The 144,179-nt window shown below is 34.0% G+C and overlaps 2 protein-coding genes across 4 annotated transcripts; one reads left to right on the top strand and one right to left on the bottom strand.

The window, feature by feature from the left end:
• Positions 1–39,692: 39,692 nt before the first annotated feature.
• LOC127712630 (N-lysine methyltransferase KMT5A-A-like) lies at positions 39,693–80,519 on the bottom strand. The gene is made up of 8 exons (XM_052219191.1): positions 80,453–80,519; positions 58,603–58,698; positions 56,780–56,949; positions 55,919–56,037; positions 53,862–53,952; positions 47,834–47,893; positions 44,538–44,728; positions 39,693–40,751 (listed from the first exon to the last, which is right to left on the bottom strand). Exons 2-8 carry the CDS (start codon positions 58,688–58,690, stop codon positions 40,538–40,540), a joined length of 933 nt encoding a protein of 310 aa, XP_052075151.1. The 5' UTR covers positions 58,691–58,698; positions 80,453–80,519; the 3' UTR covers positions 39,693–40,537.
• Positions 80,520–80,725: 206 nt separating this feature from the next.
• On the top strand, positions 80,726–141,981 carry LOC127712617 (protein strawberry notch homolog 1-like). 3 transcript variants are annotated; one of them, XR_007987210.1, is made up of 31 exons: positions 80,732–80,801; positions 82,188–82,295; positions 83,293–83,427; positions 83,732–84,427; positions 91,228–91,345; positions 91,902–92,111; positions 92,746–92,830; positions 93,060–93,150; positions 94,039–94,200; positions 94,834–94,969; positions 95,308–95,413; positions 96,087–96,240; positions 99,178–99,360; positions 103,093–103,190; positions 103,975–104,126; positions 104,972–105,154; positions 105,596–105,805; positions 106,440–106,573; positions 107,182–107,310; positions 108,402–108,537; positions 109,088–109,200; positions 111,123–111,194; positions 111,919–112,018; positions 113,606–113,680; positions 115,506–115,652; positions 117,177–117,271; positions 117,764–117,856; positions 121,465–121,688; positions 132,074–132,270; positions 135,983–138,922; positions 139,030–141,981. XR_007987210.1 is itself a non-coding variant. In XM_052219160.1 (30 exons), exons 1-30 carry the CDS (start codon positions 80,784–80,786, stop codon positions 136,123–136,125), a joined length of 4,503 nt encoding a protein of 1,500 aa, XP_052075120.1. In that variant the 5' UTR covers positions 80,726–80,783; the 3' UTR covers positions 136,126–141,981. The 3 variants fall into 3 exon arrangements, 1 of the variants encoding a protein (XP_052075120.1); XR_007987209.1 differs by having other exon boundaries at positions 138,976–141,981; XM_052219160.1 differs by having other exon boundaries at positions 80,726–80,801; positions 135,983–141,981.
• Positions 141,982–144,179: the final 2,198 nt, after the last annotated feature.

The following is a 144,179-nucleotide window of genomic DNA, read 5'->3' as shown; positions in this document are numbered from 1 at the left end:
TGAATGACAATGATACTTGATGAGGTCAAGGTCAGATGAACCATGACAGACATGTATAATTTATAATCATTCCAAACACCAAATATATTGGTTCTATTGTTTATAGTACCAGAGAATAGATCGAACCACAAAAACGAGGTCAAGGTCATATGAACCCTGCCAGACAGACATGTAGATCTTTCAAGCATTCTATAACCAAATATACCGGTAATTGTCCAATTACTTATATGATCTAATGAACTGACAAAACCACGAAAAACTTAACATTGACCAATGAACCATGAATATTAGGTCATGGTCATATGAACCCTGCCAGACTGACATTTGTACCTAAGTTTTTCTCATAACAAATATAATTTCCTACTTATGGTATTGATTATTCATCAAGAGATTGTCTGTATATATTTGACTTTGGCTTGGCTCCTGTTAGTCCAATAACATTTGATTTACTATCTCTGGTTCTGATAATAAATTCACACATTTTATTGAATAGCTTCATTTGTTAAAGAACAGTTGGATTTGGGTAGAACAATTTGCAATTGAGCCGTTAATCATTATATTTTTTATATAATTATATTATCTAATATTTTTGCCTCCATCTACAGTCACTTGTCTTGTTCCCTTTCACTTTTAGCATGTTTAGTAAGGACATTACTAACATTTATCTCTTGGTATTTGTGTTGGTCTCCGATGTAATGCATATTTTCAAATAGCCATAAGACTCAGTTGATTTTGAATTTACTTTTCATATGTACTAATATAGGTTAATATATGATAGCCTTCTTGTTATATTTTCCTAATCTTTGTGCTTTCTTTATCTTTTTTTGTGTACTTATTTTTGTATCATTAAAAATTGCTTTAGTTACTTTCTATATCATGGTCAATCAAGTATACCTGCCTTTCCTCAGACTTTCATTTTAATATGTTTATTTTTTCCTCTTGTCTTCCTTTCGTTTATTTCTTCTACAACTGTACATGATTATTGTTTCCTTCTTTGGGAACCATGTTCCAGGCATCATTTGTTCGTATTATCTGTTCCTTTTTTCTGTTTTTTTTTTTGTTTGTAATATTACATTTTTTAAAAGTCTTCGAAAAACTTAACTTGCGTTTTTTTTTAATTGTATGTGTGATGTCTACTGTATACGGAATAAAATAATGATAAGTAAAACTGCATCCTACAACTTTTTAAATGTCCCGCTAATGAATGAAATGAGTGCGATACGATAGAAAATATGTATTGAATTACCGACCATATCACTTCCTGTTTCCAAAAAAAGACGTTGTGGTGCCTCAGTGTGGTGTTGGCAAAATATGCTATCAATATTGAAGGCTGAAAGGTAACATCTTATTATTACTAAACATGATAATTATTTAATAGGAAGCTACACAAATATAGGATTGCTTTGTTTTATTTGTTTCGTATATTAAAAGTTTTTATATTTTTAGTTAATACGGAATTTCATCAAGTGTTCGTCCCGAGATGTCCCCCTCCTTTTAACCTGAAAAATATAATTTTGTTTGTGAAACCTTCTTTAAAGTATTGAGTAAATCGCTATGCTCACCAGAAATTTTAACCCCTATTTCCTTGAACTCTGGATCCACCCTTGGTTGTAATCAAATCAAATCAAATGTCTTTATTCCTAATTAAAGGGGCCATATAGAGGATATAAATCAACACAAATCACAAAGTTCATATAATATCCGCACAAACAACACATGCAATTTAACATACATACTGATTATTGATAATTAAAAATGATCAAGAACAAATATGGAAATATATACATGATTGGAGAGAGCCGGTACAAAGAGGAATAACTCCATTTGTTTATTTTAACTTTTGTCTCTTTTTCCTGTCTAATCTGGTAAATTTTATTTAGGTACAGACTAAAAACTGTATTAAAATCTAAATTTTCATTTGTCATGATTCAGATAAAGAGATTTTCTAAATTTATGTTTCTCAGATTTGGAAACATTTGAAATAAATTTGTAAGAAAGATCTAATGCTATTATATTTTCATATTGCTAGAAGATCTATTTAGACTTCATTTTGACTGCTCTATTTGTTTGTTATTGTATGTTATCCTATACTGAGACTACTCAGTGGTGGATCTAGAATTTCCAAAAAGGAGGGAGGGGCATACTGGCTGAAAAAGGGGGGCCCGCTCCCGTAATGCTTCAGTGATTTCCTATTAAAGTAAACAAAAAAATCCATAAAAGGGGGGTGGGGGCACCTCCTTAATCTGCCCCTGCTGCTATAACACATGTGTTATATTAGTCTCAGTCCTATACAAAGGTGATCTGTATCACAAAAGTTAAATTACTGGAGGGAGTGAAAGTTGATACTGAGTGGGGTTAAAGGGCAGTTTTTGTATCAATTTGTGAATGAGCAGAAAATAAATATTTTGACCTCTGGTCTGAGTGGAAATAAATAACCTGTATAATGTAATGTGTTATTTTGTTTTCATGTAAACCATCAACCCCATTGGGATGTAATAGTGCATTATTTCAATAAACAGTGATAGTTTGTAATAGGGTGTTTCATGGCATGTGCCTGTATTTTATGCATACTTAGGGAACGACCATTGAACTTCAAAAGGGGGGGGTGGGGGGAAATAAACACATTTATTCTAAAACCAGTTGTTGGCATGATACGGGTTATGTTCTTCTCATATATTTTATGATGGTATGATACTAAACCCCTAACGGGAGGGATTGTACTTGATTTTCATATGATGAAGACATAATCTTTCAATCAGTTTAATTGAGGTCTGGAGCTGGCATGTCAGTAACTGCTAGTAGTCCCCTTTGTTCATTTATGTATCATTGTCATTTTGCTTAGTTTCTTTTGTTACCTTTTCTGACATCGGACTCGGACTTCTTTTTAACTGGGTTTTACTGTGCGTATTGCTATGTGTTTCTTTATTCTACATTGGCTAGAGGTATAGGGGGAGGGTTGAGATCTCAAAAAACATGTTTAACCCCGCCGCATTTTTGCGCCTGTCCCAAGTCAGGAGCCTCTGGCCTTTGTTAGTCTAGTATGTTTTTTTAATTCTAGTTCATTTATATGTTTTGGAGTTTAGTGTGACGTCCATTTTCACTGAACTAGCACACAATTTTAGTTTGGGCCAGCTGAGGACCACCTGCGGGTGCGGGATTTTCTCGCTGCATTGAAGACCCATTGGTGGCCTTCGGCTGTTGTCTGCTCTTTGGTCGGGTTGTTGTCTCTTTGACATATTCCCCATTTCCATTCTCAATTTTATTATCAATGAATGACAATGATACTTGATGAGGTCAAGGTCAGATGAACCATGACAGACATGTATAATTTATAATCATTCCAAACACCAAATATATTGGTTCTATTGTTTATAGTACCAGAGAATAGATCGAACCACAAAAACGAGGTCAAGGTCATATGAACCCTGCCAGACAGACATGTAGATCTTTCAAGCATTCTATAACCAAATATACCGGTAATTGTCCAATTACTTATATGATCTAATGAACTGACAAAACCACGAAAAACTTAACATTGACCAATGAACATGAAAATTAGGTCATGGTCATATGAACCCTGCCAGACTGACATTTGTACCTAAGTTTTTCTCATAACAAATATAATTTCCTACTTATGGTATTGATTATTCATCAAGAGATTGTCTGTATATATTTGACTTTGGCTTGGCTCCTGTTAGTCCAATAACATTTGATTTACTATCTCTGGTTCTGATAATAAATTCACACATTTTATTGAATAGCTTCATTTGTTAAAGAACAGTTCGATTTAGGTAGAACAATTTGCAATTGAGCCGTTAATCATTATATTTTTTATATAATTATATTATCTAATATTTTTGCCTCCATCTACAGTCACTTGTCTTGTTCCCTTTCACTTTTAGCATGTTTAGTAAGGACATTACTAACATTTATCTCTTGGTATTTGTGTTGGTCTCCGATGTAATGCATATTTTCAAATAGCCATAAGACTCAGTTGATTTTGAATTTACTTTTCATATGTACTAATATAGGTTAATATATGATAGCCTTCTTGTTATATTTTCCTAATCTTTGTGCTTTCTTTATCTTTTTTTGTGTACTTATTTTTGCATCATTAAAAATTGCTTTAGTTACTTTCTATATCATGGTCAATCAAGTATACCTGCCTTTCCTCAGACTTTCATTTTAATATGTTTATTTTTTCCTCTTGTCTTCCTTTCGTTTATTTCTTCTACAACTGTACATGATTATTGTTTCCTTCTTTGGGAACCATGTTCCAGGCATCATTTGTTCGTATTATCTGTTCCTTTTTTCTGTTTTTTTTTGTTTGTAATATTACATTTTTTAAAAGTCTTCGAAAAACTTAACTTGCGTTTTTTTTTAATTGTATGTGTGATGTCTACTGTATACGGAATAAAATAATGATAAGTAAAACTGCATCCTACAACTTTTTAAATGTCCCGCTAATGAATGAAATGAGTGCGATACGATAGAAAATATGTATTGAATTACCGACCATATCACTTCCTGTTTCCAAAAAAAGACGTTGTGGTGCCTCAGTGTGGTGTTGGCAAAATATGCTATCAATATTGAAGGCTGAAAGGTAACATCTTATTATTACTAAACATGATAATTATTTAATAGGAAGCTACACAAATATAGGATTGCTTTGTTTTATTTGTTTCGTATATTAAAAGTTTTTATATTTTTAGTTAATACGGAATTTCATCAAGTGTTCGTCCCGAGATGTCCCCCTCCTTTTAACCTGAAAAATATAATTTTGTTTGTGAAACCTTCTTTAAAGTATTGAGTAAATCGCTATGCTCACCAGAAATTTTAACCCCTATTTCCTTGAACTCTGGATCCACCCTTGGTTGTAATCAAATCAAATCAAATGTCTTTATTCCTAATTAAAGGGGCCATATAGAGGATATAAATCAACACAAATCACAAAGTTCATATAATATCCGCACAAACAACACATGCAATTTAACATACATACTGATTATTGATAATTAAAAATGATCAAGAACAAATATGGAAATATATACATGATTGGAGAGAGCCGGTACAAAGAGGAATAACTCCATTTGTTTATTTTAACTTTTGTCTCTTTTTCCTGTCTAATCTGGTAAATTTTATTTAGGTACAGACTAAAAACTGTATTAAAATCTAAATTTTCATTTGTCATGATTCAGATAAAGAGATTTTCTAAATTTATGTTTCTCAGATTTGGAAACATTTGAAATAAATTTGTAAGAAAGATCTAATGCTATTATATTTTCATATTGCTAGAAGATCTATTTAGACTTCATTTTGACTGCTCTATTTGTTTGTTATTGTATGTTATCCTATACTGAGACTACTCAGTGGTGGATCTAGAATTTCCAAAAAGGAGGGAGGGGCATACTGGCTGAAAAAGGGGGGCCCGCTCCCGTAATGCTTCAGTGATTTCCTATTAAAGTAAACAAAAAATTCCATAAAAGGGGGGTGGGGGCACCTCCTTAATCTGCCCCTGCTGCTATAACACATGTGTTATATTAGTCTCAGTCCTATACAAAGGTGATCTGTATCACAAAAGTTAAATTACTGGAGGGAGTGAAAGTTGATACTGAGTGGGGTTAAAGGGCAGTTTTTGTATCAATTTGTGAATGAGCAGAAAATAAATATTTTGACCTCTGGTCTGAGTGGAAATAAATAACCTGTATAATGTAATGTGTTATTTTGTTTTCATGTAAGCCATCAACCCCATTGGGATGTAATAGTGCATTATTTCAATAAACAGTGATAGTTTGTAATAGGGTGTTTCATGGCATGTGCCTGTATTTTATGCATACTTAGGGAACGACCATTGAACTTCAAAAGGGGGGGGTGGGGGGAAATAAACACATTTATTCTAAAACCAGTTGTTGGCATGATACGGGTTATGTTCTTCTCATATATTTTATGATGGTATGATACTAAACCCCTAACGGGAGGGATTGTACTTGATTTTCATATGATGAAGACATAATCTTTCAATCAGTTTAATTGAGGTCTGGAGCTGGCATGTCAGTAACTGCTAGTAGTCCCCTTTGTTCATTTATGTATCATTGTCATTTTGCTTAGTTTCTTTTGTTACCTTTTCTGACATCGGACTCGGACTTCTTTTTAACTGGGTTTTACTGTGCGTATTGCTATGTGTTTCTTTATTCTACATTGGCTAGAGGTATAGGGGGAGGGTTGAGATCTCAAAAAACATGTTTAACCCCGCCGCATTTTTGCGCCTGTCCCAAGTCAGGAGCCTCTGGCCTTTGTTAGTCTAGTATGTTTTTTTAATTCTAGTTCATTTATATGTTTTGGAGTTTAGTGTGACGTCCATTTTCACTGAACTAGCACACAATTTTAGTTTGGGCCAGCTGAGGACCACCTGCGGGTGCGGGATTTTCTCGCTGCATTGAAGACCCATTGGTGGCCTTCGGCTGTTGTCTGCTCTTTGGTCGGGTTGTTGTCTCTTTGACATATTCCCCATTTCCATTCTCAATTTTATTATCAATGAATGACAATGATACTTGATGAGGTCAAGGTCAGATGAACCATGACAGACATGTATAATTTATAATCATTCCAAACACCAAATATATTGGTTCTATTGTTTATAGTACCAGAGAATAGATCGAACCACAAAAACGAGGTCAAGGTCATATGAACCCTGCCAGACAGACATGTAGATCTTTCAAGCATTCTATAACCAAATATACCGGTAATTGTCCAATTACTTATATGATCTAATGAACTGACAAAACCACGAAAAACTTAACATTGACCAATGAACATGAAAATTAGGTCATGGTCATATGAACCCTGCCAGACTGACATTTGTACCTAAGTTTTTCTCATAACAAATATAATTTCCTACTTATGGTATTGATTATTCATCAAGAGATTGTCTGTATATATTTGACTTTGGCTTGGCTCCTGTTAGTCCAATAACATTTGATTTACTATCTCTGGTTCTGATAATAAATTCACACATTTTATTGAATAGCTTCATTTGTTAAAGAACAGTTCGATTTAGGTAGAACAATTTGCAATTGAGCCGTTAATCATTATATTTTTTATATAATTATATTATCTAATATTTTTGCCTCCATCTACAGTCACTTGTCTTGTTCCCTTTCACTTTTAGCATGTTTAGTAAGGACATTACTAACATTTATCTCTTGGTATTTGTGTTGGTCTCCGATGTAATGCATATTTTCAAATAGCCATAAGACTCAGTTGATTTTGAATTTACTTTTCATATGTACTAATATAGGTTAATATATGATAGCCTTCTTGTTATATTTTCCTAATCTTTGTGCTTTCTTTATCTTTTTTTGTGTACTTATTTTTGCATCATTAAAAATTGCTTTAGTTACTTTCTATATCATGGTCAATCAAGTATACCTGCCTTTCCTCAGACTTTCATTTTAATATGTTTATTTTTTCCTCTTGTCTTCCTTTCGTTTATTTCTTCTACAACTGTACATGATTATTGTTTCCTTCTTTGGGAACCATGTTCCAGGCATCATTTGTTCGTATTATCTGTTCCTTTTTTCTGTTTTTTTTTGTTTGTAATATTACATTTTTTAAAAGTCTTCGAAAAACTTAACTTGCGTTTTTTTTTAATTGTATGTGTGATGTCTACTGTATACGGAATAAAATAATGATAAGTAAAACTGCATCCTACAACTTTTTAAATGTCCCGCTAATGAATGAAATGAGTGCGATACGATAGAAAATATGTATTGAATTACCGACCATATCACTTCCTGTTTCCAAAAAAAGACGTTGTGGTGCCTCAGTGTGGTGTTGGCAAAATATGCTATCAATATTGAAGGCTGAAAGGTAACATCTTATTATTACTAAACATGATAATTATTTAATAGGAAGCTACACAAATATAGGATTGCTTTGTTTTATTTGTTTCGTATATTAAAAGTTTTTATATTTTTAGTTAATACGGAATTTCATCAAGTGTTCGTCCCGAGATGTCCCCCTCCTTTTAACCTGAAAAATATAATTTTGTTTGTGAAACCTTCTTTAAAGTATTGAGTAAATCGCTATGCTCACCAGAAATTTTAACCCCTATTTCCTTGAACTCTGGATCCACCCTTGGTTGTAATCAAATCAAATCAAATGTCTTTATTCCTAATTAAAGGGGCCATATAGAGGATATAAATCAACACAAATCACAAAGTTCATATAATATCCGCACAAACAACACATGCAATTTAACATACATACTGATTATTGATAATTAAAAATGATCAAGAACAAATATGGAAATATATACATGATTGGAGAGAGCCGGTACAAAGAGGAATAACTCCATTTGTTTATTTTAACTTTTGTCTCTTTTTCCTGTCTAATCTGGTAAATTTTATTTAGGTACAGACTAAAAACTGTATTAAAATCTAAATTTTCATTTGTCATGATTCAGATAAAGAGATTTTCTAAATTTATGTTTCTCAGATTTGGAAACATTTGAAATAAATTTGTAAGAAAGATCTAATGCTATTATATTTTCATATTGCTAGAAGATCTATTTAGACTTCATTTTGACTGCTCTATTTGTTTGTTATTGTATGTTATCCTATACTGAGACTACTCAGTGGTGGATCTAGAATTTCCAAAAAGGAGGGAGGGGCATACTGGCTGAAAAAGGGGGGCCCGCTCCCGTAATGCTTCAGTGATTTCCTATTAAAGTAAACAAAAAATTCCATAAAAGGGGGGTGGGGGCACCTCCTTAATCTGCCCCTGCTGCTATAACACATGTGTTATATTAGTCTCAGTCCTATACAAAGGTGATCTGTATCACAAAAGTTAAATTACTGGAGGGAGTGAAAGTTGATACTGAGTGGGGTTAAAGGGCAGTTTTTGTATCAATTTGTGAATGAGCAGAAAATAAATATTTTGACCTCTGGTCTGAGTGGAAATAAATAACCTGTATAATGTAATGTGTTATTTTGTTTTCATGTAAGCCATCAACCCCATTGGGATGTAATAGTGCATTATTTCAATAAACAGTGATAGTTTGTAATAGGGTGTTTCATGGCATGTGCCTGTATTTTATGCATACTTAGGGAACGACCATTGAACTTCAAAAGGGGGGGGGTGGGGGGAAATAAACACATTTATTCTAAAACCAGTTGTTGGCATGATACGGGTTATGTTCTTCTCATATATTTTATGATGGTATGATACTAAACCCCTAACGGGAGGGATTGTACTTGATTTTCATATGATGAAGACATAATCTTTCAATCAGTTTAATTGAGGTCTGGAGCTGGCATGTCAGTAACTGCTAGTAGTCCCCTTTGTTCATTTATGTATCATTGTCATTTTGCTTAGTTTCTTTTGTTACCTTTTCTGACATCGGACTCGGACTTCTTTTTAACTGGGTTTTACTGTGCGTATTGCTATGTGTTTCTTTATTCTACATTGGCTAGAGGTATAGGGGGAGGGTTGAGATCTCAAAAAACATGTTTAACCCCGCCGCATTTTTGCGCCTGTCCCAAGTCAGGAGCCTCTGGCCTTTGTTAGTCTAGTATGTTTTTTTAATTCTAGTTCATTTATATGTTTTGGAGTTTAGTGTGACGTCCATTTTCACTGAACTAGCACACAATTTTAGTTTGGGCCAGCTGAGGACCACCTGCGGGTGCGGGATTTTCTCGCTGCATTGAAGACCCATTGGTGGCCTTCGGCTGTTGTCTGCTCTTTGGTCGGGTTGTTGTCTCTTTGACATATTCCCCATTTCCATTCTCAATTTTATTATCAATGAATGACAATGATACTTGATGAGGTCAAGGTCAGATGAACCATGACAGACATGTATAATTTATAATCATTCCAAACACCAAATATATTGGTTCTATTGTTTATAGTACCAGAGAATAGATCGAACCACAAAAACGAGGTCAAGGTCATATGAACCCTGCCAGACAGACATGTAGATCTTTCAAGCATTCTATAACCAAATATACCGGTAATTGTCCAATTACTTATATGATCTAATGAACTGACAAAACCACGAAAAACTTAACATTGACCAATGAACATGAAAATTAGGTCATGGTCATATGAACCCTGCCAGACTGACATTTGTACCTAAGTTTTTCTCATAACAAATATAATTTCCTACTTATGGTATTGATTATTCATCAAGAGATTGTCTGTATATATTTGACTTTGGCTTGGCTCCTGTTAGTCCAATAACATTTGATTTACTATCTCTGGTTCTGATAATAAATTCACACATTTTATTGAATAGCTTCATTTGTTAAAGAACAGTTCGATTTAGGTAGAACAATTTGCAATTGAGCCGTTAATCATTATATTTTTTATATAATTATATTATCTAATATTTTTGCCTCCATCTACAGTCACTTGTCTTGTTCCCTTTCACTTTTAGCATGTTTAGTAAGGACATTACTAACATTTATCTCTTGGTATTTGTGTTGGTCTCCGATGTAATGCATATTTTCAAATAGCCATAAGACTCAGTTGATTTTGAATTTACTTTTCATATGTACTAATATAGGTTAATATATGATAGCCTTCTTGTTATATTTTCCTAATCTTTGTGCTTTCTTTATCTTTTTTTGTGTACTTATTTTTGCATCATTAAAAATTGCTTTAGTTACTTTCTATATCATGGTCAATCAAGTATACCTGCCTTTCCTCAGACTTTCATTTTAATATGTTTATTTTTTCCTCTTGTCTTCCTTTCGTTTATTTCTTCTACAACTGTACATGATTATTGTTTCCTTCTTTGGGAACCATGTTCCAGGCATCATTTGTTCGTATTATCTGTTCCTTTTTTCTGTTTTTTTTTGTTTGTAATATTACATTTTTTAAAAGTCTTCGAAAAACTTAACTTGCGTTTTTTTTTAATTGTATGTGTGATGTCTACTGTATACGGAATAAAATAATGATAAGTAAAACTGCATCCTACAACTTTTTAAATGTCCCGCTAATGAATGAAATGAGTGCGATACGATAGAAAATATGTATTGAATTACCGACCATATCACTTCCTGTTTCCAAAAAAAGACGTTGTGGTGCCTCAGTGTGGTGCTGGCAAAATATGCTATCAATATTGAAGGCTGAAAGGTAACATCTTATTATTACTAAACATGATAATTATTTAATAGGAAGCTACACAAATATAGGATTGCTTTGTTTTATTTGTTTCGTATATTAAAAGTTTTTATATTTTTAGTTAATACGGAATTTCATCAAGTGTTCGTCCCGAGATGTCCCCCTCCTTTTAACCTGAAAAATATAATTTTGTTTGTGAAACCTTCTTTAAAGTATTGAGTAAATCGCTATGCTCACCAGAAATTTTAACCCCTATTTCCTTGAACTCTGGATCCACCCTTGGTTGTAATCAAATCAAATCAAATGTCTTTATTCCTAATTAAAGGGGCTATATAGAGCATATAAATCAACACAAATCACAAAGTTCATATAATATCCGCACAAACAACACATGCAATTTAACATACATACTGATTATTGATAATTAAAAATGATCAAGAACAAATATGGAAATATATACATGATGGGAGAGAGCCGGTACAAAGAGGAATAACTCCATTTGTTTATTTTAACTTTTGTCTCTTTTTCCTGTCTAATCTGGTAAATTTTATTTAGGTACAGACTAAAAACTGTATTAAAATCTAAATTTTCATTTGTCATGATTCAGATAAAGAGATTTTCTAAATTTATGTTTCTCAGATTTGGAAACATTTGAAATAAATTTGTAAGAAAGATCTAATGCTATTATATTTTCATATTGCTAGAAGATCTATTTAGACTTCATTTTGACTGCTCTATTTGTTTGTTATTGTATGTTATCCTATACTGAGACTACTCAGTGGTGGATCTAGAATTTCCAAAAAGGAGGGAGGGGCATATTGGCTGAAAAAGGGGGGCCCGCTCCCGTAATGCTTCAGTGATTTCCTATTAAAGTAAACAAAAAAATCCATAAAAGGGGGGTGGGGGGCACTCCCTTAATCTGCCCCTGCTGCTATAACACATGTGTTATATTAGTCTCAGTCCTATACAAAGGTGATCTGTATCACAAAAGTTAAATTACTGGAGGGAGTGAAAGTTGATACTGAGTGGGGTTAAAGGGCAGTTTTTGTATCAATTTGTGAATGAGCAGAAAATAAATATTTTGACCTCTGGTCTGAGTGGAAATAAATAACCTGTATAATGTAATGTGTTATTTTGTTTTCATGTAAGCCATCAACCCCATTGGGATGTAATAGTGCATTATTTCAATAAACAGTGATAGTTTGTAATAGGGTGTTTCATGGCATGTGCCTGTATTTTATGCATACTTAGGGAACGACCATTGAACTTCAAAAGGGGGGGGGGGGGCAGGATATGGTTTTTACCTAAAAAAAATTCTGATCCCCAATTTGATGAAAAAAAATATTGTGGTCAAGCAGATGACAAAAAAAATATTCTGAATCAAGGTTTTCTCCAAACCTTATAGTGTTAAATTTGTGTTAAAATAAATTGATTGATAGCATCAAAAAAATTAAAAAAAATGTTTGCGCTTTGAACGAAAAAAAATTCTGACTCAGACAAAACACCATAACCCCGTCCTTGAACATGCTGAAGTTCAATGGTTGCTCCCTTTAAAGGATAAATTGAGGTTAGAACATTGTTTCTTCCCATTTCAAACTTACTTCACACAAAGTTTACATAACCAGTTCTCTTCATATGTTACATTTAAAGAAAAAAAATAGAAATTTAAATTGTTTAAAGTTGATGAAAATAGGTTTTTGTGCAACATATAATATTTGCAATTTTTATTTCACATGTTTTTCATGATTGAAGCTCAATATTTTACTGTATTTCGTGCAAATTGATTAAAAAGCATAGTGTAAGCTACTGGTTTTTTTTTTCATTCTGACCATGAGGAAAAATTATTTCCAATCTCCCATATGATGCATCAAATAATTAAGTAATGTTTCCAAAATTGTTTCAAAAGATACACTTTAGTTCAGGGCAGATTACATATATATGTGTCTATGTTCTGTTCCGAATATGATTTAAAATAAACATGAAAACACATGTCAGCTACATCAAAAATAATAGATGTCCACTTTTGAGTTTATAATCTAGAACATCAATTTAACTTTATTCCTAATCTAACTGAAATTCAGTGTGGGTTTCAAAATTTCATACAGGTAAACTCAATGAATCAAATTTACTTGCTTGCTTGTTTGAAGAAAACTTTGGAAAATTTGTTAATTTCTTAAGGAATACGGTACTTATCTTAATGCATAAACATTTAAATATTGTCATTGCATTTTATGTATTTTCTTTAGGTGTTGACGATGTCTGCAAGTTACTTCTGTAGCTTGTGTCAAGAAGACGATGAAACCTGTACAGCAGTCACGTGGTGTGCAGAATGTGAGGTGTTTCTATGCCCTGAATGTCAGAAACATCATGGTAGATCAAAGACGTCAAAACAACATCAGGTCATGTCTGTACAGGACTACCAAAATTTACCTGAATTCATGCTGAAAATAAAAAACAATTGTGAGGACCACGACCAGAAGTATGAGCTGTTTTGCTCTTTTCATGATGCTGCTTGCTGTGTGAAGTGTATAAAAGACAAACATGACAACTGTAAAGGACTTGTTCCACTTGGTGAAGTTGTTGGAAATATCAAGTCGTCTGCGCATGTGTCCCAAGTTGAAAAGAATCTAAATGATCATTTTGAAAATTTAAAAACTATCAAAAGTTTTTTCTCTGAAAATCTTGAATCACTGCAAAAGCAGAAAGCAGAAGGTATTAGCAAAGTTCATAAAATGAGACAATCAATTAATGAACACCTAGACAAACTGGAAAAATGTTTATTAAATGATATAGAGTATGAGTTCACAAAAACAAGAGATAAAATTGGAAATTTCATGAGTGAAATTGAGAGCAAAACTGTCCAAGTTAAACAAAAACAAAGAGATTTTTCTAAAATGGTCAAATTTTCAACTGATCTACAAACATATTTTGGTTTACATGAAGTTGACAAGACTATTAAGGAAGAAGAAAAGTGTATATATGAATTGAAGTGTGCTGACAATTTTTGTGAGAGAAACATGAAGGTAGAATTATCGCTTGATTTAGAGTCAACATATCGAGAGGTAATAACGTTGGGAAAAGTATCGATTGATTTATCCCCTTATAATTTACAACTAAAAACAACAGGGGAAGGTCAAGTTCAGTCTCCACAAATCCCGGTTCTTAGCAAAATCAAGCCAACAATCAAACTAAGATTCATAATGCCATATGAGTCAGTTCGCATAACGGGATGTCAGACATTGCAAGAAGGTGGTGTGTTGTTCATAGAGCAACAAAAAAAGCGTCTTTTACTTTTCAACAATACTGGTGTGTTTGTAAGAGAAATACTGACTTTCCAGAATATCCCATCTGATCTCTGTTGTGTCAGACAAAATGAAGTTGCTGTTACATTTCATGATATCAAAAACGTTTTTATGATTGATGTTAAAAAAAACAAAATAGTGAACCAAACAAATGTTGGTGGCGAGTGCTTTGGAATTTGCAGCTTTGAACAAATGATATATGTGAGAGTGAAACCCGACACTATTCTTATGTTAGATTTTGATTTAAATGTTAAGAATTATACACATATATTTGGAACATCCATCACTCGTATTGCAGTGTTCCAGGACAAACTTTTTTGTACAGACACTGCTATTAATACTGTTAAATGTTTTAACAAAAGAGGGGAAATGTTATGGTCAAATAGCAGTGGTATCATTTCTCCATTTGGCATTAGTGTAGATAGAAACGGGTTTGTGTACATAGCTTGCAATGGGAACAACAAAATTATAGCACTGTCACCAGATGGGACAGAATCAAAAGTTATTATGTCCAAAGATAGTGGTGTAAACAAGCCATTTGCTATCAACATTGACAGAGAATTGTCCCTTCTTGTGTTCAGCAATGAGAGAGACAAATCCTCTTACCTTCTTTCAATTTAAATTTATAATGTGTCTGACTTCAATAGACTTTTACAAAGTCAGATAATATAAAAATAAAAATAAGAAAAAAAACGCTTTATGTTTTTAACCAGATTTTCGAAGGAAATATCGGTTATTGATTTGGGGATGTACGGCGGGCGGGCGGGCGGACTGGCGGCTGCCAAACAGTGTCTCTTCAATAACATGAAAACGCTGTGATGATTTTTTTTTCAAATTTAGATGTTTGTTTCTTGTGACTAAATGAAGGTCAAGTTCAATTTTCACGATTTTAGTATTTCTCCTTTTTGAGTTATCGCCATTTTTAATATCCAAAAGTGGTATTTTAAAATATTTTTCATTTGTTATCATATTATGACTTAGCATAGTAAATGTCTTATCTCAAAATTAAAATTGGAGTGACAGATTTATTTGAAAATTTTCTATTTCCTAAGTGGTGATGATTATAAGCTATATTATTAGACATTATGAAGTTAATTACATTATTAATTATTATATATGTAATGTTAGAGTACTATATTAAACCATAGTTCTGTTCAAAAGAATAACCCTTCAGATTTGCAAGTATGATTTTCATTATTAATTAGATCTGGGAAATATCTTAGCATATGATAATCATTGGAGTAATAGATTTATTTGAAAATTTTCTGTTTCCTGATAAGATCTGTAGGACTGTATATATAAAGTTTGAAATTTACTAGAAGGACTGTATAAATGAAGTTTGAAATTTACTGTTCATTATGAGACATTTTGTAGATAATTAAGTCTCCTTAAACCATATATATTCTTACCCCCACCCCCCTTCAATTTGAGAATGTGCTTTTGTCTTGTAAACTGTCAAGATCCCCACCCTGAAACCATATATATTCTTGTAAGGGACAATAAAAAAAATCAAATGAAATAAAAGGCGAGTCCCCTGGTGTCACCCCCACCCCTTCTTGTTTGAGAACTTGTAAACGACCGAGATCCCCACCCCTAAACTATATATATTCCTGTATGGGAGAATAAAACAAATGAAATGAAATATAGGGGAAGTCCATGGGGGTAACCCCCATCCCCCTTCTTTTTGATAACTTGTAAACGGTCAAGATCCCCACCCCGAAACCATTTATATTCTTGTATGGGACAATAAAACAAATGAAATGAAATAAAAGGTGAGTCCCCTGGGGTCACCCCCACCCCCTCCTGTTTAAGAACTTGTAAACAGTCGAGATCCCCACCCCTCAACCATATATATTCTTGTATGGGACAAAAAAACAAATCATATGAAATAAAGGGTGAGTCCCCTGGGGATCACACACCCCCTTTTGAGAACTTGTAAACGGTCGAGATCTCCACCCCTTAACAACCATATATATTCCTGTACGTCATTTCAAGAAGATTTGATTGACATACAGGGTCAATCCATAGTCGTCACTTATGCATATCACAAACCAATTTGTACTGGGCTTTGCCCAATGTCAGGCGACCATGGGAATGACGAATTATTGGAGCTTTGTTTGGGAGACTTCGTAACAGCATCCTGTTACAATTATTTCTTGTTACTGATAAGTTTTATAGATTTTGAAAAGACATTGTATTAATGATAAATAAGATTTTGGATTTTTTTCTTCTTTTCTTTGGTAAATTGTTTGAAGAATTTTGTGGCAAGTTTGTATTTTATTCTGTAAAAACTAATTTTCTGAATGCTATATATATTTTTTTTTATGAAGTGAACTCCTTTAAAAACTAAGTTTATATTGTTTATTAATAAACATATTTTTTTATTTCTGATTTCGGGCCGAGTTTTCAAGTTGGTCCAAATCGGGGTCCAAAATTAAACTGTGTTTGATTTTTACATAAATTGGATAAATATAGGGTTCTTTGAAATGCTTAATCTAAACCTGTATTTCTTTGCATTATTAATAAGATAATACCACTTTGAGGTCCAAAGGGTCCTCAATTAAACTTTTGTTTGATTTCAATAAAAGTTGAATTCTTTGGTTCTTTGATATGCTGATTCTAACAATGTTTGTGTGTTAAATCATATCTAATTTTAGAGAACTTAGTCATCACTGGTTGTTATTATATTATTGATTATAATTTGAAAAATTGCATCATATCTTATTTTAGAAAAATTTTATCCAGTTTGAGTTATTTCCGTTTGCACAGAAAATATTATGGATAAAGTTAACCTGTGTTTCATTTCAACATAAATCAAATATATATAGGGTTCTTTCAAATGCTGAATCTAAACCTGAATTTAAATATTAGATTTTTGGGCCCAGTTTTCAAGTTGATCCAAATCAGGGTCCAAAATTAAACTTTGTTTGATTCAACAAAAATTGAATTTATGGGGTTCTATGAAATGCTGAATCTAACCATGTATTGAGAGATTTTGGATTGTGGGCTCCTTTATAAAATTGGTCCACATTGAGGTCCAAAGGGCACTAAATTAAACTTTTGTTTGATTTCATCAAAAATTGAAATTAGAAATCTAATGATTAGCAAATCCATATACAATATATGTACATTGTCGGTAAATATAAAATTTATTTGTACGAGCTATAGAAACATGACGAAAAGCGAGGCTCGCCGAAAACAGGACAAAAAGCGAGGCTCGCTGAACTTTTCTCCTGTTGCGTAGCGAGTACAAATACATTTTATATTTCCGACAATGTACATATATTGTTTTTATCCGGCAATTTACACCCGGTACTTGATCGTTAGTTGATTAAATCCAAATCATTGCCCCTGATTTTTCAAAGAAATCGACATAGTTGAAGGGTGGACCTGTTACCCAGAAAGAAATATCCATATTATCGATTGCTCAACATGGATGCGGCAAACAGGAGACTTTATTTGTACATGTACTTGTACATGTACAAATAAAGCAAAAATTTATTTATGTACATGTTATTTGTACAATAGTTGGCTGATTGCAGGATAAAATGCTATATTTTATTAGCTTTTAAACTTTTCGTGCAAAACTGCAAAAAGAATTCACACAAGTCTAAAAAATTGTGAAAATAAACTTCGTTGACAGTAAAAATTAATTCGATTTCTATTTCGGAGTCTGATATTGATGATTTATTTTTCACCTAAATCTGATGCAATTTTATTTGAAATAAATTATATAATCAAAGCATCATGGATGTTGTGATTCAGCCAATTTTGTAGGTAGTATGACATTTTTTCTGACCATACTTTCAATATTTCTTTTGTTATTTTCATTTCCATAATCTCAATGTGAAATTTCTTTTCTATTGCCAAAAGATGGAGAATTTTGCAATATTGATGCAAATTATTTTGGTATTTCAATTGAAGACACTGTCAGATTGTTTTACATCTTTGTTTTAGAAACATTTGAAATTCAATGATTTTGACAAGAATGTTAAGGGAATAATTGGCTTAATAATTTCCTGAAAGAAACCAACTTTTATCTAAATTGGTGTTCATTCTTCATTAAGGAAAAAAAACATTGCCCTTATTCAAATATACATGTACAAATACCTAATGCTGAGTTATTTCAATAACTGTTAAATAGCAATGTAATAGGGAATATACAAATAAAGTAATTGCAGAAAATGCTCAGGTAAAAGTCATGCAATTGTGTTTATTGTTTCAACCAAATTACTAATAACTGTAACTTAGACCTTAATTATTCACTCATGTCAGATGATTATGACACTGATTTAACAACTATTGAGGTCAAGATTTTGTGTATTCAGTTATATGTGTAATTAATTGAATACACAAATTCTTGACCTAAATACCAGTATGAATATCAATTGTTATGATATATTAACTGAGGTCAATTACGACTGTATTTGAGTGGAGTTGAAATCAATTAATACTTACACCTATGAGTGTAATTGTTTGAAAATCATGGCAGTTGTCTATCATACTGGTATTGTATCAATTATCTTATGTCTAATGCAAGAATGAGAATAATAGCATTTCAAAAAAGTGTGGGAATCAACTCTGATATCAATACACATCTTGAACCCAATTTTATTCAATGGCTTACAGGAACATAAGATACTGTTAAAACACTTTCATTATTCTTATCAACTGCTTAAAGAGGTAGGGCCAATTTCCCCTGAAATTTTTTCACAGAAGGGCCAATTTCAAAAAGTTCTGAAAGAATAAAATTTACGATAAAAACAAGAAATAAAAATGTCTTTTGGTCAATATCTCCTTTTTTATGTATTATTTTATGTCTGGAAAATAGTTAATTTAACCTCCAAAAAAGGATGAAAGTCAAATATGCGGAATTTACCGTGTTTTTAGGTTGGAAAAACAGGGAATCCCCCTAGAAGGACACTTCAAACCAAAACAAAGTTATGTTTTTTGTTGTTGTTGTAATTTATACAACTTTTCCCCTCAAAAATGAAATTGGTTTAGTGTGTCCTTAATTCCTAAAAAACTACTTTTTTAATAAAAAGTGGAACATCACTAAATTTTACCTATATAGCTGCTTAATATCAGTTATGTTTTCAACAGTCGCCTGGCTCCATCGGTAACGCTTAAAACTGTAAATAATGGACTGTTTTTAAGATGGGTTTCAAATCTCACGCTAACTTTTCTCATTTTTTATGTTGCAATATTAAAATGTTATGTTTCTATCACATTTTTTCGGATATTTGTTTAATTCAAAGAGTCAAACTGAAGTAGGTGCTTGTACATAACCAATAACACAAGATTATATAGCAATGAAGCCCAAATGTTGTTTGTGTTATACACATAACGAAAAAAGGCCATAGCAGAAAAATTTCAAAACAACAAAAATATTTTTTTCTAAATCTTGAACAAGAACGATTTAGAAAATGGTATGATATGTAACAAATGCAGACAGTAATTTTATCGCCAATCAACCAACTATGTAGATACTGGTACTGGCATTGTTACATTGTACCACCGTCCCTACACCGGAACCTAAGGCATCAGAAATTGAAACAACACCACAGAAAAAATCAATTACACTACCAATCGTGACTGTAGGTAAAACATCAAGAAAGTGTTGAATCTGTATCACAAAATAGGGTCGATCCATTTGGTACAATGTCATGCAGAAAAGACCAGATTACATGTGTTTGTTACGCAAGCCGTTCTTGTACCAACTGGTGTAAGCTGTTGTCCGGTTCATATAGACGGTAAACCTTAATCAAAGCACTGTAAGCACTGTAGGCAGTTAACCAAAAACCAAGGCAAACGTAATATGAAAACTGTGGCAGTGTTGCTTCAATTTTTTTTTTTAAGATTTGAAAGAACAAACATTAAACATTTGTATATTATACATTTACGTTTATCTAATGAATTGATTATTAAGGCAAATGAATTAATATTTCGTCAAGGTTTTCAAAAGCAACGCATATGTATCGATGTAAATGACCCCCATCTTCACCCCAAGTCCATGATGTCACTACATACCAAGTTTGGAATAAAATGACAGGTGATTATAAAACAGTTGATCAAACATTCTTGGGCTTTACACCGCTTGGAAGATTTATATGTTTTCTTTAAAATGAGCCATGAATGAAAATTATCATAGGCCCAGAAATAATTCAAAAAATAATTAGTGTAAATTCAATTTACCTAGACTCATTTTTTGCATCAATAAAATTTTATAATAAACAAGAAATAATTGTAACAGGATGCCGTCTCCCAAACAAAGCTCCCATAATTGGTCATTCCCATGGTCGCCTGACATTTGGCAAAGTCCATTACATATTGGTTTGGTCTAGTAAAGTGATATGCATATGTGACGCCTAGGGGATTGACCCTGTATGTCAGTCAAATCTTTTTGAAATGACAAACAGGAATAAATATGGTTTAGGAGTGGGTATCTCGACCGTTTACAAGTTCTCAAACAAGAGGGGGTGGGGTGACCCAAGGGACTCCCCCTATATTTCATTTGATTTGTTTTATTGTCCCATACATGAATATATATGGTTTAGGGGTGGGGATCTCGACCATTTCCAAGTTCTCAAACAGTAAGGGGTGAGGTGACTCCAGGGACTCCCCATATATTTCATTTGATTTGTTATATTGTCCCATTCATGAATATATATGGTTTAGGGGTGGGGATCTCAACCGTTTACAAGTTCTCAAACAGTAGGGGGTGGGGTGACCCCAGGGACTCCCCATATATTTCATTTGATTTGTTATATTGTCCCATACATGAATATATATGGTTTAGGGGTGGGGATAGTAGTATGAAAAGGCCGATTCTGCCGCAATCGCATTTTCAAGGGGAAATCCTGCATAGAACCCCCAGCCCCGACGGCCAAATGCAAACGGACGGCATCCCTATTGAGCATAGGGTAAATACAAGAATGGCATATGTATTCGATGGTAGAAAAGTCGCTCCAGAGGATAATGGGGATAAGGATACCTTAAAGGGAAGGATGTCACAGATTGAAATAAATAAAGATATGACATCCGAAAGAAATATGATGGATTTCTTTCTGGAGAATGAAGAAGATTTGGAGGATAGCACCCCAACCCCCCAAAGGCAGCAGCAGTGCTGCAATGCTCCAAACATAGTGCAGATGGATGAGCATACCGAGCAGTGTCAAAAATGCGGTTCACAATCCACCAAGTCGCGATTTGAGCATCATCAACCAGGGGAGCAAAAGACCACTTGCAATGTTCCGCTCAAGAGGAAGAAGGGTCAGTTCTGCAAGAGCAAGCCCGGGAAGGATGGTCTCTGCTGGAGACATAGCAAGCAACCACGCCAGCAGGAGGAGGAGACCATCCCAGTCGAGGGTAAGATGGTGGTAAAAGAGACCATGAAGACCCTCCGTCAAATAGCTAAGGATGAGGGTCTGAGGGGGGTCAGTAGGAAGAACAAGGAGGCCTTGGTGAAGCTCATCGAGGAGAAAACCACCCATAAATTTGCCCGCCAGGAAGTCTTCAGCAAGAAGCAGCTCAAAGCGCTAGCAAAGAATCGTGGCCTCACCAAGTACTCTCAGCTCAAGAGAGACGATCTGATCCAGCTGGTGGAAGAGGACATCAAAAACGCTCCAGTCGAGGATGAGATCAAGGTCATCGATAGGCGGGAAGCTCTGAATGGCGTATTTGGCACGGTCGTCATCGAACCCGCGAAGCCGCACGATATGACCACTTTTCTGAAGGTAAGTCGGAGCACCATCACCAGCGCCATCTCGAATGCACTCGTTCAAAAGAAGGGATTGAAGGTGCACTTAGTGCTTCTAGCAGAGCTGGTGAAGACCAACCTCGCGACCGGGGAAAATACCTACATCACCCCTACCTTCAGATCACGCACGACAATGATCACGGAATCTGACGACCTCGAATTGGAGATTGCCTTCATGATGGAGAAGGTCAAGGAAAATATGGCAAAGTACATGCGGGAAGGGAGCGGGTGGACTTTCAGCAGCGTCGAGAAGCTAGAAATCCACCTCAACCAATTCAAGCCACTCAAGGGGGGGCTCCTTCATATCAACCCCATCGGCTCTCGTGAAAAAGAAGGCGATCGTCAATGTGAAAAATGAGGATGATCGCTGCCTCCAGTGGGCAGTGCTGGCAGCCCTTCACCATGAGGAAGTCGACCAGAAATCCACCAACCGCGTATCGCAGTACAAGAAATGGGAAGAAGAGCTAAAATTCGAAGGCATCGACTTCCCAGTCTCGCTCAGGGTGATCGATAAATTTGAGAGGCAGAATCCCACAATCAACGTCAACGTCTATGGCTTCAACGGCGTAAAGAAGGGTGAGGATGAGGAAGAGGATCTTCAGATTTACCCCCTCAGGATATCTAAGAATACGGGCCCCACCCACGTAGATCTCCTCTTCTTGACTCGCGAAGGTAAGCAGCATTACTGCTGGATCAAGAGCCTCTCACGACTCTTGAGCTCTCAAATCTCTGAGCACGGTCATGAGCTTTTCTTCTGTCGCAGATGCCTTTCCCACTTCTCGAGGCAGAATATCTTGGACGAGCATATGGAATATTGCAGCAAGAAAGATGCAGTCAGGATCGAGATGCCGGAAGAGGGGACCACCATAGCCTTCCATAGTATCAAAAAGATGATGAGAGTCCCCTTCGCGATCTACGCGGATTTCGAGTGCTTCACAGAGAAGCTCGACACCTGCCAGCCGGATCCATCCCACTCCTACACGAATGCCTACCAGCTTCAGCGACCTTCAGGCTTCTGCTATCACGTGAAATATGCTCACGGAGACTACAAGGATCCGGTCGTCTACTGCGGGGAGGATGCCGCAAAGAAATTCGTGCAGTGCGTGGAGGAAGAAGTGCAGGCCATCGCCAAGCTATACAAGGAGAATAAGCCCATGGAGCTGACTGACGACGATTAGGTGAGCTTCGCAGAAAGCACGCACTGCTACATTTGCGGAGACGATTTGGGAGAGGATAAGGTCCAGGACCACGACCATCTCACCGGGAAATATCGCGGCGCAGCGCACAACCAGTGCAATCTGGATTTCCAGCTTCCGAAGCACGTCCCCATCCTCTTCCATAACTTGAGCGGGTACGACGCCCACATCTTCGTCAAGGAGCTTGGCCACACCGAGGGTAAGATCAACTGCATCCCCAATACCGACGAGAAGTACATCAGCTTCTCCAAGCAGGTGGGTGATCTGGAGATGAGGTTCATCGACTCGTGCAGGTTTATGCTCAACAGCCTGGATACCCTAGCTAAGAATCTCACCCCCGACCAATTTGCGACCGTGAAGACGAGATTCAGCGATCGCCACGAGCTGATGATTCGGAAGGGGGTATTTCCCTACGATTATATGGATGGACCAGCCAAGCTGGAAGAGACTCAGCTCCCACCTAAAGAAGCCTTCTTCAGCACGCTCTCCGGAGAGCATATCAGTGATAAGGATTACGCACACGCTCAGAGAGTCTGGGAGACCTTCGAGTGCAAGACCCTACGCGATTATCACGACCTCTATCTCGAGACTGACGTGCTACTGCTAGCCGACATCTTCGAGAATTTTAGGGATATCTGCATGGCCAACTATGGACTCGATCCTGTCCACTACTTCTCCTCCCCCGGGCTATCCTTCGATGCCATGCTAAAAACCACCGGGGTTAGATTGGAGCTTCTTTCCGATCCAGATATGCTGATGATGTTCGAGAGCGGGACAAGGGGAGGGGTGGCCATGATCTCTCATCGTCAAGGTAAGGCCAACAACCCCTACATGGAGACCTACGATTGCTCCCAGCCCACCAAGTATCTCACCTACCTCGATGCCAATAATCTTTACGGGTGGGCGATGGCGCAGCCTCTTCCCACGGGGGACTTTGAGTGGGTGGAGCCGGAGGAGATCGACGAGATCCTGAGCTATCCCGACGACCACGAATATGGCGCCATGGTAGAATGCGATCTCGAATATCCGCAGGATCTTCACGACGCCCACAATGACTACCCTCTCGCGCCCGAGAACGTGGAGATCGGTAAGGTGCGTAAGCTTGTGCCCCATCTAGGCAAGCGCGAAAAGTATACCCTCCACTACAGAAATCTCAAGATGTATCTGGAGATGGGGATGAAGCTTACGAAATGCCGTCGTATCATCAGATTCAGACAATCCCCATGGCTCAAGCACTACGTGGATCTGAATACTGCTCTTCGCGCCAAGGCCAAGACCGACTCCGAAAAAGACTTCTTCAAGCTGATGGTCAACTCCGTCTTTGGCAAGACCATTGAGAATATCCGAAAGTGGGTAGACGTTAGGCTGGTCACCACCGAGAAGCAGGCCCTGAAGCTCATGGCCAAGCCCAACTTCGATCGCCGCGTCATCTTCACCGAGAATCTAGCAGCCGTCCACATGAAGAAGACCAAGCTGAAGTTTGATAAGCCGATCTACCTTGGAGCCTGCATCTTAGATATCTCGAAGCTCCTGATGTACGACTTCCACTACGGATTCGTGAGGAAGACCTACGGCAGTAAGGCCCGGCTGCTCTTCACCGACACCGACAGCTTGGCCTATGAGATCCAGACCGACGATTTCTACCAGGATATCACCCCGCACGTTGAGGCTAAATTCGACACTTCCAACTATCCTCCTGAGCATCCCTCTGGCATCCCCACCGGCAAGAATAAGAAGGTCCTCGGGATGTTCAAGGACGAGTGCGGCGGTAAGACCATGACCGATTTCGTGGGGCTCCGGGCGAAGCTATACGCCTTCAGGATGGATGACGGTAAGGCCACCAAAAAGGCGAAGGGAGTCACGAAGAGCGTCATCAAGCGCAGCATCGCCTTCGAGGACTACAAGCGATGCCTGGACACCCAGCAAGAGATCCATCGACCGATGAATATCCTCCGGAGCCATCTCCATCAGATCTACGCGCAGGAGATCAACAAAATCGCTCTCTCCGCCAAAGATGATAAGCGTCACATCCTTCCCGACGGCATCAGCACCCTCTCGCACGGCCACTATCGAATCACTCATGGGTGAGGACACTTAGCAGGCTCTGACGGGTGCGGATGCCCAAACCGCACTTAGCAGACTCTGACGGGTGCGGATGCCCATCCCGCACTTGGCCCCTACCTAGATAAATGAGCATCATTCGCGTGCACGACATCCTCCTCCCTCACAAGCCTCTCTCGAATCTAGAGCTGGAGGAAGCTACCACAACCCTAAGAATCCCTCGATTCAGAGGCGTATTCATGCGCGATGCCCTACCACCCAGCCCGCGCCGCATCGAATGTGGAATCTTGAATCACGATAGCTGGGAAGGTCCTGGAACGCATTGGACCTGCTGGTATAAACGTGGGCCGGTAAAGTATTACTTTGACTCCTATGGATTGCCACCGCCTGACGAGATGGTGAACTACTTACAGCCTGAAATTCGATATAGCACCGATGAATTACAGCAGCGAGGCTCGGTGGTGTGTGGCCACTTTTGTTTGTACGTGTTGAATATGCTGTCGGCGGGGAAGTCGCTAGAGGACGCGGTCTTCTCACTCTATAAATAAATGGATAAGTTTGGATCTCATGCAAGAAAGCGCGCATCCCTTTGGCGAATGCTGCAGGATTTGGATATGAACGACAATCGCATTACTAGCCTAGGACATCCCAATGACAGCTCAGATGCCGTTACAAAACGGTGGGTAACCCAAGAGTTGAAAGATGGTATGAAAGATATTGATAAATTAGATTCTGAGTGTAAACAGATGCAGAGGACCATCATGCGAATGCAAAATGAGTATGACTCATCAATCAAAGAACTCACCAAAAAGCTGATGGCCGTAGAAAATGGTAAAGTCGACAAGTCAGAATGCGTCTCAACCAACGGTGGTAAGATGAAAACAAACTTGGACATGCAAAAGTTTCACGTGCTGAATCTCCCACTCCCACGAACTGACAACGAACCCATCACCAAAGCCATTTACGATCGTCTACAGTCGGATTTGGATGCATTGAGGGTTTTTGTCGAATTGAAGCATGCTTAGTTTTCCAAATCTTTCCAGTCTCAAGGTTGAGACCGGAAAGGTTGTTGAGGATTATTGTAGATCTGATTGCGGGACCCACGAGTTAATATTCTTAGGATAACCCTTCCACTTCACAAACACCTCATTAATTCCGTTCTTGGTTCGCCTGCGGAGGATCTTCTCTATGCGGTAGACGTCCTGATCAGTCTTTTGAAGTTCGGGCTCATAGAAGGATCCCTGAATTTCCTCGCCACTAAAATCCTTGAGGCGATAGGTGGGCGGCTGAGTGTTCAACACTAGGGAAATGGTGAATACTTCCTCGGTCCATCGGGGTGTGTATCCCTTCTCGAATGTACCTTTCTTCTTGGTGATTCGGACTTTGTCGCCAGCATGAAATCGCGGTGGTTTTATGGGAGGTATGCTGCCGTAAAGGTTCCAATACACCTTGTTTTCATGCTCCTTATGACTTGCGGCGACAGGGGTCATTTTGATGGATCGGTGCTTGGTGGTATTGTACTGGCGAACAAGATTATCCAAAACATTGATGTAGGTGCGTGTAGAGTTGGCCGAGAAATATTTGAACATTTTCTCTTTCATGGTGCGATTCCAGCGCTCAACCACACTCGACTTCTCTTCGTTCTCGGTGGAGTAGAGCTCAATATCATGCTTTTGAAGCAGCTGCTTTACATCCTTGTTGTAAAACTCAGTGCCTTTGTCTGTCCAAAGCTTCTTGGGCATACGCTCCTTGAACACCCCTTGAAAGGCATCCCGCACCGTCACCCTCTTCTTGTTTTTGAGTGGTATCAACCAGCCATATTTGGAGAAGACATCGATGATACTCAGGATGAACTTATTTCCCTTGTTGTCCCTAGAAAAGGCACTCATATCAACAAGGTCGGCCGCCCAGGTCTCATCCACACCACCCACTACCACACGGCGTTTCTGAAACTTACGTCGAACTGGTTTGTGCAACTCCTCAGCTAAATCATCGGTCCAGCGAACTTTTTTTTAATACCCAGACCGAATCGAGCTTTGGTACCTATGATGGGTCCGACGATGCTGCAGTCCATGCGTTCGCGTGTGGTAGGGTTGGGAATGGTGTTAAGCGAGGCTAGCATAGCTTTGTCACAGATGGAGTTGCGTGAAGCGGTATCCTTATGCTGGGCATAACAAAGATCGTGGTGATAGGCAGCCTGGTCCACTCGATTAATGGGTTTGGACCAAGCCTTCGGGGTGCCATCGGGGAGTAGTCGCTTGCTAAGTTTAGTCCCTGGCCCGGTGAAGTTGTGTCCGGGGAGATGCATTTCCATGGGTAATCGGTTGATTAGTTTGTTCATGAACCCTGCACCGGTTGTAGCAACAAACTGAGACTTCTTGGCACCGCACACCTTGCAGTTGCCAACCTTCCTCCGTCGCCCGTTGCTGGTAATTGTTTCACCAGGGTTAACTGTGTCCGTCTTCCTACGACATTTTACGCAGAAGATCATCGTTATTTTATTTAAATAAATGAACGTCGAAGACATTTCCTACAGTGCCAACGCTCCCAAGAGGAGCAATCACTACCTCCTACCGCAGCGGTCGATCAGAGGGTTGATCATTGGGAAGTCGGACTGTGGTAAAACAACGCTATTGAACAACCTACTCCTGCGCGATGGATGGCTCGACTACGATCGATTGTACGTCTTCGGAAAATCGCTTCACCAGCCCATTTACCAGCTGTTGCAGCAAGCGCTGGGAAAAGGCTTCCCTAAGGAAGATATTCGAGACCTCCAACAGTGTAAGAGCAATTCACCCTACTCGTTGATCGATGTGGTCGACGCCTTACCACCACCACGACACCCGAGTGGTATCGACACTTTTTTCTTCGAGCAAGGGGGCGATGTACCAGACCCCCGAGAACTCGACCCCAGTCGCAAGAACCTCATGGTGTTCGACGATTTGATGCTGAGCAAACAGAACACGTGTGAAGACTACTACGTGCGCGGTCGCCACAACAACGTCGATTGTTTCTACCTATGTCAGAACTACTTCAAACTACCCCGACAAGCGATCCGAGAAAATGCAAACTTCCTCTGCCTCTTCCAGCAGGACGCAAAGAATCTCGACCATATTCGGCGCGATCACTGCAACGATCTTACCAAGGAACAATTTGACGCTCTGTGTAAGCATTGCTGGTCCCAACCCTATGGATTTGTAACCATCGATCTCACAAGCCCCAAGTCAGCAGGGAAATACCGATGCAAATTAGAAGAGTTCTATGAGGTATAAAATAAAAAAAAAAAAATGGATCACTTGCAGGAATTTTTCCTGGAGAATCAACGGGACTTGGATCGGGAATCTCAGAAATCTCCCCAGTCCCCACCCCCTGAATGTAAGCACCAGTGGGAGCGAGTGCTTATTTACGGCACGGACCCAGCGTATATTTGCGGAAGATGTGGTGCTGAAAGGTACGCTCGCCGCATCGATGACCAGGATTTCGAAGGAAGGAACTTTACTTTCCCCTCCCGCCGGAAACCTAGGCGGCCGTCTGGACCACCGTGCTGCATCAAGACCGTCCGCGGCCATCAATGCACGTATCCATCCATATTGGGCAGTGATAAATGCAGGAGGCACTTGAGGTTATTCCCTAAGACATGCCACCGGTGCGGAGCTCCGATCGCCCGCGGCAAGGCTTTGCATCGTATCCGCGACGAGACTATAGCCATACCTAAATTTGTCATACTATGGTCGGGCGTAAAAGTCCGGATGGTGGGGGAGTACGATAATAAATCCGTGGAGAGGATGTAACCTTTCTGCTCTTCCAAATTCATGGAGAGCGCGTAGAATCCTGTGGGAAGTGGGGTAAATCGACGGTTTTTACATCCCGCTAAGGCAGGAGGCAAAAATCATGGGAGAACGCTATGGGACAATCGGTCCATCGCTTAGGGGCGTTCAATCCATCGCTTAGGGGCGTTCAATCCATCGCTTAGGGGCGTTCAACAGCGTTCGCTCCTATAAATAAATGACGTTTATCAAGATGACCGACCCTAAGCAGCGTGAGGCGCTCGCAAAGGAGTTGCATGAAACTAAGCGGAGCATTCAAGCCAGCAACATGCAACATCGTCTCGACAAGATTGGACTCAGCCGAGGCCTTTCCAGGGTGTTCAAGCCTGTGGTTGAGGCTCAGCGGGAAGCAGCTTCAAAAATCACCAAAACAATCGAAGATTTACCTGCAGCAGTGCCAAGTTTGCTGATCCACTACCCATCGCACCACCTACAGACACCGTCCTCGGACCTCGAGCACAGCAGTATTTGTAGCTCAGTATGACTCCTTCCGCCGACCACACCTTTGGATTGCGATCTGAAAACGATGGTATCTTCATCGGAAGCTCACCAGTTACTTTTGACGATGATGATATTTTCGTAGATGGTGTGAGGTACAAAGGAACCCTTGGTCTCTGGGAACTCATGGTGAAAAAGAAACCAGAATCGTTTGAGCCCGACGACCTTTACGACTATGCAGAGATCCTGAAAAGTTCCGGTGCCATGTATCAAGGCAATTCCACCCTCTCGAGAACCCCGAAGGCGAATAAGAGTTACAAGTGGAAGGAAATCGTATCCCACATCTACAAGAAGGATAAGTTTGGCAGTGGGCTGCAAACCGTGTTTCTTCCTTCCAACTTCAAGCAGCTTCTCGATCGCTTGGAACTGTGTGCTGCAGCATACCGAGCAGGAAACAATGGTGTGCGCAACGAAATTGTGTCGATTATCGATGCTATGAAAAAGGGTAGACATATTAGTATCGATGAATATAAGGCGCTTCATCGTAGCATCCTATAAATAAATGTTGCAAATTAAGAAAGGTTATGCTCGAAAGTACGCCTACGGTGGTAAAGGACTGTTTGACACAATCGCCAGTTTGGCTGGACGCATGTTTACTTCCTCTACCGCCCAAACCCTAGGAAGTAAGGCCATGAACGCTGCCACCAATGCAGCCTTGAAAGGTGTTGAAAAAGGGGCTTCCAAAGCCGTCGACCATGTGGTTGATAAAGTGACCCGCCCCAGGAAACGTATTAAAACCCCTCAACAGCCTAGTGTTCAACGCAAGAAGCCAGAGCAAGTTCGGTTAAACAATCTAATCTCCGGCTCTGGTATCAAAACCATCCACGACTTCGTCCAACGCTATAAATAAATACATTATGTCTGACATCCTTACAATCACCGAAGGGTTGACCTTCGACGAAAGTCTCCAGGAATATCAGGTTCGAGAATACGAACCACAAGCCGGTGCCCAGCTGAACAATCCCGGTGCTGAAATCCGAATCAACATCGAAACCCAGGATTTGTTCCTACACCCCGCCGAAAGTTATCTCGTGGTAGAAGGTCGACTTCTCAAGAATGATGACACAGCATATGCCGATGGCGATCTTGTGTCGCTCACCCATAATGGTATCATGTATCTCTTCAAGAGCATCAGTTACAGGCTTTCCGGTCAGCAGATCGAACATATAAACGACCCCGGCATCGCCACCACTATGCTGGGAATGTTAACCTACCCCGACGACTTTTCCAAATCGCAAGGTCTCAACCAACTGTGGTATAAGGATTCTTCCACCGATGCCGAAGCTGAGAACACTGGATTTGCAGCCCGCCATGGATACATTATCACCAAGCCCACCAACAAAGGATCGTTTTCGTTTGCCATCCCCCTAAAACATATTTTTGGATTTGCAGATGATTACAACAAAATAGTGTACGGGTTCAGACACGAACTCTCACTCGTTCGCGATTCAAATGCTAATGCCATTTTGAGAGCAGCTGCCGTCAACGATCCGGCAAAGATCGTCCTGAGTAAACTATCGTGGTTCGTCCCTCACATCACCCCCTCAGACGAAAATAAGATGCAACTGTACAAAACCATCCAAAGTAAATCCAAGATCCACTGTGGATTTCGCATGAGACAGTGTGATTCCATAGCCGTTCCCCAAGCCTCACAGTTTAACTGGCGCCTAGCTGCCAAGAGTGGTCGCGAAAAGCCTAGATATATCATTGTTGCCTTCCAAACCAACAAAAGTGGTGACCAAACCCATAATGCTGCCGTGTTCGATCACTGTCGATTGCGAAATATCCATGTCACCCTCAACGCTGAACGTTATCCAGCAGTCGACTATAATGCAGCTTTCAACGAAAATAGGATCGCCAGAGTGTTCAAAGAGGCCTCCGACTTCAGAAAGAAATTCCATAACATGGACAGTCTCCTCAGTAATGGTGGTATTAATCCCTCCGATTACATCGACTTGTACCCCTTGTTTGTGATTGATGTGAGTCATCAGTCTGAGCGTCTCAAAGAATCTACGGTGGATATTCAGATCCGAGCAGAATTCGCCCGCAATGTTCCAGCCAACACCGAGGCGTTTGCACTTGTCATTTCCGACAGAATCCTACAGTTTGAATCCGATGGTCAAAAGATGAACGTTGTGTACTAAAAGTAAATGGATAAAATTCACCTACAACTCCTCTTTGCCAGTCGTCCCGCCGAGGTCTACGCAATCGTGGTGAAAGCTGGAAAACAACTCAAGGAGCAGTATGACGGTATCGAAGAGTGGAAGCAAAAATATGTGACAATGGTCTACCATAAATAAATGGACAACACATTGTTGCAGCAAATTGTCGATAATACCGACCCAAAGCATGGGTTTTCCTTCATCGTCTCTGGAAACGATAGCCAAATCCTTACCCGATTCAACCCCCCACTACAACTCAAGGAATCCAAGGCCTACGAGATGGCATTGGTAAACCTGGAAACCTATAACTCCATCCCCAACATTCATACAGGTAACAATTCCTTCCGCTACTCCCCCGACGATGGTGCCAACTGGTTTCCCATCGCACTAAGCACAGGTTCCTATGACATCGAAGACATCAACAATGAGATCCAGCGGCGGCTGCGGCTCAACAAACACAAAACGAAGATCATCATCGATGCCAACCGGGCGACCCTAAGAGCAACGCTGACCCTCGCCAGACACTATCAAGTAGACTTCAACGTTGTCAATAGCATCAACGCCGTCTTGGGATTCGAGCGGCAGATTTACACGTTCGATATGATCACAAACGGCTATACGGAAGGGGAACACATTGTAAATATCATCAGCATCAACAGCATTCTGGTGAATAGTGATATCATCCATGGAAGTTATGTGAATGGTACACAGCAGTCTACCATCTACAGCTTCTTTCCCGCAGACGGTCCTGGTATGAAGATCATTCAAACCCCAAAGAATCTAGTATACTTGCCGGTGACCTTGCGAACCATCAATCGCATGCAAACGTATCTCACCGATCAAGATGGTAGGCCCATCGATTTCAGGGGTGAACATCTCACCATCCGCTTTCATCTTCGTGAGGTATAAATAAATGACTTATCACGAACAAGGTTTGAACTTGACAAAAGGTCAAGCTGATAAACTACAACGGGCGGCTTAGAAAGGTTGTCCGGTCTCCATTCGTTTGTCCCACGCAAACCTGCAAGGCGAACACAAGATGTGGCTCACCACCCGCCAGGTTCAAAAGATCGCCAAGCTCCTACAAAAGGGTACTGGTGGTATGGTCCTAGAGTTGAGTGCGACCCAATTGAAGGAAAACATGCAGAAGGTGGGTGGCTTCCTACCCATGTTGGCGGGGCTGGCAATGAGGGCACTCCCCATGTTAGCAAAAACCATTCTACCCGCCTTGGGTGTTGGAGCCTTGAGTGGTCTTGGTGGTGTAGCCGTCAACAAGGCCTTAGGGTCTGGATTGTACCTGAAACGTGGTGGATGCGTTTGCACCGTGAAACCTAGTGGCAACGGTCTCTACCTCAAACCTTCAAACGCCCGGATCACCTATGGTGATGGACTCTACTTGAAGCGTGGTCAGCAATTCCACGACGGAGCTGGTCTGATCTTAGGTGCTAACAGACCCTTCAAAATTATTCCCCTCCTCGGTATGCTCCTATAAATAAATGGATGATTTAGATTCTGGACCAGAGTCGAATGTATGGAAGATCAACTCAACGCGGATATACATAAGTATCAACATACCTTGAAGATCTACAAACGTCTGGACAAAGTTGTATCTGTAGCACTGGGTGTTTGTTCTGTGGGCAGTTTGGTGTTAACCAGCTGCACCATGGGTTCAGCTTTGACCGGTATAGGTATTATAGCCTCCCTTCCCCTAGGATCCCTTGCGTGCTTCAGTGCCACTAGCGTGATGGTACTCACACTAATCTCAAGGCGTATCATGAAAAAGAAGAAAAAACACCGCGACACCTTACAATTGGCACAGTCCACAAAATTTTTGGTTGAACAATGTATTAGTACTGCTTTGGCTGATGATGAACAAATTGATGATGCTGAGTTTGGGAAAAGCACCACCTGCCTCAAAAACTACTACGATGAAAAAGATAAGCTCCGACAACCTTCCACCTCTTTTAGTGAGGACCTTAATGCGCATGCGCCGTAAAAAACGTCACACATCATTCCGTTACACTTCACTCCACACATCGTTTCACGATGTGCTCCATTCCGCTTCACTTCATGATGTGCTCCGTTTCAAGCATAAAAAAAAACTTTTCCAATCCGGCAGAAATGTCGGATCGGAAAAATTTTTTGTACCCCACCCGGCCCATTATTTTTTTTTGGACTTAATTTCTCACAAGGTCGTAAGAGAAGTACTCCTGCTTGGTCTTTTTGCTGACTTTAAAGCCTGTACTTCTCACGAAGGCTCCTACCATGGGTCCTGTCTCTCTGTTCAGTCCACTGCAGGCCCACACCCTATTCGTTTCTCCTTCTCTGTTTTTCAAGGTGAGGATCTTACTCTTTCCAAACTTACCATCTACTTCCACCAATTCCAGGATTTTAGTGATCACACCGGTTGAGAGTTCCTTCCATTTCAGGGTTTCCAGGCTCTGATCCTTTGCCTTTTCCTCGAAAACATAATCGTTCATAAAATCGTTGTCTGTAATTTTTGAACTTTTAAGTTCCTCCATCTTTTGTACGAAAGCCATATTTTGTTTCTACCCTAGGATTACATCCCTTTAAGGTATCTCTACCATTGTTTGCAAAAGCCATATTTGTATTTACCCTTAGACTAATTAAAATGCTGGTCCATTTACATTGTAAAAAAAAAGTTGAATTCATGCTAGATTTCCCCTTGAAAATGCGATTGCGGCAGAATCGGCCTTTTCATACTACTGGGGATCTCGGCCGTTTACAAATTCTCAAACAGAAGGGGGTGGGTGACACCGGGTAATCCCCCTAATTATTTTCATTTGATTTGTTTTATTGTCCCATACAAGTATATATATGGTTTAAGGGTGGGGATTGCGACCGTTTACAAGATAAAAGCACATTTTCAAATTGAAGGGGGTTGGGATGACCCACAGGGACTCACCCTATACTTTATTTGATTTGTTTTATTGTCCTTTACTCATTACTGAAGACCGCGTGTGTCTATCACTTACTGTTTTCGAGAAATAGTCATTTGAAAATTTAAAAAATAAAACCCCATAGGGTTCTACAGTAAACCCATCCCTTCTTTAGGCCCCTCAAAATACCCCTAAATAGACCCCAATGCACAAACAAAAGATTTATGGCTCCGCTAGACATGTTAGTCTAACATTTTATGAAACCCTAAGTAAATCTGACAAGCGGTCCGAGTTGTCTTCTTAGACGGTTCGAGTGGATTCGGTCCGACTTGTCTCGGGGACGTGTTGTCTACATTGCTTAAAACATCCCATCGACGTCGATTTCCGGATCTGTTTCATGACTTCGTTTCATTCATAAAACGACAACCTTATTTGTCCTTATTTGACAAGAAAAGTTGTAAAATTACCGCCAACTTAGATATATAACTATTTCCTCTGTCATAGAGATTTGTTGTACATGAACAATATTCCTGCGCATTTTGCCATTTGGGAAATATAAACGACTAGTAATTACATATTTTCGGCGATGAAATATTTCATACAATTGTTCTTTGACATCTTAGCCAAAAGCACAGGGGATAATAAACTACGTACGGATTTCTATTGAGCACTATTTCCTATGTGCAACTTCAAATATTATGGGTCGTTCGACGATCATTTAAGGTTATTCTGGTTATATTTTTTGTATTCCAGAATTAAAAGTATGAAAAAAAGGTCCAATTAGTTATAAATAACATATCAGCCTGCTAGATTGTTATAATGGCACTTTTTTCAACGTTCGTTGGGAAGAACACAAATCTAGGGTGCTAGCATAAGGCAGCTTAACTGCCTAAAAACCGGAACAGTGTATAGATATAGATACATCCAGATTGAGGAAAACAACATCCCAGTTAAATGCGTCTGATATTTTTTGGCTTCTTGGCAATAAACAGAGACTGATCTTGAATCAGATTAGCTGATTTATATCAGATAATAAGATTATTAAATGTTTCTTGTATTTATATTTAACCCCCTTTTTAGGCGACACTTAGGGGCATTTAGTTTTTCGGTATGTGCGTCCATTTGTTCTTTTGTCCGTCCGTCCGTCCCTTCGTTTGTCCGTCTGTCCCGTTTCAGGTTAAAGTTTTTGGTCAAGGTAGTTTTTGATGAAGTGGAAGTCCAACCAACTTGAAACTTAGTACACATGATCCCTATGATATGATCTCTCTCATTTTAATGCTAAATCAGTTTTTACCCCAATTCCACGGTTCACTGAACATAGAAAATGATAGTACGAGTGGGGCATCCATGTATTATGGACACATTCTTGTTTAATATATTGTTAGTTTTAAGTTAAACGAAGCTGTGAAATACATGTACGCTACAAAAGAGGGACGAAAGATACCAGAGGGACATTCAAACTCATAGATCGAAAACAAACTGACAGCGCCATGGCCTAAAATAAAAAGACAAACAGACAAATAATAGGACAGATGTCACAACATAGAAAACTAAAGTCTCAGCAACACGAACCCCACCAAAAACTGGGTTACAAATCACCTACCAACATTAACACGCTAACTGAAGCACCATGTTTTTAATACAAAACTAATTTTGAATATCTTTTAGTTGTTAATTCATATTTTAATGCTCCTCAGGGGCACTAACAAACAAAATCAATATTGGTTTTGATAAACAAAAAAAAATTCAATAGTCTTGGCCTTATTGTAGGAATACCTGTTCAAGGTATGAAAATAGATAATGTGACGCGTTTTCATATACTATAATTAGCATCTATCGGGCTATTTAAAAACATGATTTACCTAGCTAATTAAATGAAAAAAACTCACGGGAAAATGGCCCTACCTCTTTGATAAATCACATTTTCCGAATTAATTAATAAGTGACAATTTTATATAAATTTTTTTTACAAAGGGACTATATGCAAGTGTATATCTAAAATAAAGAAGTTGTTCGCCCAACCTTTTCTTAATTTAAGGACAAATAACATATTAAAGGTTGGCAGTTGATCATTAAAATGATGTCTAAGTTTCTGCAAGTCATAGAAACACATAATTATTTTCATGACATGTCTTCAACCTAGAATTTTGCACCATCTCCAAATCTGGAGTGGTCACTTAGATCCAGCATGGCTGAATCAAAAATAAGAAGATGTGGTATGATTGCCAATAAGACAACTCTCCACCAGAGATTAAATGACACAGAAATTAACAACTATAGGTCACTATACGGCCTTCAACAACGATGCTGGTAACCATACACTTAAAGTTTCCTATATCGACTTCCTCAAGACAAGACAAAAACTAATGGTAATCCATGAAGAAACAAAAAATATAGGTCAAGGTCAGGTAATTCCAGACATTGATGTTGACTCACTAACAAATACAGTCCATCTATTGCTTTTACTATAAAGTATTCATATAGTTGACTAATTACCCCTTGGAATGAGGTTAACATCAGGCATTCTTTAATAAACATATTAATCTCACAATGATTTATATACCAAATATAGTTCAACAGACCATAAGACATCTGTATACCAGAATGGTTATCTCCCTATTTTTACTTCAGAAATACAAAACTAATACAAATAATGAATCCTGTTGCTTTCCACCTACATTAGAATACATACGTCTCAATAAGAGTAACAGTTGTCAAAGGCAAACAACAAATCTAGTGTCTGTGTAAAGGACTAGGTGATCTAATACATAAACAAATATCATTTACCTATTTTATTAGGCTGTTATGCTGCATTCAGTTCATTACATTCAATACAAAAAAATTATCATTGTTTTAACATTAACAGAGAAATGGGAGTCTTGAAATGTTTAATGTAACAATGGAGATGTACATTGTAAACAAAAATATACATTAGCAATAAAAGATCAATATGGATTTAACATTCCTCCATAAAATTTAAACTGCATACATGCATGCTGGTCAAAATAAGATTGCGAAAGACCATAGTTACAGTTATGTATTTTTTATATCTACAGTGCAATAACCTATTTAAGGATATTTCTTTAGTTTCTAAGGTGTTTTTTTTAAATTATGAAACATTAAAAACATGATCTGGCAGCTTAATTTCATGAAATGCAAAAAAAAAGTTACGAAAATCTGATCATTTCAACATTTTGTAATAAGTTGTTATATTTCATTACTACATTTAAAATAATTTTCACTTAAGAGTCTAATAAATCAGATATAAAGTGAACTTTTTCACTTATTATTTTGTCAAATTCATGTGTGGGGCATTGTTATATTTACAATGTGTAAATCAAAAGAAATAAAAAAACTATGTGTTTGAATAAACTTAGGTGTTAAAAAATAATTTCATGGTTAAAAAGCCCAGAACTTTTGGAAAGTACAAATAGAAAGTCCTATCTTGGAACATGAAAGGTCAGGTGTTAAAAATACCTTTCATATATTGAAGGTCCACACTGTTTGCATTTAAATATACAATTTAAAGGTCAAAATTTGGACTGCCATTACTTTGAACTCTGGTAGTAGTAAACTATGAATTTCACAAACAATTTTCCAATTAATTATCCATAAATATCCAACATCATGTCAAAACCCTTTATTGAATCAAAAGTGCCAAATAATTCATCACAAGCAATTTTTTTTATAAGTTATCTTTGTTTACAGAACTTAACATAAACCCTAAAAATAGATGAAAAGTGAAATTCAAATATAGAAATCAGAATGTTTATTTATTTTTTTCTCATTAGGAAATATGTTGTCTGAGAATTTCAACGAGGTGAAAATAATATCATAAATTACATTTTAAGGATGCATCATTTTAGTTTCACATTGACACCACCTTTTTTCATATACTCTTTTTATCTTAAACAAAAGATATTTGACTGGATTTACATATTAAAGTAAACATGGAAAATTCAATACCTGTTTAAATGTTGACATGTAAAAGTTCATTTGTGTCTTCAACTTTATGTAAATAACACAATTACGAAAACTATTCACAACTTATACAAATCTAATACAAGAGATATTTTAATCCTCTATATTCATTTCTAGACACATAAAATTGTATTCTGATATTAATCCAATAAACATACACAGTACATCAGAATTGAAAATACAAAAAACACATAACTTCTAGACATTGAGACATGATTCCACAATTTAAATGCATCAAAAGCATTTCATTAAATATTAATTGATAAAAATGCATATTTAAACTGCATTAAATATATTTAAGAAATTATAATATAACCAGTAAAATCTCACATAGGAAGATATTGGAAAAAAGCTGGAGCTCTGTTCACAAAATATCTTTTGACAAATTAGGATCTAAGTTTTACTAAGAAATATTGAGACACTTAGGCAAACATTAAAACCTTACAAGAATTCTTAAAGTCAACATGTGATTCTCAGCTATAGTTTTATGTCTACACCAAGTCTAAATCACCAAGATTTTACACAAAATTTGAATTAATTGAACAGACTATCAATAATTTGACATCACAATTTAAATCTTTTTCACAAAACTTAGAGTAGCATCTCAAACCAGGATTTGTTTAATCAATTTCTCTGACTATACAAAATAAATGTCTTATATTTAATATTTAATGACAAAACTAAAAGATCTTATGACATCGATGTATAAAACATTCCAAAACTAATTAGAAGTTATTATTGATTTCAAACAATTTTTTTTATTAAAATTAATGAACAATGCATATATATAAATATATAACTAACTCAGATACTGTGAATGTAAGGTTCCACTAAAGTCAAAATATAGGACACTTCATAAACATCTAAACTTTGCCTGTATTTTTCAACCTATAATGAATAAAGTCTTACACTTTGAGAACATATGTTCATTTAAACATACTTAACATATACACACTGTGTAAATTGTAAATAAACTTGAAATTGTTATGTTGTGGCCAAACTGGTTCTTGGGGTGAACACTAAATTTTCAAAAAAATCTGGAGGCCTGCGAGACGACTTAATTTGCTTAAAATTGGTATGGATGAATAATGTCACATTTAATGCAGGGCAAGCTCATGTTGATTTGTCACATACATATGTTTTAATGGCATATTTGTCCAATTTCTGTATTGTAACTTCGATATTTGTTCACCTAGATACATGATATTTAAATGAACATATGTTTTCATAGTTTAGGATTTTACTCATTATAGGTTGAAAAATACAGGCAAAGTTTAGGCGTTATGAAGTATCCTATATTTTGACTTTAGTGGAACCTTAATCATACTTTTTTTATCATGATCATAGAACAATATTACAAGAATTTTCTAAAACATGATTTTTCACAAATTCATTAGACTTCCAAAATAATTTTATACAAGGTAGCTAAAAAAAACTAGCTTTTTAAACAACTCTTTGAACATTTTCCGTCCATATCTATTAATATTTAATTGCAACAGCTACAAAAATAAATACTTATGCAAACAACAACCACAAATATACCTGAACTTCTTTTAAAAACTCTAAAACTACATTCATACACAAGACACATAGAGTTTGTTTAAAATCATGCATTCAACACAATCAGTCAAATTCAAAATGTCAATGAACACCTGTTTTAAAAGTAACAATTCAATACGCAGTAACCATGGTAATTTAAAACAATAAAAGCTAACAACAACCAACCATCATGACTTTAACCAAGGATGTGACGACAGAGATTCTTTGTTTCTGTCTCCATAGTCATATAAAAGTTCTTCACCAGTGGAAATATCTCTTGAGGCCATGAGCATGAGGTAAGGTCGGTCATTTATTTCTGTTAATTTCATGTGGCAGTTGTTTTTGGTTCTACTGTGGTTGATGAGACGACCAAGTCGGCCACTCTCTGCAGTTGCGTCCACACTAAGGTAAAATAAAAATGCTGCATTAAATTTATATTGTTGTTTTGTATTTGTCATTAACAATCAAATGAGCAATGGTTCAATTACAGAAAAGACAAAGCAAAAATTGCAAATGTAGGTATGTCTTGGCAGGTATTTAGTAAACAAAATGCTTGATTGATTAGTGGACACAAAACATTGATCAGCAAATATTTCTTCAATTTAGGATATCAACATGGTAATGAGATAAAAATATTTCCAACTTCTACTCTACTAAAATATGATTGCTATTAAACAAACAAAAAAGTCAACATTTCTTCTGCTAGTACACATAATTATGACTCAAGCCAGCAAGTCATTGCTCTTTCTACTACAACCCCTAATGAAGAAATCGCAAATACCAGTTTTTAAGTCTCAGTTTCAATGGAGCTACTGAAAGCTTTTTATAAACAGTGCTTTATCATATATTAAAACACAGCAGCATTCTCTGCATAAATTTCATACTGGTAAATGCTAAATATTGAAATACAACCTTGTTTTAAGAAATCAAAGCGTCACATTACAATGATTCTAAAAGCACTGGAAAAAACACTGTGCAGGACTGGGGAGAGAAGACATTTAATACATATCAACCTGGCAATTAACATTGTAATTATTCAAAGCCTATGTGATAAATAAATAAAAGAAGAATGTGTCTGAGGAGACGAATGCCCCCACTCAAGCTTTGCAATTTTCCAAGTTAAAAATGGGCATAACACCAGAACGGTAAATGACTCACAACCCAAATTCAAACTCTGTCTGCGCGTTGTGGTTCTTAGCATTGTGTATGAGTTTCATAAAATTTGGATGAGACAAACTTAAGAAGGAGTGTGGAAACCAAAATTTTTCAGTTTTCCAAGTTATAAAGGGGCATAACTCTAGAACTGTAATGACTCACAGCCCAAATTCGAACTCCGTCTGTGTGTTGTGTTTCTTAGCAATTTGTATCAGTTTCTTAAAACTTGGATGAGACAAACTTAAGTTATTGAGTTTCATACAATTTGGATGAGACAAACTTGTTATATTGTGGAAACGAAAAAATTTGCAATTTTCCAAGTTATAAAGGGGCATAACTCTAGAAAGGTAAGTGACTCACTGTCTAAGTTAGAACTCTGCTTGTTTTGGTTCTTAGCATTGTGTATGAGTTTCATAAACTTCGCATGAGGCAAACTTAATTTAGAGTGCAGAAACGAAAATGAGACAGACGGACATAAGGACGGAAGGACAGCCAAGGGTAACACTTATTGCCCCTGTTGCCTACTGCGGGGGCATGAAAATGTGCAAGGCAATAATTTATTCGAAGTTATTCTACTTTGGATGAATATTTCAATAAAGGATTATTCATTGGTTGTATAATTTTCAATTTTCTGACCACTTTTGATTATTTTGATGAACAAATGCATAAATTAATTTCCAAATTTACAGCTAATCACTGTTTTTATCATCTATCTTACGTGTTATAGTGTTCTTTTTATTTGTCTTTGTATATTTTTTACCTTTACTGTTAAGTTCATTTTTTGGTAATATCCTTTTGGCATGGCTCAGTATTAATACATCCTGCCATTGTGTTATTGTGCTATGGTCATTTATTGTATTCGTCTTTCATTTTTGCTTATGTGGTTTGTCTATATAGTGTCTACATGCCATTTTGTTTTGCTTTGTTGACATACTTGTTTGTTTTTATAGTGATTGAGATTATTTAGTGATTGAGATTATAACAATGTTGACAGCTGTACCCCAATTTTTGACATTTTCACCTATTATGTCTGTTTGTTTTGTTCACACTATGTTGTCATAGTGTTTCCTGCAGCTTTTGAAAAGGGCAGGATCATTTTTTCTGAGAGGGCACTATTAGCGCAATGGGCTACAATTTAAGGGCACCCTTTGCATGGAGGACTACACTTTTAGGACACTCTTTACATAGATATAAAGGCACTGTAATGGATAGGGATTTAATAGAACATACCAGTGTTTCATATTTATGGGTAAGAAATAAAGATGTGTATATTAATTTGTTAATTTAATTCCTTTTTGTTATAAAATTATCACTTCTTAACTCTGACAGCTAATAGAATCTTGATCATGTTCATTCCGCAACTGCCTCATTTCAATCAATAACTCCAGTTATAAACTTTAATACTGGATTACTGAGACTGATTGTCTAAGGATGTGTTGTGAAAGTGGACTTTGCATGACCAAGAGCATATATGCAAAATTATGTATTGCATTTTAGATGCACAAAAGAAGTGCCACATGTAACCTTTTAGATCTCGCATGTTTATACCAATCAAAGTTACCTTGGCTCATAACTGTACAAATAATTTAGAATATTCAAAGATTTATATAGCAAGCCTTACTATACATATTCTTGTGCTTTTCGTCTTTTTTCCATTTGTGATTTTTTTTTATTGAAATGTTGTTGATTTTTCGTACTACTCAAAACTATTATGAGCTATATTCTTAACTTTAGTTTTATTAAGATAACAACAGTATGAAAGCCGATGTAAATTCTCACACAATCCGAAGTCTCGACCTACCGAACAGTGTAAATAGAAAATATAAACAAACATCGGATTGTTTACGTAATCAGTGGTAAGTTCATCCCATGCATCATAAAATTATACATGTAACTCAAACAAATGCTTGGTTCCCTTTTAAATTGTCTGCATTTTAAATTCGTAGAAGTACAAATCAATGTTGTCCCTATCAGATTCAATTGTGAATCATATTTGTACTCTGTCGCTTCAAAACTTGTAAATGTTGGCCATTAAAATTTTGATTTTGTTCCAAGGGAAATAACTCGAAATGGTCTTGCTAAAAAATGAATTGCAGAACCGATATTTAATTACGGCGGGATTGTAAAATGTGAAGGAAAAGGGGCATGGCGCCAAATTTTTTTCCTAAAAAGGGCAGGGCATCAAGAAAACACTGCAGGGCGCCATACCACGCCAAAACCTCCTGCAGGAAACACTATGTCAATATAATGGAATTTTATGACACTGTCAAAGTGAGAGGTTTAGCTAGCTATAAAACCAGGTTTAATCCACCATAAGGAAATGCCTGAACCAAGTCATGTGTTTGAGATTTTAATTTTGCCGTTTGCTAAGGGACTTTCGGTTTTGAATTTTCCTTGGAGTTCAATATTCTTGTTATTTTAATTTTTTCATAATTTTGAATATAATTCTTTGTCAAATTATCATAAGATGAGAAGTAACATGTCATCTCATGGAACAGTAACTTTATTCAAACTTTTTTCAACGCACATAAGAAATATTTTTGTTGAATTTCCAAGTCATCATTTGTTATAGCATTGATCAAAATTTTAAAAAGATTGAGTTTTTTTATAAATTATTCAACCTTACTTCTAGATTATATGCCTCATAAGTTGTTGTTTCTTGACTTGTTATATAGAGATTAACATATGCTGTATTTCACCTGTGTTATATCGAAAGACTTAGGTTATATACTGTAAATTCAGAATTATTGCATGCATTTACTATTGCAATTTCGACATAACCGACAAAAATGTAAGAATAATTATTGCAATTATAGGAAAAGCTGCGTACAAATGTACGTCAAATTACACAATGCAAATTCTTATTATTGTGATACTCCCCTAGTCATATTATTGGCATTAATAAAATTCTCACAATAATTCTACAGTATTGTCTTCTCAGTGTCTTTTGTGTTTAATTCAAGGTTGTTTGTTTCTGCCTTAATGATATATATACTCCATATCTCCTTTTACTCCCAAACATTTATAACGTACCAGTAATTAATAGTTTTATGAGTGAAGTAATACATGTAACAACCAATACTGGGGTCTTTGCCATAGTCCAACTCTTTCTGTTTTGCAATCTTCTGACTAATTAGGTTACCAGCATATTCCACAACAAAGTCGCCACGGAAGAAATCTTTACTGGCAATCACCCCACGACCTTTGTTTTCAATTTCTTCAACCTACAATATTTGATGGAAAACCTCAGTTAAAGTTGATGATATACTTTCAAGTATAAATGAAAAATTCGTTTGAACATAAAAGAAACAATTGCAAGTACATGTATTTTGATCATCATCTTTGCATAATTTGGCTAGGATTTTGTGTTAAAAATTCAATTTCAAAACCTTTTATACACCTTGACCCTATTATAGTACTGTGGATTCATTATTATTCGTTGGATACCAATTTTCCTGGATTTCGTGGGCACGAGTGACCCACAAATTCAAATGTTCAACTAATTGCAATTGCAAATTTTCTATAAGCTTTGTATGCAGAGATTATCAAAACAACCAAATTGCAAAATTGCAAGTTTTCCTCCATCCACGAAAATTGAAACCCATGAAAATAAATGAATCCACAGTACAATAGAAGGCAACTTGTTATTTTTGTGCCAGGCATAACAGTGAACAACAAGAAAGAATGACAGGGCATTATCTACATAGTAAAGTTAAACAAACATCTTTAAGATAAAATTTATCAATATTTTAGAAAAGAATGGATATTTTGTATTCAAAATTATTTATTTTGTAAAAATATTTCCTTTCTCTATTGGTACTGTACAGGTATACCTAACAACAAAATTATTTTCATTTACCTGTGTTTAAAGTTATTGCAAATGGATGGTATTTTTATTCGAGCATATTGTTTTTCTTCAATTGTTTAACATTTCTTACCGATATAACATGTTACTTTATTATTCTTCCCTTAGTTTATTTATTTTGTATTTACATTGTGTCATAGGTCAAATTTATTTGTTCAGTGTATGTTCAATGGTGTTAATATGTCCTTTGATTGAGTTAAGCTATTTCAGTTGATATTTTATAGTGTGTCTTTCTATGTTGTGATGTTACACTATTGTTTCAGAAAAAGGGTGAAGGTTTGGTACCATTAAAACGTTTAAACCCGCTGCATTTGTTTGCACCTGTCCTAAGTCAGGAATCTGATGTTCAGTAGTTGTCGTTTGTTGATGTGGTTCATAAGTGTTTCTCGTTTTTTATATAGATTAGACCGTTGGTTTTCCCGTTTGAATGGTTTTACACTAGTAATTTTTTGGGGCTCTTTATAGCTTACTGTTCGGTGTGAGCCAAGGCTCCGTGTTGAAGACCGTACTGTGACCTATAATGGTTTACTTTTATAAATTTTTACTTGGATGGAGAGTTGTCTCATTGGCACTCATACCACATCTTCTTATATCTATATATTGTTAAATTCATGATATCAAAAACCAAAATAAAAAATAAAAAGAACCATAGCAAAACAAGAGTGCAGACGCTGAAATGTCTCGCCTTCTTTACTAATCATTGATATTATGTTGATAGTCCTAAATATAAAGCTTTATTACAACTGTCACATAAACTTAACATTAACCAAGTAAACTAAACATTGACCAATGAACCATGAAAATGAGGTCAAGGTCAGATGAACCATGCTAGGCAGGCATGTACAGCTAACAATTCTTCCATACAACAAATATGGTTGACCTATTGCTTATAGTTTAAGAAAAACAGACCAAAACACAAAAACTTAACACTGAGCAATGAACCTTGAAAATGAGGTCAAGGTCAAATAAAACCTGCATGACTGACATATAGATGATAAAATATTTCCATACACCAAATGTAGTTGAACTATTGCATATAGTATTAGAAAAAAAGATCAAATTTCAAAAACTTAACTTTGACCACTGAACCATGAAAATGAGGTCAAGATCAGATGACACCTGCCAGCTAGACATGTACACCTTACAATCATTCCATACACCAAATATAGTAAACCTATTGCATGCAGTATTAGAAAAAAAGACCAAAACTCAAAAACTTAACTTTGACCACTGAACCGTGAAAATGAGGTCAAGGTCAGATGACACCTGCCAGCTAGACATGTACACCTTACAATCATTCCATACACCAAATATTGTAGACCTATTGCATACAGTATAAGAAAAACAGACCAAAACACAAAAACTCAACTATAACCACTGAACCATGAAAATGAGGTCAAGGTCAGATGACACCTGCCAGCTAGACATGTACACCTTACAATCCTTCCATACACCAAATATAGTAGAACCTATTGCATACAGTATAAGAAAAACAGACCAAAACACAAAAACTTAACTATAACCACTGAACCATGAAAATGAGGTCAAGGTCAGATGACACCTGCCAGTTGGACATGTACACCTTACAGTCCTTCCATACACCGAATATACTAGACCTATTGCTTATAGTATCTGAGATATGGACTTGACCACGAAAACTTAACCTTGTTCACTGATCCATGAAATGAGGTCGAGGTCAAGTAAAAACTGTCTGACGGGCATGAGGACCTTGCAAGGTACGTACATACCAAATATAGTTATCCTATTACTTATAATAAGAGAGAATTTAACATTACAAGAAATCTTAACTTTTTTTTCAAGTAGTCACTGAACCATGAAAATGAGGTCAAGGACATTGGACATGTGACTGACGGAAACTTCGTAACATGAAGCATCCATATACAAAGTATGAAGCATCCAGGTCTTCCACCCTCTAAAATATAAAGCTTTTAAGAAGTTAGCTAACGCCGCCGCCGCCGTAGCCGCCGCCGGATCACTATCCCTTTGTCGAGCTTTCTGCAACAAAAGTCGCAGGCTCGACAAAAAAACAGCAGCTTTTATTGCTGTTCTTCATGTCAAATTCATAGTGAGGAATTAAACATGGAGAAAAATCAAAATTTTATGATATAAAATGTGCAGTAAATGCAATACACCACAAAATAATGTATTTATGAAATTTTTAGTTAGTTGTAATAACTGAAATCAAATGTTTTTTCTCCAAACCCTGATATATTGATTGATGGTTAGCTTAAAGTCCAGTGAAAATTTTTTTCATGCATATTGAGGACAACAATGACCATGAAACCTGCAATACATTTTTTTTTTAAATTGTCAGGTTCTGTGGTATGATTTCCAAATGGAAAAGTGATAATTAAGACCAAAGTTAGAGAACCTAATGCAGATTTTGTATTTAAGACATTAAACATGTAAAATCTTAAAAAGATTTTTGGCTAAATTATGTTACCTTCAGACCTTCTTCTTTTTTGTTTAAAATTTTATCCTCTATCTCACACTGTTTATCTTTCTGAAAAAAAATGATAAAATTAAATATTTCATTGCCTTCATAAAGAATTATTTGTACACAATTTTCCATGATGCCTGTCTATTACAGACTTACTAGCTATGATGTTTCTTTCTTAATCACAGTTATGTATATATAATATCAGTATGATAAATATTTCTGGTTTTTTTTTGGTTTTTTTTTTGCTTTATATTTCATTACTACCAACAAATATTCAACACATTCTGTGTATTTGTCATGTTTTTGCCCATTAAAAATGGCAACAAACTTGCTTAAAATGATTATCACTAATTTTAAAATTTTTCTTTTATTCAGAGTGATAATTCTCCATCTCAAGCTTCTTGATTGACAGCCGATTTTTAATTTCTCAGTCAAGTCGAACAAGATTGCAATGAAGACATGAGCTAAACAGAGTATTTAGTCTCCAAATTTGAGGATGTCTCATCTCAGCTACCATTGTTCGATAGAGATTACAGCAGAGAAGCTCCTTTTTTAAAGCCATAGATAATGTATTACTCTCTAACCACACATACACAACTTGTTGTCATACATGTACACATGTATGTAGTATTTATACATATATCATGGAACTATAAAATCATCAGAATTGCAACTCTATTAGTCTGGGGTAATACTTAGGGATCATAGATTTATTCTTACGAGGAAGCTCCGAGCATGCTCGGAGGATGCTCGGAGCTTTTTCAGTAGGCTCTTCTCTGCAGTTTATGTGAAAATAATTATCATGATCCATTAAGATGTCAATCAAATCTACACCACTTCTATAATAAGGAAAGTTGAGCATTATAGAGGAAGCTCAATTAACACCTGTGTAAACAACTGATCTATTCAAATACATTTTGCATGACATTTTACAAATTATAGAAAAGATAAGAAATTCTTCAACAGTACTGTGTAATGCTTGGAAAGAAATCTCAAGTCTCCACAAAAAAGTGAAAGTCATTTAACAAAAAATATACAATTATTATATTTATTAATCATTTCTTTTTTTATAATAAAAAAATTCTCAAATCTTATAATAGATGATATGATTTAAAAATAGTTTATATTATATAATATGCTACATAAAAGTTATCAAGACACAAACAACAGTCAGGGGGCGATACTAAACAAGTTATTTTGTTTAGTTACTTAATATATGTTAATAGGTATTTTTTGTTTTTTTAAATTATTTGATATAAACTCAATAGTTATTTTAAATGTCAAAAGTGGACTAAATGTAGTTTTTAAGAATTTTTTCATCATTTCATTAAGTAAAATTAAGTATTTATCCAACTTGAGATGAGTATAGAGAGATTACTTTAAAAAAATGACAAAAATATTACTTTTATAAATTATTTTATACATCTTCGAAAAACTAAGCATACTTACAATTACATGTATTTAAGGAACATATGTAATTGTTTTTGATAAAGATTTCAAATTATAAATAACTTCAAGTCTTAATTAAATCACAAAGTTCCATCCATTTATATTTGTTCAACTATAAGATTTTAAAGGAAAATGTTATTTTAATAGCCCCAAGAGACCAATCTATGACCAAGAAGTGTGGCATCAGAAAGGCAATTAGTGTTTCAGGAGGATTTAAATAGTTTTATACTGCATGGGGAAAATAACCAGATGTGAAAATTTGTTAAAGCTTGTAAAACCTGTATGAATGGACACCTATAGAAATAATATTAACAGAAGTTACTTATTCATGATATATAAGTAATATTTGAAACAACCTTGTTTTCAATATAACTTGTATAAGTAATTTTGAAAATTACTTTTTTAAGTAATGCCCCTAACTATTAAAACAATGATAATTTTATAAAATAGCAAAGTTAGTTTTTTATAAAAAAAATCATGGCTACTCTAAGAAAGGTTGAGGAGGTAAAACCACCATTGTTTTCCCTCTAGTACGTCTCACTTTAATTGTCATTTTTTTTATAATTGTGCAGATTTGGTTTTATTTTAAATAAAGAAGTGAAGTTTTATCTTGACCTGTACTTGAATGAAAATCTAATATAAAATTGTTTCCCCCTATCAGTCTTTGTTTAATTGGTATTTTTCCAAAAATATGTGCAGAATTTATCTATGTTTTAAATAAAGAAATACTTGACATGAGTAAAGTTTTTTCTTGTCCTGTACTATAGTAATAAAACAACATAATTTTTCAGTGCATATAAGAAAGAAGACATCACCAGAATTAACCAACCAAATTCTATCCCCCTTTTTTTTTCTCTGTTTACAAGCTTTAGTAGCCATGTCCCCTAAAATTGCAAAAATATTTTATATAAAAAACTAACTTTGCTATTTTATAAAAAAAAATACCATTGTTTAGTTGAGGGCATTACTTAAACTAGTAATTTTCAAAATAACCTGCCCCCAAGGGTGACTGGGGAATAGAAGTATGGTCACCATTGGTCTTCCTCCGACCGGCAGTAAAACCCGTGCTAAAGTGGGGCGTCCGTTTGGCTGTGCTGGATGTACAAATTTGCAGCCACGTCCGGTCAGAATGGAGATGTTAAATCTGATGCCTCGTGTAAAGAGAGTGCCACGCTCTTGGCACGTTAAGAACCCTTGCAACAACTCTTTGAGGGGTCCGTAGGTGACCTGTTGCAAGGCTAAATTTCTGTCCCTATCCAATATTCCCTCATTTCCCGTGGCAGTCTAAATTTCTCCGACCTTAATCCCTTAATCTATTACAGAACCTACCTATTGTATTTATTGTGAACTTGTTCTCGTCCTGAATATGCATGAAATATTTGCCACTGGACGTTAAGCAACCAACAATCAATCAATCAAAATAACCTATACAAGTTATATTGAAAACAAGGTTGTTTCAAATATTACTTATATATCATGAATAAGTAACTTCTGTTAATATTATTTCTATAGGTGTCCATTCATACAGGTTTTACAAGCTTTAACAAATTTTCACATCTGGTTATTTTCCCCATGCAGTATAAAACTATTTAAATCCTCCTGAAACACTAATTGCCTTTCTGATGCCACACTTTTTGGTCATAGATTGGTCTCTTGGGGCTATTAAAATAACATTTTCCTTCAAAATCTTAGAGATGAACAAATATAAATGGATGGAACCTTGTGATTTAATTAAGACTTGAAGTTATTTATAATTTGAAATATTTATCAAAAACAATTACATATGTTCCTTAAATAATTGTGCTTAGCTTTTCGCTTAGTTTTCCGAAGATATATAAAATAATTTATAAAAGTAATATTTTTGTCACTATTTTTAAAGTAATCTCTCTATACTCATCTCAAGTTGGATAAATACTTAATTTTACTTAATGAAATGATATAAAAATTCTTAAAAACTACATTTAGTCCACTTTTGACATTTAAAATAACAATTGAGATTATATCAAATAATTTAAAAAAACAAAAAATACCTATTAATATAAGTAACTAAAAAAATAACTTGTTTAGTATCGCCCCCTGACTGTTGTTTGTGTCTTGATAACTTTATGTAGCATTTTATATAATATAAACTATATTTAAATCATATCATCTAATTATAAGATTTGAGAATTTTTTTTATTATAAAAAAAGAAATAATTATTTTAAAAATATAATAATTGTATATTTTTTGTTAAAGACTTTCACTTTTTGTGGAGACATGAGATTTTTTTCCAAGCATTACACAGTACTGTTGAAGAATTTCTAATCTATTCTATAGTTTTGTAAAATTTCAGGCAAAATGTATTTGAATAAATTAGATGTTTACACAGGTGTTAATTGAGCTTCCTCTATAATGCTCTACTTTCCTTATTATAGAAGTGGTGTAGATTTGATTGACATCTTAATGGATCATGATAATTATTTTCACATAAACTGCAGAGGAGAGCCTACCGAAAAAGCTCTGAGCATCCTCAGAGCATGCTCGGAGCTTCCTCATAAGAATAAATCTATGATCCCTTATACAAGTCAAGTTTATTTACTTGCAGATGCAATATTTAGTTCAACCATTTATCTCAATAACTAAACAAAGAAATCTATTGCGCACTGATGTTAAGTAACTGCAGAAGGCCTTCAAAAATTGCTCCCTGAAAGCTTGTAAATAGCAGTATTTTGAAGATAACAGACAGAGAAGATTTTGGTTGTCCATGAAATTATACTTTTATGAATAGTAAAGACAACTATTAATGAAAGACAATGTCTAAGGGATATTACTCTAACACCAAAATAATTTACCTGTATCAGTTATTTAAAAACACTTGTATAAGTATTACCTGATATATTCTTATAGTTTTCTTATATAAATTTTCAAATGTGTTTGAATTTAAATGTTCTCTCTCTTGATAGTTGTGTTTTGCCAATATCCTTATTAACTGTTTAATACACTTTCTTTAGTTTTATAATCATATGCCAAAAGATTTTATATCATTTCAGTATTCATTTCAGTTTCAATAATGGCATTTCTTATCACTATACGTTAAACAAGTTATAAGGCACAATTCCCTTGGTGTGTGATAACTATGATACACTATGTAAATAATATGATTTAAAAAGAATGTCAAGCCAAACTGTCCTTTAGATAGTTCTATTCCAAAAGATTACAGAACTTGTTAAAAGTGAACTAATGAATTTTTTTATCATGTTTATGTCTAAAAAAAATCACCATTAAATTATCTAATTCTGAAGACACAACAGCATCATCAACCAAACCCTCACTGTCCATTATTGAGTAGTCTATTGTCTTTCTATTCAGTCTAACTCTTTTAGCAGTACTACATGCCATAGTTACCATATTCAAATGAAATTAATTGTGAAATTTACATTGTGAAATTTACATGTATGAAATTAATGACATGTGAACAATAGGAACCAATTACTCTATAATTAGATCTCAAATGGCTTCACATGTGTATGAATAATTGTGTCATTGTTTGTTTATTAAGGAATACAGGTGGTGTCATAAATAATTGTTCTAATTACATGAAATTTGCAAGAACACCTGCCAAACTAATTAATATAAATGGCAATTTGTGTTGGTATAAACAATATTCTTTATTGCCGTATATGATTATTTCAACAATATGTTATAAAATATTACACACAAAATGTTACAATAAAATTGGATAGAAACTTATTAATAATAGTTAAATTTTGCTGAATTTTAGATTCAATCTTTTTGTGGTTGCTGTTTAAACAAACTAGAATAAAAGCTATACAAAATCAGTTCATTTAAGGGGGTACAAAACACTTAAGGGAGTTAACTCTTTAGAAATCAGCTCAAAAATACAATTACAGACAAATCTAAGCTTCTCAATGATCCAAATTAGTGTTTGTCAAACTGATACATATCCAATGAAATAATTTCTGTAAATTGAGTGGATAAAATTTCTTGAAATCTCTATATTTTTGTCAGTGTACATGTATAAGACTTTTAATTGATTTAGAACATTCAAATATGTAATAAAAGATGAATTTTGGTCTGTTATGTAGGGTTCTCATATCAACTCAATTTTCAGTTACAGACTTAGAGATTTGTCCAACCCAAAATAGGTTAACAGATGTATTGATATTCATTTGCTATCCGAAGCAGCTCATATGGAATATAAACAAATCAGTGGTTGGTAAATTTTGTTTAAAGCACGGTTTGGGGATTTTGGCTTGATTTTTCAGTACCAACAATCACAAATATATAAATTAAAAAGTAAGAACCTAAATCATACAAAAGTTTAACCAGATATTGCCAAAAGCACCATTCTGGAACTTTTAAAGACAACAATAATGAAATGATTGTATGTCATTTTAAAATCAACAGAGTTCAAAACTTATTTAGCTTAGAAAATTAATCAATTATTAATCATACTTGTTTTAAGACATATATTAGTATATTATTTATTTATCAGTTTGCCTACTTAATGCAAAAAGTGTGTAAATATAAATTAAAATTTACCAATTCTGACTTGAAACTGTATTATTTATAAAAACAAACCTCTAATTCAGATTTACATCTCCTGTTACTACGTCTGACAGGGTAGAAGTCTGTCAACAGGCTGTTCTGTAGACTTGGCTCTGCTGTCTTTCTGTAAAATTAAGACAGAGAATACAGGATATTTTTTTCATGTTCAAATACGAGAACTGGTACAAGGGACTCATCATGAAATAAGTTGTTTTTTTTATAATTTAAATCATTTCTTTTTTTCTACGATTTTGCTTGACCTCTTTTTTACTTAGAGATAATTTGTCATATCACACTACTCAAGTGATATGGGTTTTTTTCAGACTTGAAGAAAGAGAATGTAAGATGTTATTGATTTAGCCTAAAGAAATCGTGATAACTAGATTATTAATGGTCTTACAAACTTCAGGATGTTTCTCGACTAAAAATCTCGGGGCTGTCACTCTCCATAAGATTGAAGCTGAGAAACACTCTCTAGTTTGAAAAGCCATTGATAATCTACAATTATCTACCATAACCAAGAAACATAGTGTTGTCACCAAGATCTAAAAAGGGAAAAATGTAAGCGAAATCTACCTAAAAGTGCACATAAAAGAGGCATTATTTGGTCCCTGATATTTCATAAGGGATCATAGATTTATTCTTACGAGGAAGCTCCGAGCATGCTCCGAGCTTTTTAAGTAGGCTCTTCTCATCAGTTTATGTGAAAATTATTATCATGTTCCATTTAGATGTCAATCAAATCTACAGCACGTCAATCAAATCTATAGCACTTCTATAAAAAGGAAAGCCTAGCATTATAGAGCAAGCTCAATTAACACCTGTGAAAACATCTGGTCTGTTCAAATACATCCAAGCATTCTCCAAGCATGCTCGCTGCTTCCTCATAAGAAAAATTTGTAAGGGTTCTGCGGAACCCAGAGTCTCGCCTACTTTTGCTGTTAATTGCAGGCTCAACAAAAATGAGGAAAAAAATTAATAAAAATATTCCTCTCTATAGTATCTTTTGATTGTAAGTAGCTTCTGTCCAAGTTTGGTAAAAATCCAGGATAGTTTATGATTCTTATAAATGTTTTAAAAACTTAAACTGCAGACTGTATGTAATGTTAACTGGAAGAAAAACTAAGTCCATTTATAAGTAAAATACGGAAAAAAGGAACAAAATTTTAACAAAATTTCCTTCTAGATACTAGCTTTTAATCATAAACAAGCTTCTGTCCAAGTTTGGTACAAATCCAGGATAGTTTGAGAAAGTTATTAAAATTTTAAAAACTTTAACCACAGAGTGAATGTAATGTTTCCTGGCAGAAAAACTAAGTCCATTTATAAGTAAAATACGGAAAAAAATGGATTTTTTTTACAAAATTTACTTCTGGATACTATCTTATGATCATAAACAAGCTTCTGTCCAAGTTTGGTAGAAATCCAGGATAGTTTAACAAAGTTATTCAAATTTCAAAAACTTTAACCACAGAGTGAACATTTGTGGACGCCGCCGACGACGACGGAATGTAGGATCGCTATGTCTCGCTTTTCGACAAAAGTTGAAGGCTCGACAATAAATCTATGATCCCTAATAAAGTGGTATTCTTCACGCCTTTCACACTGTTATTTCTATTGATAAATTATAAGTGTTTTAATCTGAAAAATGTTAAATGTAGGAATGTCATTCCTAATCATGCTAATGTTACTATGATGTTTCTGCAGATTTGGATTTAAAGGCAAGAAATTTGAAGCCCTCGTGTTTATATTTAAGACAAAAAACATAGGAACATCTGAGGGAGGTTGTTTGATGGATTGGATTTATATTCAAAATAAAGCCCTAAAACTATGACCTTAACATACCTTATCCTTTTTTCTGAACTTAATTATAGTCTCCACAAACTTACATTCTGTTAATGTACATTTTTTGGTCAAAGGACTTCAGGTAAGTCAAGTCTTTTAATATTGTAAAAGGACCTTTAATAATGGTTCACTTTAAACACCTACATGTAATCAGAATACTTTATTCTCTTTACTTTTGTAAAATATTTCATTTTTTCGAATAATATTGAATCTAAATGAAAAATGGTTTGAAAATCTAAACCAACTTTTTCCTTGATGATTTCTTCTTATTCTGTGAAGTAGACACCGTTTTTGTTGATTTCTTTGGTCCACCATTAGGCTTTTCTTCTTCTGCATCTTTTTCTTCATATTTTTCTAAAAGAACCTTGAAGATACCAACAATAGATTAGGATACATATTGAATATATAGTTCACTCTGTATTGAAAAAAATAAATAATGTGCTCATGGGACTCAGATGCCCCCGCATGTAAATATACTGCTAATTCTGAAATTTTTCAATTCACAAAGGGACATAACTCAAGAACGGAGAAAGGGTGCCACCCAAATTAGAACTTTATCTGTGTTTGGTGGTAATAAGCATTGTGTATAAAGTTTCAGACGGACTGACAGATGTACTGACAAGGGTAAAACTTAACAATAATGAATCTTATATTTACAAATGGAATTAGTGACTTCATGAAATCCATCAAGCAAAAGAAATTGTTCATAAATTGTAATAATGAAAGTCTTTTTCTGCTTGGACTGAACTATTCAATTTCTTTACAAACAACTTTTTTTACTGCTGATAACCAGTGAAAAATAAAGCTAAATGATTAACTCTGTTTATGTGAAATTGTCATTAATTAGATCTTTTATGATAAATTCTAAAGCCTGCTAGTTAATGTTTTGTTAAGATTAATACTTTCTTTTTTTGTAAAAAACTCGAATGAACTTAACTTAAAAAAAAAGGTGCATCTAGAAAACCAGATAAGTAACTTAAAAAATATGTACCAAACATGCCAAAGGAATTGTGACAATTGAATTGATAGGAAAATTTTAATTTCTTAACCATCAATATCTATACAAGAAATCTAACACACAACCTTCTATAGCAATATTACAGTACCTGTTTACATTTAGGTTGTTCAGTACTAGAGTTACTGTCTGTTTCAACTTTATCTTTTTGGTCTTTTTCATTGTCTTTGGCAGGTGAGGGTTCAGGGGTCAATAATATTGAAGAATTGGAAATGTCAATTTTGCTAGTTTTGGTTTCTTTGAATTTTTCATCCTTATCCTCTGAAAGAATATTATGCATATAAAACCATATCCATATAAGCCCAACAAAGCACATGTTGGCAACAATATACAACTATTTTGTTTATCTTATATTTGTCTTTGTTTTTCCTTCTGATTTTTCTTTACACAATACCAGATGAACAGGTATGTTGGATAACAAAATTGCATGCATGTTCATTAAAACAAAAGTAAATATAAACAATTTTGCATTTCCTCAAGGGGAAAAATCAAAATTTATTTGTTTTAAAAAGATGATTAATTATAAATTTATACTTAGAAAAAAAAAGGGATTTGTTAAGGGTTTTTCGGTGGACTTAACCTTGAGACTTTTCAACAACATATCAATTGTTGTAACTGTTAACTTTACAATGTTTATATTTCATCAATATACAAGACAGAATTAATTAAAATAAAACATGTGAAATCTTGTTAAATGTGCAAATTGCAGATGTTCATGTCAAGTGCATGTATAATACTAAAACCCAACTTTGTGAAAACACAATATTTTCCAGATTCTAACATAAAAAAAAAATCCAATCTACAAAAAAACCTACCTTTATTAGGAAGGAGACCTTAAAGTGATTCTTAACACACATTTGTTTTGTGATAAATCATAACTGTATTTGTAGTTTCATTGTTTTTGGACATGGATCGATTTCAAACATGTCAAAGCCTTTTGATCTCTCCATGGAAGTACATGTATCATATTGACAGGAACTACTACTACCCGACTTCAAACGTTTTATCTTCGATGCCGCATGCAATTTAATGACATGTTAATTATCTTGAAATATCTTTCTACAGCGCTCCCTGGGTTTTAAATAAGTGCTAATAAATCATTGTAGTTTCTGTCAATATAATACTTCCATGATCTCTCTAAATAGTGTAAGGTTATGCTTATACAGCACACACATGGTGAGAGTGTTAATTATTCTTCTTGGTGCCTTGTCAGACTGAATGCTGCAGATTGATGGTAATTTGTTCTCAAATACCACTCAACACATTCAAGAGATATTCAATGACAGAGTGGTATAATCAATGTGTTTTCACTATGAATCACCCTATTTTCACTGTGAATTACTCGACACCAGCATGAGTGATTTTTAGAAAAGATACCCTTTGGGTGTTTTTTAGTAGACTACCATCATGACCATGCATACCTTGCTGTGATTATCGTGAATCTTGTGGTCAGTACTTCGCTTCGAATTAATAAGGCTTGTGTTCATACAAATTGTATTGAAGTAATGAGATGTTGCGCACAAGGCAACATTACGTATACAATAGGCAATGTAAACAATAGGTAACGTTAGTGATGTTAGTTACTTAGTAAATGAACAGCGGCAAATACTTGACAGTGATCAGCAGTTCAATAGTTGTTTTTACTAAATATAACATGTATAAATAAGAAGATGTTGTATGAGTGCCAATGAGACAACTCTCCATCCAAGTAACAATGTATAAAAAGTTAACAATTATACATGTTATAGGTCAAAGTACGGCCTTCAACATGGAGCCTTGGCTCATGTAAAGCATGTAAAGGTACAAACATATTTTGGGATGTATCTTTAATTTTTATATGCACCTTGACATATGAACTTTAACATTGAAGACATAGGTTTAATTTTCATTTTGATAATCAAGATTATATCTTACCAGTTTCTTGACTTGTCTTTGGACTTGGTGGAAAGTAGTCAGTTATTCTTGAAGGAGTGGAAACCAAGGGTGACTGAGAATCGCTCATTTTCAAACCTGAAAAAAAAATACATATCATATACTCGCTAGACAACTAAGAAAGTCTTGAAAAAAAAACCAATCAGTTTCATCGATCAAATTACTTGATTCAACCATCATCCCCAGCAATTGTCTTAAACATGTTAAAAGACACAAGTAGTTCCTGGTGTGTTTCTAATCATACTTAACTAAATTTTTTTTTGAATTAATGTAATGTTTGCTAATCATACAGTCATGACAGTGAAATAACTTTTAGCATGTAACCATCAGACATAAGGTTGTTTAATGTTTACATGAATCCATGACAACTCACACCAGACCAACTTTAAATTAACCAGCCCAATAATTAAAAGATGATTATTATGTGGCTGTTCTTTTAAAAAAAGAAATACCAACTGGTCCCGTTAATGAATACTGATGAAAACCTTAGAAAGGTAACTTATTTTTTTTAATCCTTTTGTTTTGGTTGAAACAAAGCAGAAAGAAGTAAGTGAGAACATAAATACTAGCATGACTAGATTGACAGTTGAGCATCTCTGTGACATACAATGTTATTGGCCATTGTAATTGTTTAAGATGTTTGTTTTCTGGTCAATATATATATATGTAATGATGTTTTACAAGATAAAAAAAGAATTGTGGTGTTTTACATAATTTTATTCTCAGATGATAAGCTGCAATGTTCATATGCATAACAATAACATTAAATAAACTGTTAACAAAGAGATATGTCTTGCCTATTTGTTATTTTGATACATTTGATAGTACAAATGTTGAAATTAAAATAGCAATACTTTTAACAATAAACATGTAAGTTATGCAAATATTCAAAGTGAATGAACCATGACAGAAAGTAAAGGTCTAAACAATCTCCAAGGAAATGAGATGTGCCAATGCTAATACAACTGCATACCAAATACAATTGACTTAACATTATTTGTTCCCTTTACACAAACCTAAACACAAACATTAACTTGTAAACTATGTAAAAATTTCAAAGTCAATGAACCATGATGAGGGGGTGGGGCTATATTATCTCCATGGAAATGAAACTTTCAAATGCCAATAAATTTGCATACCAAATATCATTGACTTAACATTAGTGTTCTTCTTAAACTGATCTAATCACAAACTAATACATGTAAACTAAGCAAAAGTTTCAAAGTCCATGAACCATGACTGAGGGGTAAGAACCAAATATTCTCCATGGAAATGAGATGTGCTAATGCTTATACAACTGCATACCAATAATCATTGACCTACCACTAACTGACTAACAGTTCCCCTTAAACTGACCTAATCACAAACTAATACATGTAAACTAAGCAAAGGTTTCAAAGTCAATAGACCATGACTGAGGGGGTGGGCCAAATAATCTCCATGGAAATGAGATATGCCAATGCTTATACAACTACATACCAAATATCCTTGACCTTACACCAGTAGTTCCCTATAAACAGACCAAAAAAAAAAAGATTGCAGAGTTCGCGAAAATGGTCGGTCCTGTCGGTCAAAATGAGGCTCGGATCAGTATTTTGAAGGCTAGTGCCGATCCCTTTGACCGATGTAAAAACGGACGTTGTAGTGCATATTGCGACACTTTTTTACATCGGTAATTAGATGAACCGCAACTGTTTCCAATAAGTGTTTACATCGGTTATCAGATGTACCCGCTGCCAATTTCCGGTACTGGTTTATGGATTTATTATAAACAAACCAAAGCGGCAATCTACACGTGGCCTACTAAATTTGTTCATAGAGCCATCCCTGGCAAACAATCGGCGATTGAACCCTACAATGGAGCAAACAAATACTGTAACAGCCGAGAAACAGTCAGAGCTCTGACATAAACAAGTCAGAATAAAATGACTTCCATAGGTCAGATATAATTTGATGTAAGTGTTGTCTCCCTTCTTGCACTCAACAGAATATGACTTGTACCGGTCAGTTTATGTCAGACTTTAATTTATCATAAAATGACTTCCACAGGTCAGATTTTGCACAAAATATTGTGACTTAATATCTTCATATTCTAATAAGATTTATGCCCCTTTTTAATGCATTTTGACTTCGAGAGGTCATTTTTGTTCTGATTTGAAGCAGTCATTACTACCACTTTGTTATCAATCTCCATAAAAATATGGTGATTACTAGTTTCGAATTAAAGAGTTTTAAAAAGTGGGGCTCATCTGACATCATACCTTCTCCTTTCCAGAATCTAAACATAATATATTTATCTCATCACTTTCAATTATTTCAAAATACAAAGAAAAACCAGGTGAGAAAAAATGGATCATACAATTTTCTGAATATCAAAAGATTTACAAAATACAATATTGGATACATTACATGACAATACTTCAAATCTTCCAAGGAAAAACAAGACACTTATTCATGATAAGACTATGTGATAAAAGATATATTCTCATCCACTTTAAGCTAAATGTATTAAGAGCAAAACATTTATTATTTTAATATTTCATTGAGGTAAATACTGTTGTGCAAACTGACTCAAACAAGTCACATTATGTTCTGACTTACTAAACGTATTACAACTTTTAAGTCTAGTATTGTCATATTGATTTAAAAATGTATAGGTAAGCCAGATAAAAGACTGAGGAAATTAGGTCCCCATAAGTCACAATAATGAGGACTATAAAAAAGTTTATTTGGTATATTCAATATTAAATGTATTTTGTTTTAAACAGGTCAAATCATGTTCTGACTTAAAAGAGTCAGTCCAAAACTAAAATAAATTTATTGAAATATTTAAGCCGGGCATTGCCATATGATATTAAATGAATGTATGGGAACGTCAGATAAAAGACACAGGAAATATATGTTAAGATCCCCTAAAATAAATAACCATTTGACTTAATTGTTTCTAAAAATTTATCAAATAATAAACTCGAAAATGGCAGATTCAGAAGCAGTCTGAAAGGAAGGACTTTCTTGGATTAAAGGAAGTACACCTAGCTTTGATTGGAAATTTTGTTCTGTAAACTGACTTTAACAGGTCAAATCATGTTCTGACCTCAAAGAGTCGGTCAAAACTAAACTTATTACAACTTTTAAGTCTAGTATTGTCATATTGATTTAAAAATGTATGGGAGAGCCAGATAAAAAACAGAGGAAATAAGGTCCCCTAAAGTCACAATAATGAGGATTATATAAAAAAGTTTATTTGGTATATTCAATATTTAAATGTATTTTGTTTTAAACAGGTCAAATTATGTTCTGACTTCAAAGAGTCAGTCAAAAACTATACTTTAACTAATTATTGCAACTTCTAAGTCTGGCATTGTCATATGCATTTAAGAATGTATGGGAAAAACAGATAAAAGACACCCAATAATAAAGTCACAATAATGAGGACTATAAAAAAGTTTGTTTGGTATATGTAATATTCAAATGTATTTTGTTTACAAATTTCATCAAATTATCTTAAAATTTTATTCTATTTCTGTATTTTCATGACTTTTTCTTTTCTGTTAAGTTAACACATGGAACTTTTGGTTGTAAAAAATATTATTTTAAAGACCATTTGACTGAATTGTTTCTAAAAAAACTTATCAATTAACATGATTAATTAACTAAACAGTAGCAGATTCAGATAAAGGGAAAAAGGGGGGGGGCTTAGAGGAAGAAGACCTAGTTTTGATTGGAAATTTTGTTCTGTAAACTGACTTTAACAGGTCAAATCATGTTCTGACTTCAAAGAGTCAAACAAAACTAAACTTATTTCATTTTTTAAGTCTAGGATTTTCATATTGATTTTAAAATGTATGGGAAAGCCAGATAAAAGCCAGATGAAATAAGGTCCCCTTACGTCACAATAATGAGGACTATAAAAAAGTTTATTTGGTATATTCAATATCAAATGCATTTTGTTTTTAAAGATTTTCATCAAATTATCTTAAAATTTTATTTTATTTCTGTATTTTCATGACATTTTTCTTTTCTGTTAAGTTTACACATAGAACTTGTGGTTGCCAAAAAAAATAAAATTTTAATAACCATTTGGCTGAATTGTTTCTAAAAAAACTTATCAATTAATTAACTCAACAGTAGCAGATTCATATTTACAGGGGGGGGGGGGGGGGGGGGGGGGGCTTAGAGGAAGAACACCTAGCTTTGATTGGAAATTTTGTTCTGTAAACTGACTTTAACAGGTCAAATCATGCTCTGCTTTCAAAGAGTCAGTCAAAACTAAACTTATTAATACAACTTTTAAGTCTAGTATTGTCGTATTGATTTAAAAATGTATGGGAAAGCCAGATAAAAGACAGAGGAAATAAGGTCCCCTAAAGTCACAATAATGAGGACTATAAAAAAGTTTATTTGGTATATTCAATATTAAATGTATTTTGTTTTAAACAGGTCAAATCATGTTCTGACTTAAAACAGTCAGTCCAAAACTAAGTTTATTGAAATTTTAAAGTTGGACACTTCCACATGATATTAATGAATGTATGAGAACGTCAGATAAAAGACATAGGAAATATATGTAAGATCCCCTAAAATAAATAACCATTTGACTTAATTGTTTCTAAAAATTTATCAAATAATAAACTCAAAAATGGCAGATTCAGAAGCAGGGCTTAAAGGAAGTACACCTAGCTTTAATTGGAAATTTTGTTCTGCAAACTGACTTGAACAGGTCAAATTATGTTCTGACAAATTGACTTAAACAGGTCAAATCATGTTCTGACTTAAAAATATCAGTCAAAAACTAAATTTATTGAAATTTTTAAGTCAGGCATTGCCATATGATATTAATGATATGTATGGAAAAGTCAGATAAAATACACACGAAATACATGCAAGATCCTCTAAGATAAATAACCATTTGACTTAATTGTTTCTTAAAACTTATCAATTAATAAACTCAACAGTGGCAGATTCAGAAGGGGACTAAGAGGAAGAACACATAGCTTTGATTGGAAATTGTGTTCTGTAAACTGACTCAAGCAGGTCAAATCATGTTCTGACTTATAAGAGTCTGTCAAACACTAAATGGATTGCAACTGTAACAGTTGGGCATTGTCATGATTGTGATGTGATTGTTAGAATGTATGGATACAAGTAGGAAAAAAGATCACAAATATTAAGTCACAATTTTTAGAACTATATAAAAGTTAATTTGGTATATATTTGATATCTTAATATTTCATTGAGGTGTCTCCTGTTGTGCAAACTGACTTGAACAAGTCACATTATGTTCTGACTTCAAAGAGTCAGTCAAAAACTATACTTTTACTAATTATTGCAACTTTTAAGTCTGGAATTGTCATATGCATTTAAGAATGTATGGGAAAATCAGATAAAAGACACCCAATAATAGTCACAATAATGAGGACTATAAAAAAGTTTATTTGGTATATTTAATATTCAAATGTATTTTGTTTACAAATTTCATCAAATTATCTTAAAATTTTATTCTATTTCTGCATTTTTATGACTTTTTTTTCTGTTAAGTTAACATATGGAACTTTTATTTATAAAAAATATTATTTTAAAACCATTTGACTGAATTGTTTCTAAACAAACTTATCAATTAATTAACTCAACAGTAGCAGATTCAGATTAGGGGGGGGCTTACAGAAAAAGACCAGTTTTGATTGGAAATTTTGTTCTGTAAACTGACTTTAACATGTCAAATCATGTTCTGACTTCAAAGAGTCAAACAAAACTTAACTTATTACAACTTTTAAGTTTAGTATTGTCATATTGATTTAAAAATATACAGGTGAGCCAGATAAAAGACAGAGGAAATAAGGTAGCCATAAGTCACAATAATGAGGACTATAAAAAAGTTTACTTGGTATATTCAATATTAAATGTATTTTGTTTTAAACAGGTCAAATCATGTTCTGACTTAAAAGAGTCAGTCCAAAACTAAAATAAATTTATTGAAATATATAAGCTGGGCATTGCCATATGTTATTTAATGAATGTATGGGAACGTCAGATAAAAGACACAGGAAATATATGTAAGATCCCCTAAAATAAATAACCATTTGACTTAATTGTTTCTAAAAACTTATCAAATAATAAACTCGAAAATGGCAGATTCAGAAGCAGGGCTTAAAGGAAGTACACTTAGCTTTGATTGGAAATTTTGTTCTGTAAACTGACTTTAACAGGTCAAATCATGTTCTGACTTCAAAGATTCAAACAAAACTTAACTTATTACAACTTTTAAGTCTAGGTCATATTGATTTAAAAATATATAGGTGAGCCAGATAAAAGACAGAGGAAATAAGGTAGCCATAAGTCACAATAATGAGGACTATAAAAAAGTTTACTTGGTATATTCAATATTAAATGTATTTTGTTTTAAACAGGTCAAATCATGTTCTGACTTAAAAGAGTCAGTCCAAAACTAAAATAAATTTATTGAAATAAATAAGCTGGGCATTGCCATATGTTATTTAATGAATGTATGGGAACGTCAGATAAAAGACACAGGAAATATATGTAAGATCCCCTAAAATAAATAACCATTTGACTTAATTGTTTCTAAAAACTTGTCAAATAATAAACTCTAAAATGGCAGATTCAGAAGCAGGGCTTAAAGGAAGTACACCTAGCTTTGATTGGAAATTTTGTTCTGTAAACTGACTTTAACAGGTCAAATCATGTTCTGACTTCAAAGAGTCAAACAAAACTTAACTTATTACAACTTTTAAGTATAGTATTGTCATATTGATTTAAAAATGTATGGGTGAGCCAGATAAAAGACAGAGAGAATAAAGTCCCCATAAGTCACAATAATGAGGACAATAAAAAAGTTTATTTGGTATATTCAATATTAAATGTATTTTGTTTTAAACAGGTCAAATCATGTTCTGACTTAAAAGAGTCCGTCAAAAACTAAATGGATATGCATAAAATCTGGTTTTTTGAAAAGATGGAGAGATTAATGAGTCTATATTTTGTTATTCCGACTCACAAATGTCACTATGTGACAAATTGCGGGAATTTTTCTCTCCTTTTGACTGATTCCTATATGTTGTATGGGTGCCATAACTATCACTACAACATGTACAAAGTCAGCACATTCTAAGGGACGCCATCAAAAGACCAATGTAGGATAAAAAAACTTAAATCAAATAGTTTGGGGGTGGGGGTGGGGTTAAAGTTGCTGCAAGTTTTGTTTATCCAAAATCGATTTTACATAAATCCATATTGGTCAATCAATCTTTCCCAAATTAAGTTAAGAGGAGGGGTGGGTGGGTCAGTGAAAAAACTATGTGATGTGAATTAAGTTTTTTATCCTATATTGAACTTTTGATGTCGTCCCTAATGACTTGACCTATTACAGTATTTCTGTCTGAATTTTTTATGAATATTCTGTATTTACTAATTTAACTACATGTATGTTATTGCAAGTGTATTAATTAGCTTTGTTTATTACTTATATTAAACTAAACCTCTATTAATCAATTATCTTTACTCTGGTTATTGATTATATAAGAAAAACTCTGCCTATTACTATATGACTGTAATCTAAACTCTGATTGTTAACATCCTGGATTGCATATCTGCATGACCATTAAACTCATGGTATACCCATTTTATTTGAGGATATAAAAGTATTGTTTTTTCAATATAACATTTTCAGACACATTGAATCTGTGAAGACAACTTTCAATTTGACTTGAGAAATTAAAGAGTTTGTAAGCAAAATGTTGGGGAAATTTAATTATAATTAAGAATGTTTAAAATTAGTTAAGAAAAAAGCCGACATTAATAATGTTAAAAAAAATTTGAGGAGAAAAAACATACAAATATGGTGACTTTGTTGTCCTTCAAGAAGCCGTACATATAATCCATAATATTTTCACTGTTTTTTAAATACATGTAAAAGTTGAAAGATAACTATCTATTGATTTTTTTTTAAATAGCTTTTTTCACAACACTTATAACTTTGTAATTTATGTTCCATTGTACACTTGTTATTCTTAATATCTTTAAAAATTGTTGTTTGGGAACAAAATCTTGTCAGGGTTTCTTATGGTACTAGCATGACAAGTGCATTCATATTCTAAAATACTCTAAACATTAAAAAAAGTCAGTATTTTCAGATCATTCTGAGTCTTTCTGGCCTTATTAAGTCAGAACATTCAGACTTTTATAAGTCAGAACATTCAGACTTTTATAAGTCAGAACATTCAGACTTTTATAAGTCAGAACATTCTGACTTCCAATGTTCTTCTCACTTCTGTAGAAACAAAGACTATCTATGTCTCAAATAAGAGGTAAATGCTTCATGTGGCTAAGCATCTGGGGTAAGAATTATAGATGTGTAATTTCAGAGGAAAACAAATATGCCAAAATTTTTTTTTTTTTCATATAGATTAGACCGTTGGTTTTTCCGTTTGAATGGTTTTACACTAGTAATTTTTTGAGGTCCTTTATAGCTTGCTGTTCGGTGTGAGCCAATGCTCCGTGTTGAAGGCCGTACCTTGACCTATAATGGTTTACTTTTATAAATTGTAACTTGGATGGAAAGTTGTCTCATTGGCACTCATACCACATCTTCCTATATCCATGTAATTAATAAGATGTGATGCATGCGAGAGGAAAATAATACTGAATAGACAATTCTGTTTGCACAAACACTGATAAATATAATATGTAAAGGTGGTCTCTCAGCAGATTAAAATAAACAAGAAATAATTGTAACAGGATGCTGTTACGAAGTCTCCCAAACAAATTTAAGCTCCCATAATTCGTCATTCCCATGGTTGCCTGACATTGGGCAAGTTCCAGTACAAATTGGTTTTGTCTAGTAAAGTGATATGCATAAGTGACGCCTAGGGTTTGACCCTGCATGTCATTCAAATCTTCTTGAAATGACGAACAGGAATATCATATGGTTTACCTTTAGGTGTGGTGATCCAGAACATTTCAAAAAGGGGGATGGGGATGACACCAATGGACTTCCCCTATATTTCATTTGATTTGTTTTATTGTCCTGTGCAAGAATGTATATGGTGAAGGGGTGGGGATCTCGACCGTTTACAAGTTTTCAAACATGAGGGGGTGGGGTGACCCTCAGGGACTCCACCTTTATTTCATTTGATTTGTCTTATTGACCCTTACAAGAATATATATGGTTAAGGGGTGGGGATCCCGACCGTTTACAAGTTTTCACACAGGAGGGGGTGGGGGTGACCCCAAGGGACTTCCCCAACATATCATTTGATTTGTTAAATTGTCCCATACAAGAATATATATGGTTTAGGGGTGGGGATCTCTACCGTTTACAAAATATAAGAACATTTGCAAATGGCAGGGGGTGGGGGTAAACCTGGAGACTAGCCCGGTATATTTCATTCAAATCAGTTTGACATTATAGAGGAATAGAGAAATGACAGGGATAGGGGTGATCCCTGGAGACTTGCCCTACATTTCATTTGATTTGTTTTATCATGTCCCATGATCATAAATGAAGACCAGGTGTGTGCATCACTTATTGTTCTCAAGTTATAACTTTAAAAATAAAATAAAATAAAAAACCCTTGGGTTCTTTAGTTAAACCCCTCCCTTCCTTTTTCTTTTATTAAAATTTTTCCCATTTTCGTTTCATTATCATCATATCAATATTCCAATGATCGTTTTTCTCATAGGGAGAAACGAATCAGAAAGGTTAAAAAATCAGTTCGTGATTGAGTTTAAAAATAGAAAAATCACGTGACGATGTTCAGCTCGAAGCAATAATTTTCCTTTTTAAATTGCACTGACTGGTTAATAATGTTAATATTGTTTAAGACAACACGAGTTATCTCCCGAAAATAACAATTCATTATCATAACAACATTTTCTGACCTGAACAAGTCAGAATTGTCAAACACCAGGTCATCTAAAAGACCATGCGTCCGTATTTACAGGTCGCGCGCCTTCATGAAACAGCAAAAAAATCACTTGCAAGGAACTTCTTTATAGGCAAAAAATATAAAAATGCCCATGAAAATACGGAGGTAATGCCCACAATGACCTAGATTTTCACTTAAAATCGTAAATAATCAATATAATATTCAATGACTTCTCGTTCGAGACACTTCCAAAACAACGACTCTCAAACACGTGATCTCTTGCAAAAAACCACGTGATCGTATGTGTCGTAGATCGGCGGCAAATTCAAAATAACTTCTGGTTTGACGGACTCTAGTGAAAACTACGCAAAACAAAAATTGACGCGTACAGGTCAGAATTTCAAAACACTTTCTGACTTGAAGAAGTCATTTTATTCTGACTTGTTTATGTCAGAGCTCTGACTGAGAAAGTGATTCAGATGATGAAATGGATAGTGAAGATGACTTTAAATAAGAACAATCAGAAGACCTGAACTGGTCCTCCATTGTTAATTTGCCTGTGGGTGCGAAGAATAAAACTAATATTAATAAAGTTATTTTCGATAAAATATGTTATTAATTTTATTTCAGGATAAAATTGACAGACTTTGTAGGACTGGCTAAAATTTTGTAGAACTGACAAATAATCATGCTTTTGTCGGTCCCATGACCGACGGGTCAAAGTAAGTTTTAGCGAACTCTGTGATTGATAAGTGATTTGGAAAGGAATAGGACACTTTTAATGCAATAAATTGATGAAACATTAACCAAACGCAATTTTCATCACCTTCTAATGAATAAACAATCTTAATTTGCCGAAAATCAAAATGTTTTGATGTAAGCTCTCGAGAAACAAATACCGGAAGTAACAGAAAATACTTCATGTAAAGTTGTCTGTATGAAAATAACATACAATGAATCTGTAAATCAATGCAATCACTTCTTTTCTAAAGGAATAAATTGTTTATGTCTTTGAATTTCTTTCCCTACAAATAATGAAAAATTGCTGTTTCATTGTCTTGGTAAAAAATCAAAAATTGCTGATGATGAAAGTGACCATTGTGAACACTAGCTATAGGCAAAGCAAAGTGACACAAGAAAAAGCTACTTCTTTGCCCCAGTCGCTCGCTAGCATGAGCCCTGGCATTAATATTGAAAGAAGTACAATATACAAGCACATAAACACAAAAAGATGTCCTACAGTCTCACTTAATAGTCAGGCCATTCATTAGGAGGCGGTATCCGGTACTTTTACCCTCCTATGCTATTGATAAGTACCGCCTAAATGTTAGAATTTTTATACAAGGTATTCATGGAATAATTTGAGAAGTACCACCTACAAACGGGGAAAGTACCAGTCAACATGAAAAATAATGAAACCCCTGAATAGTTCAGGAGCTTTCGACCACATTGACTTAAAGTCTAATTGTTGATATGCTGCCAGCAATGTACTTCTCCCACATATTGAAGAGGAAGTTTGGTTAGTGCAGGCTTGCTTACGCTGGTAGCAAGTAAGCTTACCCTCAGACACTTCACATTCTGGATGGGAAGTAGTTGAAGATACATGTATAGTGGAATCGGGGACCCTGCTAGCCTTTGCCAATGTCCCAAATTGCAATTTTTTATTTCATCTGGCAACAAAATAGGGCTGCTAGTGATATTTCTGGCGCGAACACTTTCTTTTGTAAAAATATTAATTTCTTGACTGTAACGATAATAATATTGATCGCCAAAAGTTAAAAAAAAAATGCTGCAAAATTTTACATGGTGACAAATTTATGACTTTGTTTACGACCCAAAGCTAACCAACGGTCACAAGAAGGAAAGATAACTTTTCCTTGTACTGAGATACCTACATAAGATCAGTCTACATACTTCTGACTATAGGACTTATAGGTTTAGGAGGTCCTTGGAGTTATGGGCAAAGTTAAGAGGGTCTTGGTAGTGGACAAGTGTCATCATTTTTTGTAGAGAAAATAAAAGTACACGTTATTATTATGCAATTACTACTTTAGTCTTTTATGTCTGGGACATAATAATTAGTACAATAGTCCCAGATTATGTTATATAGCTGCTACCAAAGAGAGATCAGTATTCTTATCATGCAAAAGTGACTCAAGCCCTCAAAATCCTAGCTTTAACCCTGGTGTCAGTGAACCTTTTTGTTTTGTTCTTTCACAGAAAGTTAAAAATCAAAAAAAAAAAAGGGCAAACATTACATGACAAATCATCACTTAAAGTTAAATGATGTACAGTGCATAAGAAGTTAAAATTGAACTCGGTTTCAAATTAGGTCAGTCAGGGGTACTACTTGTACAAGTAATCTTTATTCACTTGAAGAAGTAAATAAAATATACTTATATAAGTTAATTTTAATGTTTGAATAATTTCCCCTTAATTTTATCAAAAATTTACTTGTATAAGTAATTTTTTTTACAATCCCACAAAAATTCTCAAGTTTTGAGATGTAAAAACATGCCTTTAATAATTTTTCTCAGGTTAGCTCATAATTTTTTTTATTAGAGTTCAATGTTTCATCTCATTAATTCAACAAAGAAACTGATTGCGCAAAGATCTTAAGTATTTGCCGCAAGGCCTTCAAAAATTGCCCCTTGGGGGCTTGTAAATGAGCAGTGTTCTGAAGATAACAGACAAATGAGATTTTCATTGTCCATGAAATTACACTTAAATGATTAGTAAAGACATCTGCAATGGACAGACAATCAAAAATTCTATTAGAGCAAAGAAGTCCTAAGAATTCAAGAAAAGAAGATAGGATGACTTTTTTACTTGTATAAGTAAAAAAATCTGAATGTCTAAGGGACATAACTAAGCCCAATTTTTTTTTACCTATACAAGTAAATAAAATACACTTGTATTAGTATCCTACAAATTTACTTATATAAGTATATTAATATTTACTTCTTCAAGTAAATAAAAATTACTTGAATAAGTAGTACCCCTGACTGTAGGTAGAGGAAATCAAGAATTTAGCTGGCTTTAAAGTTGGCTCCAAGGTTTCCAAACTGGCGACAAAATATAGCAGCTGGCTCCTTTTTTGGAGCCAGCTAGAGCAGCCCTGTGAATGCATGAGAACGACTACTTTACTTTTTATAATGATGAAATAAAGCCATCAAATTTTTCAAATTGTTGATTGTTATCTTAGCATAACAGTTAGGGCAATTGTGTAGACAAAACTCCTTTTCATAAGTGTGGCAAGTTGGCAGGCCATTAATCATCAGGATTAAACTCCTAATCGTAAGTGGGACTAGTTGGCAGTCCTTAATTCATCTCTACCAATTACTTTTCATAAGTGAGTTGGCAGTTTAGTGGTTAATGTCATCTTTTTGTTAGCATGGTTAATAGTGCCTATAGTGGGGAGAGTTGGCAGGCCTAAATTCAATGGGAATTAACTCCTTTCCAGGAGTGGGCCGATTTGGTAAACAAGAGTGTAGCAAGTTGGTAGAAAGTGGGTCTAGTTGGTCACATGCCTCATATCAAAATGTCTTGCCTTTCAGTTTAACTTATCCAAATAGATTTAAATCAAAACTGTCATTTGGAAGAAAAAGATTATGACCATTGGCATTGATGACACCCTTCCCCCTTTACCTAAGTTTTAGTCTGCTTATTAAAAAGTCAAGCAAATCCCATTGTGACCAGGGCCACAACGGTCTTGACGTAGAGACAATGGTGCACCTGTACAAAATTTACATCTCTCCAGTACTACTATATGGATTAGAGCTAATACTACCAACAACAAGCTCACTAACACTTCTTGAAAACTTCCAGAAGAAACTCCTAAAGCAAATACTTTCTCTACCAACCTGTGTAGCAGACATAACTGTTAACATCCTAACAGGAATACTACCTATTGAGGCACAAGTACACATCCGAGCATTAGGCCTATTTAACAACAACTGCAACCAGCCTGACTACAGTGTAGAAAAATTACTTGCAAAACACCAACTTCTTATAAAAAAACGATGGAAGTTCTAGCTGGTTCATTGCTATTAAGCCAGGGCTCGACAATAACGCTTGTCCGATTGTCCGGTACCAGAGGAAAAAAAGGTCGGACAAGTAAAAGCCATATCAAGCTTGTCCGATGGGACAAGTAAAATCATTCTGTAGAAATAAAGTTATTGTTAAATCCAACTTTGATGATCAAAGTAAGAAACAATAAAACGAAAAAAGAAGATAAAAACAAATATTTATTTGGCATGTTTACTTGCGATCGATAATTTAAAACTGGTTCTTCGTCATACCGTAGAAAGGCTTGTATAGTTCGCACTGCTACATAGTCCGCACCCCCTTCTCCCCACGAAATTTTAGGTAAAAAAACTTTTTGTAACTGTTAGAAAAGGTCTAATGAAACTCCGGTAATTTCAAATCCTGTGGCCAGGCTGTGCGGTCGTTTGCGGTATTTTCTTGGAAAAACCTGTTTTCCATCATCAAACAGAAGCTGAAACTGCTTGTAAATGATTCTAGAACGCTTCATGATTGTTAAAATAAGTTTAATTCACTTAAAAAACAATTTAGAAACTTGTGTATGTTTAAACAGGAAGTTTAAAAAGCACGTGTAAAAGAAGAAATTAACCAGTGAGAGTCGAAATCCGTACATAACAGATATCACTATAATACGACTTTGAAAGTAAAACAGTTCCATCCTTTTGTAAAACAGTCTTTAATATATCTATCACATTAAAGTTTGAAGGGTCTTAAGCTAATACAAACCATATTAGTCAGTATGAAACACCAAAACAGAACGAACAATAACCGATTACGTTTTGTAGTTTACAAATTCTAAGCTGGTTTACGGTTGTCTTTTTCACTATGTTTGTATCGTTTCAATCAAGCAGATACCAGTTTATTTCAACCAATGCATTGAAAAGAAACGAGAAATTTGTAATGAAAGGTTTAGTTTTTATATTTATCAGTATTAATTTGATATTGAATAGAAATAACTTATTAATATGGATGAGTTAAAATTATTAGTTTGAAAAATGATAAGAGCGCCCTCTACAATATAAATAACAAAGATGGCGGATCGTAAACAAACCACCTCGGCCGCGAAATTGAAATTTTTCTCTTATTTCTTGCTTATTGTACTCTATAGTCCGCACCCCGTCTGGAAGGTCCAATTTTGGAGAATAAAACCGCGGACTATACAAGCCTTTCTACGGTATACTTTATAAGGATAAAAGGATAAAAGGAATATTCTCTTACCAATCGGAATCAGCAATGTGCTTTCTTTGTAAGGTAACAAGACAGTTCGGCACGGAAACGAATCGAATCGGCTCCATGTTTAATAGACAGTTCGGCACTGTTGGAGACATTTCGGGACCAATACAAACAAGGACCTTGTTTTTCCTACCTTTTCTGTTGCTTTATAATAAATATTTGATAAATTTTATTTAATAAAAATATTTGAAAAATAGAAATGAAGAAATTATTGACTATATCAGAAAATCATATTTGATCATATTTAGACAAACATTTCATTGTGTTATCAACATAAAAGACCAGGATACAAATCAAATAGAGTGTAGACTGATACATGTGATAGGCCTACCAGACTGATGTACAGAGTCTGATGAGAGACTTTGACATTGATGAAAACTAGAACCTAAGTCCTGTGACCTGACATGACTAGATTCAGTTGTTCTCGACTCATATTTTTGAAAAGGATATCAAGAGATATAAATCAAATTCTGCTCTATTGTTTTAATTCATTTTCTTCATTGAATCAACCTAAAATACAAAAAAGGTTAATATAAAGGGTTTTTTTTGGACAAGTTAAATTCCATTCGGCAGGGCTCGACAATAACGCTTGTCCGATACTAGAGGAAAAAAAGGTCGGACAAGTAAAAGCCATATCAAGCTTGTCCGACGGGACAAGTAAAATCATTCTGTAGAAAATTTATAAATTAAATCCAACTTTGATGATCAAAGTAATAAACAAAAAACAAGAAAAGAGGATAAAAATAAATAGTAATTTGACATGTTTACTTGCGATCGATAATTTAAAACTGGTTCTTTGTCAGATACTTTATAACAAATAAAACGCATACTATTATCAGTATTCACACTTATCTTTTCAACCTACAAGTCAGTAGGACTTGTGGTTCATAAATTTTTACAAGTCCCCAGAATATTTCTACAAGACCACACAAATTATTATCACCGCTGAGCAGCGCGAAGCGCAGCGAACCAGCTAGGAGGGTCTGGGGGCATGCCCCCCGAAAATTTTTGAAAAATTAGATGCAAAATCCTGCATTCTGAGAGCTTTGAGTGTCATGTTTTGAAGATAAATTTAATAGGAATAACATTGACAATTGGAGAAAAAAATAAAAATTAGCTGTTATAATAATTTTATTCTCTTAAAAATTTAGAAAGAAGGTGCCTTCTCTAGAATGCTGTAACATTTTTTAGCCTCTGATGGTTCAGCTGCAGGCTTCTCATATTTAGAGCAATAAATTTGTGACTCTTATTCTTCTCGTGAATTTTAATAGTATCCAGTTTAAAGTTGTCACTACCTGGGGTCACAAACTGTGAATCCATTTTATGTTCTGTGCACCATGAACAGAACATTTTGTTTTTCAACTCATACATCAACCACGGACTTCCTTCTAACCAACTGGAATGGAACTGACGCGACCATGTAGCATCGTACTTTCTCTTCCTTACATTTTCATCGGTGGGGGGCTAAAACGGCTTCCCCGGACGAGCTCCGCCAGTACATTGCCGAAGAAACATTTTGGGAATATAAGTTAGGGGGAAGGAAACCAATGATCTGTCATTTCATACAATGTCTTGATCCAGTATTAATCGCAATACGTTTAATTCATGTGAAAAAGCGCAAAATAGAAACCAATTTATTGGTATCACTAATTACCAAAGACGCAAAGAGCGTACCAACTACCTAAAAATCTACAAGCCCAGTCTGACTTTTGAACAACAAATTTGACAAGTCCACGGCCGATTTTACTGGCCAGGACCGTCGGACTTGTGGCTAAATTCGAAGACTGTATTATCGAAACCAGTCTTACTGATCGAAATCAGCGGTGCGCTTTGTAGATAAGGTAACAAGACAGTTCGGCACCGGCAAGGAAACGAATCGGCTCCATGTTTAATAGACAGTTCGGTACTGTTTGAGACATTTCGGTACCAAGAAAAACCAGTACCTTGTTTTTCCCCATGTTATTCTGTTGCTTTATAATAAAAAAATGATAAATTGTATAAAACAAAAATATTTTTAAAATAAAAATGAAGAAATTATTGACCATAAAATTCATAAAATCATATTTAGACAAAACAATATTTGATTGTGTTTGAATAAACATTTTAATATATTAAAACAAAGCTGATTGTAGTAAGGCATTAATAATAATAATCAATATTTTATCAACATAAAAGACCAGGATACAAACCAAAAGAGTGTAGACTGAAGGCCTACCAGACTGTGCCTGATGTGAAGAGTCTTTGGCATTGATGAAAACTAGGACCTAAGTCCTGTGACTAGACATGACTAGATTCAGTTGTTCTCGACTAATATTTTTGAAAAGGATATTAAGAAATATAAATCAAATTCTGTTCCTTCGTTTAATTCATTTTGTTCATTGAATCAATCTAAAATGCAAAAAAGGATAATATAAAGGTTTTTTTTTTGGACAAGTTACAATTCCATTCGGACAAGTAAGTTTTGATCAGGGCTTCCAAAACGGTCATATATTCCGGACTTGACCGAAACTTTCATAAAAAGACCGGCTGCTCTCAGCCTCAAACGGTCAAATAGAATTGGTGTGCCACATTTTGTTATTCAAGGCATTTTCATGAAACGGTCATTTCAATTTTTACCAACTATCGATCGATAAAAATGTCCGTTTGGGGCTTTGGGCATGTCCGTTTGGGCATTTTAGTTTATAATTGTGGCAATCTATTTCGGTCATAATTGGGTTTAATAAAACAGAAGCAGCATATTTCAGATACTTTGAAGTGTCTCAGTTAGTCTAATCCTCTGGGTACATAAATGTACGGCTTGGTCTTTATAGCTTGTGTACATCAATAAAAAGTAGAAAAAACACGTTTTCTTTTATTTAAATAACAACAAGCTGTCAAACAATTATCCCTTCAATAAGTTATATTGAAGCCATAAATCATTCACTGATTACAGGTTTGTTACCTTTGATGAGGTGTCCTTAGCTTGTCTTTATCAATAGAATTAATGATGCATAACAATGTACATAAAGGTAATCAGGTAAACGAGGTCAAACATGTAAGCGTGTATGGAACAACATCCTATTTAATTAAGCTTTATAGATATTATTTTAAAAGAGCATTCAGTTTAAAAAAGTATCCTGATATTTAAAAGTTATTCTTCAAATAAGGATATTTGTAAATGAATAAGTATGATATATATTATTTTATTTAACACTGTACATCGTGTTAAATACTGGGGTACTCTCAAGGGGAAAATTTACTAAAATATATAGGAAAAACTAGACCAAGCTGAGTTGTCCAATAAATAAGGGGGGCGTTCTCTATTCTTGTTTTCATATTAAAAACTGTTTTTATAATTAAAATCATAAAGAATAATATCCAATCATGACAATCTCCGACTGTTATAAAGACTTTGTCTCAAATTGAACTTTCCAAATCTGCCATCATGGGCAAACGTAAACGTGACGATTCCGATCAAAATTCGAAATCTGCTAAAAATGCTAGAAGCTTTATTCATAAATGGTTACAACTGTTTTTATGGTTAAGATTTGACAGTATGCTAAATGCCATGTTTTGTGACATTTGTCAAAAACATAAACTTAAAAATAACTTTGTAAAGCCTGGTTCGACAAATTTTCGAAAGTCAGCCGTTGTAGAGCATGCTAATAGCAATGACCACATTCAAGCTCTTAAATTAGAGACAGCTTCCAAAAGTAATCCAATTGTATCAGTATTTGAGAAAGTTCATGAAAAGACTGACAACGGCGCAATGTGCACCTTGTTCCGTAATGCTTACTTTATTGCTAAAGAAAACTTACCAATGGACAAATTTCAGTCAATAAATGATTTAACTAAGTTAAATGGTGCCGTGATCACTTCTAAATTATATCAAGAGAACAATGCCTCCTCCGAATTTATTCAGACAATTTCCGATGTTATAGAGAAAGAGGTGATGTCCGACGTAAAGTTAAGTCCCGCCGTGGGAATTATGATCGACGAGTCAACTGATCTGGCTACGCAAAAACATTTAATTTTGTACTTATCATTGTACAAAGAAAAATGTTATCACTGTTCAGTAGATTTTACACGGTTAAAACAATATCCTTCATTGGGCCTCCTCAATGTTATCTATAAATACCGCATCAGTTGTAAAAGTCACGTGGTCAGGTAATCAATACACAAAAAGAAAAGTATCACGTGTATTGATGATCAAGTTGTACTGCAATTAAAGCCAACATCAACAGTTTCAAATAAGATGGCCTTAATTTACAAATTGTTAAGTACTCACAGAGAGAAGATAGATTATATAAACAGAAAAAAAACATGAGAACAGTCAGGTACTGAAGCTGATTGATGCAACGATGGTTACTGTATTACGATACACAGAAAATGACACAATACCGAGGATAATATTTTATTTATTTTTAGAATGAAGAAAACAAAACAGTTATAAATAATTTTATTGCATATAACACTACTAATTATTAAGACACATATATCAATTTGTGCATCCTCTCAGTTACATTTAAGTATCCAGCTGATCATTGACCGTCAAACATATTTCTTTGAAAAATGTCCGGCAGTCGTCAGGAAATTTTGGAAGCCCTGGTTTTGATATGTACTTTTCCTATTGGGCAAGTTGGAAAAAAAGTTATTGTAGAGGCCTGCATTCGGACAAGTAAGTTTTGGTATGTACTTGTCCTATTGGGCAAGTTGAAAAAAAATGTTATTGTAGAGGCCTGTAAGCATATGCTACGAAAGTACATTGTATGACCTGCAGGAGGCAAGCTGGTATTTGAACAACCCAGTTAAGAAGACCGTATGGACCTCAACTGTCAAGAAGACAATATACAATCACTGGAATAGATCAATAGTTCAGTTACAGCCATTATATAAAGGGCTCAATTTCTTAGCAACTGAAAATTTGAGAACCGGAAATATACACCCTCTACTCAAAATCAACTGCCACTCTACTATTGATACAGCAAGATTGCCAGTAAAATTAAAGCTGCTTACAGGCTCGTATATCCTTCAGAGCAAAAGGATCAGAATGTACAAAGATGAGACTGATCCGAAATGTCTGTTATGTGCCAAGGAAGAAGAAAATATAGAACACTTTATTTTGAAATGTGAAAGCTTGAGAATAGTGAGGAACGCCATACTTCACGAAATAACTACAACGCTGAACAGAATGGGAATTCAATTTGATGAACTATCAACGAACGAAAAAACTACAACATATTCTGGATTTAACGCAGGTAGCGAAAGCAAAGAAACTCTCTCCAGTCAGTGTAGTACAAATAGAACGCCTTACTCGACACCTGCTATATCAACTTCATATAGCCCGTTACAAGATGGTATGTGGACAGTAATAAATCTAGTGCAAGGTGACAATAAAATAAGCGATTCCGTTATCTCAACATCTATAAGGGCATGGTTGGGGGAACCACACAAATTTCTAGAATCAAGTGAACAAAACTGTAAAATAGAGGATTTTACGCAAATTGTGTGGGGGTAGGACTTCAATGATAATATGCGCACATCAGATATCGAATGGTGGAGGGAGTAACAGCACTGTATCAGGTCAGGAATAACCACCAATTGGTGGATTATACCTCAATTGACGTATAATCCACCAATTGACATATAATGGTATAGACCAATTGACGTATAATTCTTTGTTTTTCAAAGCAAATTATTCAACCAAAATGGAGCATTGTTTTCTTAAAACCATATTATTGTATGAAAACATGTCAAAAATTCCTAGTTTAGTATAGTGACATAACATATTGCATTTAATCAATAATTGTATTTGCAGTTTCTTCTATTGTAATCTTGTCAATTCTTGATTGGCAAATTTATCACTAATCACCTGTCAATGGACATCAATACTGTCTGCAGTCATGTGATTATGAGTACAACTTCACAGGTGAATGAAGCTCTTTGTTAATACTTGACTTTCATTATTAAAAGTCAATCATGGTCAATAGTACAGATGTTTCATCAAAAGAATTGTTGTATACATGCATTCTCAAGAGATGCAGCAGGCTTTGACAAAACTGAAACTTTCGGAGGACTCAATAATGGTCATAAAATAGGTTGTAAGTTGCAAAATGATGCTCCTATCTCACACTAGCATTTTATAACAAAAAAACTTGCATTATACGTCAAATGGTCTATTCCAATATATGTCAATTGGTGGATTATACGTCAATTGAGGTATAATCCACCAATTGGTGGTTATTCCTGACCTGTGTATATAGATTGCAACCGAGCTGAGCATGTAAATATGGTTAGATGCCCAATGGTGGAAGGAGAAGCAGCACTGTATATAAAGAGAGCACCTGTTCTACATCATATGAAAATATGGTTCCTCTACAAAGGGGGTTTAAAGATAAGTTAGATTAGATTATTTACGGTTGCAAATTATGATCTTAATAGTAGCAGTAAAATTTTGTTCATGAATACGTAAATTATAAACACCAGTCTACCCATATATTTTTCGACACACATACAAAAAAACGTAAACAAAGTGTTCCCCCTTTTTTGTTTCATACCATATATGTTGCTTTTGCTGTCTTTCTTTGTACCTACAAAAGGGGTATGGGTATCAGTAAAGTGTACTGAGTGTTACTATATTGTTTTTGCTAAGGATTTAAGTAATTAATGGCTGTTTACCGAGTACCTCTTACCAATATTTCTTGTTTCAAACCAGTGCAAGAGTCGCGGGGTTTGCGTCCATATCTTGAGTGTTGAATTTGATTGGTCAACAGAAATTTCTTGATTCCACCGAAATGACATTTCAACGAGAAAATTTTAAAATTTTATTTTAACATTATGATTTAATATTTACAGCACGATTAGCAAGTTAAGACAATATGAATTATTTAAATGATTTATCTATCAATGTAAAATAAATATTTGTAAGAATTTTGCGACGTCATTTCTCAGTGCATTATGGGTAATTAAGCTAGGGATGAGATGAAAACGCCATGATCATCGTGCGGAGGTCTCTCATAAATTATGGCCAGTGAAGAAAATGTAAGAGAGAACACGTGTCGGCTTGGTGTTTTTGAATGAGATTAATGCATACTCTTTTCAATTATGATCTAAAAGTCAACATGTCTGTAGTAATTCATTCAAAAATTAATAAAAAAAATTCTTCCCTGTTAGACGAATGTGAAATGATCATGTGAGAGTGAATAAGATTTATATATTTCGTCATTCATGAATGTCACCCCGAACAGTGGTGACAGTTATAATTTTTAAATACATATCGAAGATCTTGTGACCTGAGATAATAAGAAAACCAAACTTGTGCAGCATAATTGCGCAATAACCGTTAGAAGTAAAAGAAAAAAAATTCAAAAATTATGAAATGTTTCTCAATAGCTGAATAGGACAGGACTTGCAGTCATAAAACTTCCAAGTACTATTCTTGTACTCAGACTCAAAAATCAACTAATCAAAATTCTGGATTTGGTGTTCCGAGCACAAATTTCATTTTCCGAGTACTAAGTAAATTTTTATGACCACAAAAGTCCTATTTCTTTACCCACCAATTAAGAATCAGAAGAAGAGCCCTAACTACTACGAAGGGTAATGTTATGTATTCTGAATAAGATGAAGGATTGTTATCATGGTTATAGCAAATCAACCGAAACTTTATATAGTTTCTGCAAACACTTGTTGAACAGAAGTCCCCACAATAAATGATGAATAGAGGTATCTTTACATTGAGATATTTAGCTAAATTTGCAAGTTGTGACTGTAGATCTAGCTCTGAACAACCTGGCAATGATCACTTTATAATTTTGACATAAATGGTTTAATTGTGATGCAAAATGTTATAAGAACTTTGTATGACTCCTAATTTTTGGAAGAAAAATTTACATACAAGTGTTAATACACTTATGCTATTGGCGTCAGCTAGATATGTTTTATACATTCTTGCTACGTTGATGAAAAAGAAACAGATTGATGTATAGTTGGTCAGTTTATATCAGATTTATAAATCATGATAGAGTGCAACAAATTATAAAATGATTCAATTAGAAATGGATTTATTCAGGATAGATATCCGCAGATACATCCAATTTCACCTGGACATCCAAAATTCTAAAATTGTAATAAACTAATGACTACTTCCTACAAATAGAGCCAAAAGATATCAAAGGGACTTTCAAACTCAATAAGTCGAAAATAAACTGACCACGCCATGGCTAAAAAAGAAAAAGACAAACACTGAGACAAACAACAGTACCACATCAAAAACCAGGATTGACCTCAGGTGGTCCAGAAGGGTAAGCAGCATGTGATCAGCACCTGTCGTGTTGCTCATAACAGACCAAACTGGAGACAAAATTGATGAATATGTTAATGGCATCGATAAAAAGTCTTAATATTGTCAATTTTTTTTTATTACAGAACCCATTTACAGATATTTTGTCTGCAGCTTTGGATGAATCAGGCATAACAGGTGATGAGTTTGATTTTTCAGCTCCAGAGCCAACACCAGAACCTGTACAGTATACAGTAAGCAATTGTGTAACTCTTAAAGTATACCTCAATTTGTATGTTTTGATTTTCTAGTTTAATCTAGCTATAAAACCAGGCTTAACCCACCATTCTTCAGAAAATGCCTGTACCAAGTCGGGAATATGGCAGTTGTTTTCCACTTGTTCTGTTGATTTATAGTGTTCCATTTAGTCTGTTTTTATGGACTTCCCATTTTCAGTTCAGTATTTTGTTATACTTTTTTAATACATGTACTTTAATTCAATGAAATAGGAAATGGGAAATTAAACAGACAAAGTCCCTTTTCAGTTGAGATGTATTTGTGGACTTTTCAACTACAAAAGTCTTGTAGCTCTCTGTTTGCTGTGAGTAACTAGAAGTTTCTCTCAATACTTGAAAATCAATAATTTTACAAAAAAAATAAAAAACCTTAACGAAAACTATAACATTTAATTGAATATTCACATCAAAGAGTATACACCAAAACCATCATGCAACATGTGCAATGTTGCAAAAAAACTAACACGGCTAATTCCATAACAATCATTCATGTAAATCAATAACTATCAGGTCTTGAGTAAAAATAATATGTGTGTGTTTGGAAAAGGGAGACTTTGGTTTAATAGTCACACAATTTACAATAACTATTAAAATTGAGAATGGAAATGAGGAACATGTCAAAGAGACAACAACCCGACCAAAGAACAGATAACAGCTGAAGGCCACCAATGGCTCTTCAACGCAGCGAGAAAATCCAGCACCCGGAGGTGGGCCTCAGGTGGCCCCTAAATAAAAAATATGTACTAGTTCAGTGAAAATAGACATCATACTAAACTCCAAAACATATAAATGAACTAAAATTAAAAAAAACCACAAGACTAACATATTAGGAGTGATTATCCTACAGTCCCCTCTTCTATGGGTAATCTTAACTAAGTCATATCTGTTCTGTATTCTACTTTGTACACTGTTAAATTATGAACATATCTGTAGTTAAAGGTAAATTGTATTGCAGGATCCTAACTTACTGATAAGCCAAAACCAATATATACGACATGAGCCTGTCCCAGATCCTAATGTGTTTTCTCATGCTTTGAAACAGTTGGCTACAACAAATTATCAGGTGTACACTAATCAAAGATCTAGTCCGGTAAGTCATTAAATCAATTTAAAAGCTTATGATATTAAATAAACAATGATAAAGCAAAATGTAGATTTCTTATGCAACTAACATGTACGCATATTGTCATTTTGTTGCTTTGATTCAATCAGCAATTCAAACAAATGCTTGGTTTTTATAAATGAATTGAGTGTATTTAATATATTCAGAAATTAATATAATATAGAAAAAATGTTAGGTGTTGTGCCATTTGGTCATGTGTGCTGTTAGTTTTGTTCAACATGGTTAAATAAAGGGGGCTTACTTGTATTTTAAGAGTAAATATTTTTTTCAGGTTATATTTTCCAACAGTCGAGGAGCTCTCCACAAGACATCTTCATCTCCTGCCATTATAAGAGTTCCTCCAACAGGTCAATATGTAGGACAAAAACCACAACAGATAAAACTTCAGCCATCTACACAAGGTGGACAACCAAGAATTATCAAGATTACCAGAGTGGGTAGTAATGCAAATAATCCAAGTGCAATTAACCTGGCAAATCTACCAGGATCTGGAGCTATTAGATTTAATGCTAACAGTGGCTTAGGACTACACCCTTCAATTCCAAGCAATTTAGCTGGAAAGAAGATCATAATTACAAATGGCATCGCAAAGACGAGGCCGTCCGATATTCCTTCTAGTCATGTGGTTTACACTCAACCAAACATTGTCCGTAGTACAAATTCACCTGTGCAATTTATAAACCAAGGAGTGTTTGCAGGTGGCAAAGTGTTCCCCAGCAGTAGTAATTGTGCAGCTGTGTCTTTGTTAAATAAAAATGTACCTCACACTTTACAAAGTAATATACCAACAATGTTACACAGTCCAAGTATGCCCAATATGAACAGTAACAGTTTGCCTAACGGCGAAATGTCTAATATTAAGACAAACATCACACAGAAAGATATTTCCCGGCTGTGGTCAAATCAGGATTTGAAGCTGAAGTCTGTTACACAGAATATTGCTGGAATGCATAGATCCATGAGTCAGGTACGTTTTTTTGTTTCAAGGAGTTATACATTATGAGTTAAAGGATCTGGTTAAATAAACATTAGGGTTAAAGGGTACTGTACATGTGACAATATTGAATATTCCCAAGATAAACTTTTAAATTAACCAAATTGAAACAAATAGTACTTGCTTAAAACTGACATGGACTGAAATAAATTCTTTAATAGATAATGGCTGCAACTGTTCTCTTAGATATATATGAAAAATGGAAATGTCGTCATGTTGGCCAGTAAAATGGAGAACACCAAACAAGTCGGGGGTTTCTTGAACAACCCTGATTTTGAGCTCTGACTCATAGTTTTATGAGGATTTCTTCTAAAGATAATTCACCAAAATGTTGTTGGTTGCAACACCTAACATATTTATTAATCAAATGAAACAGTTTTAATCAAAACCACATAAATTGTCATCTCTTGTTAAATTACAAGTTGCAAATAGCATGAATAGCAGACTTCCAGTAAAGCAATATGCATGATATTTATGATACCAGAATCTGTGAAAAAAATGATATCTGGATTGTGTAAAAAAAAAATTAAAATTAAAAAATTTAATCATGACCCTACAATGTTTAGGAAGGAAACCACAGTCATGATAATTGACAATGCCAAAGAAAAAAACATCAAACATTCAAATTCAGATGAATTATGAATATCTTGTTAAATTTATATAAACATGATTAATCTGTAAAATCCAGCTTGTTTTTATACGACCACAAAAAAATTTTGTGGTCGTGTATATTGGTATGACGTTGGCGTTGTCGTCCGCGTCGTCGTTGTTTGAAGACACATTGGTTTTCGCACTCTAACTTTAGTTTAAGTGAATGGATCTCTATGAAATTTTACCATAAGGTTCAATACCACTAAAGGAAGGTTGGGATTGATTTTGGGGGTTATGGTACCAACAGTTAAGGAATTAGGGGCCAAAAATAAGCATTTTTGTAACTTCCAGACATAACTTGTGTGTTAGTGTATGGATCTCTCTGACATTGTACCACAATTGCAAGGTTCCATATCACAAACGGAATGTTGGGATTGATTTTGGGGGAAATTGCCTCAAAATTTAATGAATTAGGGGCCAAAAAAGGGGCAAAAAACAAGCATTTTTCTAGTTTCATGATAATAACTTGTGTGTAAGTGTATGAATCTTTCTGAAATTGTACTACAAGATTCCATATCACAAATGGAAAGCTGGAATTGAGTGTGGGGGTAATTGCCCAAAACGTTTAGGAATAAGTTTCCAAAAATAAGCATTTTTCTAGTTTCCAGACAATAACTTGTGTTCAAGTGTATGGATATCTCTGAAATTGTACTGCAAGGTACCATACCACAAAGGGAAGGCTGGGATTGATTTTGGGGGCAATTTTAGGAATTAGGGGCCAAAAAGGGGCAAAAAACAAGCATTTTTCTAGTTTCAGGACAATAACTTGTGTGTAAGTGTATGGATATGTATTAAATTGTACTACAAGGTTCCATCTCCCAAAGGGAAAGCTGGGTTTGAGTTTTGGGGTAATTGCCCTAAACGTTTAGGAATTTGGGGCCAAAAAGGGGCCTAAAAACAAGCATTTTTCTTGTTTCCAGACAATAACTTGTGTTCAAGTGTATGGATCTCTCTGAAATTGTACTGCAAGGTACCATACCACAAAGGGAAGGCTGGGATTGAGTTTGGGGGTGATGAATCATAAGGGGGTTCAAAAAATTTGGGGGAGGGATTTTTTTTTTCTTTAAAATTTTCCATTTTAAATTGGTTATTTCTGATTTATATATAAAAGCAAATAATAATGATATGGTTTGAATAGGTAAATTAAAAATTTCTAAGTTCTTAGACCACATTCATTCTGTGTCCAGAAAGCTATGCTGTGTCAAATATTTAATCACAATCCAAATTCAGTGCTGTATCAAGCTTGAATGTTGTGTCCATACTTGCCCCAACTGTACAGGGTTTGACCTCTGCGGTCGTATCAAGCTGCGCCCAGCGGAGCATTTTATTCAGTTTGTTTGTTGACTTTTGTTCCTAAATTCAAAAAAACCAACATTAAATACATGTACAACTTCACAATTCTGATGCACCACTTCAACAAATAATGTCTAATTAGTGATGCCTCAGCAGTAGTATTCAAGAGACCAAAAGTAAAAATAACTAAGTTTCCCAGACATTATTTACATTGTATCAGGAAAATTCAAATAAACATCAATGACAAAAAACTGTGTCTTCTGCAGTATTCAATTAAAGTGCATGGAAATAGGCTGATTGAGAGGCCCCAAACCTTATGGTGATGTGTACCTAGCCACCATGCTGGAAGACTTGCTTTGCCAGTCTATTGCTGTACTTACAAGTTTTTTCTCAGACCGAAATTTTTCTATCAGTAGAGGCCCAATTGGCTAACACTGTCAAAAAGTTAATTTTAGAACCTGTCAGGCTTCATGAAGCTTCATGTGCATGTAGGAATATTTAAATATTTTGGTTAAATAAAACAGATCCGCTAATTGACTAAATAATTTTGAACAGAAACTATTAAAAAGTTCAGAAAAATATGTATATGGGCAATAATTTGGTATTCGGCCTTTGGTTTCTTTTTGTATCTTTTTTTTTAAGTTCTAAAACTTTAACTTTTATTCTGTGGGTTGTGTTGGTGTGAGAATAGTATTAATGGAACAAGTGGGTTTTTTCGAGGAAAAATTAATCCATTTTGATTCACCGTTTTCGTGACAGGAAACCAAACAGGAAACAAAACTTTATTTTCTTTATTTTGCACAATTTATTTCAAAAGACATAAATGAACACCATTACTAGTGTTACTTGCTTCATGTTAATATTTAAAATCTATTTTCAATGTTAAATTAAGGATTTTTTTAAACGCGACAGGAAACCATAAGAAACAGAAAGCAGTTCTTTAGTTTTATTTTAATTGGAAAATCAGCTTAAAATAATCTGTACAGTAAACTTTTTCTTGATAATGTTACTTATAACTTTGGTTTTTAAATTTAGGACTGTTTTTGATAATTTTTTCCAATAGACAATAAAAACTATTGAGAATATAGAAACAAGGGCACTTTAGGATGTCACTATAATAAATTATTTTGGGCGCCGACTTGCATCTACTGATTTTGACTACCAATGTATTTTCTCTTGCTTTTTGTTATAATTCTTGTACACTTTTATATGTAGCACATGTGCCTACTAACCCTTCATGCCCTTATAAACCCAATGCAGTGTGGTAGCTAGCTCAGTAACACAATTGGATGGTTAACACTTTGTGCTTATGCGTCACTAACCAGAAAATTCAAGCACTGTAAAAACTAGGAGATCTAGCTAGTGCTACTTATCTAATATAATGTACTTTTCTATAAAGGGCTGTTCCAGAAGTGAATGTATGGGGTGTTGGGAGGCACTTTCTCAGCTCTCACTTTTGATTCAATTGGAAAGATGCAGGACATTTTAAATTTCTAAATTTTATTGAACACAAAACAAAAAGCATAATCCAACAAACATATTAATGTTTTGAACATCCAATATGTGAGTGATGTCCATTTTATCCACAGTATAAGTAGTATCTTGTAACGTCCACCCTGTCCCTTGCTTTTTGTAAAATTTAAAATTGAGAATGGAAATGGGGAATGTGTCAAAGAGACAACAACCCGACCATAGAGCAGACAACAGCTGAAGGCAACCAATAGGTCTTCAATGCAGCGAGAAACTCCCGCATCCGGAGGCGTCCTTTAGCTGGCCCCTAAACAAATATGTATACTAGTTCAGTTGCATGTTTTTATATAGATTAGACTGTTGGTTTTCCCGTTTGAATGGTTTTACACTAGTATTTTTGGGGCCCTTTATAGCTTGCTGTTCGGTGTGAGCCAAGGCTCCGTGTTGAAGACCGTACTTTGACCTATATTGGTTTACTTTTATAAATTTTGACTTGGATGGAGAGTTGTCTCATTGGAACTCACACCAAATCTTCTTATATCCAATAAAAGTTTGAATTGTTTTACGTTTGTGATTTCGGGACCTTTTATAGCTGACTATGTGGTATGGGCTTTGCTCATTGTTGAAGGCCGTAAGGTGACCTATAGCTCAGCTGTAAATTTCTGTGTCATTTGGTCTCTTGTGGAGAGTTGTCTAATTGGCAATCATACCACATCTTCTTTTTTATAAAGACAAGATTCCATATACAAAACATTATTTTGTGGGTGTATAGAAATTCAATGAAATCCTATATTAATTGTTTACACCCATTCATTACAACTGCTGGAAAATTACAATTAAGTACCATGAATTACAGAAATATAACCAAAAACCTCATATACCAAAAAGAATAGCCTAGTTTATTTCACTAAATTTCTTTCCAAAATTTGTGACCACAAATATATAAATCTGATTAAAAAAAAAAATCTGGTAAGTTGTTATTAGACTCGTTTCTCTAAAGGTCACAAGTTTGATGGTAACTTCTTATCATTCAATACAAATTATGACCGATCTTCAAAGTCACAAGTCCTTAGATTAAACAGAACCCTAGTTCCTTTCAGCAAGGGCAACTGTAAAAAGCTTATTTTACATGTCAACATTAAAGTGACATGTTATTTCATGCAATGTTTTATGGCAAATTTGATATCTAGGTGAACATATTTTCAAAGCAAAATGTTACTTTTAAGTTGAAAAGAAAAGTGTTTTGATATATTTACCATGCAGGCAGTGAACCGGCACTACTTACCTGAAGGGAAATAACACTTTTGAAAAGCTATGAAATTGTGACGCATACAACTGAACTGGATACAACATTGGCCGTTTCCGTGCATTGATTTATTACTGGCATACTTATGCATTTAGATTTGCATCTCTGGTTAAAGTCTGTCTTAAATGTAATAGTATTACTATTAAACTCCTAAATATGTGTTTGTTTTGAAAAAAATTAGTGCAATTTATTCAGAAATTTCAACGTTTTCTTTATTGATACAGGATACCATAATCGTTGTATCTTGATGTTTTAGCCAAAAAAATGTATTTATTGGTTTTGAAATTCCAGTTTTATACAATTAATTCCAATGTCAAATTCCTATTAATCCAGTAAAGTAAAAAACTTTTAACTTGGAATTAAAATCTTATAATAGGCATCATGTGCTATCTGTGACCTGTACACCATCTACATGGTTTCCACATATTTTTTTGTTAACCTTCTTTAGTGGGCTAAAATCGATAAAGTACTTCCTTTCAAGTCATGCATGGTAAAAGTTTACTTCTCCTTTGACAATATTATTGCATTTTTGAAAAGTGTTTGCAGAATATGATTAAAATTAAAAAAAAAAAAAAATTGTGACAAAGATACCAACTCTGTACATTCCAAGTGTATTTTTTTAAATTAGCTTTATTTACCTAAAATATCAAGTACAATTTACTGCTAATGCAAAATCAATTCAACGAGCATCGGCAGAATGATAAGAAACGTAATGTATCAATCGAATTTTCCAAGGACCCTTTTCATCGTTATCCGGAAACAAAGTGTGTTGTAACGTCCCTCGAATAAGAAATCGATTTTGTCATGCCATTGGGCATTTATTTTCACTCAAGATCGTATGTAACATTATGCACGTAGGAAAAATAATAGACCCCCGGCGCGATCTCTTTGAAAATTGTATTTTCCTTTTTTAAACAATATGAAAACAGTCTACATAATATGCTTGCTACTATCCTGTTGGAAACAAAAACAATGCTTAGACCTAATATTTCATATACCCGGCCGTATTAGCTTAATCACATGTTAGCCACGCGTTTCACGTATGACCGGAAATGATTTGGACTGAACGACAAAAACAATTTTAATAAAAAAAAGGAAATAACTGGACTTCTGTTTCGTGTGAAATGTAACGCATAACGATAACGTCATTTTCTAACTTAATTATTACGAAGAACAAAACTAGAATGTAAATAATCAATGATTTACCTGTTTGAACATCTCGCGAGAGTTCATATTTGCATATTGTTATGAATAATTCAAGTACAATAAAGCAGACTACACCATCTAAAATTTGCGTTACGAAACCGGAAACCAAAGTAACGCTACTTTTCTTACACCTGCTACAAAAATACTTAAAGTTCTCAGCAATTTATTCTGACTATTCTTTTTGATCGATGTTCTTGATTATTTGAAAGCAAAAGTTACGATTTTGCAGGCGACGATTATCTTTAAATCGGGCAGCGTTACGCACTTCGGAAGCGAAAATAACAGTAAGAAACGACATACAAAAGTGGCCTGATAATCTTAAACATTTGTTTATTTCAAATTCTCTCTAGGGGAGATTAGAAAGCACCTATATTTTAATAGAAATAATAGCATTTGATGGTGGAGCAACAATTTCTCTCAACAAAATACAATATTTTATCACTTTTCTATCGTTATCGGAAACGGTCCCAATACCAAATTATTGCCCATATATAAATTAATACAATAGATATTAGTAATTACATCCATATAACTGTATAAACTGTCAAAAAACTACATGTTTGATTTTTTCTTATTCACTCATAAAAGTTACATTTTTCAGGATTTAAAGTCGCAATGTACTACATGTACTAAAGCTTAGTAACAGGTTTGGGGGGAAATTATACATACAAATTTTTCTCCTCCAGAATCGAATGGAATTTTAATGGACTTTACCATGTTTACTTTGAATATTTTACTTGGTTTAACAGATCAATACAAAAATAAACAAAACATACAAACAAAAAAAGAAAAAGTTAAAAGAAAATGATCTCTGTTATTATATGTTGGTTATTTTTATTTTGAACAGCAAACTCTTGGCACCAGTTTTGTTTCAAATGCAAATCCACTGGATGATGATGACGTAGAAGAAGAAGTTCAAGAATTAGGACATGCTGAAACTTATGCTAATTATATGCCTACAAAATGTAAGTAGAATATTAGTCAGAATTCTTTGGTGAAATATGTTGCTTCTTCTAAAAAAAAATGTACATTTGTTCAAAGTAGTAAAAAAAGATTCTTTCCTTTAAACGTGTTCAACTGGTTTACACAAAAAACTGGTGCATATCATATGAAAGTTCAGCTCATCAAGGACAGTAGACAGGTAATGTACTTAGTTAAGTAGTTCATACCAGATAAAGGAAATACCCTAGGGAAATTGCCATGAAGTTTCTTGGTAGGGCACTATGTACAGGGTACACATAAAGTTTTTGTATAATAAGGGATTCCAATTTTTATGGTTTATACACAATTTCACAAATCTTGGGTTTGTGGATTTTTTTAATTGGTAATCTTGGACTTGGCACATTAACAAACAACTGAACAAGGCACATTGAAAAACTACGGAACAATTAATTTGAGTATTTGAAATATGAAGGCCATGAACAAAAGAAATTGATAATTATTGGTTTTACGAAAGTAAATAAAGCTATTTATATATTAAAGATGATTTTGTATTTAAAAGGATGTTTTCACTATTTACAGTAAATTTAGGAATCAAACATCCAGATCCAGTAGTAGAAACTAGTTCTCTGTCCAGTGTAGAGCCTCAGGATGTCTGGTACAAGTTGGCTATACCAGATATAACCATAGAATGTGGAGAGTTATCTGCCCTTCAGTTAGAGGCTATTGTGTATGCCTGCCAGAGACATAATGTTATTTTGCCAAGTGGAGACAGATCTGGTTTCTTGATAGGTAAGGCCTAAATATCACTTTGTAAATGGATTTTTGTTAAATGACCAAAATATTTATAAAAATGTTAAGATGCCATCATAATTTTAAATAGCTTAAAAAATGCAAGTTTACTAATCTGTATATTTGCAATACAGTACATTGTATTTTATACAACATGTGCATGGCCTTATTGAATGAGGGCTATTCCAGAAAAAAATGTAAAGGGGGTGGGGTTGGGGTTGGAAGGCAGTTTTGTTTTAGCACCTGCATCCCAGACAATTGTAATAGAGAACGATAGTGCATTATAATGTGAAAAGTTGCTCTTATATCCATCACCCATGTATTATTAATATAAAATGCCTTCCAACCCCCTCATTCATTTTTTTTCTGGAATAGCCCTGAATATAAAAGATGAAGATGTGGTATGATTGCCAGTAAGACAACTATCCAACAGAGATCATATGTGGCCTTCAACAATTAACAAAACCTATGAATAAATTTAAATTGGTCAAAGCAGGGAAATCATTGACATCTATATGGTTGCTTTCTAAGATACAGTTATAGAATAATGTAGAATTAAAAAATGTTCACATTATGACAGAACTACCTGTAGTAAATAATGATTAATAAATGATATGTTATATATAACTTACAGGTGATGGTGCCGGTGTAGGTAAAGGAAGAACTGTTGCAGGTGTCATATATGAGAATTATTTACTTGGTAGAAAGAGAGCAATATGGTATGTATGAAAAAAAGAAAATTGGTATCAATGGTAAATCTACAGTATAAATTATCCTGAACTAACTTATATAATTATAAAAAAACAGCTGTGTCAACCAGTTGGAATTTCAAGAAAAAAAAGTATTAGGACTTTCTCTATAGATGCTTGAGATGTCAATGTCTGTTAATTTAAGAAACAAGAGATAATATTGTCTGAAATCTAAATATAATGATTTCTATTTATGCAGGTTGAGTGTGTCAAATGACTTGAAGGTTGATGCAGAGAGAGATTTGAGAGATATAGGTGCTGGCAGAATAGAGGTTCATTCATTGAATAAGGTTTGTGTTATTGGCAAAATTATTATTTTTTTAACAGAGTAATTTTTATTGTTTTAAAAAAAAAACTTCAAATGTCAAAAGACAGCAGACTTAAGATTCAATGAATTGGAATTTCATGAAGTGGAAGTTCTAGAATCTTTGTGCAATATCACTAAACTATATTAGACATGTTAGACAGTAAACATGATAAAAATATAGATTAATGAAAGAGTCTGGCAATTGAATAAAACTGTAATAAAAAAATTGTAAAAAGTATAACAGTTTTTTGCTTTGAATAATGGGCAACTTTCATTAAATACAGAGAAAGACGTTACAAGTTTATTACTACAGAAGTAAGAGAAACATCTGTAATGACCTGCTTTCAATAAGGTTAAGGAAAATTAATATCAGTGTCATAATTGAATTTATACCAGATATTTATGTTCATAGTTATCTGGTTATGATAGTAACTTCTTATGTCATGTATGTATAGTAAATCTTGAATACTGTATGGGGGGGGGGAATAAAGTACCATGAAGACCTATTACAAAGTGTTGTCAATTTATAATAATGTGGGATCGTTATTAATTATGGGATGTTATCAACCCCAGCAAATAGAACAGATTGTTAACAAGTAAGAGAAGTAGTAGGAACATTTACATAATTACCATAGATGACCATTTGACAACTGATGTCTGATTGGTTACAATATTTAACAGTTTTCTGAGTTGAGAATTTATTTTAAATTACATGCCAGACCAAAATTCATAACTCAATTTAAAATAAACATTTGTAGTATAGACTGATCCACTTGTTTTCAAGGTTTTCGTTTCTTCACACCCTGAACAGAAGTTATATTGCATGTATAGTATGTTATGTATGTAAAGAAATCAATCTTTCTTGTTTCAGTTAAAATATGCAAAAATATCATCAAAAGAAAATGGCAGCGTTAAGAAAGGTGTGATATTTGCTACTTACTCCTCTCTGATTGGTGAGAGTCAGTCAGGTGGGAAATACAATACCAGATTAAAACAACTGCTGAAATGGTGTGGAAAAGATTTTGATGGTGTTGTATCCTTTATAAAATATGTCGTTATTGAAAATAGTGTCTATACTTGTTCCTTGTATACTGCAAATGTGTATTGAATTTGGTTAAAATAGGTTTTTCAGAGTTCTTGAAAAGTGGTGGTCTGAAGGTTTTGACCACAAAATTTTCATAGGACTGACACTTTTGTGGTATTTTGCAATAGAAATAATAGTGAGGACTAGCAGATTTTCTTCAAGGACCACAAGGGAAAACAAGATTTAGAGAACTCTGTGTTTTTTCTATAAAAAGACAGAATATTGGTGTTGGAAAGCACTAGAATAATGCATTGCTGGTACAGGTAGTAGTATGTCATTTTTAAAAATGTGAATATTATGTTTTCTGATTAAATTTACATGGATGAGGAGTATGAAAAAAATGTATTACAACCCTACATATTTTTTCCTCAATTGCCCTATCAAATAGATTTCTAAACCAGCTATTCAAGTAGATATGCAATTGATAGCTCTGAAGTTAAGATTTTTTTTTTTCTTTGAGAAAAAAATTAACAGTACTTGCAAGTTAGAGCTACAGGTATATTAAAATTAGAAATGCTGTATGTATATAACACTAATAAAAAAACAAAGAGAGTGTATCTATTTTTCTTAACGTAGTGTCAGATTGTTTTTGATGAATGTCACAAAGCCAAGAACTTGTGTCCAACAGGTTCTAGTAAACCAACTAAAACAGGACAGACAGTATTAGAATTACAAAACAGATTACCTAAAGCCAGGATTGTGTATGCCAGTGCTACAGGTAATATATATAGTATTGACTTTAGTCATAAATTCTGTGAATACACTTTTTTGTCCTTGTTCAACGATATATATTTCAGATGACATCTGAATTGTAACTTGAAATGGATATGTTGAGAATGCATCTAAACTTGTAAAGGAAAGGAGAATGATAGACATGAAATATATTTTTAAGGCTAAAAGAGTTAATAAACTTTTATTTAACAGTAACCACATTTAATTTTTGAAACCTGAGGGTATTATTGCTGTTTTACCATGTAAACAGAATTATATCTTTGCTTTGACGATTTGAATCTAGATTTACATGATTGACTATTATATTGCTTTTATGATTTTTAGGTGCATCTGAACCAAAGAATATGGCTTACATGACTCGACTTGGACTTTGGGGCCCAGGAACACCATTTAAAGAATTTAGTGACTTTATTCAAGCAGTTGAAAGAAGGTATACATTTTGATGCAATAAATAAAGTATTGTATTATTTTTAAAAGGCAGAGAACTCAACAGGAAAATTCCTTAAATCACTTTATGACACTATTTATAAACACATGCACATCTTAGTTTAGTCACTACATGTTAAAGAACTTTTTAAACTCTTCCATTGCTGAAGTTGAATTGATTATCCTATCTAATACACCTTTATGAATATAAGATTTCTTATGACAAAGGTTTTACCACTTCTGGTCCACACTTTTTGAATATCCTACCAGTTGTTATTGCAATCACTTTATCAATAGGGCTCTTCGTCTGTACATTCAACAAATATTTTCTTCACAATTTTCTCAGAAACTAGGAAACAGAATGACCTTATATTTGGTCTGCCGCTTAACTGATGAGTTGGAACTTATCAGCACTTTTTGAATGTGTTGATGGTACTTTTTGATCTCCTGAACAGAATTACTTCATATTTATTTTGGGCAGCAGCTTTTCAGATCTGTCAGAAATCTTTTCCCTGTGTTCCGATACTTTGAATTACTAGTGGGGTATGCTTAGCAAGACAACATAAATATTTGCCACTGGAATTTCAGCTATAAACTATTAAAAATAAGACAAAATAAAATTCTGGTTTTGAATTCAAATGCAGTGTTACTAGAAGGACTTTTAATCTTATTTGTAGAGGTGTTGGTGCTATGGAACTGGTTGCCATGGAAATGAAGCTAAGAGGGATGTATATTGCCAGGCAGCTGAGTTTCCAGGGTGTTACATTCAGGATAGAAGACATTCCATTAGAGGAGAACTTTATCAAATGTTACAACAAAAGTGTGAAAATGGTAAATGTTACCTCGATCAATAAAATGGGATTTGAAGGAAACATCTATGAGATAACATCACAAGATTTCTAGAGGTCAACATATGGTCACCAATGAAAGACATGTGTTAATACTATATGTGTACTATATTTGAAGTTTTAGGTCAGACAGTTGTGAATGACTTCAAAACCTTTAACCTAAATGGACAAAAACATGGAGTAAACAATAACCATTGATTTTTATACGACCGCGGATGTATATTGGTATGACGTTGGCGTCGTCCGAAGACACATTGGTTTTCGCACTCTAACTTTAGTTTAAGTGAATGGATCTCTATGAAATTTTACCATAAGGTTCAAAACCACAAAAGGAAGGTTGGGATTGGTTTTGGGGGTTATGGTACCAACAGTTAAGGAATTAGGGGCCAAAAAGGGGCCAAAAATAAGCATTTTTGTAACTTCCAGACATAACTTGTGTGTTAGTGTATGGATCTCTCTGACATTGTACCACAAGGTTCCATATCACACAGGGAATGCTGGGATTGATTTTGGGGGTAATTGCCTCAAAATATTAGGAATTAGGGGCCAAAAAAGGGGCAAAAAACAAGCATTTTTCTAGTTTCATGACAATAACTTGTGTGTAAGTGTATGGATCTTTCTGAAATTGTACTACAAGGTTCCATATCACAAAGGGAAAGCTGGAATTGAGTTTGGGGGTAATTGCCCATAACGTTTAGGAATAAGGGGCCAAAAAGGGGTCAAAAATAAGCATTTTTCTAGTTTCCAGACAATAACTTGTGTTCAAGTGTATGGATCTCTCTGAAATTGTACTGCAAGGTACCATACCACAAAGGGAAGCCTGAGTTTGGGGGTGATGAATCATAAGGGGGTTCAAAAAATTTGGGGGGTGGGGATTTTTTTTTCTTTCTTTTTTTCCTTTTTTTTTTCTTTTAAAATTTTCCATTTTAAGTTGGTTATTTCTGTTTTATATTTAAAAGCAAATAATAATGATATGGTATGAGATACACACCAAACAGGATGTGTAAATTATTATATAATAAGTATTGTGCAATAGCAAGAAATTTTCAATTGCACAGTATTGCACAATAGCAAGAAATCTTCAATCGCACAGTATTGCGCAATAGCAAGAAATCTTCAATTGCACAGTATTGTGCAATAGCAAGAAATATCCAATAGCACAATATTGCGCAATAGCAAGAAATTGTCAATTGTACAGTATTGCGCAATAGCAAGAAATATTCAATTGCACAGTATTGTGCAAAAGAAGATACTTCGTATAAATTGCTTATTTCTTGACCAATTTCAATGGGGTTTTATTCTTGAATTCTTGGGGTTCTTTAATATGCTGATTCTAACCGTGTATTAAGTTTTTGGATTTTGGGCCCCGTTTTTAAATTGGTCCACATTGAGGTCCAAAGGGTCCAAAATTAAACTTTGTTTGATTTCATCAAAAATTGAATTATTGGGGTTCTTTGATATGCCGAATCTAACCGTGTATTTAGATTCTTAATTTTTGGTTCCGTTTTCAAATTGGTCTACATTAAGGTCCAAAGGGTCCAAAATTAAACTTAGTTTGATTTTAACAAAAATTGAATTCTTAGGGTTCTTTGTTATGCTGAATCTAAATGTGTATTTAGATTTTTGATTATGGGCCCAGTTTTCAAGTTGGTCCAAATCGGGGTCCAAAATTAAACTTAGTTTGATTTTAACAAAAATTGAATTCTTAGGGTTCTTTGATATGCTGAATCTAAACATGTATTTAGATTTTTGATTATGGGCCCAGTTTTCAAGTTGGTCCAAATGGGGGTCCAAAATTAAACTTTGTTTGATTTCAACAAAAATTGAATATGTGGGGTTCTTTGATATGCTGAATCTAACCATGTATTTAGATTTTTGATTTTTGGGCCCCATTATCAACTTTGTCCACATTGAGGTCAAAAGATTCCAAAATTAAACTTTGTTTGATTTCATTAAAAATTGAATTCTTTGGGTTCTTTGATATGCTGAATCTAACCATGTATTTAGATTTTGGATATTGGACCATAATAGGTGAATGTCCAATTTAAAATTTTAAAGTTCTTAGACCACATTCATTCTGTGTCAGAAACCTATGCTGTGTCAAATATTTAATCACAATCCAAATTCAGAGCTGTATCAAGCTTGAATGTTGTGTCCATACTTGCCCCAACTGTTCAGGGTTCGACCTCTGCGGTCGTATCAAGCTGCGCCCTGCGGAGCCTTTTTTTTTTTCTGACTTGGGAATAGGAACAATAACATCTTACAGGATTACAGTTTTTTTTTTAGTACCCTCCTTTCTGTTCAGCTTCTGGGTTGTATAGACGTGAAGTTTCTGTTAGAGTATCTTTTGAGATTAGAGTGTGGAGTCTCTATTTGAGTATCTTTTGAGATGAGAGTGTGGAGTTTCTGTTGGAGTATCTTTAGAGATTAGAGTGTGGAGTTTCTGTTGGAGTATCTTTTGAGATTAGAGTGTGGAGTTTCTGTTTGAGTATCTTTTGAGATAAGAGTGTGGAGTTTCTGTTTGAGTATCTTTTAAGATTAGAGTGTGGAGTTTCTGTTTGAGTATCTTTTGAGATTAGAGTGTGGAGTTTCTGTTTGAGTATCTTTTGAGATTAGAGTGTGGAGTTTCTGTTTGAGTATCTTTTGAGATTAGAGAGAGTGAAAGTTAAATGTCAGTCTTTTGAAACAGGTTTTAATTCATAGTGAAAAAAGTTAAAACAGCCGCAAGCATTTTCTTTTAAATCAAAGTAAAGAGTAATTATAGAAGTTTTTCACTGATTTTTTTTTTTTAGCAACATCATTTAAATGAAAAAATGTGATGTAAAAGAAAACTACATGGCTAGAAATTGTCATTTTTATGAAATTTGCCTGAAATTGCATGCTTATAGTTAATATTGGCAAATGTTTTCTACTTTTACAGTGGGTAACAGCAAGGTCCAGGTTTCAGAAAGCCGCAGATTTGATGGATGCTGAGCATAGAATGAAGAAAACCATGTGGGGACAGTTCTGGTCAGCTCATCAGAGATTTTTCAAATATCTCTGTATATCATCAAAGGTTAATGCCTGTGTTAGGCTTGCTAGGGATGCTGTCAAAAGTGGAAAGGTATGAGCAATAATTGGGTTGTTTTATTTCCATTGGCAATGCCTTTTTACTTCATCTGGCCTTAAAGGACACATGAGCTTTTGCCATCACTTGGCATAAGTCGTCCCTTTGTCCATTGTTAAGTTTTTTAAAATCATCTCTGAAATTTCTGGACCAAATGTTACCAAACTTTACCTGAATGTTCCTTATGGAATCATGTTTAAAAATTCTATCCAGAATTTGGTCCATCAACAAACATGGCTGCTGTTGCTAAAAAAAAGAACATAGGGTTAGTTTTTAGGCTTATATCTCATTTTAAACTAAAGCAGAGGAAAACTGACAATAGGTAAAAATTATCAGCAGGTCATGATCAATTACCGCCTGAAATTTTCAGAAAAATCAGATAATCCAGATTTAGGTTAATATCTTGAAAAGTATAACAAGTTTTAAACAGTGAAAATGACCAGAACTATAAGATCTGTAAATAAGTCAGATTGGCAGAAATTGTCAATTGATCCCTTATAGGAGTTGTTGCCTTGAATGATTATTTTACAATTTTTGGGGGAAAACTTGAGTATAGAGAATCTTTCAATAGAAAATGTTTGACTAAATCAGAGCCACAATTAAGTCAGATGGACGAAATCATCAATTAACCTAATATAGGAGTTATTGCCCTTTAAAGATGAGTTTAACCCATGTTTTGCAGGAAATATAATAGATAGAAATTGTAAAGCAAAAGTGTTAAGCAAAAAAAAAACTACAAGTAATTAAAAATGGCAAAAATCATCAATGGAACCCATATAGGAATTATTGCCCTTGAAAGATGATTTTATCCATTTTTGCAGAAGCCATAATTGATAGAGAGCAACAAAATATTGCAAAAATATTCAGCAGAACTAAAGTCTTCAAATAGGTCATCCTAACTGAAATCCTCAATTGACCCCTAATAGGAGTTACTCCCCATGATAGATGATTTTTACCATTTATGCAGAAAACATTAGTGATAGTAACTGTAAATAGCAAAAATGTTCAGGCCCTTGAAGGTCTATTTTTACCCATTTTTATATGCCCGTTTACGGGACATAGTAACTGTAAATAGCAAAAATGTTCAGGCCCTTGAAGGACTATTTTTACCCATTTTTATATGCCCCTTTACGGGACATATTATGGTATACCTCTGTCCGTCCTTCAACATGTTGGACAATAGCTCAAAAACACTTAAAACAGTCTTCATTAAACTTTGGTGAATTGTTTATGTCTATTGACGTAAGGGCCCTTTCATTTTTTATAAATTTTAGATTTTACGTTTCTGAGTTATTGGATTTTATTTATAAAAAAAGGGGGGGTTTTCCAGTATTCGGACAATAACTCAAAAAATGCTCTAAGCTGTTTTCATGAAACTTTGGTGACTGGTTTATATCTATTAAAATAAGCTCTCTTTAGTTTTTTTATAAATTTCAGATATGCCATTGAGGAGTTATTGAACTGTATTCGATGAAAGATCAACTGGCATATCATGAGCTCTTGGTGTATCATGCGCTCATGGCGCAGCTCTTTATTGTGTTTGTTGCAGAAACTATAATAGATTCAGAGATATAACAAACAGCATAAGAGTTCAGCACATTAACCTGAAAAAATTTTCAACATGTCAGAAATTGTTATCCAACTCCTTATAGGACATATTTCCCCTGAATTATGATTTTTACCTGTTTTGCATTTTTGTCAAAAATTATAGTAGAGATAGAGAGAAAATGTAAAATGCCTTAAGCTAGCTTGGGTGTCTTCGTCTATCTTGGATTGCAAAATAGCAGAAAAGGATTGTTCTAGATCTTTAATGAAATGTGTAAATTTTAAGAGTAGAATGTAATTCATTTGCAAGACTTTTCATATTAATACAGAAAATTATGTGTTTTATCATATTTTTATGGCTGTATAACTAAATCTTTTTTGTTTGATTCGATTTTTTTTTCAACTTTGCCATATAAGGGGAGATAATTTAGATAAAGTAACTTTTATAAAGGAATGTGTTTATAAGAAATTACCTATTTTATTGTGTAGCAAGATTACTAGTCCTGTGACCCCAACTATTCTTTTTCTTTTCTGAAAGCAAATTATGAGAGCTATCTTCTCATATTTTACCTTACAATTCTATAATTAGTCCCCTACCCACGAAGTCGAAGGGGACTTTAGGTTTGCACTCCATCCGTCTGTCTGTCTGTCCATCCGTCAGTCTGGCAAATCAGTTTTCCACACTTTTTTTCTTCATGCTTGAAGATATTGATTTGATATTTGGTATATAGTTTTATCATGACAAGTTACAGTCAAGTTTGAATTTTGGTCCTGTCTAATGATTTTGTGCAGAGTTATCATGGTCCTTGGACTTCGAAAATTCACTCAAATAATCAGTTTTCCTCACTTTTTTTCATCATGCTTGAAGATATTGATTTGTTAATTGTTAAATAGTTTAAACATGACAAGTTAAAGATCAAGTTCGAATTTTGTTTCAATCTGATGATTTGGTGCAGAGTTATGGTCCTTGGACTTTGAAAATTCACTCAAATAATTAATTTTCCACATTTTTTTTCCGTCATGCTTGAAGATATTGACTTGATATTTGTTATATAGTTTACACCATGACAAGTTATAGATCAAGTTAGCATTTTGTTCCAGCACAATGAATTATTAACTGGTAGGGGACTGTATTGCCAAGCAATACTCACAGAATGCTTGTTTAATTTCTTTTTATCACACAAAATCGGGTTTTCCATACATAATCTATACAAAATCTGACAATTTTGCAAGACCTGTAGCATGAAAAAAAGGCCTGTGACCCATGCTTTGAATTATATATCTCGAAAAAGCATAATATAAATTACATTTTGGCAAATAATAAAAAAAATTCTATCAATTTTAATATAGACCCTCAATCTACCTTACATGATGAAACTATTAATTTCTATAATTTTGCCAATTATCTCGAAAACCTTAATAGATCAGTATAAACTATAAACAGTTGAAAGAAACTTACATACAAGATTGACGAAAATGTCACCTAATAATATTTACAAATATAAAGCAAACATAACTGATTGCAATAATAATTTAAATTAATATCAAAAGCAACCAACAATCAATCAAAATGGCACATTTTTACAAGGTGAGCGAGTTAGGCTCTTGGGAGACTTGTTTTTTATGCCCCACCTATGGGCATTATGTTTTTCGGTCTCTGCATCCATTCGTTCGTCCGTCTGTCCCACTTCAGGTTAAGGTTTTTGGTCAAGGAAGTTTTTGATGAAGTTGAAGTCCAATCAACTTGAAACTTAGTGCACATGTTCCGTGTGATATGATCTTTCTAATTTTAATGCCAAATTAGAGTTTTGACCCCAATTTCATGGTCCACTGAACATCGAAAATGATATTGCGAGTGGGGCATCCGTGTACTAGGGACACATTCTTGTTTTTAATAATATCAATAAAAAGAGCTCGTCTATTTTTTTTTATCTGATTATAGTTAGACACTACATAACTACAGAGGAATTTGACTTCACCTTCCATGAGTGCCATACATGTTTTAAAAAGAAACTATTTTTTAAATAAGAGTGTCACTGAAAAAGTCATAAAAATAGTTATAAACCAGAATGAAGTTGCTTATATATGTTACATGTGAAAAGAGAAAAGTTTAAAACTAAATTTGTGTGGGATGATATGTTAATTATGTATGTTAAGTTTTCAGAAATTCTTGTGTCTTTTCAGTGTGTTGTAATAGGTCTTCAGTCAACAGGAGAAGCCAGAACTCTGGAACAGCTGGAAGAGATGGGTGGAGAATTGAATGACTTTGTATCAACTGCAAAGTAAGCATAATTTGTATGCCCTGTCTACAATAGGAGAGGTCCAATTATGTTTTCTGGTCTCTGCTTCCATCAGTATCAGATTAAAGTTTTGGTTTAGGATAGTTTGTGGTCACATCAGCTTGAATCTATGAAGTGAACGGTTTAATATATATGCAAAATGAAAGGTTTCAACAAAGATTTCTCAGTTCACTGAAATTGAAATAAGATAGTGCAAGTAGGGCATTGTGTCCTATAAATGCACATTCTTGTTTTTCTATAAAAAGTAAAAAAGAAAAAAATACTGAACTCCAAGGAAAATTCAAAACGGAAAGTCCTTTATCAAATGGCAAAATCAAAAGCTCAAACACATCAAACAAATGGAAAACAACTGTCATATTCCTGACTTGGTAAAGACATTTCCTTATGTAGAAAATATAAATTTGTACTGTTTGAATGTAGTAATATTAAAGCACTCCATTACATTATTTTAAAAAGTCTTAAAACTGAATGTTGTTTATATTCATATTTATTTGCCTGGGTTTTGGCAATTCTGTTTTTCTTTAACAAAGCAAATAATTTTGATTTATAAAACTGATTGAGATAATACCCAAGTATTGCAACTGACATTTTCTTGTACTCCTACTTTGAAGAAGATGGCTGATAATACTTTAATTATTTGCTTACATACATGTGCAAATGACTTAAAGATTCAAATTGTCTTCATGATTCTGTCTGCGTTTGTATGATTTTTAGAGAGAATTGCTAAAGAAATCAAGATACACATATAATGTTATTTATTTTGTAGGGGAGTGTTCCAGACATTAGTAGACAAACATTTCCCTGCACCTGATAGAAAGAAAACATTTGATCTATTTGGAGACCGATTCTCAAGTTATAAAGATAAGAAAGAAACACCTGCTGCTGCTAAAAATAATAAAAATAATAAAAGGAAAAATGGTAATTCATGTTAATTTAATCAGGGGAGGGGGAAATGAGAACTGAAACTGAAGTTGATTCTAGAAAAATTCATATTTCCTGAGGAATATGTACAAATTACATAAACTTCTTCATAATCAAGAAACAGCATCCATAACCAAACTTTGAAATGCTTATTTTAAACATTTTTGTATTTTACTGAAAAATGGACTTGGTTTTAGGTTTTTTAATGCTGCTAGTTTTAAAATTGATAGTTTTATCAAACCTTCATTGGATTTCAGGAATATTTGACAGGTGTTTTCTTGGTCAAAAGATAGTACAAATAGATTGTTTAATTGGTGTTTAACGCCACTTTCAACACTATTGTGCTATTTCGTGGCGGTCAGTTTTTATTGGTGGAGGAAGCCGGAAGCCAGAGAGAACCACGACCTTCAGTAGGAAAACTGACAATCCTAGTCAATTAAGATTGGAGTTGAGTGCACTTGCCCAGCGCAGGATTCAAACTCACAACCTCAGTGTTGACTTGTTAGTGATACAGTAGTTGGACTACTTAGACCACTCGGCCACCGAGGTCCATTAGTACAAATAGATGGACATAATAAAAATTTTGAAAAAAAAAGAATAAAACAATCTGTATTTCATTGATAATGGATTTCAATTTTGGCGAAAGATAAAAGATAAATATTAAGAATTACTATTGAGCACATTCTATAACAACACTGACAATAGCAACCGCAGGCAATTATTACACAATTTTTTTAATTTTTTTTTTTCTATATGTCATAGACTTTTTTTTTTTTTTTTCGGTATTATGATTCGTGGTTTTAATTTACTAAAAAAGCACCTGAACAATAACTTTTTTGTAGGTGATACTTCAAGTAAAAAGTCTAAGAAGGCCAAGGTTGATTCTTCAGACACCAGCAGTGGTTCTGATTCATCTGATTCAGATATGAGTGATATAGATCTTGGTCTTGGCAGTGCCTCTAGTTCAGACAACAGTGATGTCGATAACTTTAATCCATTTGGAGGTTCTGACAGTGATGATGATAGTATGTATTGTAGAAATAAAGTGGTAGTTTTCCATTAAAATAAAGTACAGGGGTTCTGAAAATGCATGCAAACTTTTGACAAAAATATGTATTGCACTATGTGCTGTATGCATTGTTTTCGTTACACTTAAACAACTTGGAAAAATTCCATTGAAAATACATAGAAATGTTAAATAGTGCTGATTTCTTTTATGAATATACTATTTGTTTACCATATCATCAATCAAATGGATGAGCTATTTTAAATTCCACCCCCCTAAAAAAAAATCTTGAACCACCCTAAGGTGATGGACACAGAGCAGGGGATATTGCTGTAGATGTTTGAACCAAGTTGAGTAAATGTAAAAGTGAAAAAAAAATTTTAAAATGCTGTTTGAACATTTTAGAGCTGGATTCAAGACAAAATGTATTTTAATGTTCATTAACCTTTTGTTTTTAAAGATCCTTGGGTGAAGAAAAAGAAAGGCAAATCAAAAACCAAAAGTAGCAAAGTGAATAAGAAAAAGAAAAAAGATCTGGATTTTGATGAAGAATTTGACAAAGCTCTAGCTGCAGCTGGGCTGCTGAAGAAAGCAAATCCTGCTGCTGAAAAACCATCATCCTCATCTAATGGTAACCATGATGATAATAGTACTAATGGTAATCTTTATAGTAAGTATAACAAAATCTTTATCTTGTTTAATCTTTATTTACATATTTCAAATAGGATGATGTTTTATCTATCAATAGAAAGTAAAAAGTAGTAAGTTTAGGTAATAGCCAACATGTGCAATTGGATTTTTCTAGGTCTGTTTGATTTCATATGTTTTTCAACCAAATGGTTTACCCTTGTTTCATTTTCAATGTTTACATTCTTTTCCTTTTAATAGATGAACACGCCTAGATTATGTGTAACCCATCTCTCTATAAGAGGTTAAATAGAAGGTCACATGAATATGGTTTCCATGAGGTCAAGTTTACATAAATTTAGGTTCAAAATGTATAATAGTGCATGAATATAACATTCATTTCCTTTACCTGTTCTGGTATTTCAAGATATAATTTGGTTGAAATGCACTAGAAAATTAACAGTTATGAGGAGCTTACTCTCAAAAGTTATCTAGAGATTTTACAAATTACCAGAAACGCAGAAACAAAGGACCTACCATTTCTAACTCAGGATGAGGGTAACTTCAAAATAGGATGGTTAGTTTGGTGGGGTTTTTTCTGCCATGTTTTGATATTCTCCTATATTACCTGATTCCTACAAAGACTTGCACTTAATTATTTGCCTTTTGATTTATAGGCATGGATTCAGTAGAACAAGCAATAGCACTTAAGAGAGAGTTGATGGATATGCTGGAGGAGTTGGAAGATCTACCTCCTAACACATTGGATCATCTCATTGATGAATTAGGGGGACCAGACAATGTTGCAGAGGTATGGATTATTCCATTTTGACAACAGCTTTTGCTGCTGATGACTTCACTGTTATGTTAAGCTTTTAAATTGAAACAGATTACTTTAAAAATAAGAAACATATAAGAGACAAACAAGATATAATAAGGCCTGTTTCAAAAATGAACGCTCTAGTAAGGGAACTTGGAGGCACTTAAGCAGATCTAGATCTGCAATTTTCTTCAATTCAAAAATATACTACTTCCCTTTCATGTTTTGATTGTTTCAGGAATAGATCATACTGATTGTATACTACTCTGTACAGATGGAGGATGATCATCAGTTGAGATCATACTGATTGTATACTACTCTGTAGAGATGGAGGATCAGCTGAGATCATACTGATTATATATTTCTCTGTACAGATGGAGGATGATCATCAGTTGAGATCATACTGATTATATACTTCTCTGTACAGATGGAGGATGATCATCAGCTGAGATCTCTGAAAAAAATAAAAATGTTTCTGTGTACTAAGTCTAGGATTTAAATCATGACAGAATGTGATTTCATCGTCAATTTTTTTAGTATTGTAAATTTCTGGCAAATGTTTGGAAGTTAAACTTAGAAAAATGTTTATCTGTTTATAGATGACAGGACGTAAAGGTCGTGTTGTTAGTACTGAGGAAGGAATAAGCTATGAATCTCGTAGTGAAATGGATGTTCCATTGGAAATTCTTAATCTCACAGAAAAACAAAGATTCATGGATGGAGAAAAGGTATTATAATTGTTAAAACATAAGTTAAACAATCATATATATTTAGTTAGTTGCAAATGTGCTTTAAATACTTTTTTTTATACGACCGCAACAAATTTTTTGGGATCGTATAATGGTATGATGTCGTCGTCGTCGTCCGAAGACACATTGGTTTCCAGACAATAACTTTAGTTTAAGTTAATGGATCTCTCTGAAATTTTTTAAGAAGGTTTAATACCACAAAAGGGAGGTTGGGATTGATTTTGGGGATGATGGTTCAAACCGTTTAGGAATTAGGGGCCCAAAAGGGGCCCAAAACAAGCATTTTTCTAGTTTCAGGATAATAACTTGTGTATAAGTATTTCAATTGCTCTGAAATTGTACCACAATGTTTAATACCACAAGTAGAAGGTTAGGATTCATTTTAGGGGTTAAGGGGCCAACAGTTTAGGAATTAAGGGCCAAAAAGGGGCCAAAAACAAGCATTTTTCTAGTTTCCAGACAATAACTTGTGTGTAAGTGTATGGATCTCTCTGACATTGTACCACAAGGTTCCATATAACAAAGGGAAGGCTGTGATTGAGTTTGGGGTTAATTGCCCTAAACATGTAGGAATAGGGGCCAAAAAAGGGCCAAAAACAAGCGTTTTTCTAGTTTCCAGACAATAACTTGTGTTTAAGTGTATGGATCTCTCTGAAATTGTACTACAATGTTCCATACTACGAAAGGAAAGGATGGGATTGAGTTTTGGGGTTATTGCTCCAAGGGGGTTTCAAAAAATGGGGGGGGGGGGGGAGGGGATTTTTTTTCCAATTTTTTTAAGGGATTCATATTTTTTTTTCAAAATTTTTCAAGAAAAAATCTTCAATGGACAGTATTGCGCAATATATTTGTAAGATCTTTGACCACATTTATTTTGTGTCAGAAACCTATATTATGTCAAAAATTTGATCACAATCCAAATTCAGACAGTATCAAGCTTGAATATTGTGTCCAAATTTGCCCCAACTGTTCAGGGTTCGACCTCTGCGGTCGTATCAGGCTGTTCTCAGCGAAGCATTTTATATTTATTTTTTTAGAAATTTATACACACGCAAGCTTTTTTTTTCTAGGACATAGCTATAATATCTGAGGCAGCCAGTTCAGGTATCTCCCTTCAGTCAGACAAACGTGCAATTAATAGAAAACGACGTGTACATATCACATTGGAGCTTCCGTGGAGTGCTGACCGAGCTATTCAGCAGTTTGGTATGTATAACTAGGTCATTATTTAGGTCAGGATAATTACAAATCAACTTGATTGAGCTTGTGTAAATCTTTATAAAAAAAAAAGTGAATAATTTCAAGTTTTGAAAATATTGTTTTGTTTATTGAATGTATTTACAATTTACATATTCCATATTGGATTTTTATGCCCCACCTACGATAGTAGAGGGGCATTATGTTTTTTGGTCTGTGCATCTGTTCGTTCGTCTATCCATCCGTCTGTCCTGCTTCAGGTTAAAGTTTTTTGCCAAGGTAGTTTTTGCTGAAGTTGAAGTCCAATCAACTTGAAACTTAGTACACATGTTCCCTATGATATGATCTTTCTAATTTTAATGCCAAATTAGAGTTTTGACCCCCAATTTCACGGTCCACTGAACATAGAAAATGATAGTGCAAGTGGGGCATCCGTGTACTATGGACACATTCTTCTTGTTAGATTTATTTCAAATCATTAAATAAATGACTGCCATAAGATTTGATACTATTTTGTATATAGTGTTGTCACTTAGTAAACTGACAATGTACATTGTAGGCAGAACACATAGATCAAACCAAGTTACAGCCCCTGAATATGCATTCCTGATATCTGAATTAGCTGGAGAACAAAGATTTGCATCTACTGTTGCTAAAAGGCTGGAAAGTCTAGTAAGTCATACTTCAATGCTGCAATTGTTTTAAGGTTGCACTTTGTAAATACAGCTGTTTCACAAGCCATGCCTCTATTGGGGAGATATATAATATTCATAGATATTTTGTTTTGTTTACCTACTGGTTCCCGGATATGATCTCTATGTTTCATCTCGTAGAGACATAACTTGGGAATGTTATCAGTATAAATACACATGGATAGTGGCTAAATAGAATTCTGATGAAGACCCAAAGTGAAGGGAGGGGTAGTACAGAATTTTAGTATAAGTTCAAACTCTTAGAAGTTCGAGGCATATAAATGTTGAAAATATGCCGCACAGCCCTATATTTTGACCTTTGAAAAAAATAGTAGTGCATATGAACTTTCCATTCTAGGATATAATTTTTTACGAAACTTCATAGTAAAAGTGGCACAGTTTTAGCTGTAAAAGGAGTTCCTATGGGAAATTGCATCTTCTATATTTACAGAAGTGCAACCTATAAGATGGGCAATTTGAAAAGCTGAATTTTTGTTTTATATAAGTTTAATTATCACCAGAAAATATCGATTATTCTAACAATACTTAAATGAATGAATTCTAACATAATTGCACTTCCCTCGGTTATAATGTGAAATTATTGCAATTAATTTGCTCCTAAAATTAATCTTTTAAGATTACCGTAGAAAGGCTTGTATAGTTCGCACTGGTACATAGTCCGCACCCCCTTCTCCCCATGAAATTTTAGGTAAAAAAACTTTTTGTAACTGTTGGAAAAGGTCTAATGAAACTCCGGTAATTTCAAATCCTGTGCGGTCGTTTGCGGTATTTTCTTGGAAAAACCTGTTTTCCATCATCAAACAGAAGCTGAAACTGCTTGTAAATGATTCTAGAACGCTTCATGATTGTTAAAATAAGTTTAATTCACTTAAAAAACAATTTAGAAACTTGTGTATGTTTAAACAGGAAGTTTAAAAAGCACGTGTAAAAGAAGAAATTAACCGGTGAGAGTCGAAATCCGTACATAACAGATATCACTATAATACGACTTTGAAAGTAAAACAGTTCCATCCTTTTGTAAAAAAGTCTTTAATATATCTATCACATTAATGTTTGAAGGGTCTTAAGCTAATACAAACCATATTAGTCAGTATGAAACACCAAAACGGAACGAAAAATAACCAATTACGTTTTGTAGTTTACAAATTCTAAGCTGGTTTATGGTTGTCTTTTTCACTATGTTTGTATCGTTTCAATCAAGCAGATACCAGTTTATTTCAACCAATGCATTGAAAAGAAACGAGAAATTTGTAATGAAAGGTTTAGTTTTTATATTTATCAGTATTAATTTGATATTGAATAGAAATAACTTATTAATATGGGTGAGTTAAAATTATTAGTTTGAAAAATGATAAGAGCGCCCTCTACAATATAAATAACAAAGATGGCGGAACGTAAACAAACCACCTCGCCCGCGAAATTGAAATTTTTCTCTTATTTCTTGCTTATTGTACTCTATAGTCCGCACCCCGTCTGGAAGGTCCAATTTTTGAGAATAAAACCGCGGACTATACAAGCCTTTCTACGGTACTATCATAATGGTGTTTGTCTTTGATACTTTTATATTTGTTCCATTTAAGGTCACATGTCAAAAGAATAGTTATTTCATAAACTGAATTAAACTGATTGAATAATGAATTCTATAATAGTAAAATTAAGATACATGATTGATTCAATGTGCAAAAATTTGTTGAAGTGGTGAAAACCACCCAAAATATCCTGATTTAGGATGTATAGGAATTTTCTTTAGATGGAAAATTTATGGAATTCACTAAAACTTTTTTTTTAAAGAAAATGGTTAACTCAAATTAATGACTTCAAATTTTCTTACATGTTGGCAATGGTATGTGAGCTTTTAACAAATACTCGAATTGTTTTCAGGGTGCTCTTACTCATGGCGACAGACGAGCAACAGAATCAAGAGATCTCAGCAGATTTAATTTTGATAACAAGGTGAGCATTCTAAACCTGTTACCAAATTTCCAGTATTCCTGCTTGATGATGACAATTTAACTCCTTAAATGGTAGTAAAGTTAATGTTTTCAAGAAGGTCCACCTACCAAACACACAATCCTAAATCTATTATATTTTGTTACACACAGATTATCTATAATATTTGGGTGAGAATACAATAGAATATAGACTGAGTGAAAATATGTCAAGAATAGGTAATTTGAAACTGCAATCTTATCACCATATTGATTTGAAAAAAAGTTTTGCAGTAAAAGAATTTTGAAAAGTTGAGGATGTTTGCTACTCTATTTCAGAATAGCAAGCTTTTTAAAAGACTGTTATAAATTGATAGTATATGAATGAAGGAACTAAAAAAGCAGAAAAAAATTATGGGTCTGTGTGCTTGTTTTCGTGATATAAGCCTTTGAAAATTTGGCAGGAAATGATTCTCTCTAGATTTTTCATACATTTAACATTGACACCTTTTTTCTTTCAAAAACAATGAAAAAATAATAAGGATTTTATAAGATTTTCAAATATGGTTTTTAAAACTATATGTAATAAAATTATGAAAAGAAAAGTAGGGGTTAGTGGACAAAATTATTTAATGGCCAAGCATGGATAAGACTAAGAGGATTCCGAAAATCTGGCAAAAATTCAAAACAAGAGGAGCGAACATCCTTAACTTAAACATTATATTGAATGAGAACTTTTGACATTACAGTATGGAAGAACAGCGCTTGAGAGTGTTATGAAATCATGTATGGGATTTGAATCACCATTAGTGCCGTTCCCCAAAGATTTTGAAGGAAATTTCTGTGATGGTAGGTTGTATTCATATTTCTATCAAAACTAATGCCTTGAAAAACTAGATACACACACAAATTTCTCTAACTGTTTAATATAAAAATAATCAGTTGTGGTATGATTGCTAATGAGACAACTATCCACCAGAGACCAAAGGAAAAAGATGGGAACATATACATTTCTGGGAATTAATGTGAAGGTTGAGGTGTACCAGGGATAGACTGTGAGTTTCCACCTTCAATCATGATCGAAAATGCAATATTATCACAAAATATTTTTGTTTTAAACATGAATCCAGGAATATCTTCCGACATACTGAAAAATCTGAGAGCTAGAGTTATTTATCTTACAAATAATGATCACCAGAAATAATATTCAAACTTAAATTCTGCAAAAATAGGTTTCCCTAAAGATGATGATGGATGGCTGTTTAACGTCCAGCTGTAAGTTAAATGCATATTCAGGACCAGAACATGTTAGACTCATGTTAATAGGATATGAAATTTGAACCTGGTTTGCACTAGACCAACACACTGGGCCAGATTTTTAATGTGGTAGTTCACTAGGTAACTTGGAAGGAAGAAGGAAGACATGCCATCCTACTGAACACATTATTCTGACTCTGGGTGACTTTGCTCTTACTCCTAAATGTCACGTGCATAGTGGAGAAGCAGCAAATACCAATTCAAGTCTTTGGTTTGACCCGGGGGAGGGGTGGAAGAAACCAGAACTCTATTTCTATGTCATCATTATACACTTATGTACAAAAAATCAGTTCATCATCAACACTCATTACAAAAAAAGTTCTGACAAGTTTCATGTCTAACATGGTAGGAACTTCATCTTTTCTGACCTCTGAGGGGAACTTGAATATAAAACCCAAATGTCAAGGCTTGAAAAATGATTAAAAAGAACATGGAAACTTTATGGATTTTTGAGTGGAACTCGGGTAAATGGTGAGCCAGAAAGGTCACATGTGATGTCACTCTGTGGTCATGAAATTTATGCATTTGACCTATAGTTTATAGTCAATATATATATACGAGGCTATTGAGCAAGAGCTTTACCCAAAAAGATATTTTACACACATCTTCTTTGTAAAATACATTTTGTAGCAACTTATCATATCTGAATACCTCACAATGAGGCTATTTTCACAGTTTTTGAAGTTTTGCACTAAATGTAAGAAGTTTGAAACCCTAATGCCAATATATAAGAAAAAACTTGAAAATGTAAATACTTATGTCCAACAAAATAATGTCTAATGAACATCTAAAGGATGTTATTACAATGTAGGTAGACTTATAATACTTCTTTTATTTATTCCAATGCAAAGGGCCAAAACATTGGCATTATCATACCTTCTTTAAGGTAAAGGCACTTAAATTAAGCTGTATCATCTCAATCATCATAACATCTTGCAATCAGTAGCAAAAGTTCTTAAATTAAATTGTAATGAACAGTTGTACCAAAAAATTGGTATTCATACATGTACTACTAGGGGGTGTTTAACGACCTTGACTACCCATGAGGGTCTCACACAGTCAGGCATCAATGGGTATTCATGAATAGTTTATGCTTTAAAGTAATAATTTTGTTTGTAGAAGTAAGAAGAGGACTGGTTGGTGTTGGTCTGGTATCTGTGGACTCTCGAATTACTGTACCAATTCTTGATAAAGGTATGATAGCTTCAGATAGAACTTAAGTTGGTGTAGAGGTCTAAAATTAGTGCTAATCATTTATTTTTAAAGGAGCTATGTCCCTTGAAATAGAAATTATATGAAAGATAACATAAATAGTGCCTCACGCTTACATTTCTTGTAGGAAATTTTTTTTAAAGGTAAAAAAAAATATGTAATTGACCTTTGAAAGATCAAATATATGCACCACACAGGACATTGGAACACTGTTCTTTTATTAATCTGTAACCCTTTGAAAAAGGCTCAACAGAATTCAACTAAACTAATGAAGATTCTTCTGTGGGATATGAAAGTTGTGCACTTGCTATTGTTATTTTTTGTTTTCCAATTCCAAAAAAATGGACTGTGTCCTTTCCCCCTATATAATTTGAAGACTATAAAAAAACACACTTTTTCTGAAATTCAGCTGATTTGGGTGAACATTTAAAAGGCATTACTAAAATGTACTAGATAAAATCTCCAAAAACAGGAGAAATTCAGGTAAACATGGAAGTTTCAAGGCAAGATGTTACCAAAGACCAAGCTTTTCATAATTGTCATTTCCTTCTTTACATAACATTTCAGCATGATGATGTAGGATTTTTAACATGAACTTGTAACAATGGAATTATACATACTGAAGTATACATCCAATAAGTACAATATTCAAAGATGTAGCTGTAGATAAATTTATACAGTTGAACCTGGTCTTATGGGCACCTGCTTGTTATTGGCAGTCATGGAAACACACACACACACTTTCTTATAGCGGGTACTGGGTACAATTTTCATTGGCAAAATGGATGGAAAACCTGTCAAAAACAGGCATTTCAAGAAAATGTCAAAACAAATAATTCTCGGAAATTCTCAGACTTTATCCTATAGGTTATAACCCATTTTGAATATCCTGATTCATTCATAATTTAATCAAACTACCAAAGATCTTGAAACTAACACCAAGGATATTGTTTTATTTGACTAGTTTTTTGTCTCGCCTTGACAGAGTCAAAAAGTCAGACATAGGTATGCTGTTTCCAGTGGCGGCGTCATCAACAATGTATTAGTTTGTGATTAGGTCAAAGTTTATGGTGAACCACCAGTGGTAGGTCAATGATATTTGGTATGCAGTTGTATAAGCATTGGCATATCTCATTTACATGGAGATTATTTGGCCCCGCCCCCTCAGTCATGGTATATTGACTTTGAAACTTTTGCTTTATAGTTTACATGTATTAGTTTGTGATTAGGTCAGATTAAGGGGGACCGTTAATTGTAGGCCAATGTTAATTGGTTTGTAGTTGTATAAGCATTAGCACATCTCAATTCCATGGAAAATATTTGGACCCACCCCCTCACTCATGGTCTATTGACTTTGAAATTTTTGCTTAGTTTACATATGTATTAGCTTGTGAAAGGTCAGTTTAAGATGAACCACTTATGTTAAGTCAAAGATATTTTGTATGCAAATGTATTGGCATTTGCAAGTTTCATTTCCATGGAGATTATATAACCCCACTCCCTCAATATGGTTCATTGACTTTGAAACTTTTACATAGTTTACAAGTTAATGTTTGTGTTTAGGTTTGTTTAAAGGGAACGACTTATGAAAAATCAATGGTATTTGGTATGCAGTTGTATTAGCATTGGCACATCTCATTTCTATGGAGATTGTTTAGCCCTGTACCTTCAGTCATGGTTCATTGACTTTGAATATTTGCATAACTTACATGTTAAAGTATTGCTATTTTAATTTCAACATTTGCATTATCAAAATAACAAATAGGCGAGACATATCTCTGTGTTAACAGTTTATTTTAAATTTCAGATTATAATAATATCAGCAAGTTCCTGAACAGAATCCTTGGTATGGAAGTTTGTCTACAGAATTCTCTGTTCAAATTCTTCTCCAACACACTTATGGCAATCATCCTGGATGCTAAGAGGAGTGGAAGATGGGATATGGGTATTTTAGGTAAGATTTTCCACTATAGATATGATAAAACTATTATTAAGATGCAAACATTATTTTTCCTTTTAGTCGAAAAAAAATGGTGGCATGAAGCAGTTGCAAAAAAAGAATATGTTGGAAGTAAGAAGGAAATATTTATATAAAAAAGTTTCTTAAACTTTCTTTATAGCTTTTTTTAGTGATGTTCATATATAATGGATTTGGAAGGATGGAAGTAAATGTTACAGTTAAAATGTTTAACAATACTTTTTCTTGGTTTGATATTTTCAACCAATATTGCACATCAGTTTCAATGAAGATTTCATGACTGTTTTAATGTACTAGTTTTGTTCATCCAGTAAATTATAGAAAATGTTGACACTTCAGATAATTTTGTTTCATTCTAAAGGGTTTTCTTTAGTACATTGACAGGATGAGTTAGTGTAGTTAAGATGTCAATTTAAACTCTTGGAAGCCAAACTTGTCAGCTGACAATGCAAACTTGTCGCCATATTTGGGTTTAAGAATCTATAAATAAATCAAATAACAATATAAACTTATGATTGATTGTTGTTTGTCTAACATCCTTTGGCATATATTTCATGCATATTCAGGGCTTATATTTTATGCATATTCATGGCATATATTTCATGCATATTCAGGACATATATTTCATGCATATTCAGGGCATATATTTCATGCATATTCAGGGCTTATATTTTATGCATTTTCAGGGCATATATTTCATGCATATTCAGGACATATATTTTATGCATATTCAGGGCATATATTTCATGCATATTCAGGACATATATATTATGTATATTCAGGGTATATATTTCATGCATATTCAGGACATATATTTCATGCATATTCAGGGCATATATTTCATGCATATTCAGGACAATAACAAATTTACAATAAATTCAATAGGTTGTTTTGTAAAGTTGGTCAACTGTTGTGAAGGGCAGGAAGTTTAGACTGTCACTGAAATAAAGGATAAGTTGAATAAGGGCAGACATTTTTATCTTCAACACACCACCTACAACACACCACCTACAACACACCACCTACAAACCCTTACAGAGTTGTTTGCATAGATTTTATGCCCCTGCCATAGGTTACGGGGGCATTAAATGTTATCCTTGATCGTCTGGCTTTCTGTCCGTCCGTAACATTTTTTTTCAAAGCTTGAGCGAGGGCATTCGTGTCCTCAGACACATTCTTCTTTTATTTGTCATGCAGAGAAAGTAGCACTCTCCCTAAAACAAAAAAATTTGGATAACGTCTCAATTCTCAACAGAAGTATTTTCAATTCGATGTAAATTTGGTGGGTGTAATATTTTACTACGGTTGGTCAACCATTAAATTTTGTACTATAAATACATTTTAAAACTGGTCAAAAGTAAATAAGTCATATATACCACTATCAATAAAATTCATGAAAAATGAAAGTCCAGAAATAATCATCAATCCACAGAATGAGAGAATCCTAGCCTGAAAGCAATGAAATATTTGTAGCTTAAAACTTGTAACTTTTCTCTGTAGATCTGGGTGCTGGTGAAGAAAAAGTTTCCAAGAAAGAAACAAAGACATTTGTTGGTAATGCGGCTTTGAATACAGCTAAAACTGAATTAAACACAGTAAGTATCATTAGGGCAGTTCCTTAAAAACTTACATGGGACCCAGGGAAGGCACTTTGAAATCGCAACTAGAGGTGGGTTTTAAAATTATTTTGACATTGGAAATGTAAAGAGAAATTTGAAATTGCCTCTATAGTTGGTTACTCCATTTTTGAAATGCCTTCCCTGGGTACCATGTATGTTTTTATGGACATTTAAATATAAAGAAACTTTTCAGTGAAGGAAGGTTAAAGAAGTCCCTTTATTTATACTTGTTTTATAGGATGTCGTGGTAATAGTAACTGTATATAAATGCACTAGTAAACAAAAGGATAAGAGTGATTATCTATTAACCATTGGATAGAATGTTTTCCTGTGACATTTACCTTTCCGAGTAACTTAGTTCAGGCAATACAAATCCAACTCAGTGTATTGGGTATTGTACCAGTCCGATAACATGTTATTGCCTTGTGTTCCCATTCAAGTATAAACATATATATTTTATTTTACTAGGTTACAGTAGAAAGAGGAATGTCATGGACTCAAGTCCTGAACTTGTATAGGAAATATTCTGGTGAAGAAGATGGCTTCTATGTGTCTGCTAATGTAAGTTGTTTTGTCCTAAGATGGGAAAAAAAGTATACAAAATGTGGTAATGGCTAAGGCAATTTGACATCTAAATATCGGACTTTCAACCATTAAGCTAATATCTGATTATGTCAAGTTGTCTGTTATTTCCAGATGAAATCACAAATATAGAAATAAGAAGATGTGGTATGATTGTCAATTAGACAACTCTCTACCAGAGATCAGATGACAAATGACAAAAAAACATCATTGGATTAATGTTGTTCATTTTTTGAGTGATCTCTTGTATGGGATATGTTTATTGTCCCCTCGCGACAAGTTGCGGGGGACATAAAAATACCGGGCATCCAACTGGTCTTGTTAGCGCCCTCATGTGTACAATTCTTGCAAGATTTTTATGAAACTAATATCAGCAATGTCTCTGACAATTACGAAAATAAGTGCTGATCAGATATCTTGAACAAGTTATGCCCCTTGAAAATATTAATTATATCAGAAAATTGCATTTGCTCTCAAGCCCTCATTTCTGTAAGATATTTAAAAAAAGTTTTTATACGACCGCAATTTTGCGGTCGTATATTGGTATGACGTTGGCGTCGGCGTCGTCCGAAGACACATTGGTTTTCGCACTCTAACTTTAGTTTAAGTCAATGGATCTCTATGAAATTTTACCATAAGGTTTAATACCACAAAAGGAAGGTTGGGATTGATTTTGGGGGTTATGGTACCAATAGTTAAGGAATTAGGGGCCAAAAATAAGCATTTTTGTAACTTCCAGACACAACTTGTGTGTTAGTGTATGGATCTCTCTGACATTGTACCACAAGGTTCCATATCACACAGGGAATGCTGGGATTGATTTTGGGGGTAATTGCCTCGAAATATTAGGAATTAGGGGCAAAAAAAGGGGCAAAAAACAAGCATTTTTCTAGTTTCATGACAATAACTTGTGTGTAAGTGTATGAATCTTTCTGAAATTGTACTACAAGGTTCCATATCACAAAGGGAAAGCTGGAATTGAGTTTGGGGGTAATTGCCCAAAACGTTTAGGAATAAGGGGCCAAAAATAAGCATTTTTTCTAGTTTCCAGACAATAACTTGTTTTCAAGTGTATGGATCTCTTTGAAATTGTACCACAAGGTTCCATATCACACAGGGAATGCTGGGATTAATTTTGGGGGTAATTGCCTCAAAATAGTAGGAATTAGGGGCCAAAAAAGGGGCAAAAAACAAGCATTTTTCTAGTTTCATGATAATAACTGGTGTGTAAGTGTATGGATCTTTATGAAATTGTACTACAAGGTTCCATATCACAAAGGGAAAGCTGGAATTCAGTTTGGGGGTAATTGCCTGAAACGTTTAGGAATAAGGGGCAAAAAAGGGGCCAAAAATAAGCATTTTTCTAGTTTCCAGACAATAACTTGTGTTCAAGTGTATGGATCTCTCTGAAATTGTACTGCAAGGTACCATACCACAAAGGGAAGGCTGGGATTGAGTTTGGGGGTGATGAATCATAAGGGGGTTCAAAAAATTTGGGGGGGGGGATTTTTTTTTTTCCTTTTTTTTCTTTTTTTCCTTTTTTTTTTCTTTTAAAATTTTCCATTTTAAGTTGGTTATTTCTGTTTTATATTTAAAAGCAAATGATAATGATATGGTAGGAGATACACACCAAACAGGATGTGTAAATTATTATATAATAAGTATTGTGCAATAGCAAGAAATTTTCAAATGCACAGTATTGCACAATAGCAAGAAATCTTCAATTGCACAGTATTGTGCAATAGCAAGAAATATCCAATAGCACAATATTGCGCAATAGCAAGAAATTGTCAATTGTACAGTATTGCCCAATAGCAAGAAATATTCAATTGCACAGTATTGTGCAAAAGAAGATACTTCATATAAATTGCTTATTTCTTGACCAATTTCAATGGGGTTTTTATTCTTGAATTCTTGGGGTTCTTTAATATGCTGATTCTAACCGTGTATGAAGTTTTTGGATTTTGGGCCCCGTATTTAAATTGGTCCACATTGAGGTCCAAAGGGTCCAAAATTAAACTTTGTTTGATTTCATCAAAATTTGAATTATTGGGGTTCTTTGATATGCCGAATCTAACCGTGTATTTAGATTCTTAATTTTTGGTTCTGTTTTCAAATTGGTCTACATTAAGGTCCAAAGGGTCCAAAATTAAACTTAGTTTGATTTTAACAAAAATTGAATTCTTAGGGTTCTTTGATATGCTGAATCTAAACATGTATTTAGATTTTTGATTATGGGCCCAGTTTTCAAGTTGGTCCAAATCCGGGTCCAAAATTAAACTTTGTTTGATTTCAACAAAAATTGAATATATAGGGTTCTTTGATATGCTGAATCTAACCATGTATTTAGATTTTTGATTTTTGGGCCCCATTATCAACTTTGTCCACATTGAGGTCAAAAGGGTCCAAAATTAAACTTTGTTTGATTTCATCAAAAATTGAATTCTTGGGGTTCTTTGATATGCTGAATCTAACCATGTATTTAGATTTTGGATATTGGACCATAATAGGTGAATGTCAAATTTAAAAATTTTAAGTTCTTAGACCACATTCATTCTGTGTCAGAAACCTATGCTGTGTCAAATATTTAATCACAATCCAAATTCAGAGCTGTATCAGACTTGAATGTTGTGTCCATACTTGCCCCAACTGTTCAGGGTTCGATCTCTGCGGTCGTATCAAGCTGCACCCTGCGGAGCATTTTATTAAGATTGAAATAAACAATTAATTTCTCCATAGGCGACAATGATAGCCTTTTTCGAGATACAGACTTTAGAAAGTTGATTTTTTTAACGAAACCATGCTAGAATTAAAGATAAGTTATTAGGACATTATTTTTTGGTCCAAAAAATATAGGTTCGCGTTGCTTTTCTTAGCGTAATTTGTACTTATCTCCCATGCCTATCAATTTTGCACTTAAAAATATGTGTCTCATCCTAGCGTTTAAAAACATCTCAGTTCTGTTAGGGCTTAGGAAAATAATTTATTTGGCCTTTGGTATAATGCAGAATGCACGAAGTCTCTAATAACAAAAAATAACGGGCGCACATATCAACCAATCAGGATTAGCTATACTCTTAATTCTGAATACCATGTTATGCTCATAAAATGGCCGCGCCCATAAAATCTAATGGTGTATTGTAACCTTAAGAACAAAAAAAAAGTACAACAGTTATTGCCCTTGCACCTTGGACAGATAAAATATGTGCAACACGGGGGACATAGGAACTCTGTTCTTTTATTCTTTTAATGAATATATTATGGAAAAAGAGAGGCGAAAGATCCCAAAAGGATATTCAAACTTGAAACTCATATGTCGAAAGTATGAATGCAAACAGTACACAAAACACAACATAGAAAACTAGAGACTGAACAACATGAACCTCACCAAAAACTTGGGGTGATCTCAGGTGCTCTGGAAAGGTAGCAGATCCTGCTCCACATGTGGCACCCGTCATGTTGCTTATGCAAGTACAAATTTGGTGATAAAAGACTAATTTGGTAGGTCACATTTGGGGAAAGAGGACGGGATTGTGGTTACGACAATTGGAACATACACATAATAAACAGAATGCTTTATATTATAGGACAAGTTTTGGAAGAAGACTGCCATTCTTGCTGTTTATCATACAACAAATAAAAAAAAGGAAAAGTTATATGATGTATATAGACCAAACACAGGTAGACAACCTCATCCAGAATCATTGACTAGTCTAAAAAAAAGATACAAAAAGGTGCTACCAGACAATGCTCAGAAATGGTGGGAAGACCAATACATCTCATCTGCTATCAACTGTAGTCATGCCTTCTGGTAAGCAATGTTTTATCAAATGATATTTATCAACAGTTTGTATACACCTGTCATATAGTATGCCATAGTTTGTCTGTCTGTCAACACTCAAATTTTCTTTCAACAATTCTCATGGAATTATATCACAACATAAGAATTGACAAAAGAAAGCTCACTTTCTAGTTTAACATTTTTGACTTTGTCGTTCCAGAGTAACGGGACTTGCAGGCAAATTTCACATATCCCGCACCAGTATGCCTGGATTGGTTTCCTCAAAACTGCATTATTAAAGGGAGCTCCCTTTTTAATTTTTTAGCTCCATGTGAGCTTATGCCATCACTTGGCGTCCGTCGTCGTCGTAAACTATTTCAAAAATCTTCTCCTCTGAAACTAATGGGCCAAATACTTTCAAACTTTAACTAAATGTTCCTTAGGGTATCTAGTTTTTAAATTGTATCCGAAGTTTTGATCCATCGACAAACATGGCTGTTATGGCTAAAAATAGAACATAGGAGTCAAATGCAGTTTTTATACGACCGCAAAAATTAAAAATTTTTTGGTCGTTATTGGTATGACGTTGGCGTCGTCGTCGTAGTTGTCGTCGTCGTCCGAAGACACATTGGTTTTCGCACTCTAACTTTAGTTTAAGTGAATGGATCTCCATGAAATTTTACCATAAGGTTCAATACCACGAAAGGAAGGTTGGGATTAATTTTGGGGGTTATGGTACCAACAGTTAAGGAATTAGGGGCCAAAAAGGGGCCAAAAATAAGCATTTTTGTAACTTCCAGACAATAACTTGTGTGTAAGTGTATGGATCTCTCTGACATTGTACCACAAGGTTCCATATCACGAAGGGAAGGCTGTAATTGATTTTGGGGGTAATTGCCTCAAAATTTTAGGAATTAGGGGGGCAAAAAACAAGCATTTTTCTAGTTTCATGACAATAACTTGTGTGTAAGTGTTTGGATCTTTCTGAAATTGTACTACAAGGTTCCATATCACAAAGGGAAAGCTGGAATTGAGTTTGGAGGTAATTGCCCGAAATGTTTAGGAATTGGGGGCCAAAAAGGGGCCAAAAATAATCATTTTTCTAGTTTCCAGACAATAACTTGTGTTCAAGTGTATGGATCTCTCTGAAATTGTACTGAAAGGTACCATACCACAAAGGGAAGGCTGGGATTGAGTTTGGGGGTGATGAATCATAAGGGGGTTCAAAAAATTTGGGGGGGGGGGATTTTTTTTTTTCTTTTTTTTTCTTTTTTTCCTTTTTTTTTTCTTTTAAAATTTTCCATTTTAAGTTGGTTATTTCTGATTTATATTTAAAAGCAAATAATAATGATATGGTAGGAGATACACACCAAACAGGATGTGTAAATTATTATATAATAAGTATTGTGCAATAGCAAGAAATTTTCAATTGCACAGTATTGCACAATAGCAAGAAATCTTCAATTGCACAGTATTGCGCAATAGCAAGAAATCTTCAATTGCACAGTATTGCGCAATAGCAAGAAATATCCAATAGCACAATATTGCGCAATAGTAAGAAATTGTTAATTGTACAGTATTGCGCAATAGCAAGAAATATTCAATTGCACAGTTTTGTGCACAAGAAGATACTTCGTATAAATTGCTTATTTCTTGATCAATTTCAATGGGGTTTTATTCTTGAATTCTAGGGGTTCTTTAATATGCTGAATCTAACCGTGTATTAAGTTTTTGGATTTTGGGCCCAGTTTTTAAATTGGTCCACATTGAGGTCCAAAGGGTCCAAAATTTAACTTTGTTTGATTTCATCAAAAATTGAATTATTGGGGTTCTTTGATATGCCGAATCTAACCGTGTATTTAGATTCTTAATTTTTGGTTCCGTTTTCAAATTGGTCTACATTAAGGTCCAAAGGGTCCAAAATTAAACTTAGTTTGATTTTAACAAAAATTGAATTTTTAGGGTTCTTTGATATGCTGAATCTAAACATGTATTTAGATATTTGATTATGGGCCCAGTTTTCCAGTTGGTCCAAATCGGGGTCCAAAATTAAACTTAGTTTGATTTCAACAAAAATTGAATATATGGGGTTCTTTGATATGCTGAATCTAACCATGTATTTAGATTTTTGATTTTTTGGCCCTGTTATCAACTTTGTCCACATTGAGGTCAAAAGGGTCCAAAATTAAACTTTGTTTGATTTCATCAAAAATTGAATTCTTGGGGTTCTTTGATATGCTGAATCTAACCATGTATTTAGATTTTGGATTTTGGACCATAATAGGTGAATGTCCAATTTAAAATTTTTAAGTTCTTAGACCACATTCATTCTGTGTCAGAAACCTATGCTGTGTCAAATATTTAATAACAATCCAAATTCAGAGCTGTATCAAGCTTGAATGTTGTGTCCATACTTGCCCCAACTGTTCAGGGTTCGACCTCTGCGGTCGTATCAAGCTGCGCCCTGCGGAGCATTTTATTGGCTTATATCTTAAAAACTGAAGCTTTTAGAGCAAATCTGACATGGGGTTCAATTGTTCAATTGGTCAAGATCTATCAGCCCTGAAATTTTCAGACGAATGGAACAACCCATTGTTGGGTTGCTGCCACTAAATTGGTAGTTTTAAGGAAATTTTGCAGTTTTTTGTTATCTTGAATATTATTATAGATAGATATAAACTGTAAACAGCAATAATGTTCAGCAAAGTAAGATCTACAAAAAAGTTAATCTGACCATAATTGTCAATCGACCCCTTAAGGAGTTATTGCCCTTTAAAGACAATTTTACACAATTTGTTCATCAAGTTTGCTAACATTTAAAAATCTTCTCTGAAACTACTTGGCCAATTACCTTCAAACTTTAACTAAATGTTCCTCAGGGTATCTTATTTATGATATGTATCCGAAGTTTTGATCCATTGACAAACATGGCCGCCATGGCTAAAAATAGAACATAAGGGTCAAATGCAGTTTTTATACGACCGCAAAAAAATTTTTGTGGTCGTATATTGGTATGACGTTGGCGTCGTCGTCGTCCGAAGACACATTAGTTTTCGCACTCTAACTTTAGTTTAAGTGAATGGATCTCAATGAAATTTTACCATAAGGTTCAATACCACAAAAGGAAGGTGGGGATTGATTTTGGGGGTTATGGTACTAACAGTTAAGGAATTAGGGGCCAAAAGGGGCCAAAAATAAGCATTTTTGTAACTTCCAGACATAACTTGTGTGTAAGTGTATGGATCTCTCTGACATTGTACCACAAGGTTCCATATCACAAAGGGAATGCTGGGATTGATTTTGGGGGTAATTGCCTCCAAATTTTAGGAATTAGGGGCCAAAAAGGGGCAAAAAACAAGCATTTTTATACGACCGCAAAAAAATTTTGAGGTCGTATATTGGTATGACGTTGGCGTCGTCGTCGTTGTCCGAATACACAATGGTTTTCGCACTCTAACTTTAGTTTAAGTGAATGGATCTCTATGAAATTTTACCATAAGGTTCAATACCAAAATAGGAAGGTGGGGATTGATTTTGGGGGTTATGGTACCAACAGTTAAGGAATTAGGGGCCAAAAAGGGGCCGAAAATAAGCATTTTTGTAACTTCCAGACATAACTTGTGTGTTAGCATATGGATCTCTTTGACATTGTACCACAAGATTCCATATCACAAAGGGTCAATGCTGGGATTGATTTTGGGGTTAATTGCCTCAAAATTTTAGGAATAAGGGGCCAAAAGGGGGCAAAAAACAAGCATTTTTCTAGTTTCATGACAATAACTTGTGTGTAAGTGTATGGATCTTTCTGAAATTTTACTACAAGGTTCCATTTTACAAAGGGAAAGCTGGAATTGAGTGTTGTGGTAATTGCCCAAAACGTTAAGTAATAAGGGGCCTAAAAAGGGGTTTAAAATAAGCATTTTTTAGTTTCTAGACAATAACTTGTGTTCAAGTGTATGGATCTCTCTAAAATTGTATTACAAGGTACCATACCACAAAGGCAAGGCTGTTATTGAGCTTGGTTTGGGGGGAAAGGGGGGTGGGGGTGATGAATCATAAGGGGGGCGGGGGTCAAAAAAGGGGTAATTTTTTTTTTTCCTTTTTTTTTTTGTTTAAAATTTACATTTTAAGTTAGTTATTTTTTATCACGAAGAGAAAGTAGGAATTGAGTTTTGGGGTTAATTGCTCAAAAATTTATGAATAAGGGTCCAAATATTAAGGAATAAGGGGAAAAAAGGTTAAAAAACAAGGGTTTCCATTTTAATAGACAAATAATTGAGTAAAGAACATTATTTAAAAGAAGTGTAAGGTTGGTAATTCAAACTCATTTAAATATCTCATCTACACTGCTTTTAAATTATGTAAATTGGAAATTTGCCAATAACTTTATTGTTAATAAATGCATTGGAAATTTGCCAACAATTTTAGTGTAATAAACTTCATTGGAAATTTGCCAATATAAAATTTTGCTGATGAAGGTTTTTTGTTTACCTTTAGCCTTGACTATGAAGTCATTTTCTATTTTTATAGCCTTATGATGTAGTTGAATTATTTAATACTTTTATGATGTGTTTAAATGGGGTTTTATCATGTTTATGGTTGCAAATTTATTGTTTTAGTATAATAAACTCCATTTAAGATTTGCCAATAAAAAAAAGTTTTGTTTATTTTTAGCTATGATTATGATGTCATTTTCTATTTTACTTTTATGGTTGCAAAGAAATTTTTATTTTTAGATATTACTGTTAAATGATGCTGATTAAGGTTTTTGCTATGTATAGCCATGACTATGATGTCATTTTCTATTTTAATATCTGTTATGATGTATTTAAATGGGCTTTTATGGTTACAAAGGAATTTTATTTTTAGATATTACTATAAAATGTTGCTGATGCTGATTAAGGATTTTGTTTATTTTTAGCCATGACTATGATGTCATTTTCTATTTTAATACCTTTATGATGTAATTTCCATTTTTAGATATTACTGTTAAATGATGCTGATTAAGGATTTTTTGCTATGTTTAACCATGACTATGATGTCATTTTCTATTTTAATATCTTTATGATGTATTTAAATGGGCTTTTATGGTTACAAAGGAATTTTATTTTTAGATATTACTTTAAATGTTGCTGATTAAGGATTTTTGTTTATTTTTAGCCATGACTATGATGTCACTTTCTATTTTAATACCTTTATGATGTATTTAAATGGGCTCCCATGTATTTAGATTTTTGATTATTTATACATGTTACCAAATTGGTCCACATTGAACAAAAACGGTCCAAATTTCAACTTTATTACATTACATCAAACATTGAATTCTACATATTCTTTGATATATTGAAATTAACAAACAATTTAGTTTATGGATATTCCACCATAATAGGTAAATTAAATTTTTTCCAGTTCTTACACCACATTCATCCTGTGTCAGAAACCTATGCTGTGTCAAATATTTAATGACAATCCAAAGTCATAGCTGTATCAAGCTTGAATTTTGTGTCCATACTTGCCCCAACTGTTCAGGGTTCGACCTCTGCGGTCGTATCAAGCTGCGCCCCAGCGAAGCATTTTATTCTAGTTTCATGACAATAACTTGTTTGTAAGTGTATGGATCTTTATGAAATTGTACTACAAGGTTCCATATCACAAAGGGAATACTGGGATTGATTTTTGGGGTAATTTCCTCCAAATTTTAGGAATTAGGGGCCAAAAAGGGGCAAAAAACAAGCATTTTTCTAGTTTCATGACAATAACTTGTTTGTAAGTGTATGGATCTTTATGAAATTGTACTACAAGGTTCCATATCACAAAGGGAAGGCTGGGATTGATTTTGGGGGTTTTCCCTCAAAATATTAGTAATTAGGGGCCATAAAAGGGGCAAAAAACAAGCATTTTTCTAGTTTCAGGACAATAACTTGTGTGTAAGTGTATGGATCTTTCTGAAATTGTACTTCAAGGTTCCATTTCACAAAGGGAAAGCTGGGTTTGAGTTTGGGGGTAATTGCCCCAAATGTTCAGGAATTTGGGGCCAAAAAACACATTTTTCTAGTTTCCAGACAATAACTTGTGTTCAAGTGTATGGATCTCTCTGAAATTGTACTGCAAGGTACCATACCACAAAGGGAAGGTGAGGATTAAGTTTGGGGGTGATGAATCATAAGGGGGTTCAAAAAATTTGGGAGGGGGATTTTTTTTTTTTTCTTTTTTTTTTCTTTTAAAATTTTCCATTCTAAGTTGGTTATTTCTGATTTATATTTAAAAGCAAATAATAATGATATGGTAGGAGATACACACCAAACAGGATGTGTAAATTATTACATAATAAGTATTGTGCAATAGCAAGAAATTTTCAATTGCACAGTATTGCACAATAGCAAGAAATCTTCAATTGCACAGTATTGCGCAATAGCAAGAAATCTTCAATTGCACAGTATTTTGCAATAGCAAGAAATATCCAATAGCACAATATTGCGCAATAGCAAGAAATTGTCAATTGTACAGTATTGCGCAATAGCAAGAAATATTTAATTGCACAGTATTGTGCAAAAGAAGATACTTCGTATAAATTGCTTATTTCTTGACCAATTTCAATGGGGTTTTATTCTTGAATTCTTGGGGTTCTTTAATATGCTGAATCTAACCGTGTATTTAGATTTTGGATTTTGGGCCCTGTTTTTAAATTGGTCCACATTGAGGTCCAAAGGGTCCAAAATTAAACTTTGTTTGATTTCATCAATAATTGAATTATTTGGGTTCTTTGATATGCCGAATCTAACCGTGTATTTAGATTCTTAATTTTTGGTTCCGTTTTCAAATTGGTCTACATTAAGGTTCAAAGGGTCCAAAATAAAACTTAGTTTGATTTTAACAAAAATTGAGTTCTTAGGGTTCTTTGATATGCTGAATCTAAACACGTATTTAGATTTTTGATTATGGGCCCAGTTTTCAAGTTGGTCCAAATCGGGGTCCAAAATTAAACTTTGTTTGATTTCAACAAAAATTGAATATATGGGGTTCTTTGATATGCTGAATCTAACCATTTATTTAGATTTTGGATATTAGACCATAATAGGTGAATGTCCAATTTAAAATTTTTAAGTTCTTAGACCACATTCATTCTGTGTCAGAAACCTATGCTGTGTCAAATATTTAATCACATTCAAATGCAAAGCTGTATCAAGCTTGAATGTTGTGTCCATACTTGCCCCAACTGTTCAGGGTTCGACCTCTGCGGTCGTATCAAGCTGCGCCCTGCGGAACATTTTATTTGTTATTATCTTGAATATTATTATAGATAGATATAAACTGTAAGCTGCAATAGTGTTCAGCAAAGTAAGATCTACAAAAAAGTTAATCTGACCAAAATTGTCAATTGACCCCTTAAGGAGTTATTGCTCTTTAAAGACAATTTTACACAATTTGTTCTTCAAGTTTGCTAACATTTAAAAATCTTCTCCTCTGAAATACAGGTGAGCGATTCAGGCTCTTGAGAGTCTCTTGTTTAGTTTTCTGGTTTGTAGTTAAGAGTTTAGGGATTTAATTGTCAGCTTATAAGATTTATTTACTGGAAACTTTACAAATTTATTGGAATTGGTGAACATAACATACTGTCATGACTGTTCGATTTAAAAAAAAATTGATATGTCATTCCTGGTTTTGACAAATAAAAAGCATTTTTAAAATGTTGTGCACTAGCTCGAGTGTGCTTGGATCAAATTAATACAAACTTTATTCCAGGGTAATAGGACTTTTACTTCTTTCTATTTGACACAATATTTAAACGCTTAAGGGTATCCTTGTGCATGTTTTTTACAGTACCATTTTATTAACATGATTAAATGGCTTCTAAATATTCCATTTTTATACGACCGCAAAAAAATTTTTGTGGTCGTATATTGGTATGACGTTGGCGTCGTCGTCGTCGTCGTCGTCGTCGTCGTCCGGCGTCGTCGTCCGAATACACATTAGTTTTCGCACTCTAACTTTAGTTTAAGTGAATGGATCTCATTGATATTTTACAATAAGGTTCAATACCACAAAAGGAAGGTGGGGATTGATTTTGGGGGTTATGGTACTAACAGTTAAGGAATTAGGGGCCAAAAGGGGCCAAAAATAAGCATTTTTGTAACTTCCAGACATAACTTGTGTGTAAGTGTATGGATCTCTCTGACATTGTACCACAAGGTTCCATATCACAAAGGGAATGCTGGGATTGATTTTGGGGGTAATTGTCTCCAAATTTTAGGAATTAGGGGCAAAAAAGGGGCAAAAAACAAGCATTTTTCTAGTTTCATGACAATAATTTGTTTGTAAGTGTATGGATCTTTATGAAATTGTACTACAAGGTTCCATATCACAAAGGGAATACTGGGATTGATTTTTGGGGTAATTTCCTCCAAATATTAGGAATTAGGGGCCAAAAAGGGGCAAAAAACAAGCATTTTTCTAGTTTCATGACAATAACTTGTTTGTAAGTGTATGGATCATTATGAAATTGTACTACAAGGTTCCATATCACAAAGGGAAGGCTGGGATTGATTTTGGGGGTTTTCCCTCAAAATTTTAGTAATTAGGGGCCATAAAAGGGCAAAAAAAACATGCATTTTTCTAGTTTCAGGACAATAACTTGTGTGTAAGTGTATGGATCTTTATGAAATTGTACTGCAAGGTTCCATATCACAAAGGGAAAGCTGGAATTGAGTTTGGGGGTAATTGCCCTAAACGTTTAGGAATTTGGGGCCAAAAAGGGGCAAAAAAACAAGCATTTTTCTAGTTTCCAGACAATAACTTGTGTTCAAGTGTATGAATCTCTCTGAAATTGTACTGCAAGATACCATACCACAAAGGGAAAGCTGGGATTGAGTTTGGGGGCGATGAATCATAAGGGGGTTCAAAAAATTGGGGGGGGGGGGGATTTTTTTTTTCCTTTTTTTTCTTTAACATTTTCCATTTTAAATTGGTTATTTCTGATTTATATATAAAAGCAAATAATAATGATATGGTTTGAATAGGCATACATGTGAACCTCCCGACGGGAGTACAATAATCCCGTTTTCAGGGGTCTCCTCCCCCCTCCCGTTGAAAAAATCCCGTGTATGAAATTTTTCATGAATGAAAAATTTCTGCCCAACATAACATCTCAGGCATCTGGTGTAACTGACATTACCTGAAGTTATATTTTACCTGTAAATCAATTAACATGCATAATTATATGGCTTCACTTGTCAGCTTGGGTGTCAAACATACTGGTAAGCAACGATTTTTACCTCAGGCTAACTGCCGTTGTGTAACAAAAACTGTGTATTTATTGGGTTACTTCCCTTGATTTATCCTGTTTTAAGTTACTTTCCTTTTAATAATGAAAATTTTTAAAAGAATATAAATAAAATATAAATTGAACAAATAATCATAAAAGGATGGTTATTAAATGATTTTAAATGTCTTAGGACAAATAAAAAAATAATAATTTGAAAATTATTTGAGGATTCTATACTTCCTTTTAAGGCTTAAATTGAAATTTATATAATAACTATGACCCTAACTTTACAGATAGAATGAATTTCTGAGTTTGCAAATAAAAACTGTTTGCAAGAGAAAAAAATAAAAATAAAAACTATTTGCAGACAGCTAAACAAATGTTCTGGTTGCAATGATTGTTTTATAGAATATGAAGTAAAAAATTTAAAGAACATACTGGAAATAAACAATGTTAGATTGAACATGTAGAATATAAAGATGGAGAAACTTTATAAGTACAAGGGTACTATAAACATAATAAATTGGTTGGAAAGTTGAAGAAAACACACTTTAAAAGACCATTTTTACAGCACACGGTTACATTTACAACAAAATTAATGTCGATTAAAAACCTCCTGATCTGAGTCCTAATCTCCTGACCAAAATTTCCCAATCTCCTGATCCGAGTTTCACAGTCCATCACATGTATGAATAGGTAAATTGAAAATTTTTAAGTTCTTAGACCACTTTCATTCTGTGTCAGAAACCTATGCTGTGTCAAATATTTAATTACAATCCAAATTCAGTGCTGTATCAAGCTTGAATGTTGTGTCCATACTTGCCCCAACTGTTCAGGGTTCGACCTCTGCGGTCGTATCAAGCTGCGCCCCAGCGGAGCATTTTATTATCGTTGCAACAATTCCTATGTACACAATAAAGAAGTATCATGGTTACTTGTCGCAGCTGCTTATTCTCTAAGTTGATATAAATTTATTTTGGTGAAATTCATAGGTTGAAAAATTTTCTTCTCAGAATTTCTTCCATCGCGCAATGGCAATAATGCATTTGATCAAATGCTTAGCATTGAATGTTCCTGTCCTCTATTTTGACATAATATTTATTGCTAGATGTTAGGCAACTAAATCTTAAAAATAATAATTTGAATCTTTCAGGAAAGGCAATTGCAAGAAGACAGCATTAGGTCTGCAGTGTGATGTTGGCCTGAGGACACGTACATTCCACGTTCTCAGTGGTTCAGTATTAAGTGTATGGAATAAACTAGAAAATGTTTTAGCTTCTGCTCCTGGTGGAATAAACTCAAAAATGCAGATTATTCGTCTAAAAACTGATGCAGGTGAAAGGATTGTGGGTAAGTTAAAAAGGATAGTAAAATTGAGAATGGAAATGGGGAATGCGTCAAAGAGACAACAACCCGACCAAAGAGCAGAAAACAGCCGCAGGCCACCAATGGGTCTTCAATACAGAGAGAAAATCCCGCACCCGGAGGCGAGCTTTAGCTGGTTCTAAACAAAAATGTGTACTAGTGCAATGAAAATGGACATCACACTAAACTCCAAAACATATAAATGAACTAAAATTAAAAACATACAAGACTAACCAAGGCCAGAGGTTCCTGACTTGGGACAGGTGCAAAAATGCAGCGGGTTTAACATGTTTTGTGAGATCAAAACTCTCCCCCTACACCTCTAGACAATGTAGAATAAACAAACACATAGCAATACGCACAGTAAAACTCAGTTTAAAAGAAGTCTTAGTCCGATGTCAGAAAAGGTAACAAAAGAAATTAAGCAAAATGACAATGATACATAAATTAACAAAGGACTACTAGCAGTTACTGACATGCAGCATAGTGACATACGCAGCATAGTGACGTATGCAGCATAGTGACGTATGTAGCATTATAACGTATACAGCTGCTGGCAGTTTTGTTCAGGAAAAATTAGGTTCAAAGTCTAAATAGTTCAATAGAAGAATAATTAGGCCAGGTACTGGGGTTGTAATGTCTGTAGCATAAGTTTGATGTGTTTATTCTATCCTATTGCCATCACTGAAATCCATCTTAAGTCTATCAACTTTTCACATTTAAACTGCATCTGAAACTTTGAGCCAATGTAGACCTAACTCTACTGGATTTATGTACGTTACCGTCCTTTATATAAAAATTCCATCTCTTTTCAATTGGATGTAGCAAGATGCAGTGTTGGTTCTGATTTGTCAACTTTGAAATTTATCCTACACCGTATATTGGGGTTTTTTCGCGTCAGCTTTTTTTCGCAATTTGATGACAAAATGGGCAGGTTAAATTTTCACTGTGTATTATTTTTTCGCTGAATGGGAAAATACACGCGAAAAAATTCACTGTAATGTATTGTTAAAGATGTAAACAACATAAATATGAATGACTGACGGATAATCGATTACATATAAATATGTGTACTACAGACTAAAATACACATATTCGGAGATCTTTCAATAATCGTTTAAATCAAGTCCATTGTGGCATGGTATAAAAATCATTTTTCAATCATGTTTGTGCTGGTATAACAGAGCATTTTGAAAGTATATTTGCGTAAATATCCGTTAAAATGTGATTATTTTTAATTTAGTTTTTACACTAAATGCTGGTTATGACAACCAATCAATTGACGTCGGTAATTAACATTTTTGAACATGTCACTGACTTCTGTGTTGTCAAAAGGTATGACATGTATGATTAGCCAATTTATTTATTTATTTATTATAAAAACAGATATCTCAATTAGTTATACACACTCTTGTGATCTTCCGATCAACACAAAAGACTGATTTTATATAAAATGTAATTTCACTATTAGGGTCAAATGAGTATACAAATACATGTACATTTTTGTCTTGCCTTGACGGAGTCAAAAAGCGAGACATAGGTACCGTAGAAAGGCTTGTATAGTCCGCGGTTTTATTCTCCAAAATTGGACCTTCCAGACGGGGTGCGGACTATAGAGTACAATAAGCAAGAAATAAGAGAAAAATTTCAATTTCGCGGTCGAGGTGGTTTGTTTACGTTCCGCCATCTTTGTTATTTCTATTGTAGAGGGCGCTCTTATCATTTTTCAAACTAATAATTTTAACTCATCCATATTAATAAGTTATTTCTATTCAATATCAAATAAATACTGATAAATATAAAAACTAAACCTTTCATTACAAATTTCTCGTTTCTTTTCAATGCATTGAAATAAACTGGTATCTGCTCGATTGAAACGATACAAACATAGGGAAAAAGACAACCGTAAACCAGCTTAGAATTTGTAAACTACAAAACGAAATCGGTTATTGTTCGTTCCGTTTTGGTGTTTCATACTGACTAATATGGTTTGTATTAGCTTAAGACCCTTCAAACATTAATGTGATAGATATATTAAAGACTGTTTTACAAAAGGATGGAACTGTTTTACTTTCAAAGTCGTATTATAGTGATATCTGTTATGTACGGATTTCAACTCTCACCGGTTAATTTCTTCTTTTACACGTGCTTTTTAAACTTCCTGTTTAAACATACACAAGTTTCTAAATTGTTTTTTAAGTGAATTAAACTTATTTTAACAATCATGAAGCGTTCTAGAATCATTAACAAGCAGTTTCAGCTTCTGTTTGATAATGGAAAACAGGTTTTTCCAAGAAAATACCGCAAACGACCGCACAGGATTTGAAATTACCGAAGTTTCATTAGACCTTTTCTAACAGTTACAAAGAGTTTTTTTACCTTAAATTTCGTGGGGAGAAGGGGGTGCGGACTATGTACCACTGCGAACTATACAAGCCTTTCTACGGTATGCTGTTTCTGGCGGCGGCGGTGTCAACAATGTATTAGTTTGTGATTAGTTCTAGTTTAAGTTAAACCACAAGTGGTAGGTCAATGATACTTGGTATGCAGTTGTATTAGCATTGGCACATCTCATTTCCATGGAAATTATTTTGCCCTTCCCTCCTCAGTCATGGTCTATTGGCTTTGAAACTTTTGCTTAGTTTACATGTATTAGTTTGTGATTAGATCAGTTTAAGATGAACTGCTAATGTTAAGTCAATGATATTTGGTATGCAAATATATTGTCATTTGCAAGTATCGTTTCCATGGAAATTATATAGCCCCACCCCCTCATCATGGTTCATTGACTTTGAAACTTTAACATAGTTTACAAGTTAAATGTTTTTGTTTAGGTTTGTTTAAAGGGAACAACTGAAAATAAGTCAATGGTATTTGGTATGCAGTTGTATTAGCATTGGCACATCTCATTTCTATGGAGATTGTTTAGCCATGTACCTTCATTCATGGTTCATCGACTTTGAATATTTGCATAACTTGCATGTTAAAGTATTGCTATTTTAATTTCAACAATTGCATTATCAAAATTGCAAAAGACGAGACATATCTCTGTGATAACAGTTTATATGTAGACTTGATAATTAGCAGTTTTATATATTAAACGTTTAAAGAACAGCTGTAAATCTAGGAAAAGTAGGGGAAATTTACTCAGGGTCAAATATTCGCGTTTCTGTAGGTGCCACGAACAAAGCGAAAAAAAAACCGATATACGGTATAAGAATGAAGATTTGAAAACCCTTTACATAATTTTCATTTTGTTCTGATTTGATGGTATTCATGAACAATTCCTCATCATAGAACTAAAAGGTAGTATCTTAAATTGCATTGAATTCCTGGTTTTTGAGATAATTAGCAAAAATGTTTTGTTGTATCTTCAAGACCTTTTTCAATATTTTTTTTTTTTTTAAGTCCTCCATTCGTAAATCCAAAGCACATGGTCTTGAGTCGTAGTAGATACGGCCCCCTGTATCATAAAGAAAAGTTTTTAGTGTAGATACCACCTATTCATTTGCAATGGATCTACCAGTGCTAACAAAACCATTTGGAATGTTTGATAAAAGGGCCTGCATGGCTTTCATTTACTTTTAATTGCCATTTGGTTTTGGTTGATGTTGGCAGTTTGTAATATCCAATGGTTTTTATAAATCATGTTTTTTTTTTACATGAATGAAACATATTGTATTGCTGTTTTTTTCAGGGAGTTTGATTCCAAGCAATTGTTTAATGGCATTGTGTAACATATTGTCTCAAGATTGTGTTCAGACTTATACAGAGCAACATTCTCAGCCAGTAGTTGAGACCGATGAATCTCATCTCAGCATGCCGTCTTTTGACTTTTAATGATTTGGTAGAAACTGTGATAGCCAGCACTACTCTTTTCATCAGTGATCTCCTCAAAGTAGTCTACAAGTTAGCAAGTGATACAAAAATATTTATGTTTCATGCATTGTTGAATATACAAAGTAATTCCATGCCAAGACTTGTCAATGCACAATAAGAGAACTTCTTGGTGCTTTGGAGATTGACTTGTGGTCCCAAATATAGGATAAAAAATAAGCATAATCGGGTTAATTTATTGTTGATTGCTGCTCATAGAGCTCTAGTCTATTTGTAAGTTGGAAGGTTGTATGTATGTGTGTTTTGTTGGGATAGAAGACAAAAGTGGAAGAAGAGTTTGTTCAGTAAAGTGAGAGGAATTTATTTAATAAATAGCCATGTGTGAATACAAAAAAAAGAATATTAGAAATATGATAGATCTTGATGAAAGTGTAAGAAAAAATGAAAAAAAAATATAGCAAACTTGGTTGTAATAATTTTTTGTCAGAATATGCACCCCTTGTTGAAGTAGCCACCAAACTTATTTGCTTTAGTTTAGCCTGACTTATTTTTCGTAAGGCCTTGAACGTCAAATATTTTTGAAATTTTTTTTTATATATTACCATGACTACCAGGTACTAATTATTTCTCTTCATATCAATTGAAAAATCTGTGAACGAATTTATTGGAGATAAAATGTTGGAAATGATCTCTCCCCTTATCAACTGAAAAAAATGCTTATAATTACAATGGGTGTTCTTTGCTTCTAGCTATTTTTCATTAAGCCTGATACTGCTTGTCATAAATCTGTGAAGATTTTTTATTTTTACAAAAATATCAAAAATAAAAATTTTGTTATCTTATTTTGAAAGTTAAGTATTTTAAAATGGCAAGAAAATGGGGAAAAAAATATCAGAAAATGTCACCAGCACCTATTTTTGTTTCCCCAAATTCCAAAGAACTAAATGAAAATTGATATAGCCTTAAAAAAGTTATGATCACTTTGCAAATAATAAAAAACAGACAGGTCCGAAATATGCCTACATCAAGGGATGCATGATGTAAAATGATATAGATATTGTTGTTTTGTGTATAAACAAGTTGAAATGTATTTTTTTTACTATGCTGTGATCATGAAGATGTAATATGTATATTTGTCAAGTACATAACTCAGTAGATTTAATACAGAAAATGTCAGACACTTGTTATTGTGGAAAAAAACATTATACAATTACTGTCTTTTAATGAGGTAAATGTGTGGTTTTATTGACTTTTGAAAAAACTGATATTCACTGAGGCCAACGGCTGAAGTGAATATCACTAGGTTTTTCAAAAGTCAATTAAACCACATATTTACCGAAACAAAAGACAGTAATTGTTTTATTCCATGTTCCGATCGAGAAAAATATGTATAAAATAACAGTTATTTACCAAAACCAACTAAACGTCAAACATTGTATCGTTATTATACACGTAAAAGCACGCGACGTTTTGCGCGATGAATATACTTTTTCCGCAGGTGAATATGCTTATTTATTCAAAATCCCATTCATATAGAAAAACCTACTAAAGTTCTATCAATAAGGAATAAATCATGTTATCTGCTTATTATTTAATTTAATTTAACACATTCTTTCTAACTTCAGAAAGTATCTGTAATAATACTTTTTTTGTCGAGTTTCGGTGGAAGCATTTAAAAGTGATGACAGGTTAAAGAAATTTTCTATAATTAAATGATACAAAAAAATAATTATAGAGAGTATAAATAACTAAAATATTGTTAAAAAAGCATTGTTTAAAAAAAACAATTGTTTAGAAAATAAATGTTTTTGCTTTAAAATCTTCTTTACCAAATTTATTCTAGATTATCGAAGAGATCTTGTCAGCATTTCAGCATGTCATTAAAAGAAATTCTGAACGCAAACAAAAAGTATCAACAGTTATGGTACTGAAAAAAAACATGTAGAAATTGTTTTGTAACCAACATGTTTGATGGTAAGAATGAAGATATTAATGCTGTTCACATATTAAAACCACAAGATATATAACCCATTCATTAGATAATAATCGGCAAATTTGGTGACATATTTTCACCTTAAAGTGACCGAGTTAACAACTCCAGCAGACAATCTGTCCTTGCAACAAACTTGTCATTACAGCATGTGTAAAAAGAAAATGGATATTGCCTTTTGTAGTTTTTATACAATATCAAATGACTGATATTTTCTACAATACCTAACAAAAGTTGTGCACTGAAATGTATTTAAATATGTAAATAGAATTGTTGGTTTATCTAGAGCATTTATCATATTGTTAAAGCAAAGTATTGAGTTTATTATTACATGTAAATTTGTAGATGTTTAGTAAAAATTTATATGTTAATTTGGTGCCAACTAGGGTTCTATGTTCCATACCTGTCAACCCATAGATCTTGTTTAACTGTATTGGACAAGTATGGATGTACAATGTCAGTTAATTTTTCAATTTCAGAAACCAATGCAGTAATGAAATGTTCAGATTTCAGGTTTTTTATTAAGTCAAGAAAAGGTTAATAATTTATTGTTACTCCTAACTAGCAAAAAAAGTGGAAGAAAATATTCAAGGAATAACCAAAAACTACAAATAAAAAGAAATACAAAACTGGACGAAAATAAACACAAAGAATAAGACAAGCAACAGCCTGCTTAACAATACAAAGAAAACTTAAAACATGATCCCCACCATGAACGGGGTGAACTGAGGTACTTCAGAAGGGTCATGAACTGAGGTACTTCAGAAGGGGTCATGAACTGAGGTACTTCAGAAGGGGTCATGAACTGAGGTACTTCAGAAGGGTCATGAACTGAGGTACTTCAGAAGGGGTCATGAACTGAGGTACTTCAGAAGGGGTCATGAACTGAGGTACTTCAGAAGGGGTCATGAACTGAGGTACTTCAGAAAGGTCAGCAGTTCCTGTTCCACTATTCAAATTTGCTGTATAGACACTTGTTAGAGAAATGAATCATGATGGTGCTCTTATAAAGATATTTATGCCCCCGCCATAGCGAAGGGGGCATTAAGTTTTACCCTTGTCCATCTGTATGTCTGTACGTTCCTAAATTGGTTTCCGTTCTCTAACTTTAGTTTGCCTCAACCAAATGTTATGTAACTTAAACACAATGCTTACTACCACAAAACACAGATCCAGATTGAATTTTGGTGGGGTCACTTTTACCATTCTAGAGTTATGCCCCTTTACAAATGGAAAAATTGCTGAATTTTTCGTTTCAGTTCTCTAACTTTAGTTTTCCTCACCCAAATGTTATGGATCTTATACAAAATGCTTATTACCACAAAACACAGATCAAGTTTGAATTTTGGTGGCGTCACTTTTACCGTTCTAGAGTTATGCCCCTTTACAAATGGAAAAATTGCTGGATTTTTCGTTTTCGTTCTCTTAAGTTTGCCTCAACCAAATGTTATGAAACTTATACACAATGCTTATTAACATATTACCACAAAACATAGATCAAATTTGAATTTTTAAGGCGTCACTTTTACAGTTCTGGAGTTATGTCCCTGTATAACATTATATGCAAGCGGGGGCATCATCTGTGTCCCATGAACACATGCCCCATTTATTATGCTTATATGACATAAAGACATTAATAAATATTATTATGATCTAGTTGTTCAGCATGTTCAGATGGCAAAAAAAAATTCCAAAAAAATACTTCACTATGTTTTTTCTTTTTTGATGACAAGTATAAGATATAGTATAATTCTAAACCAAAGCTATCAGAGGCAATATGGTTTATCTGTTCTTTTCAAAGAAACTTGTTTATCTGTAAGGATATTGTGTAGTTTTGATACTTTTATGAATTTCTTAATTTGGTGGTAATACAATCTGTTCTAGTTTGGGGTTTGTATGCATGCAATAATGTTTTATTACCTTTCCCTCTTAAGTGACAATCCCTGCAAGGCTTTGTTAAAGATTAGCCTCAAAATGAAAGGCCAATTCCTGCAATCAACTTGTCAGTTCAAGGGATTATGAGGGTTTGGAGGGAGGAATGGGTGTTGTTCTTGCATTTCTTTATTTCAGGTCATTTTTTTTTCTATCTTTATATTTTTTTACCCATTATTCTCCATTCTTTATATTTTAGCAACTCATTATTCTCCATTCTTTATATTTTAGCACCTCATTATTGTCTATTCTTTATATTTTGGTTGATTTTTCTGTAGTATTGGCTCCTTATTCTCTATTCTATAAAACCCATCCAGACCCTCAATTACGTGGAAAGTAGGAAAGTGTGAAAAACAAGGGGAGAAATAAGGCAACTGTTCTGTGTCCTGTCCAATGTTTCATAACTGAACAGGTGACATGGAAAAAAAGGGGAGGATAAGGTCACTGTCACATTTCCCATTAAATGTTCCACAACTGGAATTTAAAAAGCAACTGCTTAAAGGGAAAAGATAAAATTCTGCAGTTTGATGAATGGTCACTTGTTGTCCAGATTGTGCAATATCTTAATGGAATATCAGTTGAGAAGGATCCAGACCAAACAATTGGGAATTTAAGAAATATGGAAAAAATGAATGATGGGCTATGAAAAAAATATTTACTGAAAAATGACCACATTATTTATCTGTTTTGTTTGTCCATTGTAGAGTTTATTTCATGTAAATAAGTTTATTTGTATATTGATAAGGTGAGGTTTAAGTTTATTTGTGATTTCATAAATATTAATCCTTTTTGCTAAAAGGATAAGTTAGAAATGCATTTGAATGTGTTAGACTATTGGGATACCGATGCTTATTTTTATTTCTAGAAACGTGAAGTTTATCAGCAAAATTGTCAACTTTATACTGTGAATACAACATACAACCTTCACATGTATGTAATTGTTATAAACATGGCTATCTGTATATACACAAAGCACTCAGTGTGTTTATCTGATAACTTTGTATTTTGTATCCATATAACCTTTTAGAATAACATGAAAATTTAATGTCATTATATAAACATTCCAACCATATGTACAAATAATTAAAAACTCATATGAACATAATTATCTGATAGGCACAGATTAGTATGATTTGACCTTGAACTTTAAAGCATATGTGAGACTGTAAATTAGTGTGGTTATTGTGTTGAGACTTGTTGGCTTATAGCATGATCATACATTTTGGGCTAAGTATTATTTATTTATTTGTGTGAGCGATTTTGTACTTGTTTGTAGACTGTGTTCATACTTTTATATATATATCTATTTTCTTTTTATTGAATTCCATAATATGAGTATGTTATTAGGGATGTAAAAGTATCTTTCTGTCTTTATCAATGTGTAAAATGAGCTGCGTCGAATCGAAATCGACCTTATGGAAATGAATATCAATACATCTGTTAACCTATTTCGGGTTGAAAAAACCTCCATGCAAAGTCTATAACTGCTTGAAAATTGAGTTGATGTAAGAACTCTACAAAACAGACCAACATTTATCTCTTATTTCATATTTGAATGTTCGAAAATAAAGCACAGTCTTACACGTGTACCTGAATACGTGCACTTGCATAAGGTCGATTTCTATCCGACGCAGCTCAAATGTTTACTTTGCATTTTAAAAAATTGAAAAAAGAATGAATGGTTTGAAAAGCTTGAAGACCATTACTTATACCCAGAATACATATTTGAATACAGTCAGACACCATGATATAAATTTTTTTGTTGGATCAAAATTCCATAAAGCAGATACAACAGACATTGATCAATTTTATTTTTGAATGCTTATCTTCCTTTATTTAGGGAGTAGAAAAAGATTATTTAATTGCACGTTTGTTCATGTTTCATTTGTATTTATATTTTCATTTTATTTTATAGTCATCAAATACATTTAAAAGAATATTCATAAGATATCTCCATTGCTCATTAATATTTTCATTGATATTTACAAGTGAATGATTGGGCTGTAAGATCAGATAGTGGTACATTATAATGCTTCCATCTTATAACTGCTTTATTTCTGAATAGATTTAACACTTTTATAACATTAAATTGACAATTTTTGCACTGCATTTAGAGCAAGCAGACTTTTGATGGGGGGGGGGGGGGGGGGGGGGGGGGGGGGGGGGGGGGGGGGGGGTAGGCATTTGTCATATATTGTCATGATACATTTTTAAAAAGTGACAATAGAATCGAATGATTTGAACGATGCCATAAAGTTTGATATTGTAGTAATTTTCATATAAGAGAATTTAGAGGCAATGCTTTGACCTTGGAATAATTCTGGAAGTATTCAACTTTGCAAAATTACCTATTTTATACGCCCGTTTACGGGACGTGTTATGGTATACCGTTGACCGTCTGTCTGTCCGTCCGTCCGTCCATCGTCAACATGTCAGACATTAACTCAAAAAATCTTTAACCAATATGCATGAAACTTTGGTGAATTGTTTATATCTATTGACGTGAGCTCCCTTTCGTTTTTTATAAATTTCAGATTTAACGTTTCCGAGTTACAGGGTTTTATTCATAAAAAAAGGGGGATTTTCCAGTTTTCGGACAATAACTCAAAAATGCTTTCAGCAGTTCTCATGAAACTTTGGTGAATTGTTTATATCTGTTGATGTAAGCTCCCTTTAGAAATTTATAAATTTTACATTTTACATTTCTGAGTTATGGGGTTTTATTCATTAAAAAAGGGGGGATTTTCCAGTTTTTGGACAATAACTCAAAAATGCTTTCAGCAGTTCTCATGAAACTTTGGTGAATTATTTATAGCTATTGAGGTAATCTCCCTATTGATTTTCGTAAATTTCAAATATGACATTGAGAAGAAATTGAACTTTATTTGTTAATAGTCTGACAACAGATTTACCTAGTATTGCGGAACAGCACAGTGTATTGCACAACAGCAAGAAATCTTTAATTGAATATAAATTCAATTCATATAACCAATTTCAAGTTCTTTGACTACATTTATTCAGAAACCTATAATATGTCAAATATTTAATTACAATCCAAGTACAGACCTGTATCAAGCTTGAATATTGTGTCCATTTTTGCCCCAACTGTTCAGGGTTGGACCTCTGCGGGTGTATCCAGCTGCGCTCAGTGAAGCAGTTTATTTTACTTGATTGTCATTATTGTTATAAAGTTCATTAAATATGCATTACCTATGTCGGTTGTAGTACATCATTAGTAGCAAGTCCTACAGATGGTTGTAAAAGGGATATTGTGCAAAAGATTACAAGAGAGGTAAATACTGCATTAAATGCCAGGTTTTGTTAAGGAATATTATCATATATATATTTAAACTTTCTTGTTTGTTTATGCAATGTCTTTTGAATAAAACAGAACCAAGTTAATCAGACTTGTATCAGTTACTTCTATCGGACATGTCCATCTTACTGTCTGTAAAGGGATAAATACATGGAGATGGTGGGGGGGGGGGGGGGGGGGGGGATAGGTCAGAGAGATAATCAATGGCACAAAAAAATCACCAGAAGGTCAATATACAGTCTAACAATAAACAGGTGTCTTTACAATATATCAAGCTATACGTTACTAAGAGTATGAAATAAAGTGTGGATAAATTAAGTAGATATTCAAATGTCTGCCATCAACTACCCTAGTACATCTCTGCTTTTTTGGAGTCAAAATGAACTACTTTTACCTGTAACAAACTCCAGACCTCAATATTTCTGTTTCCAGACAATATCTTTACCAAATTTGGTTTAAAATGCTCTATGGGATAAGGAAGAACCCTATTGATTTTGTGGTCACAGTGCATTTCACAAAAAACATTTTGATTTACGTTTACCTTCCAATTATGATATACTTAAGTCAAGGATTTGTATAGTATCACTATACAAATCCTTGCTAACATGTAGCATAAAATTTTAACTGCGAGTGTTTCACAATGGTGTTCGTTTAAAACATCAAAGAAAAAATGGTGCTCTCTTACACAGCCGCATTAATGTCTAAAAAAAAGAATCTTTCAAATCCTGGAAGAAAATTGATACCACAGATTCTTTTTTAGCTCAACTTTCAAAATCATATTCTGAAATGTTTGTGAGCTATTTTTTGGTATGGTGAATA

Source organism: Mytilus californianus, unplaced genomic scaffold (genome assembly GCF_021869535.1).
Source record: "Mytilus californianus isolate M0D057914Y unplaced genomic scaffold, xbMytCali1.0.p SCAF_8, whole genome shotgun sequence".
NCBI classification, from domain to species: Eukaryota; Metazoa; Mollusca; class Bivalvia; order Mytilida; family Mytilidae; genus Mytilus; species Mytilus californianus.
This window is presented reverse-complemented; position numbering and strand designations above follow the sequence as displayed.

What these genes read in the sequence shown, in the direction of transcription:
- LOC127712630 (XM_052219191.1), bottom strand. Translation starts at nt 58,690, where the DNA reads ATGAGCGATTCTCAGTCACCCTTGGTTTCCACTCCTTCAAGAATAACT. An exon ending in AAAGACAAGTCAAGAAACTG is followed by an intron (nt 56,950 to 58,602) that starts GTAAGATATAAT and finishes ATATTCTTTCAG; the next exon opens with AGGATAAGGATGAAAAATTC. An exon ending in AAAAAGAAGAAGGTCTGAAG is followed by an intron (nt 44,729 to 47,833) that starts GTAACATAATTT and finishes CAAATATTGTAG; the next exon opens with GTTGAAGAAATTGAAAACAA.
- LOC127712617 (XM_052219160.1), top strand. An exon ending in ATTCAAGCAGTTGAAAGAAG is followed by an intron (nt 95,414 to 96,086) that starts GTATACATTTTG and finishes TCTTATTTGTAG; the next exon opens with AGGTGTTGGTGCTATGGAAC. An exon ending in TTCTGACAGTGATGATGATA is followed by an intron (nt 105,155 to 105,595) that starts GTATGTATTGTA and finishes TTGTTTTTAAAG; the next exon opens with ATCCTTGGGTGAAGAAAAAG.